The sequence below is a fragment of the Lutra lutra genome, chromosome 18 (genome assembly GCF_902655055.1).
Source record: "Lutra lutra chromosome 18, mLutLut1.2, whole genome shotgun sequence".
Classification (NCBI taxonomy): Eukaryota; Metazoa; Chordata; class Mammalia; order Carnivora; family Mustelidae; genus Lutra; species Lutra lutra.
The window spans coordinates 2,257,913-2,389,174 of record NC_062295.1 but is presented as its reverse complement, the minus strand read 5'-3'; the positions used below and the strand labels follow the sequence as shown (position 1 = coordinate 2,389,174).

The window sequence follows — 131,262 nt, the reverse complement described above, 5'->3', positions numbered from 1 at the left end:
ACACTTGACCATGAAAGCATCACCCACATTGAATAGCCCATAAGGGCAGCCAATACACAGCCAACCTGAACTCCCCTCTGCCTTCTGAGAGCCTGCCCTTCCTCCTCCAGGGGCCCCTGAACCATCACCCCTTCCTCCCACCCCCTCTGCCACCAGGGTTCAGTTAGACCCCACTCTTTGCCCATCCCGACTCAACTGTCCTCTGACTCCCATCACCATCTTTCTGGACCCTGCAGCCAGGGGCATTTCCAGAATGCCAGACCTACCATGGCTCCCATTCCCTTCCCCATCCTCCCCATTCTGTCCCTGTGCTTCCAAGACCCTCTGTGTTATGAGACACACCATCCATCCGTCCTCTACAGCCTGCCTCCCAACACCGTATTTCAAACTCCCAGCCCCAGATGGCCCCCTGTGCCCCTCCCACTGACGACCTGGACTCAGCAAGCTCACTGACTTGCTCTTTTCTCTGCGTCCTCCCCGTAGCCCCCTACACCCTGGGGGAACAGGACCTCATGTGCTAGTTGGCCCTCAGTATACATATGCGGGATGAACAAAGTCACCACTTCTAGGAAGCCCTGTCAGTCAAAGGCTTTGGGTAGGCCTCTCTTCTGAGCATCGGAGGCTAGAGGACTTCCTCTGCTAGGATTCCCCCAAGTTGCATCATCGTGTGTAGCAACTGCCGGTTACTATTCTGACTCAGCTGCTGGAAGGAGCTGTTTTCATCTCTTTAAGTCTGCAGCTCAGGGCTGGGACGCCTGAGAAGCCTCAGTGATGGGTGATTTTCCGTGTCAACTTAGCCAGACTAGGGTGCCCAGTGGTTTAGTTAAACACCAGTGTAGATGCTGTCGTGTAGGTTATTTTGTAGACATGATTAACATCTACAATCAGTGGACTGTAAGTAAAGCAGATTGTGGGCCATGGTGGGTGGGCCTTGTCTAAGCAGTTGAAGGCCCTAAGACCAAAATCTGAGGTTTCCCAGAAAGAAAGGAATTCTGCCTCCAGATTGCAACACAGAAATCACACCTGAGCTTCCAGCCACCTGGCTTGCTCTGCAGATATCAGACCCAGGACTGCAGCACCAACTCTCACTTGAATTCCCAGTCTTGCGTGCCTGTCCTACAGATTTTGGGTTTGCTGGCCTCCATAATGCCGTGAGCCAATTCCTTGAAATAAATCACTGTGCACGCACACACACACAACCTACTGGTTCTGTTTCTCTGGAGAAGCCCAATCGCTACAGTCTCCATCAATACATGTGATTGAAATCGAATACTTAAAGACAGACCTGGGGAGAGGATGTCTCAGAATAGGGAGATCATACCTTTTGAGCCGTAAGTCCAGGTCTCCTCATCATCAAAATGAGTGTCACCAGAGATGGGATGCTCCCCGGGGAAGAAGGCGTGGGCGAGGGTACCTCCGTGCCCGTCGAAGGGATAACTGTCCTGGTGATATGCCCGGGCGAAGTCGATGAGGATGTCGGGCTCTGTTGGGTCCTGAGAAACCAGCTCCTGGAATCTGAGGCCTGACTCAATGCCCCAGGTGCTCAGGGCATGGTGCATGAGGGTCCGCACTGTCTCCGCGGTCAGTGCTGAGTTCTGGGGGAAGGAGCGAACCCTGGGGAGACAGAAGGCAGCTGTTCCACACTGGGCCCAGCAGGCAGGCGGGCAGGGTACGTCCCAGAACCTACCTCCATGTTAGGGTTCGCTTCTCCCACTTGCTGTTGCTCAGAGCGTATCGGCGCCGGCGCCGGCGGCGCCTGACCAGCTCAGCCACCCCCAGCACATCGGGCAGGGAGCAGCGGGGCCTCTGCATGGTGGCCACCGTCACGCGGTCTGGGAGAGAGGGTGTGGGGGGAAGGGGATCAGCAGTAGGACAACCTGCTCTACCCCGTTGTCTACCTGGTAGCTACCAGCTAACTTTCTACGTGGACACACTGAGGCTTGGAGACGTTAAACAACTTGCCCCAGGAGGCCCCATGGCTTGGATGTGAGCATGGGCTCTCCAGGACTGGTAGCCAGCTCGGGTCAAATTAGGACTCTACTCTTCAGGGCAGTGTCACCCTCTTTACTGAGCCCTGGACGGACTGGCTGCCTCCATGTGGTGATCAGATCTGGGATGTGGGGCTCCTGCTTCCCTGGGCCCCGGTGCCTGACTCTGGAGAAAGGAGCCCCGGGGCTGCATGAGGATTCCTCTCATCGAGGCCGGAGCCCCTTGGAACGTTGCTCATCCATACCTCACACTCTAGGTCCCTAGTCCTCACCACACATCCTAAAGTCCAAAGCCCCCAGGTTTTGGGGTCTCCAGTCTCCCAGATTAGATCTGCCTGGAATCCCCTTTCCTAGCTCAGCTCCCTTCCCAGCTGTCCCCCCATCTTCAAATGAAGATCAAACCTCACCTCATTGGTTGAGGTGACAAAAAGTATCCAGTGGACAGGACAGAGAAAGGTCCTACCTCCCTTGTAGCTCACCAGCATCCCCCAAGTTCTCTCTTCCCTGCTCAGCGCTACCTCCAAAATATGTACCCTGGATTCAATTGCCTCCTTCCTGGTCTCCACTCCCACCCTCCGGTCTCCACTCCCACCCTCCAGTCTCCATCAGCAAGCAGAGGAAGCTTCAACTGTAAAGCCAATCCAATGGCCTCCCTCCTTCAAACCCTCCAGTGGTTTATCATGCTTGTAATCAATCCCAAACACCTTTCAACCATCGCCCCCCCCCCCCCCCAATTCCCAGTCAGGTTCTTGCTTAACTTTTTAATCCTCTTCTTGTCACAGGTACACCAGCTTGAGCCTACCACAGGGTCTTTGCACTTCCCCCCAGGACACTCTTCTCCCACATCTTCCCATGGCTGGCTCCTTCTACTTGCATCTTATGAGTTCTTTATGTCATGTGAGCTCCTCTCAACCCACGACACCTTCCAGAGTGATCTGCCCTGACTAGCATTTTATCTTCTTCAAAACACGAATAACTAACTGAAATTATCTCGCATAAGTTTGTTCTCGAACTGTATGTGTGAGTCCCATGAGAGCAGGGACCTTTTCTGCTTTGTTCATCACTGCACCAGCAGAGCCTGAAATGGCCTTACATGTAAGAGATTCTTAGTAAATACTTTTTGAAAAAGGAATGCCTGAGAATCTCATGGGTTTGGCCCCAAGACCAGCGTTTCATAGATCCTGTGATTCAGGTGCAAGCTGAGGTTTAGCTACTGCTGGCTAATGGTCAGGCTGGGTGCAGAGGCAGAGCTGGGGAGGGGTGGGGGTCTACCTACCCAGGATGCCTGTCTCAGGTAGGCCAGCAAACCTCTGCATGACCTTGATAGCATCCCTCAGCTTTGCAGGGCTCTGCAGCTGGGCTTGGGCAGGGTGGGGTGGTGGCAGATAGCCATAGCGGGTCAGCCAGTCCTAGACCAAAGGAGGGAACAGGTGAAGCGGAGTGAGTGGGAGAGACACCCCCTTCCTACCACCATTCTGGAAGCCCCCCGCCTTGCCCCACATCCGGGCATCCGGAGCACAGGGGGGCCCAGCTGTCCCCAGGTGACCGCCTGTTGTCTATCTCAAAGCCCAAGCTCTCCAGCCCTGGGTTGTGTCCGCCCCAACAGTCCTGTCCTCCACCTCCCCATCCCTACCCCTCAACAGATCTTCAAATCCCAGCCCCCAAACAGATGGGGCCAAGAATCTGGGTTCCCCAGACCCCATCCCCAGTCACTCTTTGGCAACTGAATCAGCCCCCAGCCTAGTCCGGACCCCACCCCCACCCCGCAGATCCCAGGAGCGTGAAGACACCCCCCCCCCCCCCCCCCGCACTCACCACTCCCAAGCTCACGTCCAGCGCGGAGGGCTCCGGGGCGCTCACCGGCGACGGCGGCAGCAGCGGGAGCAGCAGCGCCAGGAGCCGGAGCATGCCCGCGGGGCTCGAGGGGGTCTGCCCAGGGCCGCTCTGGGGACCTACGCTAGGGGGTCTGGGGCCCGGAGAGGCTCGGGGAACCCCGCGCGAGGTAGGAGGGGTGGGCTGGAGCTCCCGGGGCCGCGCTGCGCGCCCGGGGTTCCTGGGAGGCACGACTCGAGGCACCCAGAGACGTCCCGCGGGGGGCCCAGGTGGGCCGGGTGGCCGGGGGTCCCGGGAGGGTGGAGAAGGCGCGGGAGGGGCCGGAGGTGCAGGCTCCGGGTGCGCGGCGGCGGCTTCTGGGTCCTCCGCCGGCTCCTCAGGACCCCGCGCGGCACCGGCGGCCCCTCCCTCCGGGCGGGGCAGGACGGCCGCAGCCGTTGAGCGGTAGCGACCCGGCGAGGCCAGTGGCCCAGCCTTCAGACGCCCAGTGAGCAGGGGGGAGCCGGCTTCTTAGACCGCGGGCGGCGCCGGTGAGGGGCGGCGAGGAACCCCCGCCGAGCGCCCCCGCCTCCCGTCCCCGGCCGCGCCCGCAAGTTTCTCTTCCCAGAATCCGGCTCCCCCGGGACTCTCCGCCGCACGGCTCGTTTCTGCTTTCTCCACCGCGCGCAGCCGGGCGGGTGAGGGAGACTCCGGGGCGCCCCTCCCCACGCCGCCCCTGCCGGAGACGCCGAGGCCCGCCGCCAGAGGCTGGGACGCTTCCACTCTCCGCGGTGTCCAGGGCCGGCTCCCCGCCTGGCTCCGCTGGCGCCCCGGCGTGTCCGCTGCCGCTGCCGGGGCTCGGCGCCTTCACTCCCCGAGCCCCGTGGGCTGCGCGGGGGCTCTGCGTCCGCGGGCCGGGGTCCGGGCCTCCCGGAGACGGCGCCCACTCCCGCTGGTGTTAGCCGTGCAAGACCGGCGCCCCGCGCGCAGAGGCTGGAGCTGCAGCCCAGGGCCGGACGCGCAGCGCGGAGGAGGGGGTGAACGGGAGCGGATCCGACAGAGACCTGGGGACCCGCAGAGCCACGCCTCACCCCGCCGGGGAAGCCCAGGGCTACAAGGCGGTGCCGCAGGAGACGGATGGGGAGGAATGGGGCGGGGGAGGGGACTTCCCGGCGAGGGGCGAAGGGCGTGCGGGTCCCACCGCTCTGTCTCTGCAGCAGGGCAGCGATGGGCGCCCTGTGGCTTAGATAAAGTAAATAACGAGCAGGATGAGCGAGCTCCAGATACAAACTAAAACACAGAAATCCTGTATGCGTCCCCGCCAGCTGCGCTAACAAACCACCGCGGACCGGGTGCCGGAAACAACACGAATTTATTTCTGGAGGCTGGACGGCCATGACCCAGGTGCCGGCAAGGTCTGATCTTCCGGCCAGTTCAGTCCCTCCGCTGGGCTTGCAGGTGGCTGCCCCGGGCTCCTGCTCACCTGGTCTTCCCTCTGCGCCTGACAGCCCTGGCCCACATCTCCTCTCACCGTTAAGGGCACAGTCAGGCCACCCTCACGGCCTCGTTTTGCCTTCTTGTCGCCTTTGGAAAGGCCCTGCCTCTCAGAACAGTCACAGGCTGAGATCCTAGGGATGAGGACCTCGACACCGCGGCTGGGGGGTGTGGGGTGAGAACACAGCACAGTCCGTGGTCAATCCCAAGTGCAACGAAAGCCTGCACTTCCCCTTCCCAGCTTCTCCTTGACCCTCCAACTCCTACCCCACTCAGGAGGCTTCCGACACCAACTGTGTGTTGGGTTTTCCCCAAAGCAAAACATTATTTGGGACAGGGGCTGAGTGATTCCTGTTCCTGTGGTGCTGGATGTTACCACCCAGAAACCTTCCAAAGCCCAAACTCTGGAGAGTTTTATGGAGGCTTGTCACATAGGCACGCTCAACTAATAATTCAATCTCTGGTCCCTCTTCCCTCCCTGGGTGATGGGAGATGGGGCTGAATTTCCAGGTTTCCAGTCATGGGTTGGTCATTTAGCCTCTGTCCAGGAGCTCTCCGGGAGTCACCTCCTTAGAGTAAGACACTCCCATCTCCCAGGAAATTCCAAGGGATTTAGGAGCCCAGTGTCGGAACTGGGGTCAAAGAGCAAATGTTAGAACAGAAGATGCTTTTAGTGCTCTTACCTTTTAGGAAATTACAGGAGATTTAAGACCTCTGTGCTAAGACCCATATATGTATTTTCTTCTGTTATTTCTCTCTCTCTCTCTCTCTGTCACACACACACACACCCCTAGCCTCTGGCCACACGACCCCTTGCAGCAAAATGATAGTACAGCACATTACTAGTATCCCATCCAGTTCTTGGGAACCATTCCAGTCCATCGTTCTCTTGCATGAAAACATCTCTCAGGGTGAGGCCGGTCACCGGGTTTGAAGTCCTCTCCTCGATCTGGTCAAGGTGCAGAAGCAGGAGTAGTCTCAGCACATGCATGGTTTTGCTTCGCCCTTATGGACATCCAGTATAATTGAGCTAAGACAACAACAACATCTCTTGCTCAGAGCCTCCTTGGAGGGGTTCATGGGGCGCTGGATTTCCCTTACGACATAACTCATTTAGTCATTACTTTACATCCCCATCCGTGCCCCCCACCCCGTTTTAGACAACCAATGCTTTAATTGCCTCTCCCAATTCTCTACCAAACCAGTCTCCGAGGAGGATATCTCTTTGCCCTCTCTAGGACATTACCGGCTGGCAGTGGTGGTTCTTGGTCTGAAGAAATGTTGGTCTCCATTCTGGTTAGTTTCTGGCTCTCTGAGCACGTCCATCCACCTCTGGCTCAGCAAAGCCCGGTCCGGAGTCGGTGTATCTTCCTGTGGGGACCCATCTGCCGCCTCCAGAATGACCACAGGCATCCCTGTGACGATGTGTCAGCACGTTCTGTAGTTCTGTAGCCTCTGTCCCTTCGGCAGGCAGAGGAACAGTTCCTACTGCCATTTCCCACCCTAGAAGGCATGGGGGGAGTGAGTGTCGATTCAGCCCCCCAGGGCCCCCCACATCCACTCATTCTGTGGACCCGGGTGGCCACGTTAGGTGAGTGCATGGGGATATCTGATTGTGGATTCCAGTCACCTTCCAAACCTGGAAGGGGGTTTTTCTGACGGGCTTCAACATGCCCTACTTTCTTTAATGCACCCTGCAAATTCCCACAGTGATTTCCACGGGACCGAGCCTCAACTGGGCACCTCTGTAGTCAGCCGGGTTGCCACTGTCCTCCTGCCTGTGTGTCAGTAGAAACCAAAACATAAGGACTTTTTAACCCTGCTCAAGTCTTCCTTCACAGCTGGAAAAACAGCCCGCAATTCAGCCCACCAGACTGACTTGTTCATACCTTCCTTGATCAGAGTGGCCATCTTCCGAACAGGATGTTGTCCGTTCCCTTCAGAATGGCCATCCATAGAGAGCAAGCAGCTCCTTGTTGGTCAACGGAGAGCTGTTTGCCAGGCACAGTCTCAGGGACAAAAGAATCCCGCTGCTCCTTCTGTAGTTCCGGACTCAGCCCTGTAAAGAGGCTTCCATGCTCAGAGCATTCCCCAGGCAGCACGGTCCCATGTAAACCATTTTCATTTTCTCAGGGCACGCTGCTGGGCACTGCCCTCCTGAGAGTGTCTCTCTAACAGTACCCAAGACAACATGGGTGTAACAGGTGCTAAGATCATTTTTTAAAGTTCTTTTTATTTATTATTTGACAGACAGAGATCACAAGTAGGCAGAGAGGCAGGCAGAGAGATAGAGGGGGAAGCAGGCTCCCACCAAGCAGAAAGCCCAATGTGGGGCTCGATCCCAGGACCCTGGGACCATGACCTGAGCCGAAGGCAGAGGCTTAACCCACTGAGCCACCCAGGCGCCCCGCCAAGATCATTTTAAGTCCTTCCCTCACCAGGGTAACTTCACTCTATGTCGGGAGCAAGGTAGTAAATACCCGTTAAATGGAGGATTCTGTAGTCCGAAGTTCCAGTGGTTGTCGCTGGGGGGCGCTCACAGGCTTGCGCCCGTCTGCACTCCACAGGGGCCCGAACACAGAGAATCGCGCCTCCCACCCCCATTAGCTGGAGGAAACATTCCCCAGTGGGGCACATTGCCCATCCCCAAAGTACAATCTGCCTTAAGAGACTCAACCATCTCATGTAACACCTGTTCCAACATACCAGTTCTCCGACTTTTACCTTAATTCCACCAACCCTCACATTCCTGACTGGTAATCTCTGTTTAGTACTTAACCCACTCAGGGCAAAACCGACAGGTTTTGGTTGTACAATACAAAGGTGGGGACGTGTTTCCTAATGTGACATAATATCCACTTACATAAAACAGTACGTAAAGGAGACACAACCTCCTGCCAGCAGGCCCCCCCCGGACATTCCAACTTGCACCGTTTTACCAACGCTGACATTCTTACCTCCCATCTAATCGTAGCCCAAGTCAGGGCTTCGCCAGTGGTCGGTGGCAAAGTGCACGGGGCTCCTAGGTCAAGGAGTCCGGAAACTTCTCTTCTCCATCCTGGATCACTCATGCCAAAGGCCTTGGATCAGGGAAGATCCTGGGGAAATGGTGGAGGAAGCAGCACTGGGAATTGTCTCCCCACCGGGACAACAAGTGCGCTAACAGAACCTCCAGTAACCACTTTGGAACTCTAGAGTCCTGCAGAAAGCTTACACCTTCTGGGGGAGGCTCTGGGAGGCAGACTGCCGTGGATTTCAGCTTTTAGCACAGTAGCAGCACTCTCCTAGCCGAGCCCCGCACAGAAAGCCACGCTGCAGCTCGTGGGAACTAGGGTGGACAAAAGGGACCCTGTCTTCCAGATATCAGGAATTTCAGCCCAGAGATGCACAGAGGTGGGCAGCCACTGCTGTCCCCCACCCACTGTGGTGAGCCCCTGTCTCTCTTGCCGAGGTGACTACCAGGGGATTTGAAGGGCCGGTGCCTTAAGCCCCCCTCATTGTCCACTTTTCCACTTTCAGGAGCCAGACATTAAAAACTAGAACATTTGCAGTCAAATGCACTACCACTGGGCTATACCCCCCAAAACTAGAACATTTGAAACCACTGCATATAATGGAGACAGAAAATAGAGTAGCATGGTGGTTACCAGGGGCTGGGCTCACGGGCGAAGGAACTGGGGAGATGTGGTTTCAGTAGTAGGTCATGGAGATCTAAGATCCAGGACAGGCATTACAGTCAACACTCCCATGTCACATGCTTCAGAACTGCCAGGTGATGAGATCTTAGGGGTTCACACCACGTGGAAGAAACGATAATGATGTGGTGTGCTTGCGGTGTTCGTGGGCACCACCGGTGGTAGCCGTTGCTGTGTATAAATGTGTCAGATAAACACATTGCACACCTTCCACTTACACAGTGTTACGTGTCCATTATACGTCAGCTAAAGAAAACACCAGCCCCCGCTCCCACCTCCGAAAAACCACAATGAAACAAAACAATTGTGCATGGGGTTGGGAAGGTGGAATGAGAAAGCGACTGCACGTGTCCCAAGAAGGGCTCAGACAGGACCTGGGAAGAGGGTAAGTGTACCCCGGAAGCTGCTCCCAGGCGCAGAGACCACCCACGACCTTCACAAAAACACAAAATCCACAAGCACAATAACAAAGAGGGAGGAAGAATCTGGGGTCCAGAGCTACAGCATTGTTAGACTCAAATGTCTAGGGTTCCACCAAAAAAATCACGAGTCTGGCTGGCTGACTCAGTCGGTGGAGCAGGTGACTTTTTTTTCTTTTTTTAAGATTTCATTTATTTACGTGTTTATTTGTTTATTGAGCATGTGGTGGGGAGGCACGCAGGGAGAGAAAGAAACTCAAGCAGACTCTTCACTGAGAGCCGAGCCCCGTGCAGGATTTGATGTCACAACACTGAGATCAGGAGACTCAGCAGGTGACTTTTGATCCTGAGGTTATGAATTCAAGGCTGGTGGTGGGTGTAGAGATTACTTTAAGAAACAAACAGGGGCGCCTGGGTGGCTCAGTGGGTTAAAGCATCTGTCTTCGGCTCAGGTCATGATCCAACGGTCCTGGGATTGAGCCCCTCATCCGTCTCTCTGCTCAGCAGGAGCCTGTCCCCTCCTCCCCCACCCCCTGCCTGCCTCTCTGCCTGCTTGTGATCTTTCTCTGTCAAATAAATAAATAAAATCTTAAAAAAAAAAAACACACAAAAAACCAACCAGGATCGCCTAGGCGGCTCAGTGGGTGAAGCATCCTCCTGATTTCCGCTCAGGTCAAGATCTGGGTGTTGTGAGATCCAGCCCAGCGTGGAGTTCCGTGCTCACTGGGGAGTCTGCTCTCCTTTGCCCTCTGCCCCTACCCCCCTCTAAAATAAACAAAGAAATCTTTTTTTAAAAAAGGCATACAAGGAAACAGGAAAGTATGGCCCACTCAAAGGGGAAAAAATTAAATCAACAGGAACTGTACCTAAAAGACCTAATGGCAAACAAATACTCTTAAGATTCTACTTCTAGGGGCAGCTGGGTGGCTCAGTCATAAGCGTCTGCCTTCGGCTCAGGTCATGATCTCAGGGTCCTGGGACTGAGCCCTGCATCGGGCTCTCTGCTCAGCAGGGGGCCTGCTTCTCTCTCTCCAGCTCCCCCTGCTTGTGTTCCCTCTCTCACTGTGTCTCTCTGTCATAAATAAAATCTTTATTTTTAAAAAAAGATTTAGGGGCGCCTGGGTGGTTCAGTGGGTTAAAGCCTCTGCCTTCTGCTCAGGTCATGATCTCAGAGTCCTGGGATCGAACCCAGCATCGGGCTCTCTGCTCGGCAGGGAGCCTGCTTCCTCCTCTCTCTCTGCCTGCTTCTCTGCCTACTTGTGATCTCTGTCTGTCAAATAAATAAATAAAATCTTTTTAAAAAGATTTAAATAGGGGCGCCTGGGTGGCTCAGTGGGTTGGGCCGCTGCCTTCGGCTCAGGTCATGATCTCAGGGTCCTGGGATCGAGTCCCACATCGGGCTCTCTGCTCAGCAAGAAGCCTGCTTCCCTCTCTCTCTCTCTCTGCCTTCCTCTCCGTCTACTTGTGATCTCTCTCTCTCTGTCAAATAAATAAATAAAAAATCTTAAAAAAAAAATAAAAAAAATAAAAATAAAAATATTTAAATAAAATCTTAAAAAAAAAGATTCTACTTCTAGGAAGTACTAAGTGTCATCAAAACCACAGGAACCGAGAGTAGATGGTAGGTGCCAGGGGCCAAGGGACTGGGCATGGGGAGTCAGTATTTAATAGGGACACAGTCTGGGTTGGAGCAGCTGAGGGGGGAATCTGGGAGCGGATGGGGTTGAGGGCTTCAGGACAGTGGGAATGTTGGCAGTACCCGAACAGCTGAGATGGCAAAGCTTCAGTCTGTGTATTTCCGCCACAGTGAAAAAAAGATTGATGTTGAAGACAAACAAAAAGAGCCAGGCAACCAAACAGATCACCCTGCATGGTCCCACGTATATTCAGTAAGTGTGAACTAATCGATGGTGCTAAAAGGCAGATCAGTGCTTGCCTGGGCAGGGTTGGGGGAGGCATGAGGTTAATGTGGGGGAGGTATGAATACCACCATGACCATAAGGGTTTTAGTATATATATGTGTCCAAATGTGTCAGATTGGACACATTGTTCCCATTCCATCAATTCAACATTTATGCACCCCACTTAAAAGAAACCATCTAGAAAAACAACAACAGAGGTGCCTGGGTGGCTCAGTGGGTTAAAGCCTCTGCCTTCAGCTCAGGTCATGATCCCAGGGTCCTGGGATCGAGCCCTGCATAGGGCTCTCTGCTCAGTGGGGAGCCTGCTTCCTCCTCTCTCTCTGCCTGCCTCTCTGCCTGCTTGTGATCTCTGTCTGTCAAATAAATAAATAAGATCTTAAAAAAAATCCTTATATTCTATTAAAAAAAAAAAAATATTTCCACCCTGCTGGGATGTGTCCTGCCACTCCACTCTCCTTTCTCTTTCTCCTCATTGTTTTGTTTCTATCGCTCCACTTCCCTTATTCTTTTTTTTCTTTTCTTTTCTTTTTTCTTTTTTTTTTTTTTTTTTGACAGACAGCGATCACAAGTAGGCAGAGAGGCAGGCAGAGAGAGAGGGGGAAGCAGGCTCCCCTCTGAGCAGAGAGCCCGTTGCGGGACTCGATCCCAGGACCCTGAGATCATGACCTGAGCTGAAGGCAGAGGCTTTAACCCACTGAGCTACCCAGGTGCCCCATACTCCCCTTATTCTTTAATAACTGTTTAAATTTCCCACCCTGCTCAGACCAGCCTCTTGACTCTCTTCTCTGACTTTCCTCATTTTCTCATTAATTAACCTAACACTAACTTTTTTTTTTCATTTCATGTGTTCTCTATACCCAACGTGGGCTCAAACTCATGTCCCCAAGATCAAGAGTCTCGTGTCTACTGGCTGAGCCAGCCAGGCGCCCCACATTTTTATTTTTACTAAGACCCACAAGAGGAAGCAGAGACAGCAAATGCTAAAAGATTTCCCAAACTGCCCTTCGGTTTTGGAGCCGTAGGTGATATGGGGTCCCCATGCAAAAGGGCATCCTTTAACCAGAGCCTTTGGCATGACCTGGGAAACTAGCATATTCAGAGGGTGAATGTCCATCATGAAGCCAGTCCTGCGTGGCTGGCCTACAGAGCACATAAGCTGCTTCATCTGGGGTGCTCCGCTTGGCATTTATACAGAGAAACAGACAGCCCACCTGCTTGGGGGAAACAGACCTTACAGTGGTTTTTATCCCATCTGCTACGCTGGCTGTTCCCTCCCGTGGGTCTGGATCGTGTGCAGCCATCTGTGATTGTTTAATAGGGAGCCGTGCGTTCTGACTCACCCAAACGTGTTCTTCCAGCATTCACAGCCCAAGACAGGCCCCACGTGAGTCACTCTCCCAATCGAGTCAGTAAGGGCTCCTCGGAAGCTAATGATAATGATCTATGAAATGAAACAACTCCTTCGCCCTGGCCTCTGGTTCCAGTGGCTTCTTGGTTTTGCCCTTCCCCTACACTGACTACCTCCTTGGCAAGCAGAGGTCTCAGAGGTCCTTTCTGCTGTCACTGGATCACTTTTCCCTTGGGGAGTGGCTTTTAGGCGAGCGGCCGAAGCAGCGAGGTCTGACCCAGCATTCTCTTTTAACTGCATTTTAACTATTACAGATAAGCAAGGGATTGAATATTTTCTCTTTTTCGTACAAAAGAGTTTGCATTTCTGTACAGCTCCAATGAACCAGCTCTCAGGAAGTTGGCTCCATCCCTATGTTCTGTGGGTAGCCCTTCCCGGGAGTGACTGAGTGCCGGACAGCTCCTGCTTCATACCGTGGGTGACCACGTGGCCACTAGGAACTAGAGGCTCCTCGTTGCCCACCGTTTTGCCCTTTCTCTTCCCAAACCACATTTCTGTGAGTCAGGGCCATTCTGGCAGATCCCACTTCCATGACACCAACTGTAATGGAAATCTAGTGTCCCTGGCACCCTGATTTACAAGGGTTTGGGGAGCTTTGTGCTAGCTCCTGGGGGCAAGTGAAGATAGAGAGATATACACCCTCACATTTTTTCCCTATTATTTCACACCGTGTTTGCCACCAGATCGGCAGAAATTTAAACGTCTGGTGATGTCAAGTTGTAGACAGGTGTGAGCCGGATGAAACTCGTGCTGCTGTCCGGAGTGTGTTTCGTGGCTGCCCCTCTATGGGGTCAAGTTTTCACCCAAAATGGGATTCAGATGTGAAGACTGATGAGGCCGCTCATACCAAGACACTGTGACAAGACTGATGACGCACATAACGAGGCTTTCTAGGGCAGCAGGGCCAGTGTCCAAGCAGGTCTGAGATGGCTTGAGAGAGCAAGGGGTGGCTCTCGTCATGGCGATGGGGGGCAGGCTGGGTGGAGGCCCCCACACACTGGCCAGGGCTTCCCTGCTTTAGATTTCCCTCCAGTGCCACGGAGAGAGCACCAGCACCTTCTAATCAGCTTGCCCAGATGGGGAGCACAGGGGGAAGAGGAGGTGTGTAGCTTTAAAGCTGTCAGCCATCAAACGTCAAAAATGGAGTCAGACTCTTTATTACAGAGTGTAAATTAATACCTATACTCTGCAAACCAGTTTGGCCATATTTAATAGAGCTAAAGAGCATAACCTCCGTGGTGGGTAAGAGATGGCTGCAAATTCTTTGTTACTCCTCCCACTGAGAGGCGGACTCAAATTCTACCCCCACTACCCTCCCACCCCCGCAGCCTGGGTTGGCCCCAGTGGCTTGACCCGCAGAATGCCACAGAAGCGATGGCCCTTGGGGTTGAGGTTCTCAACCCCCAAGGCTGAGTCTTGAGAAGCCGAGCAGCTTCCGCCCAGGCCTCTCGGACCCTTGTGCTGGGGGAAGCAGCTGCCCTGTCTGGCATCGCCACCCTGTGAGGACATCCCTGCAGGCCACAGGCAGGGGCCACATGGGGAGGGAAACGCCGACTGGCCCCAGCTGATCCAGTGACCCAGACGTCCAGCCCGGGTGCCGGATGCGGGAGCCAAGAAGACTCCTGAGGACCCCTGCCCCAGCCACTACTCATGTGCAATTGTGCAAGAGCCCAGCAGCAAGAATCCTAAGAAGCACCCAGCCCACCCTCGACGCTGTGGAACAGGAAACCAAATCATTGTTCGAAGCCTTCTAAGCTGTGGGATGGCCATTACGCATAGGAGAACGACGGAACACCTCTCCCTGTTGATTCCACTTCTAGATGGATAACAGCATAAGACTCCCACCCACGTGTCCACGGAGGTCTGTGTACAACGACGTGCATTAGAACGTCGTTTATAACACTGAAAAAGTGCCAAAAGGCTAAGTCCTCCACTGACAGAGAAATAAATTGGGGCATAAACATCGGAGGCAAAACCATATGGCAATGACCAAATTGTATCCAAATGCATCTTCGGGGATAAATCTCAGAAACATTTTGGAAAAACAGCTTCCTGGAGTGCTTTTTTTTTTTTTTTTAGATGTTTCTCTTTTTAAGTAATCTCTGTATCCAAGTTGGGGCTCAAATTCACAACCCCAAGATCAAGAGTCACACACTCCACTGACTGAGCCACCAGGTACCCCATGGAGTCCTTAAAAAAAGAAAAATCAGTGTTCTGAAAGACACAGAAAAAGACAAGCAGACTATCTTTATTTATTATTATTTTTTAAACTAGGCTCTACACCCAACATGGGCCTCGAACCCATGACTCGGACCAAGATCACGAGTCGTACACTCTATATAAATTGAGCCAGCCAGAGGCCCCAACAATGCATTATTTATTTTATTTTTTATTTTTTAAAAGGTTTATTTACTGGGCGCCTGGGTGTCTCAGTTGCTAAGTGTGCCTTCAGCTCAGGTCATGATCCCCGGGTCCTGGGATCAAGCCCTATATCCGGCTCCCTGTTTGGTGGTGGGCGGGGGGCGGGCGCTGCTTCTCCCTCTCCCACTCCCCCTGCTTGTAGTCCCTCTCTTGCTGTCTCTCTCTTTCTCTCTGTCAATTAAATAAATAAATGTAATCTTTAAAATTTTTTTAAATAAAATAAAAATAAAAGGTTTATTAATTTGAGAGAGAGTGAGAAAGTGAGAGAAAGAACTTGAACAGGGGAGGGATGCCTGGGGGGCTCAGTTGGTTAAGTGACTGCCTTCGTCTCAGGTCATGATCCTGCAGTCCTGGGATTGAGTCCGGCATCGGGCTCCCAGCTGGGGGGGTGGGGGGGGAGTCTGCGTCTCCCTCTGACCTTCTCCCCTCTCACGCTCTCTCTCTCTCTCAAATAAATAAATAAAATCTTTTTTTTTAAAGATTTTATTTATTTATTTGACAGAGAGAGATCACAAGCAGGCAGAGAGGCAGGCAGAGAGAGAGGAGGAAGCAGGCCCCCCGCCAAGCAGAGAGCCCGATGCGGGGCTCGATCCCGGGACCCTGAGATCATGACCTGAGCCGAAGGCAGTGGCCCAACCCACTGAGCCACCCAGGCGCCCCTAAATAAATAAAATCTTAAAAAAAAAAAAAACTTGAACAGGGGAAGGGGCAGAGGGACCGGGAGAGAAGTGGCCTCCCTCTGAGCACCAAGCCCACAGGGAGGGCTGGGGGTTCCATCTCATGATCCTGAGATTGTGACCTGAGCTGAAATCAAGAGTCAGGTGCTTAACCGACTGAGCCCCCAGGACCCCTAATGGACTATTTTAGATTAAAGGAGACCTAACAGAAATGATAGTTAAATGCAGTATGTGGTCCTTGATTTCACATTGTCTAAAATGGTATTACCAGGAACGTTAGAACATGGGCTGTACATTAGGTAAGGTTATTGTGTCTTATTTTATTGTTTGGTTTGTCGCATGTGATAATAGTCCCCGATTACATAGAATATCTGTGTCCTCAGGAGATGCCGGCTGAGGTAGTCAATGGTTTAGCAAAATGTGTGCAGGTATGTGCTGTGTAAGAGAGAGATAAAGCACGTGGGGCAAAACGTTCGCAACTGCAAGCCCGCAGAGACGGTGTGGCATTATGTTATCCCTGCAACTTTTCTTGAGGTTGGAAAATTTTCGAAACTATGGATTCCGCCAATACACACAACACAGATGAGTTCAGAACCATTACGCTAAGTCAAAGAAGCCAGGCACAAAAGACCATCCACTAGACAGGATTCCATTTAGAGAGCATTCTGGAAAAGACAAAACGATAGTGACGGAAAGATCAGTGGTCGCAGGGTCGAGCTACAGGAGAGAGACTGACTGCAAAGAGGCTTGAGGCACGCTGGGGATGAAGCAATGACAATAAATCATTGCTTACCATGATTGTGGGAGCACTTACACCCTAGATATTTGTTAAAAACTCATCAAATGAAATACTAAACTTGGTGAGTTTTATTCTATGAAAACTATTCCCAGGGCGCCTGGGTGGCTCAGTTGTTAAGCATCTGCCTTCGGCTCAGGTCATGATCCCAGGGTCCTGGGATCCGCACTGGGCTCCCTGCTCGGCAGGAAGGAAGCCTGCTTCTTCCTCTTCCACTCTCCCTGCTTGTGTTCCCCCTCTCGCTGTGTCTCTCTCTGTCAAATAAATAAAATGTTAAAAAATAAATAAGCGAAGAAAGAAAGATTTCACGATGAGACCATTCTGGATTTAGGATGGGCTCTACATCAGTGAGAGAGAAAGTGGAGAGCGATCTGAGACCCAGGGTCACAGAGAAGACCCGGGGGGAGCCCATGTAAAGAGGCAGGCAGAGCTTGGAGCAGGGTTCTTCCTAGCCAAGAAACATCCAGGATCTCTAGCAGCTAGGCGAGAGGCTCAGAATAGATTTCATCCTCGGAGCCTCTAGAAGGAACCAACCCTGTTCCTACTTTGCTTTTGGACTTTTGGCCTCTGGAACCCTGAGACAATAAATCATTGCTTAAACCACCCAGGTTGTGGTGATTTACAACAGCAGCCTTAGGAAACAAATACCTACTTCCATAAAGCTGACTTTTTTATTTTTTGCGGCTTTTCTTTAAGATGGGAAGAAACTTGGAAACATCAGGTTAAATAGAAACAGCGAGCTGTTGGCCAGCGGTCTCATACGGAGGGTTAAAGTGCTCCCAACAATTCTTCTTATTGTTCATAGACTGTGTTGCAAAAGCCTGCAGGCCCCTCGGTCTGGACCCAAGCCATTCCCACGGGGTTGCCTCTACAGCAGGGGGCATCTGCTAGCCTCTGGATGCCAGTGTCAACTGCCCCTGGCTCTGTGAGGTGTGTGAAGTCTTCCCCAGGGAGGAGACCTTGGAGCCAAGACCTGGCACAGCGGGAGGCCCAGCAGGCGGCGGGGAAGGTGGGGGAGAGCATCCTAGGGTGAGCATGGTCCTGTCAGAGGGCTGATTCTCCAAGGGCTGGCTTATCTTCCCCTCCCTTCACTGTCCCAGGCCTCTCCTGGGGACACTCTGCCCCTCTTGGATCCATTTTCCTCCTGGAATCAGCAGGGAGGCTGGGGGAGGGGAGCTGAGGGGCAGGGAAGGGGCTGAGCAGCCAGAATTCCTGGGTCCAGAGGCAGCAGGGCACTGATTCAAATGTCCAAAGAGTGACTGAGGCTGAGCGCCAGGCAAGCCGAGCTGGGGGCCTCCCATTACAGGCACAGACAGATCACTGAGCCTCCCTGAGCTGGTTTCTGGTCCTCGAATGGTATGACCTCAGAGAGTGGCTGTGGGATTCTCTGGGTGAGTCACTTCTGTGGCCTTGCCCTGCCCCTGCTGAGGGCCACCAGCAGGACTGGACCCTTACTTAAGCCCCACAACCCTTGAAGCTAGCAAGTGCTATCATCCCCATTGTACAGACAGGGAAATTGAGGGCTGCAGAGGTTCATCAGCTGAATGACCCAAGGACATCCAGTGAACATTGCGGCCAAACTGGAATTTGGCCCGAAGCCATGGATGCTGGAGTCTGTGAGACAACCTCCTTTGCTGTATTGCTTTATGAGATCATTTCTGGTTTATAGGTCTCTGCCCCCTCCCTGCTCCTGGGTAGAGCTTCGAACCTCCTGGGAGGAAGGCCTTGCCCACTTCATCACCAGGTAAGTCCAGCCCCCTGCCTGGCAGAAGGCGGGGCTCAAGGAACATGTGATAAGTATGGGGGGGGGGGGGCTAGGCATTGAAGGGGTCAGATGGTGGCACCCAGGAGAGACTGAGGCATCTCCAAAGTCCACCAGGCTGTTGTCACAGGTGCTGTGGGAAGACATGGTGGCCTCACTAGGCCATGCCACCCTCAGACCTCTTTGCAAAGCAAACTGGCACCCCTACTCCGGGTTGGCGGCAAACCTTGTCCTAGCCTTCCCAGGATCCAGCAATTCCAGCCCCTAAACCATCCTTCCAAGGAGTCCTTGAACCCTTTTCCCACAAGTCAGGAGGTCCAGCTCCCATCTTCCTTATTTCTCTAAGACCCAGGCAGCTGGCCCCAGGCCCCCGACACCCAGAAGTCCTGACAGCCAGCCAGAGGCCTGCGAACCAGCTGCTCCCAGTAGCGCACATCCCTTCCCAAATTCTCATGCAATAATGTTGGGGGTAGCTCGAAATCAGCCAAGCAGGGATCACTAACCCTCCGAAATTGCCAAGTCTACAAACTAGGCCTTTCTTTTTTCCGCCAGAAAGCCTGCTGTTGATAAAACTTCCAGCACACCGCTGTTCCAGCCCTCCCTTTGTCCTTGCCCACCAGGCCAGGAGGCCCCGGACCTCCCGCCAGCAAGCCCTGGAAGTCTGGAGAGACTTAACACCCTGCATGCCCAGGCGCCCTTGGGCTGGACCCACCCCGAATGCTCCTGGCCTCCACACCAAGTCCTCTGTCCTCGCACTGGAGCATGGGGTCCAGCCTCGGGCCACCTCGAGATGGAGAGCCCCAAGCAAGTGAGGGGTCCCCCTCAGCCTCAGCTTCCTCATCTGTAAAATGAGGACAATAGCAGTTCCTGCTTCATTAGGATGTCATAAAAGTAAACGAGTTGTGCTCATAAAAGAGCTTACTTAGCAGAGTGCTTGGTATGTTATATTTGTCCTCGTTGTCATTCTCAGTAATGTCCTACCCCACAGGGCAGTTGTGAGGGGAAAGGAGCTGACGTCTGTGCGCAGCGTGGGATCTGCACCCAACAGGTGATCAATTAATGGGGCCCATGGTTTCCGATGGCAGCGGCACGGAGCAGGTGCCCAGAGCTGGGTGGAGGCGACTTTCCTTCAGCCCCGCCCGGCCACTCTGGCCGCCAGGGGGCGCCCCAGCCCTGCCCGCTGCACCGCCCCCTCACCTGCGCCGGCCCGGCACCTGGCGCCGCCTCCGGAAGAGGGGATCCGGGACCGCGGGGACCTTGGAGGGAGCCCGGCGTCTGCGGGTGAGAGCCTGGGGGGCGCCTGAGGACGGGGGCCGTTGGAGCTTCAGGTAGAACAGGGTCGGCGCGAGAAGGCGCCGGGGGTGGGGTGGTCGAGCCTGGCTCCTGGGGCGCTCAAGCTGGAGGCGTGGGCAGGAAGGTAGGTGGTCGCTGAGCCTCGGATGCCTGGGACCGGTGAGGGGTGTGTGTGTGTGTGTGTCGAGGAGCAGGGGGCTCAGACGCCTGGATCGAGATGCTAAACAGCAGCTCGGTACGAGAAGGTGCGAGAAGGCGGGAGGAGAAGGGACGCCCCCGGGTCTCCAGAGCGGGGTTGGGGCCACAGGGGCCACCTCAGGGAGACTTCGGGACCCCGCTAGGCCGGAACAACCGCGACAACTGGGTCCTGCGGATGGGACTGGGCTTAGACATCTAGGGTGGAAGGGACAGGTGTGTGTGTGGGGGGTGCACGCGTGTGTAAGGGGTGGGGGGGGACCCCCCAGAGGGCTGGAGGTGGGGAGGGTGCCAGCGAAATCTGGTGTGTCTCCTTCTGAGCCCCCCATCGGCTGGGCCCTAAGCAGCCCTGGGAGAGCGCCACTGGGCTCCCGTCCCCAGGGGCGGGCCGGGAAGTAAACAGAAACCTGGAGTGGCCCCACCATCTGCTGGTACAACTTGTTACCTGGCCCTGCCCTGGGCCTGCCCGGGGGCCCCTGGGAAACTGGGGCCAACACTCCAGAATGGGAGGACTGGGTCTGGGCACCTGAGCTCCAAGGCATGGGGACCAAAACACCTGGATCTTGAGAAAATAGGAAAACAAGGACCAGGATACCTGGGAGGGAAGGGGGCTGGGGTCCTGGGCTTCTAGAAGTGAAGGGATCTGCAGGCCTAAATTCCCAAGGCCTGTACTCTGGGAGGGGAAGGGGCTGAGCTCCTCTTGAGTCCTGAGTCTCTGAGAACTTGGCTTCTAGAAAGAGCTTCCCTGCTGGTGAGGGGCTGGGAGCCAGGTCAGCTAAGGTGTGGGGGGTGGGGGGCACGGTCAGCAGGGTCCTGGAGCACTGGGGCAGTTACCTGGGGGCAGAGGATGTCTGTCAACAGCAGCTCATTTCCTTGTACTCCCTGCCTCAGTTTACCCCGGGGACATTAACGGAGCTGAGTGGCCAAGACACAGATCATTAACCCTTCACAGCCCAAGGAGGCCCTAGCCACAGGGCCAGATCTTGACCAGCAGGGGGCAAGTCCCAACCAGCTGCCTGTCCCCACTGACCCTCCTGTGCCCACAGAGGCTGCAGCCACCATGAGCTCCCCACAAGGACCAGGCTTCCTGTCGGGGCTGCTCTCTGGAGGTGCCTCCCCCAGTGGCAACGAGGGCTTCTTCCCCTTCGTGCTGGAAAGGCGGGACTCGTTCCTGGGAGGGGGCCCCGGGCCCGAGGAGCCCGAGGACCTGGCCCTCCAGCTACAGCAGAAGGAGAAGGACCTGCTGTTGGCTGCGGAGCTTGGCAAGATGCTTCTGGAGCGCAATGAGGAGCTACAGCGGCAGCTGGAGACACTGAGCGCCCAGCACTCTGAGCGCGAGGAAGTGAGCTGGTGGCCCGGGCAGGGGTGGGACAGGGGACAGCCTGAGCTGGCGGAGGGCAGTTGGGAGACAGGTGCGCAGGGGGAGGCCCCTGGAACAGCAGTTCAGGATTGGGCCCAGTGTTCCTGGAGGGATTCTCCAGTGGTTGAGGACATGGGCTCTGAGGACAAGCCAGGACCTGGGTTCAGGCCTCTGCCTGGCTGTGGGACCCTGGGCCAGCCACCGGCCTTCTCTGAATCTTGGGTCTGGCCCCTCAGTGGGATGGCACAACCCCAGCCACCAGTTACTGGGCACCCCTTCCCTGCCTGGCCCTGGGCTAAGCCCTTTCTGTGTGTTATCTTGGCCAATTCTCTCCTAGTCCTGTGACATAGAATTCCCCCCTCTGCCCACATAGCCATTCTGAGGGTCACATCGGGCCCCTAAACACCCCGGACAACCCCAACTCCAGCATCCATAGAGCCCCAACCATTGCTTCAGGATAGACCTGGGGAGCTTATGTCCCTCAGTTCCTCCCCCGGCCACCTGGTGGGTATGTCAACATTTAAGTGGTGCATCTTGACCCCATCACCTGTGGTCCTCATCCCCGCTTCCCATATCAGGACCAGAGCCCAAGCGTCTCATGACCTCTCTTCTCCCACATGTGCAAGCCCTAGGGATTTTGCCTCTAAACCAGATTCTGAATCTACCCGCTTCCCAGGGTCTCTGCAGCCTCCAAGCTGGCTGAAGCCAACATCGCCTCTGCCCCACCCCCGCAGCTGCCTCCTCACTCATGCCCAGCTTCCACTCCTGCCCCCAGAGCCCATTCTCCATGCTCCATTATGGGGCCGCCAGAGGCATCTTCAAGAATTGCAAATTGGATCATTTCTGTCCTTGCCTAAAATCCCCTCACGGCTCCCCATCTCACTTACAATGACACTCTTCACCAGGGCCCAAAAGTCCCTGCTCGAGGGCCTTGGCCAGTGACACCACTGTCCTCCCCTAGCACCTCTTTTTAGTTTCTCAAGTAACCCCCACGTGTTCCCTTGGGACCTTTGCACGTGCTGTTCCTTGCTGTAGCCCTCTTCTGTCCTGCACTTTAGGTGTGAAGTCAAACGTCACTTTCTCTTTAAAGAACCCCCCAGCCTCCCCCACTCTTCCTCATCAGGGTTTCTTTACAGCTCTTACACACTCCCTCTGAAACGACCAAGTTTGACCAAGTTCAAGCCTGTGTCCATGCGCCTGAGTCTCTAGACTCTAAGCTGCCAGAGGCTAGGAACCCGGTGGTCTCCAGTGCTGCAGACAGCCAGACCCCACAGCGGGAGGAGCTCAGAAGTACTGCTGGGCTGGCTAGGGGGCCAGAACCCGGGAGGTATTAAAGAGCTTGTCTAATCACAGAGAGCAGCACAGCAGGGCACCAGCAAGGACAACTGGACCCTGAACCTGGGGATTTAACCCTAGAGCTGTGTTGCCCCCACGATATTTGGTTAAGAGTTTGTGCACGTGGTTTGGAATTGCTGCCTCACTGCTTAACTGTGTGTCCCTGGGCAAGGCATTTGACCTCTCTGACCCCCAGGCTCCTCATATAGAAAATAAGTACACTGACAATTCTAACTCTGGTTGGCTGGATGAAATGGCACCAGGAAGGCGCTAGCACAGGGCCTGGCCGGAGTGCCTGCTAATATCTGGAGCACCATACATTTAGCACTGCCTTCTTGCTTTAAGGGTTTATAGAGAGTGGGGGCCAGAGGCTGGCCCCCCGACTTGCCTGCCTCCCCAAGCCTGACAGCTGGGTGTGACAAGAGCGTCCCCCCGCCTGTTGGACAGGTTTTGGGGAGGGCACGCTGAGGCCGGGGGCCCAGGCGGGGCTGGCCAGGGTTAATTAGAGAGAGCTGGCCCAGAGGAGCTGGGGGAGAAGAGCTGAGCAGAGGCTGAACCTCCTCAGCCCCTGGGACACTAGCTGGTGAGGCCATGGGCCGGGGCTTAAATTCTGCCAGACTCAGGCGCCAAAAACGGCGCCTGCGACCTCGGGTGCAGAAGCCCAGGCAGCAGCCGGAGGTGAGCGGGCATCACGGATCCTCACTCTCCTCCAGTCCCAGATCAGCTCCTCCTGCCTGACCTGGAAACCTCTCTCCACTCTCCCCACCGCTCCAAGGCTCTGGTTTTCACTCTCTGCCTGCTTCTCCCTCTTGCTTCCACACCTGTCTCAGGCCCCCCTGGACCCCCTCTGGGTCCATCTGTGTGTTTGCTCCAGCCTCCCCTCCCCCTATCCCGCCCTCTGTCCCTGACTCTCTGTCCGGGCCCCCACAGCGGCTGCAGCAGGAGAACCATGAGCTCCGCCGGGGCCTGGCAGTGCGGGGTGCTGAATGGGAGGCCAGAGCTGTGGAGCTGGAGGGGGATGTGGAGGCCCTGCGTGCCCAGCTGGGAGAGCAGCGCTGCGAGCAGCAGGACAGTGGGCGTGAGCGGGCACGGGCCCTCTGTGAGCTCAGCGAGCAGAACCTCCGGCTCAGCCAGCAGCTGGCCCAGGTGGGAGAACCGATCCTGTGTCGCTGGCAGAGGGAGGGCAGGTGTCTGTGTCCCAGTGTGGGGGTGGGTGCATGGGGCTTGGGGTCAAGGCTCAGGGCCAGCTGGGGGCTCCACTGCCTTCCCCCTCATCCCCAACAGGCCTCCCAGACCGAGCAGGAGCTTCAGAAGGAAGTGGATGGCCTTCGGGGGCAGTGCCAGGCTCAGGTCCTGGCAGGAGCAGAGCTGAGGACGCGGCTGGAGAGTCTACAGGGGGAGGTAAGTGCCAGCTGGGGCTGGGGGTGATCTGGGGCTGGCCTGGTACCCCCCCTCCAGCCCTGAGGTCTCTCCCCAGAACCAGATGCTGCAGGGCCGCCGGCAGGACCTGGAGGCCCAGATCCGGGGCCTGCGTGAGGAGGTGGAGAAGGGCCAGGCCAGGCTGCGGGCCACCCACGAGGAGCTGCTGCTACTGCGGCGTGAGAAGCGGGAGCATAGCCTGGAGGTGACCGGTGGGGGGGCGGGGGGGTGCATCTGACCAGGGCAGGGGCCACTGCCTCGGGGCTTCCAGGGAGATGAGGCCATAGCTGGGTCATGGGGAGCCCCAGAAGCTGGGCCAAGAGAGCCTGGGCATTAGCCCAGGGGCACGTGGGAGCTTTGGAAGGAGACTGAGCAGGAGTGGTCTGCCTTTAGAAGGCATCAGAGCCCAGCAGTTGGGAGGTCAGAGATGATGGGGACTTGGACCAGGTCTGGGGCAGTGGAGATGCACAAAAGGAAATGACAAGAGGCAGCAATGGCCTGATGTTTGAGCTCTCAGGAGCATGCACTCTGTGGTGAAATAACGTGGGCCCGGATCCCAACATCCCTTCTTACTTTCCTTGTCTGTGAGATGGGATGGGGATGATGAAGAGCCGACGGGAGGGTGAAGCACTCAGCGGGGTTAGAAGGATCAATAAACGCTGGAGGAGGGCCTGGAGTTAGCAGGCCGACCGGTCCGGGGAGGGGGCGGGGCCCCGCCAGGTGACCCGATGGGGTGGGGCTGGGGGGAGGCGGACTAGAAACTTTAAAGCCAGGGCACCTGTCCGCACCCTGCTTTATAGAGGAGGAAATTGGAATCTGCCGAGGGGACCTGCGCGGCCCAAGGCCGCCCAGCGATCCGGGGGTGGGAGCAGGATCCCTGGGGTGCTCCGACGCGCGGGACTGCGGGCTCTGGGCGGCGCGCCGGCGCCCCCTGTAGGTCGGCGGCGGGATGAGGGCGCCGGGCGTCCCTGGCTGGCTGACCACACTTCTGCCCTTCTGTCTGTCCCTTCTCTGTCCCTCCGCAGCTGGAACGCGCGCGCTCCGAGGCCGGGGAGGCATTGAGCGCGCTGCGGAGACTGCAGAGGCGCGTCTCAGAGCTGGAGGAGGAGTCGCGCCTTCAGGACGCCGACGTGTCGGTAGCCTCACTGCAGTCCGAGCTTGCTCAGAGCCTCGACGGTGACCAGGACCAGAAAGCGGACGGACGCAGAGACGCCCCGGTGAGCTCGTGGCCCACTAGCCCCCACGTGCCATGCAGACTCCGCCCCTCCTCCTTTCCCCAGGAGGTCCGACACCTCACTGACGGATTCCTTTGGCGAACAGAACACTCTGTCCCCTGAGATCCAAGAGGCATTCAGCCACCAGCCTTCAGCCCAAGAGGAAAGCCTGGAGCCTCCCAAGAAGCGAGCATCCCTGAGGCCAGGGGAGATACTCGAGGAGAAGGAGGCCGAAGTGGCCCGGCTGCAGGATGAGGTGTGGGAGTGCGAGAGCGGATGGAGAGCCCCTCCCCAGGCCAGTTTCTCTTGCCCATCTACACCTCTGAGCCTTTGCCCACTAATTCCCCCTCTACATGGATCTATCTTCATCCCAACAAACTTGTAGTTATGCTTCAAGAGCCAGACTGTATGCCACGCCACCTCTTCCAGGAGGGCTTCCTGGGCCCCATTTCCCCCCACCCCCCAGCCCCACCTCCTAGTGCTTCTCTCAGCATCCCTTCTGCAGGCTTACACCACCCCGCCGACCCTACCCCACCCCATCCTGCACCAGCCCGGGGCCTCAGATTATTCTCCACATTGGCTGCAGCTGCCCCGAGAGTTTGTGGAGCAGGCGAGGGAGGGCCTGGAGACCTGAAGCCCTGGCTGCTGGGAGACCCAGGGGCCCACCTGCTTCTCTTCACCTTCCCCTGCCTACAGATCACGCTGCAGCGGACAGAGATACTGTCCCTGCGGGAGGAGCTGCGAAGGCAGAAGGAGCTGCGAACACAGGAGGACCCCGAGGAGGCCCTTAGCGGCGCCCTCTCGGATCGGGACGAAGCTGTGAACAAGTGAGCCTCTGCCACCATGCACCACAGCCCCCGTGGGACTCCCAGGCACCCTGGGCCTTCGAATCCCACCCCCCAACCCCCGCCACGTGATATAGTTATCCCCACACCCACCGGGAGCCCTCCGACCTTGCTTTCGGTGTCAGCAGCACCACTCCCGTCGGGGTCCAGCGGCGTCTCGCCACGCCCGCTCCCTGACGCCCGAGCGCCCTCGGACCCACTCTTTGCGCCTCTTGCCGGCAGAGCGCTGGAACTGTCCCTGGAGCTCAGCCGCGTCTCTCTGGAGAGGGACTCGCTCTCTCGGGAGCTGCTTCGCACTATCCGCCAGAAGGTGGCGTTGACGCAAGAGCTGGAGGCCTGGCAGGTGAGGGGCGGGACCGGAAGGGCGGGGGACCGGAAGGGGCGGGGCCAACCGCGCCGACCCGCTCCTGTGGCCGGCGCAGGACGACATGCAGGTGGTGATCGCACAGCAGCTGCGCTCGCAACGCCAGAAGGAGCTCAGTGCGGCCGGATCATCCCCGCATCGCGCCGCAACGCGCTTCTCGCTGCGCCTGGGTCCTGGGTCCGCCGGCGGCTTCCTGAGCAATCTCTTCCGAAGGACCTGAAGGACGGGCGAAGGGGACCGCCAGTGGCCTATGGTTCACGTAACTCTTCTGGCCAATGTAGCACCAGGGCCCTGTCTTCCAGAGGGGGCTGGTGCCCTCCGCGCCCCGGGAAGCTGGGCAAAGGCTCAATGGGAGCAGGGGCCAGCTTTGGGGGCCAGGGACCCCAGGTGGGTGGCGGGGCAGGTGAGGCAGAGTTGTTTTAAATCCATATAGGTCTCTGTTTTCTAAGCACCTTGCGCCTGGCGTGCTCCAGGGCAGAGATGGGGGTGGGTATTTATGTATCAAGGTCGAACAGAGTAATATATAAAAATCATTACCCCAAATTGGCCTCCATTCTTGGGAAGAACATAAGCGGAAAAATAGCCTGAAAATTTATTTATTAAAAAAGAAAGAAAAAAAAAAGCACTCCAAATCCCTACTACGGAAGAGGTGTTGACAGAGCTCAGAAGGACAGGGAGAAGGCGCGGTAGCCCAGATTGGTGAAGACATCCACCCGGCAGCTGTTACCCGCGGCTGTCAGGACCTGGAGGCAAGAGGGGGGTGACTGGCCCGGCCATACATGTGTCCCCCCCACCCCTTCCGCGCCCCGAGGACCGCCGCAGCCCCTTGCAGGACCCACCTTGCACTCGGGTGCTGCTGGCTGCTGGTTGAGACTAAGGCTAAGCAGCCCTGGGGAGGAGCCAGGCACCTGGGCCTTCAGCTCCCCACTCAGCTGCCACTGGTTGACACAGCGGCCCTGGCCAGCAGACAGAATCTGTGGAGGGTAGGGAGGGCAGTCAGGGGTCAGAACTGGAGAGGGGAACCAGGAAAAGGTGGCAGAAGCAAGACAGAGGGCCTCACCAGGTCCTGGTAGAAGGTGACATGTTTCTGCGGTGCCCGCATGGGGAAAATGGTGGTGGGTGTGGAGGATCGGAGGTGCCAGAGGGTGAGTGCTGGGCCGCCTCCACAGACCTGGGCAGAAAGGTGGGGGTCCCCAGCCACTTTGAGGTCAGGCTCTCAGCTGGCAGGGCCCGCAGTGGTAACCCCATTCTGCACCTTGCCCTGCTCACCATCCAGTCTGAGTCAGTTGCCAGACATCCGATCCAACGCCCATTGTGGGGTCTCGAGCACTCCTAGGGGAAAGAGGGTAAGAGAAGGAGATGAAGACATGGGTGATGCCCAGGGAGGTGGAAGGGAGGACAGGGCATGGCACGTGCCCTCACCTCATGCTTATATACCTCGATGGTCTGGACTTCCTTGGCTGTGCGGAGGTCTGTGGGGGAAGGACGGTGAGAAGCGTCCTGCTGGCCCCAGTCTTCGCCACCACCTTTCCCTCCAACCAGACACTAACTTACCCCAAAGTCGCACGGCTCCATCCTCACCACCCGACAGCACCTCGGGGCTCCGCTCCCGCAGTGCCAGGCAGTGGATATAGTCTGTGTGGCCCCGGAGAGCCCGCTGCAGGAGGAGGGCCAGTGTCAGGAGGAGACCCTGGAAGGATGCCCCTACTCCCATCCAGCCCTGACCACCCAGCCCCGTGGCCTGCTCACTGTGAAGGCCCCAGTCTCAAGGTCCATCGTATGCAATTGACAGTCTCCCCCCGCCAGGATGAGAGAATTCTCCTACAGAAGAAGGCAGAGTGGAATCGCAAGTCAACGTCGAATCAGGACAGGGAGCGGGGAAAGGCTTTTAAGACTGGACCAAGAACAGGGCAGAGTAGAGCCCCAGTCACAAAGGGCTCAGACCTTGGGGACGAGAAGCAAAGCATTGATCTCAGGCACTTCGAGACTGGTCCTGGGAGAGAGAAAGCAAGGTCAGCTCTGGTGAGGCAGTACCTTTGCCCCCAAGCCCCTTCTGCCCACAGGGCCCTAGCTTACCTGTACGGAGGCTGACGCCGCCAGAGCTCCTTACAGCCCTTCACGGAAGGAAACACTGGATGATGTCAGAGGCTCCCTGGGACCAGGCACCCCAACCGTCCCCCAGCTCCACACTCCTTACCTTCTTGAGGATCTCTGCCCAAAGCCAGGCCTTCACCTCCCCATCCCCAGCACTGAGCAGGTGTCGGTCAGTGGAGACCATGCTGTAGACAGGCCCATCATGGGCTAGACGGAAATGCAGAACCTGAGTGACCCTGTCCTGCTGCCGTCCCCTACCCGGGGGTTCTCTAAGCCAGACTCCATGGCTGTACCCACCTTGGAATGTGACCACGGGCTTCTTACTTTCTTCTTTGGCCTCAGAGCTCAAAGCAGCAGACAAGCTGAAGGGAGAGGGGAGGGCAGCCTGAGAGTCAGAAGCAGGGGGTGCCAATACCAGGGGTTACAAGTGCTAGAGCTACAGGATGGTGGGAGCCGGGATGAGGATACCTGAAGATGGCTATCTGCCCATAATTGTTGCCAGCTGCAAGGAACTTCCCGCAGGGTGAGACACTCTGGGAGAAAATGGTCATGTGGAGCCGCTGCAGGGCCTGAAACACTTCCATCTGTGGGGGGAAGCTGGATGAAGGCGACCTGGGACATCTAGGACCTGCCAGTCACACTCCTTCCTGCATCCCCTGCCGTCTGTCCGGCCTCCCATGGCCCAGATCGCTCAGCCATCCTTTGAGGCGGCCCACCAAGTGGGTGTGTGCCCAGAGTCCCAAGGGTTGTTGAGGTGTGATGTCTACCAGGACCTTCAGCAAGTGCCCAGCCTGGCCTCCTCAAGTGGTAAATGGAGCTCACAGGAGACTTTGTCACAGGTGTCTGAGCTCATGTATCTAGAGCTTCGCACACAACTGTCTCGTAAAAAGCGCTTAAAAAGTGGCTCCAGGGGTGCCTGGGTGGCTCAGTGGGTTGAGCCTTTGCCTTCCGCTCGGGTCATGATCTCAGGGCCCCGGGGATCCTGGTCCTGGGATCTCAGCGGGGAGCCTGCTTCCCTCTCTCTCTGCCTGCCTCTCTGCCTACTTGTGATCTCTCTTTGCCAAATAAATCTTTTTTAAAAATTTTATAAAAAAAAAAAAGTGGCTCCATTAACCCGATACATAAAATATACTGACTTCTAATCCCTACCCTCCGACTTTCACGTTAGGCCCCTAAGGTCTTGCTGGGTCAGAGGCCGCTCCTGGGTCAGAGTCCGAGTCCCAAACAAAACAGGGCAGTCGTGCTCAGGAATGACTCCTTGCCGCCTCTTCCTAGCCGGGCATGGACTACAAACCCCAGAAGGCACCGCGCACCACGCCCGCCTCACCTGACCCAGAGGTATAGCGTGTGGCACAGCTCGCTCCATGTGGAGAACTACAAATCCCAAGGCGCTCAGCGCGACGCAGTTTCACAAGTCTGAACGTGCCCGCGAGCGGTTCCCTTCGGGGCGCCGGACAGCCCCAACACCGCCGGCCGGACCGGTGCGAAGGCGGCCGCCGAGTATTACCCAGAGCTTCAGGATCCCAGGTGACCGCCGCGAAGGTCGCCAACACGAAGTAGCGCCCAGCGCGGTCCCTCTACGACAGATCCCTCCCCCACCTCGCCGAGTTCACCCGCTTTCTAGCCGCGCGACGCTCGTCTTCCGCGCCTGCGCAGAACCTCGCCACTGCGCGCGCCTAGTGCCACGCCCCTCACGCTGGACCACGCCCTCTGAGGCTCCGCCCCGTCGCCTGGATCCCACCCTCTGCCTGTGGGACCCCGAACCCAAATGATCCTGCAGCAGCCCCTGGAACGAGGCCCCCCAGGTCGGGCCCAGCGCGACCCACGGGCCGCGTCGGGGACGCCCCGAGCCCAGGACGTGAGGTGTGTGTGAGGGAACTGGGTGGGCCTGCCCCCAGGCCCAGGAGCTTGGGCTGGGGGCTCATGGCTGGTCTGCAAGATGACACGCGGTGGGGCGAGTCAGCAAGGCTTGGGCATAAGCTAAGACTGGGCTGAGTTCTGAGGCAGGCTGCTGGTTGACCTGGGAGATGGGGTGACTTAGGTGTCAGCTGTGACGGGTGGTCTGGGGGCTTCCTGGCTACACTGCAGGCACTGGAGAGCAGATCCTGGGGATGGGGCCAAGAGGGTAGGGTGCACCTGGCTTTTTTTTCTTCCCAGCTCCCCTCCCCGAGGAGCTGTGCCCATGAGCACCAAGCGGCGCCTGGAGGAGGAGCAGTGAGTTTGGGGGCAGGGAGGGACTCCCAACAAGATCTCTGTCACCTTAGGTCCCCAGCAGACTGCCACGGATGTGAATATCCCAGCCTGCCTGTCTTCCTGTCTCTCCCCAGGGAGCCCTTGCGAAAACAGTTCCTTTCTGAAGAGAACATGGCCACTCACTTCTCTCGACTCAGCCTGCACAATGACCACCCTTACTGCAGCCTCCCCATGGCGTTCCCCCCGTCTCTGCCCCCACTCAGGTAGGCACCACCGCTGTCTTGGCCTTCTGGAGGATCACACCCGATCTTTGAAGCCACTTTCTAGGCCCTGCCTCATCCTGCTATTTTTAGCTTCTACCCAACCTCTGTTGTTTCCCATCTTGGCTCCTTGGAAGGCGCTGGCAGCCCAAGAGCTCTTGGGGACCTGGACCTGGAGGGAGGTGGCTCTTCCAGGCCAGCCTCAGCCCCATGCTGTTATTTCCTTTTCCAGGAGCCCCTGCTCTGAGCTGCTTCTGTGGCGCTACCCTGGGAACCTGATCCCTGAGGCCCTCCGGCTGCTGAGGCTAGGGGACACCCCCACCCCCCACTACTCTGCAACCCAAGCTGGGGAGATAATGGAGCTCTGAGTGCTGGTGGGCAGTATTTCTGCCCATGGGCAGTATTTCTGCCCACTTTCCTTCTTCCCCACAACAGAGAAGACCAGCATCCCCACTGAGGGACCAGCTGTCCTGAATATTCTCCAGACCAGGCCCCTGGGCCCCAGGATGGACCCTCAACAGAGTAGGACACTGAATCCCACAGAGTCCTGGAATGGGAGGGGCCGGAGGGACAGGAGCATGGGAAGGGAGGCATTACCCCTAGAATTGAATAAAGATTGCTGAGCAAATGAAGGCTTCCGTCTGGAACCCTGGGACCTTTTGGGAAGGAAGGTGGGAAGGCTGGGACACTGGATGCTTGGGGTTTCTCAAAATCTTCCCTGGAAAAAATGGTCAGGGCCTGACCAGGTCCTGGCAGGCTGGGCTCAGGCATTGAGAATGTGTGAGTCAGAGCCTCACCCCCCGCCCCCGCGGCTGACTCACTCCTCCCTCCAGCTCTGGGAAGTTGGGCTGGGGATCATGCCACTCTCCAAACCATTTAAAGTTAAAGATTCTTTTATTAATAAATTTTCCCTCCCTTCCAAACTCTCTCCCCAAAATAAATATTTCCCCCCCTTTGGGGGTAGGGGGGACAGTGTCTTAGGGCCAGCCCCCCTAGAGGGCCAGCCCCCTAGTGTTAGCAACAGGTCCCTAACCCCCCAGACAGAGACCCCATGGTGGAATTTCAGAACGTCCGAGTGGGTGGGGCCTGATGATGTCTGGCCCTCAGGCCCTTGGGCCATGGGGGCGGAGGGAGGGACCCTTTGTGCAAATGCTGCGGTTCCTTAGTGTCAGCTGTCTGGTGTGAGCCAGCGTGGGTCTCCTTTCCCATTCTGGAGCCAGAGACAGGGCAGTCAGACACCTTGGAAGTCTCCTCTGAAGCCTGGGCCCAGGCCTCGGAGAGCTGATTCACCAGTCCCCCATCCCTCCACACCCCTGTTGTTGGAAGAGTGGCTCTGGCTGTATCTGGAGTGAGGGGGCTGGCTCCAAAATGAATGAATGAATGAATGAATGATGAGTGGGTGGGGCCTCCTGCTGGCAAGGGCTCTCACTATCACTGGATCAGTGCCACACCAGGACAGCCCTCCCCGCCGGTCTCCTCAATGGGGGCTGCAAGATAAGAAGAGGGGTGGTCAGGAGCAGGGAGATGGTGAGGAATAACGGGGCGTGGGGGAGGGGGACGGGATGGGAGGGGCTGGCTCACTTACTAGTAAACTTCTCTCTCCTGCGGCACCGTCTCCAGACCAAGAAGCCAGAAAGCAGTCCCAGCACGAGGGCTAGGCTCAGAGCACCCCCCAAGATGGGCCACAGCAGTGGGAAGGAGGCTGGAGGGGCTGCAGCGCCTGGGGGCGGGATTCCAAGTTAGGCCTCGCCCCTCTCGGTACTAGCCCCGCCCCCTATATCCCCCTAGATCCCACCTGAGAGAAAGCCCCACGCCTTTTCTCCACCTTGGCCCCTGTCCTAATCCTATCCCTTCCCACCCCACCTCCAACCCCCACTCCTGATTAATTCCCCAGATCTGAAGCCCACTGCGCCCCTCTCCACCCCCGCAACTCTTCTACTCTGGTCCATTCGTCCCTGGTCCCTCCCCCCACTCACAGCCCAGGCAGAAGTCGCTGTGTGGTCGCGCCGGGCAAGACGCGCAGTCCATGCACTTGTCGAGGTCCGCGCTCCAGGAGCTGCCGCGAGAGCAGGGGGTGGTGCCTGGGGAGGGGGCCGCCGGTCAGAGGCTGGGGCGGGGCACGGCTATTCTGGGGGCTGAGGTCAGGGTCGGCCGGCTCGAATAACGTGAGTCACCGGCGCCCTCCCCCCGCATTCCTCACAGGTGACCGCACGGCCCGGCCGGGGCTCAGCAGCGTGAGGGAAAGGGGGGCCTAGCGCGGGACGCTGCGGGGGGGGGTATCAGGTCCCCACCGCCCCCCCCCCGCAGCCGGCTGGTGACTCACTCCTGGGCACCGGGCCCGACCCCAGTCCCTCCCCCCGCATAGCTGGGCACTGAAGTCACCGGATGGAAGGGGGCACCCCACATGGTATAGGGGGGACCGACCCCCGTGTTCTCGATACCACCTCCCCGAGACTCTTCGGTCAATGGGGCCAGACAGACCAGGTACTTAACAGGATAAGGGCGTGCCTTCTCACCGAATGAGACATCCCGCCTCAAACTTTCTTTTTCCTCCACTTCCGAGTCTGGACTTATTAGGACAGAAGCCGTCCCCCCATTTGAAATGGGGGAAACTGAGGCCGAGACTGCGGATGAAGTTCGGAGCTGGATGAACCTCTCCCGGGCAGGGAGTGCGGTGTCCGGAGACCACCTAACCCCGAATCCCCGTGTCCGCCTACTTCCCCCCCAGCTGGGCCCCGTTCTTTGGGTCCCCAATGCCGGCTCTCCGATCCCCGGCGAGAGGCTCCCAGGGCCCCCAGCGACCTCCCGCCCAGCCCGAGCCCGGCGTACCTGGCACTCGATCCCCGCCCGCCGCGCCCAGCAGCGCCAGCCCGAGCCCCAGCACGAGGAGCCGCGGCAGCGGACGCAGCTGACCGGGAACCATGGTGCGCGTCCGGCGGCCGCGGCCGTCTGAGCCCGCCGCGCGCGGGCCGGGGCGGACAGCAGCGGCCCCGCCTCCGCCCCCGCCTTCCGGGGCGGTCCCCTCGGCTCGGCCCGCCCGGCGACCGGCTCCTGGACGCCCCGCCCTGCCTGGCCCGCTCAATTCAGTCATTAGCTCAAAAAGCACCAACTCGGTGCGCCTGCGGCGGGGACCCCGCAGGGACGCAGACCTGGCCCTGTGCTGTGGATGCCGAAGTCCAGGAAGTTGGGGGTGACAATCAGATAACTGCAGCTTTCTTAAGGACCCCGGAGTATAATGATAACGACATAACAAATAATAATAATAATAATGTCTTTAGGGGCACCTGGGTGGCTCAGTGGGTTAAGCCGCTGCCTTCGGCTCAGGTCATGATCTCAGGGTCCTGGGATCGAGTCCCGCATCGGGCTCTCTGCTCAGCAGGGAGCCTGCTTCCCTCTCTCTCTCTCTCTGCCTGCCTCTCCGTCTGCTTGTGATCTCTCTCTGTCAAATAAATAAAATAAAATCTTTAAAAAAAATAATGTCTTTAATTTCTACCTTGGAGCATAGCTACACAGTTAAATGTGCGCTTGTTGTCTCCAATTTTTCCGAGTGTGAAACTGAACCTTGGGAAGGTTGGGTGAGTTCCCAGGGCCCCAGGACTAGTAAGTCGCGGAGTCAAGAGCCAAGCTGGGGCTTCATGCCCTATGCCCTGACCCACTGGGGGCCGGCGTTAGCCAGCTGAGGTCCCACCACCCCGAGCCACACGCCGGAGCAGCGGCCCCAGGCTCGAGCGACCCCAGCTGACGAGGTTGGGATTCGCGTGCCACAGTCTGGAATGGGGTCTCTGCCCCTCCCCGGGGCGGTGGTCCAGTGACGTCACTGCCTCTTTAAGACCCCCACCTCCGCCCCCGTGCGCACACTCTGCGGCTCCTACGAATCCTTGTGGGCTTCTCCGCAGGTGAGCCTGGGGGAAGTGCCAGCGTTGGAGGGGAAAAGGCGGACTGCTCAAGGAGTGGGGTGCAGGGGGTATGTAGGTGTAGGTAGGGGTGCGTGTAGAGAACCTGGACTTATCTGGGGGGACACCGCCCCTGGGCCGGGGTCTGCGCCGAAGCCGCGGAGCTGGTCAGGTTCTTCTGCAGCCACCGAAGGGTTAAACGCCCCTCCCCCTCCCCCGGGACAAAGGCACAGAAACCCGGGCGCCCCTCCCCCACCTGCGCTGCTCTCTGGGGCGGGACCCCCCCCCTCCCCCTCACCTACTGGAGCCGACCCTGCTGATACCGACGCCATTAAGCCCTTCCCGCAGCACCGCTCCCAAGTTGCCGTCCCTTCTTCGGGCCGGACTCAGATCGAAAGCAGGAGGGGGCGCCCTTGCACAAAGCCGACCACGTAGTGTGCGGAAAGAGAAGGGGTCGAGGACAGGGGTAGGGTCTTGGAAGGGGATAGGTGCTGGGTGCCTGGACGGGCGCTAAGCGGGCCAGAGGCATGGAGGGCCAACGCTGGGGTTGGGATGAACACGGCATGGGCCGCCCCGTCCGATCTCCGAGGTCATTAGCTCCGTCAGGTATGGGCGGGATGCAAATGAGTGCACAGTCTGTCCTCTGGCCACTCGGCTGGGGCCGGTGATAACTTAAGGTCCAAATCCTGTGTGGAAACTTTGGGCAACGGAGAACCGCAACAGGACCTCGAGCAGAACTGACCCCTGAAGCCAACCACAACAGAGTGGGGTGCGTGGGGAGACAAGTGAGGGGGGCAGTTCGCTGGACACACTCCAAGAGTTTAGGTCCTTTTAGAGGAATTGAATCCTGAGAGGATGGCATTTGGGGCAGGAAGGCACAAGAAAATGTCCCCAGCCTTGGAAGTATCCTCAGTGTGACCCTAAGGGAGGGCAGATGAGCAGGACCCAGGGGGGCAGAGGGGAGCCGTTGGGAAGAGCTTTTGGGCAAGAGGGTGGAATTTTCTTTCTTCTTCACTTCTCCAGCCCCCTCTGGAGTTTGACTGAGGCTGGGCCAGGACAAGTAGGGCCTGGCTAGGCCAGGGATGACAGATCACCTGAGAAACAAAGGTCACCACCCGCCTGGGGGTATGGAATTAGGTTGGGGTGAGGGGTTTGGACACTGCTATTGGGTGGTGGGAGGAAGCTTGGATCTCCGATCTTGATGTTGAAACTGACAGGTTTTGAGCCTGAAACTCCTGGCTAGAGCCAACCCACCATCTGTGTGCCCCAAGGAGGGCACCTGGAAACTGCCCTCTTTGGGCGGATTCCTGCCCTTTTGGCTACTTTGCTGTCTGATAACACTGCCCTGTGTGGGATGCCACAGCCTGTGGCGTGAGAGTTGGCCCTCATCAGTAACAGAGGATCTGGACCAGCCTGTCTTCATATCAGTATGCTTCTGTCCCCCAGGGCGGCTCCTCTCAGCCTCAACTTGGCCATGGCTTCCGCTGGTCTGCAAATCCTGGGGATTGTCCTGACACTGCTTGGCTGGGTAAATGCTCTGGTGTCGTGTGCCCTGCCGCTGTGGAAGGTGACCGCCTTCATCGGCAACAGCATCGTGGTGGCCCAGGTGGTGTGGGAGGGGCTGTGGATGTCCTGCGTGGTGCAGAGCACCGGCCAGATGCAGTGCAAGGTCTACGACTCCCTGCTGGCGCTGCCCCAGGACCTGCAGGCCGCCCGCGCCCTCTGCGTCGTCGCCCTCCTTGTGGCTCTGCTCGGGCTGCTGGTCTACCTCGCGGGAGCCAAGTGTACCACCTGCGTGGAGGACAAGGACTCCAAGGCCCGTCTGGTGCTAGTCTCTGGGATCATCTTTGTCATCTCAGGGGTCCTGATCCTGATCCCCGTATGCTGGACGGCTCACGCCATCATCCGGGACTTCTACAACCCCCTGGTGTCAGATGCCCAAAAGCGGGAGCTAGGGGCCTCTCTCTACTTGGGCTGGGCAGCCTCTGGCCTTTTGTTGCTGGGCGGGGGGCTGCTGTGCTGCACCTGTCCCTCTGGGGGGTCCCGGGGCCCAAACCATTATATGGCCCGCTACTCAGCATCAGCTGCACACGCCACCTCTCAGGGTGCCCCTGAGTACCCCACTAAGAATTACGTCTAATTCTGGTAGGGGAGTGGAGGCTCCCTCAGCAACCTGCTGGGCTGGAGACACTGAGACGGTGCTGCAGACAGCTTGGGGATTGTTTTGATCTTTTTCACTTTTGTGGGGAGGGGTATTTTTAAAATTCACTTGATAACCTAACCAAGGAACCCAGGTCTCTCCTGGGCTCTGCTGTTGGTATTTCTTGCCTTTGGATGATGGCGCCAAGGAGGAGATGCTTTGGTTTCTGGATCTTTCTCCACTCTGGGCATCCCCTTCTTGGAGGCCAGCTGGAGCTGTGGGCCAGCATAGCCGTCCGGGGGCTCTCAGCCTGTCCTGGAGTCCGTCCTCACTGGTCCAGCCTCTGGAACCCCTGGGGGCTCTCAAGCCTCACGGATACCAAAGAACTGCCCGCCTCCCAGGTCTCAGTCCCGTCCCAGCTGTGCTCCAGATGCCCCACCCCCCGCCACCCCGATCCTCTCACCTTCAGCCCTGCACACTTCTGCCATGCCGCCCCGCCAACACACTCACCAGTTTTTGCTAAATAAAGCGTGTCTTATTTTGTTCTTTGCTTTGGGTGCTGCTGGGGGACTGCTGGGTGCCAACCCAGCAGGGGAGGAGGAGAACACAAGGGGCTCATCTTAACCTTGTGCCTCTTGTGCCTCACAGGGGAAGGGAGGGTCTCCACTGCGCAAGCCGTAGGCTGACAGCCCCCTGGAAGGCCACCTGGTCTTCCCCACCCAACCACAGACTAGAAGAGCCAAGGTACAAATTCTCTTGGTTTATTCCCCCACTGGCAGGTGGGCATAGCGGGTGGGGTGATTGGCTGGGGCTCCTGGCCTGGACCTCTGGATTCAGGTGGTGGCCAGGCTGGGGAGGACCCACCCCAGGCAGGGATCCCCTCCTTATTTTGGAGCCAAGGACCTTCTGCCCTTTGGGTGAAGCCCAAATTCCTAGGCCAGGGGTAGCCTCAGAGGAAGAGGATGGCCAGCCTAATCTGTGGACCAAAGAAGTGAGCAGTTCGTCCGGGGGTGGGGGGGGAAGCGAAGCGGGGGGGTTGGGGGAACAGGAGGGCACACCCCATCAGCTCTGGCTTTGCCTGGAGGGCGAGGTAGGAGAAGGACCTGTAGGGACCCCACTCCATAGCCAGCCCTGATTGGAGCTTCTGGGAAAGGGGTTTTGCTTCGGGTGGTGTTGGCAGTGGGGGCAAGGTCAAGGTTCTGAGCTGCGGGTTTCCAGGGACACTTTCCACGTCATACATAGTCCCTCTTGTCCAGTCCAGATGCCCCTGAGCGGGAGGGGATGGAGTAACCCAGCCTTGGTCCTCTTGGCCGCTCGATCTGGGGTGGAGGGCACGTGCAGCAGAGGAGGCCCCCCCCAAGCATGAGCAGGGCAGCAGCGGCCCAGCCCAGGTAGAGGGAGGCCCCCAGCTCCCGCTTGAGGGCCTCGGCCACCAGGGGGTTGTAGAAGTCCTGGATGATGGCGTGAGCCGTCCAGCAGACAGGGATGAGCACCAGGATGCCTGAGAGGAAGAGGAGGACCCCTGCGGTGAGCACGATGCGGGCCTTGGCGCCTTCGTCCTCCACGCACGTGGTGCATTGGGCCCCTGTGATGGCCACCAGCAGCCCAAGCAGGGCCAGCAGGAGGGCAACGATGCAGAGGGCGCGGGCGGCCTGCAGGTCCTGGGGTAGCGCCAGCAGGGAGTCGTAGACCTTGCACTGCATCTGGCCGGTGCTCTGCACCACGCAGGACATCCACAGCCCCTCCCACACCACCTGGGCCACCACGATGCTGTTGCCGATGAAGGCGGTCACCTTCCACAGGGGCAAGGCACACGACACCAGGGTGCCCAGCCAGCCCAGCACGGCCAGGGTCATACCCAGGAGTTCAAGGCCAGTTGAAGCCATCTTGTCCGCTCAGGTCTTCTTAACCCTAGACGGTCTGGTTGACTCCCAGGGGTGGGTCCGTTGCCACTGGGTGGGGGTCTCAGTGCCCAGGACGTGGGGAAGTCAGTGGCCTTGGCCAGGACCGTCCCTCACATCCGTGGGCCTCTTGCAAAGCACCTCTCTCTGACCCGGACACGCACAGATCAGTCTCACAGCCCTCAGCTGAGTAGCGGCGTTCTCTCGAGGGTCCTATTGGCCGCTGCCCCTGTGACCCAGCTTGCAAAGACCCTCCGGACCCACCTGCAGGCTGAGCAGAGCCTTGTCCCGCCGGCGCAGCAGCGCACCGTCTGTGGGTGTCACCTGGGGACTCAGCCGGCTCCCAGGTGCAGGCGGGGTTTTGAGGTGGAGGCAGGCGAGGGGCAGCGGAGCCGAGACTGGGGAAAGACTGGGGAAAGCGGGAGCTACAGGCAGCGGGCAGAGCAAGGGGTGGGTTGGGGAGCCTGGGAGGGGGTACTGTGACCGGAATGGGGAAGGAAGAACCTCCGTGCCTGTGAGAATGCAGGGACAAGGGAAAGGACAGACAGGCCAGCTGGGGAGCAAGGAGTAGGACGGGGAATGGAGCTCCAGCAGGCTGAGCAAAGAGAAGTAGAGGTTCACGCCACCGCCCCTTCCCCCAGCAACTCCTCCCTGTAGGCGTTTCATTCCGCGTTGCCAACACACCCGGATCCCCCAGTATCGCACACCCCCAACCCCGCTCTCGTCCCCCTGCCCGCCCCAGGAACCCGATCTGTCTTCAGTCTCAGCCCGGTGGCCCCGGCGGCTCTCAAGGGAGGGGCCCCGCCCGCACTGTTCCCTGGGCGACAGGTGCCTGGAGGCCAGCTCAGGTAGCATCACCCTGGCAACGGCCTAGAAACACCCCCCCCCAGCTCAGGTGTGCCGTCTCCACCCCCACACTGAAACTGAGGGCCCAGCTGAGCTGCCACAGGTCTCTAGGGGCCAAGGGATAAAGAATTTCTTGTGAAAGCAGGGGAGGTGCACACATGGGTCTGTGGGTGAAGGGGAAAGAGTAGCAGAGACAGAAGCCCCAGCTGGGGGTGAGGCCCCAGGACCCAAGGCTTTGCCATGAGGGGTAAATGATCACTCTGGAGGAGCCCAAGAAGGTGACCCCAGGTGAACCCTGCCTCACTGTCCCCAGGAAAGACCCTCCCACTCCTGAGACCCCGTCGGAGCCTGTGACTCCTCTTGTGGGGGGGCAACCTGGGACTCACAGACTATAATTCAAATCCTGCCACCAACCAGGGACCGATCATGGAAGGTCAAGGTCCTTACACTTCTTAGGTCAAATACCCCTGTGAGAAACCTTACATGACCCACAAACATGGGCCCCTCGTATGGGAGGTCATGAACTCCCTCAAGCCCCTCCCTGGGTGCTAGGAACTGAGGGAAAAAGAACGGGGGTGGGAGACGCTGATGAAAATTCCTTCCTTTCATACACTTTCCTGGGTGGCAGGCGGACCCTTTAAGGCAGAGCTGGGGCCCCATTTGGAAGAGCCTCTCACTTCCATACCTCATCCTGAGAAGGTAGGAGTCTGCTACCTTCTGCTCTATGAGGGGGCACCCCTTGTCGGCCTGGGAAGTAACAGGGCCACTGGGGCCCCCAACATGGGCTCCGTGACTGGGCCTGCAGGCCGTGGTGATCCTGGGGAATCTCGGAGCTGTTTGCCCAGCTCATCCATCGCCTGGGGCCCTGGATTTCATGCTGGGGAGGGGCGGCTGAGGAGAAGGGCAAACAGAGGCAAGCCTGGGGGCCTGGAGGAATCCGGACACACAGGTTGAAGCAGTTGTTGAGGCGAACCTGAAGCCCAGGTCTGCGAGGGCCCCAGCAACCCTCCCTCGGGGCCTCCCATCCTGGGCAGCCCAGCCCCGGGTCTCTGCTCTCTAGGCTCAGAGAAAGCCTTGGGTTTCATGAGATCAACTCACCCTGACAAGCCCAGGTCGCCCATGAGCCTGCAGTCAGGCCTGGCGCCAAGGACCCTCCGTTCCACCGGCAGCTCTAAACCCCCAGCATTGTGCCCGGCCCCGTGCGTGCTGCACACACACATCCTGGCTAAGCGTCCTGCTCCCGGGGACAGCACCCAGGACCCTCAGTGTTCTAGATCCAAATTCCTCTGGGCTCAACAGGTCAACAGTCCAACAGAGAAGACGTGCACACTACCAGGGGTGGGCCGGCCACATGGGAGGGGGTGCTCAGAGGCTGAAGACACAGACCCCCCAGCCAAGGCTTTCGGGGAGGGTGAACGTGGGATAGGCTGTGGGAGAACAAAGAGAGGTCAGCAGGGCTGGTCAGAGGAACCTCGAGCAGGAGGGCTAAGTGGCCGAGGGTGGATTCCCAGGGCGCCCAGGCGGGACAGGCTTCCCACCCTCAGCCCTCCTTAGGCCGTCTCTTGGGTCCCAGGGCCACCTGGACTGCGTGGGATCCAGGAACCAAAGGGTTAAAGTTGGGGCCCAGCAGGGACTGTCAGTGGGGCTGGAATGCCATTGATATGGAGGTGAGGACTCCCTCTGCGCGGTTACCACCTCCTGTCTGCTGGACTCCCCACCCCCACAGTCTCCGCTTCCGCCCAGAAAGAGATGGGGGAGGGAAACCTGCCCCAACACAGGACTGTGGAGGGAAACTGAGGCACAGGGGAAGGGAGGGCGGCCTCACTCCACTCACTGCTTCGGGGAGTAGCACAACTGGACCAGACCTTTGTTCTGTGGGAGGACAGTGGGGTTGGGCCACTCAGGTGGGCGGAAGCAGCCGCGCTGGGCTTAGGCAGGGGAAGGGCGGAAGCGGGTTAACTCCAATCCCAACAGCTAGCACCCTTTTAGAGAAAAGTGTGGCCCAAAGACAAAGGAGGGGAACTGAAGGTCCGAGAGCCCCCATGGTGCCAAGAAGAGTATGGAGTGGGCTGGGGGACTGCACAACCCCAAGGGAACACCAGCCTCCGCTTCAGGGAGGTGCCCAAAGCCCCAGACTTTATGGGTAGAAAAGCCAGATTCCTGGGGCCCCTGAATCAAAAGGTGCAGATGAAACCCTGGAGTCCCAGGACAGCTCTCTACCCCCATTTTCCAGACAATGAAACAAGCTCAGAGCGCAATGGGAACTTGCCCACAGGTCCTTTGAGAAACAGGACAAGCCTGAAGCAGCCCCAGACCATGACCTCAAGGCCCTGAGCCCAGTGCTGGAGGGTAACCTGGGGGTCCCAGTGCCTCTTTGCCCACAACGCCCCCCTGCCCCCCCACATCCTGCCCCATTCCTCCCCAGCCAGTGTTCGCTCCTTCCCCCTCGCTCCTCCAGGCACCCGGCAGTGCTCCAGAGGCAGACTGCCTCTGGATCTGATCACACCGGGAGGACCCCCTCCCAGACCCCCCACGCCAACCCCGCCGCCCTTTCACTGGCTCTGCGTCCACCTGCTGTGGGCAGCCTCAGGGAGGATGGGTCAGACCTTGCTGGGTAAGTCACCAGTGCAGTAACCTCAGCTGCTTCCCTGCTGCAAAATGAGGGAAGGGAGAAGTTGGCCTTACCTACCCCCAGGATCGCTACAAGAATCTGCCCGGGCAGGGAGCACCCCACGCACCTTGGGGGGATCACTGTAGGGCCTGACTTGTCACGAGAGTCTTTTGATAACAGCATCAGGGCCTTTTCACTCCGGCCAGACTCCATAGATCTGGCAACAGTTAACTTTATTATCTGCGGTAACTGAGGCTCTAACCGAGCATGGGCTTCCCCTCACTGAGGTTTCTCTGTGGCAGCAGTTACCCATCTGGGGTTCTGAGTGGGGGTCACCCTTCACCCCAAGGCTGTGAACTTTCAGAGCATGCCTTCAGTCTTGTCCTTCCTGCAGAGTGTGATTCTTAGCGGAGAAAGGAGAGCTGCGGGATGTCCATGGAGGAAGCAAGCCAGCAGGAATGGGAACTCAGCCATAATTCAAGAAAGGGGAAAGGGAGTCATTAAGGTACTTAGTGGCTTGTGCTCCTGCTGAAGAACTGCAAGGGCACCCAGGGCTCCAGGTCAGCAAGAGACAAGGTGTCAAACACAGGGTTCGGGGAAGCTGGGAAGACAGCTCTGGAGGTGGGCCAGCCCCCCCTCCCCGGGGGGAGAACACTGCCCGTATGGATTGCATGGCAGCCCTCACCACAGGCCAGGCCTTAAGCCCTGATACCTGTGAGCATGGCCTTATTTGAAAACAGTCTTTGCAGCTGTAATTAAGATAAATTTAAAACCTCAAGATGAGATCATTCTGGATTCAGGGTGGGCCCTACACCCAAAGACGGGTGTCAAAAGAAAAAAACAGGAAGATTTGAGACACAGACACAGGGTAAGGCGGGGTGAAGCTGGAGCCCAAGGCTGGAGGGACAAGGCTGCAAGCCAAGGAATGCCAGGGTCACCAAGAGCTCCGAGAGGCAAGAGAGGATCCTCCCCAAGAGCCTTGGGAGGAGGACAGCCCTAAATGCCTTGATTTTGGACTTCTGGTTTCCAGAACCTTGAAAGAACAGATTCTTTTTAAGTGGCCCAGTTTGTGGTAATTTGCTCCAGCAGTCCCAGGAAATTCATATACTGCCTTTCTTGCTGGTGGATCCCCGGCTCTCAGAGGTCGCCCAAGGTCAGGTTGGCTTCCCGATACCACTCCGGACCTGTAGAAGACCCATTGAAATAGGACATCTGCCTGGTTACCTGAGACCAAGCCACCTGAGTAACAAAGGGAACTTTTATTCGGGGTTGTGCGCTGCTGGGGAGAACCTGGCAGGGTAGGGATGAAGGAGAGGGCAAGCAAAGGTGGGGGGAGAATAGTAGCTTCCTTTCATGACTCACCTTGGGAGCGTTCCTGTCCCTGGTGGGGACGACCTGGTCCTTGCATGTGATGCCGCTGCTCCTGGGCCCAGTATCGGTTAGCCATCAGCACCGGATGGTGCTGCTTTTCCGGGGCACCCAGGAAGAACCTTTGGATCTATTTCAGTTCACAGCCTGACTCCCGAATTGTTTCCAGAAGTCATACACGCAGAGTAGGGCAGGGCCTTGTGATGGGACCCAAACCCTTCGTTTTAGAGGGGAAAATGAGATATTTTGCGGACCCGGTCAGGGCATTTCAAACTCTTGTTTTCATTTCCTCAAGCCAAGTGCGGTGGGCGCCCCCGCCCCCACAACCCCCGTCCCTGTCCAGAAGGCTCTGATAAGCCGCGCACTTATCAGCACACGGGATGAGTTACGGTCTCAAATAACCAGGCGGGAGGCTTGCTGTAGGGCGGGCGGGGAAAATGGAATAAAGACCCTATTCTTTAAAACGAATGTATTTTTAGACTTGGTGCTTCCACCCCAAAGCTGGGCGGCTCCCCGGACACTCCCCCCCTCTTGCGCAGTCCAGGCTCTGACCCAGGCTTTCCGAAGCCGTCGGTGTGGGGAAGGCGGTCGGGGGCGCCCGGCCCGGCAGTCCCAGGCGGGGCTGGTTACTAACCCGCCCGCAGCCCCTCGGGGTCCACGGTCTCGGGAGGGTCGCGCCGTCAGCAGGGAGGCGACAGGAAGAGGTGCGGCGGCGGGGGCGGCGGCAGCGGCGCGGGGAAGGCGGGCAGCAACCAGGGGGCGGGGGGCGCGGGCGGCGCCAGCAGGCTGGAGGGCGCGGGCAGCGGCGGCAGCGGCTGGGGGGGCGGCTCGGCGACGAGCGGGGGGCGGCCGCGCGCGCCCACCGGCCCGGGCGTGGCGGCGATGGCGGCCTCGGGCAGCGGCGGCAGCGGCAGGTGCGCGGGCGGCGGCGCGGGCGCGGGCAGGCGCGGCAGGTCCTGCAGCGCGAGCGCGGCGGCAGGCGGCGCGGGCACGCAGGCCTCGGGCGGCAGCTCCGGCAGCGCCAGGTGGGCGCCGGGGCCCCAGGGCGCGAGGGGCTCGGGCCGCAGCGGAAGCGCGGGCAGAGGCGGCAGCTCCGCCAGGGCGAGCGCCAAGGGCGGCGGCGGCGGCGTAGGGCTCAGGCCGGGCGGCAGGTCGGGCAGCGGCGGGTGCGGCAGGGACGGCGCGAGCGGCGGGGTCAGCGACAACGACGCGCGGGCCCGGCCCAGCCGCGAGTGGGCGCGGCCGCGGACGAGCCGCGGGTTCGAGCGGGAGCGGGGGAGCCGCGCCGCCAGCTTGGCCGCCGCTGCCTGCGCCAGGGCCCCGCGCCCGCCTCCGGCCTCGACGGTCCTTCCCACGGACCGCCGCGCGCGCGCAGGGACCGACCCGGCCAATCACCGGCCGGCGCGCGGGCCGCCTCGCGTGGGTCCCGCCGGCGGGCACGAGCTACTCCGGGCGGCCAATCAGAGGCGGCAGCGCTCTCTGTGAGAGTCCCAACCAATCACGGAGCCCCGCAGTCCCACAGGCCACACCTCCCACCAGCCCGGCGACAGGGCGCTGCACGTGTGCATTTGGCGCCCCCACCTGGCCTTAGGGTGCAGCTGCAGAAGCCGCGCGCCGACAAAGGAGGTTTGCCCTTGGGGGACTCTAGAATGAGACGCCTGGGAGTGGGTCAAGACCTATGCAGAGAGGGACGCCTGGGTGGATCAGTTGGTTAAGCGGCTGCCTTCGGCTCAGGTCATGATCTCAGCGTCCTGGGATCGAGTCCCACATCGGGCTCCTTGCTCAGCAGGGAGCCTGCTTCTCCCTCTGCCTCTGCCTGCCACTCTGCCTGTGCTCACTCTCTCTGACAAATAAAATCTTAAAAAAAAAAAAAAAAAGACCTATGCAGAGGGGTGCCAGGGTGGCTCAGTCGTTAAGTGCCTGCGTTCAGCTTGGGTCACGATCCCAGAGTCCTGGGATCCATCCCGCATCGGGCTCCCTAATCAGCTGGAAGCCTGCTTCTCCCTCTTCCACTCCCCCTACCTGTGATCCCTCTCTCCCTGTGTCTTTCTCTGTCAAATAAATAAACAAAATCTTTAAAAAAAAAATAATAATAATAAAAAGACCTATGCAGATTCCCATTCAATTATCTTTAAGAAAAGATTATTCAAAACCAGAATTTGATGACATGGAGCATTTACCTTATCCTTAACAAAGGGTATAAATGACAGATGGGTGACAATCGGGAAAAAGGAGAGAATGATCACTCTCTTTAAAATCAGAACATAGGGGCGCCTGGGCGGCTCAGTGCGTTAAGCCTCTGCTTTCAGCTTGGGTCATGCTCAGCAGGGAGCCTGCTTCCCCCTCTCTCTGCCTACTGCTCTGCCTGCTTGTGATTTCTCTATCAAATAAATAAATAAAATCTTAAAAAAAAATAAAATCAGAATATAGAAACTTTTATTAAAATAACAGAACATTTCTAGGTGGGTTAGGAAGCCTATCACCCATTGCCCTCACTGAGACAGTCTGCTGGATGGCCCCATGCCCAGAGATTGGAGAACAATCCTGTTCTCCAGTGTTAACAAAGATTCAATAGAGTAAATTTGCAGATTTAATCGACTTTCAGTGATTCAAGAATCGGACAGCATCTGATCCACCAAACAGAAGGAGGAGTTGTGTAGCATGGAAGGTTTTTACAGGAAGGAAGGAGAGGGGGCAAGGAAGTTAGAGCAAAAAAGATTGTTCCAGGCAAAGTCACCTTCTCTTGCTGGGGGGGGCCTGTCTTGGGTGGATTACCTCATCTTCCTTTGGGTGGGGGTGGATAGTGAGGGCCCATGGGACATTAACTCATTGGTGCTGACCAGAAAATCACTGACTGACAGGTTGACACTTTCCGGGGGAGGTAGGAACCGCAATTAAGTTAGGTGTCAAGCCTCCCATGGAGGGACTTGGCCTAAGTTGCTCCATTTTTGTCTTCTGGTTTTCTTTCTAAGACCAGTAAAAAGATGTGATTTATTCTACCACCTTGGGGCAGAAGAAGATGAGACTATGTGGATATATTTTTTAGAGATTTTATTTATCCGAGGGAGAGAGAGCTCGTATGCATCGTTGGAGAGAGAGGAGCAAGGAGAGAGAAGCAGACTCCTGGCTAAGCAGGAACTGGGTCCCAGGACCTTTAGATCATGACGTGAGTCAAAGGCAGAGGCTTAACCAAGTTCTGTGAAAAAGGCAGAGTCCACCGGGCGCCTGGGTGGCTCAGTCGGTTGAGTGGCTGAGTGGGACTGGCCTGTCTCTGAGGAAAAGTTCAGAGTGGTAGGTCAATCGCCAATTGTACAACTTCCGTTCTGGACCCAGGTAAAAAGAGTCCTTTGCTTCTGCATTTCTGGGCAAGCAAATTTGTAATCAGAGGATAAGAAAAAGCAGCAATCCATTAGCACTAATATGGATACTGGATTAGTAACTGGCTTTTCAAGACGTTTGAAAGCGTTCAGTAATCTGAGATATTAAAGTTCTGATTTATTCATTTCCAAGAGCCCCTTAAGTGCTTAGGAAGAAGTTACTGGTGGGATTTGCAGATCAAGGAGATTCTGCGTGTAATTGAAGTGTCTAAGGGAATTGAGCTAGTCAGGTTTGTAAGGCACGCTAAATATTCAGGGAGGAGTCAGATCCATCAAACTCATAATTTTTTTTTAAGATTTTATTTATTTGACAGACAGAAGTCATAAGTAGGCAGAGAGGCAGGCAGAGAGAAAGGAAGCAGGCTCCCTGCTGAGCAGGCTCCATCCCAGGACCCAGGGATCATGACCTGAGCTGAAGGCAGAGGTTTTAACCAACTGAGCCACCCAGGTGCCCCTCAAACCCATAATCTAACTGAACATGATTCAGAGAATGTGAAAGTGAGTTTTACATCAAATTATAAAATTGATCAGTGCAATAACATTGGGAAGCAAGTGGAAGGCTTAAGAGAGAAAGATTTTTACTTGAATAACTAACTAATAAGCTGGTTATAAATGTAGACATAAAGAATGCACCAGTCCCCTCCCTAACTTGGATGTGTCCCCCACGACACTGTGACAAAGTGCTGTCCCATTTGTGGAACGGATGAATGAGGTGGTGGCCTGGACTGCCCCCACACCAACCAGCAACGCCCCCACCCCGGCCCCGGCACAGTACACAGAGGCCAACAGGGTAGCATGCCACCTTTATTAATACTCTTAGCCCGAAGGAGACCCTCAGCCAGAAGCCAAGCCCCAGGATCTGGCCGTCCTCGCCCAACACACGGCTGTGGTAGAGAGGCTCTCAGGGTGGGCAGTGAAAGGGCCTCAGTGTTCAGCATTTCCCAAGAGGACAGTGGCCTGGGAAAAGGCAGGGCCCTGGTGAGGTCTGGATCCCTCCTCACCTCCCAGGGGACCTGCACCGTCTCCCACCTCTGGTCTCTAAGATCACTCAGCAGATACCTGCAGGTGACCTGAGTGTGTCCTCTCCCTCCCAAGGGCTGGGACAGCCCCACTGCAGCCTGGAGGGGCAACCGTGGTGGATAGGGCGAGTGGGGGACAGGGCCACCGTGACCCCTCTCACCTCCATAGCCATTTCCCAGTGGGCCACTGCTGTCTCTCTTCACTGGAGGGCTGCCTAAGGCACAGATCAGCCAGGGCACCAGGTCACCAGGGAACTTTAGAGCCCCCCCTGCCCTCCCCAGCTTCACCCCGGGCCCTGGGAAACTGCCACTCACCAAAGGGTCCAGGGCCCAGCTCTGGCCTTAGCTGTCCATAGGTCGCTGGGGGAAGGGACAGAAGGTGGGAGCACTGAGTCCCCAGTGGCCCTCACATGGTGTCTGTCACTTCCCCATCTTGGTCTCGTGTCCAAGCTCACGCTCAGGGTCCCCAGCTCCAACCGTCTCCTCAAACCCCATCATTCTTGCCTAATCCCTCTTGTCCCTGTCCCACGCCTTCTCTGCAGAGCTCTGGGTGCGTCTTGGCCCAAGACCCAGCTCCCTACAGCCAGCCCTGACAACCCCACCATGCTCGTCCACATCCCCCCTTACCTGGCTGGCTCCTGACCCCTGGGTATGTGCCTCCAGGCCCATGTCCAGGCTTCAAGGCAAGCCCCCAAGGCTGCACGGAGGGCCAAGAAGAGCCCCTTAGGGCCCTGGCCTGACCTGCAGAAGGAGAGCTACTGTGGGCACCCCTGCCCACCAGCGCCAGACATCCAGGAACCCACAAGCCCCCTGGGGTTTCAGGTCCCTGCCCACTTGGCTTGGTCCCCGCATCCCTTACCAGGGTTCACCCCCTAAACACTCATTTCCTACCATTTCCTTCAGAGCCTGGAACTACTGCTTTGGGGTACACTGGTGCTTCCTCCCCATACCCTGCAAGAAATCCAAGTGATTCCTGCCCAGCCCCAGGATGTCCCTCCCCCGCCCCCAGCCCCTGTACTCTGTCCTCTGTCCCTGACTCACCATTCCTAAAGCCACTGACCCCGGGAAAGTCTGGAGGAGGGAGGAGAAGGTCAGAGACAGGAGGAACCCTTCAGTCCAGGGCCCCCCAGCCCACCCCAGCACTCCCAGGCACCTGGCTGCAGGTGGGCCTCAGGGAAGACCCCAGCTCCCAGACCATTCCCATAAGCAAAACCTGCAAGACAGCAGTGGGAGAAAGGCTGGGTGAGTGGGGGGTGGGGCTCAGGGTGACCAGCTCGTGGAGAGACAGGAGGCAGCAGATAGACAGAGACTGACTCGGAGGCAAGCCAGAGAGGGCCTCACACACACACACACACGGTCCCCATGCTCAGCCAACCAACCCTGTGCAAACTCTGTTGTTCCACCTTCTGGAAGCCTCTCCTGGCCTCCCTCTGGCCAGCTTCCCTTTGCACCCAAGACTGTACCTCGGTGTGCACTTGACCCTCAGCAGACTCCTGTCTCTGTCCTGTCTCTGGCTTATCTCTGGCTGGCATTATGGCCTGCTGCAGACGGGATGTGTGCTGGTTCAAGGAGAGAGCCAGCCAGGGCAAGACACAAGGACAAAAGGGCTTGCCACAGGGAAGATATCAGCTTGTACCCTTGGGGGCCCAGGGGGCTCACCAACTTTCTGAGGCTTGAGGCCACCACCAAAGCCTGAGAGAAAGCAAATGGGGGCAGAGATGGAGGAGTCAGAGAGAGATAAAGCCTCTGACTCCCCTCTTCCTGAGCTAGGGGCCAGGAGAGGAGGGAAGGGGAAGTGCCTCCTCACCCAGTTCTGTTCCCAGTCCATAGCCATTCAGGGGCTGGTATCCTGTGAGGAGAATGGGGCCAAATATGGACCTTAAGGGCTCTGAGGAGGAAGAAGGGATACTCCCTATCGACAGGGAACAGAACTAGAAGAAATGGGCTTAGAAAGCAACAAGAGAGACTACGGGTAGACTCAGGGAGGGACTTCCTGGCCTTAGGAGCCTGGACAGCTGCGGCAGACTGGGGCCCAAGGATGACGGAGGAGTGACCCTGATCTGGGCTAGGGACAGGGGGCAGACAGAGTCACACCTGCTTTCTGAGGTTTCAGCCCCCACTGGATGGCTGGAGTCGGTGCTAGGAAGAAAGCCGCGGGACAGAAGTGAGCTTAGGGCGGGGAGGGCTGGGAATGCTACAGCCTGCCCCTGGGCGGGAGCAGCTGCCATAATGGCCCAGCTAGACCCAGCCCCTCCTGGGACCAGGGATCCCCTGGTGCCCCATCCCCGGCCCCCTACTCCACACTGACCTGAGAAATTGCCATTCTGCCCTGGGGGAGAGGGCTGGGATTTGGGGCCCCAGCCGCCACCCTCTTTATCAGAAGGGACCCCCAAAGTGGGAGGCCTGGGGAGAAGGAGTGGAGGGACCCTCCCATGGCAGGGACCTAGATGGGGAAGGAAGGGGGAGGGCAGTGAACCCAGGCTAGCACCTGCCCCAGGCCAGTCTCCCGGCCTCAGCCTGGCCAAGCCACCAGCCCATAATGACTTCCAGGGCAGACACAGCTTCCGAGGGAGGCCATGGCTAGGCCAGAGAAAGCCCCACTCCCGTGGTACCTGGGGTACAAGGGGACCCAGCCACCTAACATGGCTCCTGCTCTTGGCCCACCTAGACCCTCTGTGTTCCAGCAACATCCCTCCTGCCTTTCTCCTGGTGCATCTCCCTTCACCCCCAGCCCTGCCCCAGGAGCCTCACCTGGCTGGGCCCCCACCCCATTTCCGTTGCCATATCCTGGAGAGAAAAAGCAGGGATGTGAGGGGTAGTAATTTAGCGGGGAGGGTTCTGGAAGGAGGCAGGTGGAGGTGCAGGATAGAGACGGGGTGGAGGGGCGTCTCTCACTTGCCTGGCTTTTGAGGTTTCATACCCCCTCCCAGAACTGCAGGAGAGACAGGCCCCCTCAGACTCCAGACCTCAAGCTCCCAAGAAAGAGCCCAGTCCCCCACTTCTGAAGCCGGGGCCACACTCACCTGCTGGGCGCCGCAGTCCCGGAGTAAAGCCTGGGGAGAAAAACAGGTGTGAGGGGCTCGGGCAGCAGCAACCGCAGGGCCAGGTGGGGGAGGGCCGGGAATGGGCTCACCTGACTTTAGAGGGCGCATGCCCCTTCCCAGGGCTGGGGAGAGACAGAAACAGGCTGAGTGATAGCTGGATGCCACCCTGCCCCTTCTCTTCCCAGGACCCAACTCTGCGCCCCCTGGGGCCCTGCCCCCCCCCCCCCCCCCCCCGCACCGCCCCACTTCCTCCCTCACCTGGCTGGGCCCCTTGGCCTGGGAAGACTCCGGCTCCCAGCCCATTCCTGTAAACTGGGAGACAGGGTGTGTGGATTGGGAAGGGGGAAAGCAGTGGAGGAATAGACAGTTTCTGGGGTTAGAGAGCAGTGGGGGCCTGATTCTGAAGCTGATCCCAATTCTGGAACTTCCCCACAGCACCAAGCAATTCTCCCAACACCAGCTGGGTGTCTGACAACATGCCTCAACCCTGACACCAGCCACCTGCAGACAGCCTCAGACCCCACAGGTGAAGGGCTCAGTCCCCCACCCCCTCATTTCAAGCACCCTCAGCCCAGGTTGCCAGCGGTACGTCTGACCCTTTGGCTAGGAACCCAGCTCCTTGCGTGGGACCGATTCGCTGGAGCAGCTCACAGAACTCAGGAAAAGTTTCCTTACTAGAATCCAGGCTCTTTATAAAGGCCAGCAGATGGAGGATACGGAGGCCAGGTGTGTGGGAAGGGTGGAGGGGCCTCTGCACTCCCCGGGCCTCCAAGGGGTCACCCGCCACCCCAGAAGCTCTCCCTGACTGGCCCTTTTGGGGTTTCAGGAGGCTCCCTCACACAGGCGTGGCTGAAGACCCTTTCCATCTCCAGAGGTCAAAGGGAGGGACTAAAAGTTCCAACCCTCCAATCCCAAGTTGGGTGCCCCTAGCAAGCAGCCCCAACCTTAGATGACACGGGGCTCTCCAAAAGTCACCATTAACATAACAAAAGACACTCTACCGGTCTCCGCACTTAGGAAATTCCTAGGCTTTGAGGGGCTCTGTGCCGGGACTGGGAGACCAAATAGTTCTACCGTATTAGAAGTCCCCGTCTCGCAGGACTCACAGGGAGGAAAGCCTTACCTAGCTTCTGCAGCTTCCCGCCCTCACCGATGCCTGAAGAAGAGATGGGAACAGGTTAGTGACCTACTCCCCTTCTCTGGGCCTCTCCAGAACCCCGGGGTCTGGCCCCAGCGCCTGCTTCCCTACCTGGTCCGTAGCCCACGGGAACCGCAGGGCCTGTGGAGATGGAGAGGCTCAGGTACGGGGGCCGGGGTGGGTCGGGGGGAGCTGGAAACCCAGGCCTCCTGGGCCTCCTGCCACTTCCATGTAATCGCCAGCCCCGTCCTCACCTAGTCTGGCAGGAACCCCCGCCCCCAACAGGGCCTGGGTGAGGACCAGTGCTCCCCGCCAGGCCCTCCTCTCTTCTCCCCTCAGTACCTGCTCCGCAGCCTCTGGGAGCTGGAGGGCCCATGCGGGGAGGAGGGATGAGCAGGGGGTTGGGGCTGGCTAAGGTGGGGGAACCGCCAGTGGTCCCCCTTCAAAGCCCAGCCAGAACCGGGCGTCCTGGAGGCCCAGCTGCTCCTAGGCTAACCCGTCCTCCTGCAAGGCCGCCAGGGAAGCAGGAGAGGACACCCAGACTTGTACCCCCCAGACCCCACCAGTCTCACCTGGCTGGCCTCCCAGCCCATTGCCATTCCTGAATCCTGGGAGGGACAGATAGATAGGGTGTGAATGGGGGCAGGAAGGCTCGGGCTTTGCGGGAGGTGGAGAGAGACAGACAGGGGTGAGGTTCACCGGGCTTCTGGGTTTTACCTCCAACCTCAGGCTTGGGGAGGTGGAGGCTGATGTCCACCCACCAGACCTCTCCTCAGGGTCCCCTGTGCCCCCAGTTTCTCCCAACTCCTCGGGACCTGTCACGGCTGGGTTCCTGGTCCTTTTTTTTTTTTTTTTCTTTTTTTAAAGATTCCATTCATTTGACAGACAGAGATCACAAGTAGGCAGAGAGAGAGGGAAGCAGGCTCCCTGCTGAGCAGAGAGCCTGATGCGATGTGGGCTCCATCCCAGGACCCTAAGATCATGACCTGAGCCAAAGGCAGAGGCTTAACCCACTGAGCCACCCAGGCACCCCTCCTAGGCCATTTCTGTTACCATATCCAGGGGAGGAAAAACGGGGGTGGACAGGAAGGGCTGGTTTTGGAGGGGTTCAGGAGGAGGCAGGACAGAGCCCTCAGCATGGGAGTGTGGGGCAAAGAGGCTGCGGTACAAGGGAAAGGTCACCTCCTCCCTCCCCCGGCCTCCTGGGCCACAGGCTAAGCTCCCATCTCCCCACCACGTGGAAGCCAGGCCTCCGCCTTCCTCTCTCCCTGAGAGAAGCCTGGGCCCAGGCCCCTGAGATAGCCATGCCTCCCAGCGGGTCCCAGATCCTAGAGAGCGACAAGGAGCCTGAGGAGGGGGTGCTCTGGCTTCAGGGGGCCCATGGACACAGACAAGACTGGGCCAGACTCACCTGGTTTCTGGGGCTTCATGCCCCCCCCAAAGCCTGGAGAAGACACGGGAGCAGGTGAAGGGCCCAGAAGCCCCATCTCAAGGCCTCCCCAGGGTCCTCCCCACCCTGCTTCTACCTGCTCCGTATCCGTTCTGGGTCACTAGGCCTGTGGGAAGAGGAAGGGTGAGGGGAGACGTGGGGTCAAGCTGACGTAGAGGTGAAGGTGCTCCCTTCAGAGCCAAGCCTGAAAGCTGGAATCCTGGAAGCTTGTGCTCAGCAACCCCCACCCCATTATTTACCAATTCTGCCCCTGCCAGGCCTGGAGGGAGGTGGGAAAGTGTGCCCAGATGCTGACCCCCAGACCCCAGCAGTCTCACCTGGCTGGGCTCCCAAGCCGTTGCCATTCCCGAGTCCTGAGGGACAGAGGGGGCTGTGTGAATGGGAGAGGGGAGCTTAGGGTTTGGTGGTGGAGAGGGATAGGCAGGGTGAGGCTCACCTGGTTTCTGGGGCTTCATACCCCCTCCAAAGCCTGGTGGAGACAGGGAGCAGATGAGAGCCTGTCCCCATCTCCAGGTGTCCTCAGAGCCCTAGAAGGTGCCTACCTGGTCTGTAGCCGTTTCGACTTGCAGGACCTGCTGGAAGGCAAGAGGGGCTCTGGGGCCAGCCTCCCTCTGAGGTTCCCCCTGGAATCCGATGACGGCCACCCCACCCAGTGGAGCCCCTACTCTCCCCCTGGGGCCCAACTCCCTGGGAAACCTGAACATCATCCCCACTGCCTGGGTCCCTCCTGGACGGCTGTCACTGCCACCACACGCATCAGCCAGTGGGGGAGACCAGCAGACTGGGTGACCCGGCTCCGCCTCCCCAAGCACCAGCTCCTTTCTTGCTCCTGCCACCGTGGCCTCTGAGCTGTTTCCAGAGCCTCTGCCCTCTCCAATCTCTCTTAGAGGCCGCAGCTCAAGCACCCACCGATTCAGTGGGCCCCAGCCAGCGGTCTTCCCCCTGGCCTCTGCCACCCCTTCCCTAGATGCTCCCAGCTCCCCACTTGTGCTCACACTCCCTTCCTGTCCAGCTGTCCCAGCGCACCCCAACCTCCAGGAGGGACCTGTCTCCCACCTGGCCAGCCCCTGGTGGGCTGCTGAACCAGTGTTGCTCACACCAGGAGGGAGAGGCAGTGGTGGACAGTGGGTCTCACGTGGCTCCCAGGCAGAGGGAAGGCCAGGAGGCTGTCTGTGTGTCCCCCCCAGCCCCTCCTGCTCCCTCAGTCCTAACTAGGCCTGGGCACCCCCAGTGACCCCTACGCTCCTAGAGCCTCAGAGCCTCACCTGGTTGGGCTCCTACTCCCGGGAAGGCGCCACCTCCCAGCCCGTTCCCATTCCCGAATCCTGGGGAGACAGAGCAAGAGGGAATACGGGGGATCTGGGGCTTGGGAGCACAGACAAAGAGATACTGACAGGGAGACAAAGAACAGGGCTCACCTGGCTTCTGGGGTTTTATTTCGCCTCCAAAGCCTGGGGGAGAGACTAGCAGGTGAGGGACCCAGAAGCCCAGCCCTGGGTCCCAGCTTCAACCCCATCCCCTTGCTACCCCTGGTCCAAAGCGATTATGAGCTGGACATCTGCTGGGAGGAGGGGTGACATGGAAAGTGGGATGGTGTTGAAACAGACCCCCGGGCCCCCCACCCTGCTGCACGGATTCCCTCCTCCCCTCACACATTCCTCAGCTCAGCCTGGCTACCGGAGTCAGGGAGGGGGCCGTGGAGCCTGTGACGGGAGAGGGGCTGGGAAGGCAGGCTGCAAGGGACCCACCCCTCAGACCTGTCCCCACAGCTGCCCTCTGGCCCTCACCTCCCGCCACCATGCTTCCGAGCTCAGTCTCCTTCAGTCCTCCCACCCAGCCCTGGAGCCAAGGGTGGCTCTCTCTGGCTTAAAACCCCAAGGGTGTGGGCCTTTGCAAGGTTAAAGCCCCTCAGGACTGGGCATGCTGGCTGGCCCAGGACAGGCACTTGAATGCTGGTGGAATGAAGGAGCCCCTAAGAGACCCTGTGCTTGCACTCAAGGCGTGGCCGGGACCTTGACCGCTCCAGCCTTGTGCCCCTGCCCCAAGCTGCCCCAGCCTGGCCAGGCCCCTGGCGATTGCCAGCTGCAGCCTAGAGAGGAAAAGCAGTGTGAGGAGTGGGCTCGGGGAGGAGAGTTAGGGACTAGGGCAACACCCAGAGCCATGGAGCCACATGTGGACGTCATCCCATCCTGTTCTCCCCCAAGGAGTCAGTTTTCTGCCCTCCAGTCACTGACCTCCCTAGCTCCTCCCCAGAACCCCAGCTTGGCCCAGATGCCCTTACCTGGCTGGGCTCCGAGTCCCATCCCATTCCCATTGCCGAGTCCTGGGAAGACAGCAAGAGGGAGTAAGGGGAGGCCCAAAGGCCAGGCGGAAGAGGACAGAGACACAGGGACAGCAGGCAGTGCACCTGGCTTTTGAGGTTTCACGCCCCCTCCAACTCCTGAGAAAGGGTCAGGGACCAGGTGAGAGAGCCCGGAGCTCCCTTGAAGTCCCACACTCACGCCTCTGCCCCCCGGCCCCCACCCCGTTACCTGGTGCCTGGCCACCATTCTGAGCCACAGGGCCTGTGGAGAGAGGGAGGGCGGGGCTGGAGCTGGGCCAGTGTGGCTGCTCTGGGGGGCTCCCCTGACCTATGCCGCCCTCACCCAGGACTTCTGTGTCCCTCAACTGCTCTTTGCAGGAAGCATGCCCAGAGAAGGACTTGGAAATCGGGAAGACCGTTCTGAGACCACGCTCAGGCCGTAGAAATGACAGCAGCAGCCCAATGAAGAGAGGAGTCCCTTAGGGGGGTAACACGTGCCCAAGGAGGGGACAATAGAGAGAGGGCTGCTCTCCCCTCACCTGGCTTCTGAGGATCCATTCCCCCTCCCAGGCCTGGGGAGAGACCAAGAGGCTTCCCAACCTCCCCACGGCCCCACCCCCAACTTTCTCCCCTACTTCATCCTTGTTCCAACTCTACACCTCCTCCCGCTTTTCCCTCCCCAGGCTCAGGCTCCAGGTGTCCTCACCTGGCTGGGCTCCCAGCCCTGGGAAGGAACTGGCTCCCAGTCCATTTCCATATACTGGGGAGACAGAGCCAGAGGGAGTAAGCAAGAGGGAGGGGGCTGGGCTTCACAGGGAGCCAGACGGAAGGCAAGGTGGAGAGAGGGATGGGCGTGGATGGGGCATCTCACCTGGCTTCTGGGGTCTCACACCCCCTCCAAAACCTGGGGGGAGAGATGTGGTGGATGAGGGAGTCCCAGGGGCCCAGCCCCTTCCTGTGGCTCCAAGGCCATGATGAGAGGCGAGGCACAGGGCTTCTGGGGTCCCAGCTGAGATGAGGGTGAAAGAGGGGTACCCTTCTTCTACCTCCCCCAACGAGTCAGCAGTTCTGCCCTGGGGGAGCCTGGGAAAGACCCTCCCCGTGCCCACCCAGCCTTATCAGCCTTCAGCTCTTCTCCCACCTTACCTGGCTGGGCGACAGCACCTGGGAAGGTCCCCATTGCCAGCCCATTTCCAAACCCTGGGGAATAGGGCAAGCGGGGGTCAGGGGGGAATAAAGGAATAACAGGGAGTGGGGAGGCAAGACAGAGATGGGGAGAAACAGGGTGGGGGCTCACCTGGCTTCTGGGGTTTCACACCCCCTCCTGTGCCTGAGAGGGAGATGGGGCTCAAGTGAGGGTCTCAAATCCCATTTCTGGAATACCTAGAATCCTGCCCCCAGCTCCCAATGACCCTGCGCCCACCTCTACCCGTTCTGTAGCCAGTCAGAGCTGGAGGACCCATAGGGAGAGGGAGGGATGAACAAGGGAGGTTTGGAGTCCTCGATAGGGTGGGGGTACAGGACCTTGGACCACACCAGAAATGGCAAACTGGAAGGCTCCCTGTCTGCCTGCCTCAATCATTGAAAAATCCTGATCCTTCCCTCTAAGGCCTGGGAGGGAGGCAGATAGAACCAACCTAACCAACCCCCAGAACCCGCCAATCTCACCTGGCTGGGCTCCCAGCCCATTCCCGTTCCCAAATCCTGGGGGGACAAATGGAGATAAAGGGTGTGAGAGAAAGGTGGGGGGACAGAGCTGGGGCTGGGCAGGTTTCCCTCAGAAGCCAGGGGAGATCCAGGGACTAGGTGAAGGGCCCAGGACCCTCTTCTGAGCAGCAGGCCTATGGGAATTCAGCTCCCATCTGCCCATCCCAGAGGTGGAGAGCCCCGTTGGTGAACGGGGAAGGGGGCCTTGGAGCCCACTCTCAGTCAGCCCAGGGGACATGCAGTGAGCCAGACTTGTCCGCACTGCATGGGGCTCAGTGGGGGCAGCACAGACAACAGAGACAGGAAAGAGTTGGGGGTGTCCGGGGTGGGGCACACAGGTGAGATGACATCAGAGCAGTCTTGCCGGATTCCTACGTGGGAGGGGAGTGTGTACAAGAGGATAAGGAGACCAGCCTGAAGGGGTCACAGTTCACTTCTCTGGGGACGGAGGCGGGGTGGGATCAGCACTGTCCCCACATATTTTTGAGGTGGCTTCTTCTCCCAACCCCCAGATCCCATTTGTCCATTTCTCACCTGCTCCCAGGCCACTGGGGGAGCCGTAGCCTGGGGGGGAGGGGATGAAGACAGGAAGTTGAACCTGAAGGGCCGGGAGGGGCTGGGAGCTGGGGTTCCTCACCCTCATTCGGAGGAATGAGCTTTACCTGATCTGTAGCCATTGGGGCTCCCGAAGCCTATGGGTTGCGGAGAAGGGGGTTAACTTAGGAGGATGCAAAGGGCTGAACCTGAATGCTACCCCTTCTGCTGTGCAAGCAAGAATGTAACCCCCTTTGGGCCTCAATTTCCTCTCCGGTCACAGGAGGGGTGAGGACAGCACCAGGTGAGCAGCCTAGAGGCAGGGGCCTTGGGGGAGGTGTTCGGGCTGGACCCCTGGGGGCAGATCCCCCTGCTCCTTCTGCAGGGGCATGACCACCAACCCCCTCCCAGCTCCATTCTTACTCTGGAGAGTCTCTGGACTCTCCCTTCCTGGTGCCCCACCCCCTCATCTTTCTCTCTTGCAGCTTTGGTGCATCAGGTCTCAGGATGGAACCACTTCTCCCACCCTGAGGACCCCACAGATCCCTGGATTGAAGACTCTTCTGTGACACTCTGCCCCTACCTGCCCAGCCCCTTGGCCACCGGCCTTGTCTTCTCACCTCCGCCCTACCTCCCAGCCTTTGCCCCTTCTCACTGCCAAGATGTCCTTATTCTTCCCTGTTCTAGCTTGACCCCCTTGGAGACCCAGTTCCAAGCCCCTCCTCTGAGATGTCTCATGCCTGCCGTTGACGTGCTGCCATACCTCACCCTGGTTCCAAAGGTGTGGGGTGTCTTTGCTCCCCACACTCGAGCTAACCACGGACAAGAGTGTCTGCCATGAAGACAGGAAGGGACCCTGTGCTCTCCTGGGCCCCACATCGGGATCCCAGAACTAGGTAGGGAACATCTGGGGCTCTCTTCCAGAGATCTCCCAGACCCGCAGGGGAGAAACCAGGCTCTCTCCCTTGACCCCAGTGACAACGGGGACCACTTACCTTTCCCTGGGCCCGGAGACAATGGAGGTAGTCCTGGGGAGCAAGGAGGCGCAGACTCAGGATGGGGACCCCAGAGATGGAGAGGGAGAAGGACCCGGGCATCTATCCCTGAACCCCCCATAATCCTGCCCCCCAGACCTCACACACCCGGAGCCCCAGCATTGGCCCAGTGCTGTCCCTAGCCCTCCCAGCCCCAACCTCAGCTGCCTGCCTCCTGCCCTCACCGCCTTGTAGGCTTTCCGAAGCCAGGCAGAGCAGAAGGGCTGCGGGGAAGGCCCAGGTGCCCATGATGCCGAGTGGAGTGGGAGGGCACACACCCTTTGGGCCTTTAAGCACCTCTCCTGGGTGGGGTCTCTCACCCAGGCCCCCCAGCTGTGAGGGGCAAAGGCTCCGTTGGCAGACCCCAGAGGGCCAGCCCCCCACCTCTCTCCGTGGCAGGACTCCAGAGCCCGGCCTTCTCCCTGCCCCACCCCTCATCCATCACGAGTGATGACAGCCAGGACAGGCCCCCACCTGGCCCCGAGGCTCACTCCACCCCTGTCAGGATTGGGGCCCTGGCGCCAGGCCTCGGGGGCTCAGATTCCCTCCCCGCAGCTGGCAAAGGGCAGGCAGGCACCCCAGGCCCAGCCCAAACACAGCTGGAGAGAGGAGAGAAAGCCAGGCCCAGAAATGGTGGGGGGGTGGCTGGCAGCAGAGCCTGAAGGAGTTATTGTGTTGCACGGAGAGCGGGGGGCAGAGGCCACAGTGTCCCAGAGGCACGTGGAGAAGCAGCAGTGCAGGACACTGGGTCTGACAATGAGGCTGTCCAGGAAGAGCCGGGCAATTAGCTCGTCTAAGCCCGGAGACTCCGGGACCAAAGCAGGAGCTGCCCCCACCCCCTTCCATAAGAAGTGGTGACACAGAGGGAGCCTGTCGAGGGACCACTGCTGTTGCCTGAAGGCTTGGTGGGAGTCCACCTGCCACAGGAGGCCCTCTCCGTGTCACCTCGGTCTCCTGCTCAGCTCTAGCAGCAGTGACTCCAAGGCCGGGGGACTGTTGGGAGGGGCACTGCCTAGGGGGCAGTGGAGATAGGAAGCACTCTGTCTCTAGGGTGGCCGAAGAGCCTGGAGCCCAGGCCAGGTGGGGGGCTTGGTGGGGAGCCAAGTACGGGAAGACAGAAGAGGCAGGCCTGGAAGTGCCAGGAGTGAACCCCCACCTCTGAGCTGGCTGGGGACAGCAGTGACTCAGCCCCTCTGGGCCCTTGTCCAGAAGGTTCCACACCCTGTCTGTCTGAGGGTCTGGCCCATGCCCAGCCAGCCCCTCCTGGCACCTCTGGCTAAGGAGGGCGGCCTATCAGGTGGGGCTGCCTGACGGGGTGAGGGCCTAGACAGGGGCTACGGTGGGGAGTCGGCCTGCTGCAGGGCTCCCAAGACCATGGCACATGCAGGGGCTACCTCTAGCCACATGGGACAGCAGGGCTTTGAGCAGATGCCCCCCAGCACGGAGACGTGCCTGTCCATGCCCTCCCACCCACATCCCAGGCTGCACCCCAGGACCACACTCCCACGGCCCCCTCTGTTCCCACTAGGTCCCCTCAGCCCGGTGCCCCCGGTGAGGCACCCCCATGTGCCCACTGCTTCCCCTGCCTGGCATAGAGCTATGAGCCAGAGTCCTGAGGGCTGGACCTTTTACTGGCTGCTGGGAGGGGCCCCAGGCCCCTGGGCCCAGCCACCCCAGGAGAGCCCAGAACAGCTGCGACAATCTCTGCAGACTCCCCGGGGAGGGCTTCCTGCCAGGCCACCTGCTCCATCCCGTAAAGGCAAGCACCAGCTCCCTGGTCTCCTCGAGGGCCTCGGAGTGGGCTTGTGGTTACCAGGCCAGCCACTGGATTCAAATTCCGACTGGATTCAAATACCCGCTCTATCCGGCCAGGATGCGGGAGCAGGAACCCAGCCTCCCTGGGCCTGTTCTCTTTCCTCTACAACGATGACACTGACATCCAGCGTGTCAGGGCTACTGGGGGGAGCTGCTTCTTACTCCCGTCTTACAGATGGGCAGCAAGGGAGAAGGGAATGGCCTCAGGTCCTACAGCTCCCAAGCACGGGGCCTGGGACTTGAAGACAGACAGTCTGCAGGCCCAGTTATCCCAGACACTGCCTTGCTCTCTGCCTGCCTCATGTCGCTCTGGGCCCAAGATGTGTGCTTCAGACTCGGTATAGCTAACAGCCCCCTCTACAGACCCAGACACAAGGCTTGCCCCACCGGGTGCCAGGGAAGCTTGGCCCACAAGGAGGTGGGCACAGACCAGGAGGGGCCATGCAGGGGGTTTGGGCCGAGTGCCTGCGAGTCTTCTGCCAAAGGGAATGCTGGTGCCCACCGCCACTGCCAGGCTGCCTGGGGGCTGGCATGGGCCGGTGGAAAATGCCAGCCAGCCTGGGGCTTGGGCCAGCTTCATGATGCTGGGGGCCAAGCCCAGTGGGGCACCCCTGGCCCACGCAACAGTGCCACCCCTCCCCCAGCACATCCAGTCCCTTCAGGCCATCCCCTAGCCCAAGCCAGCCTGGCTAAGAGCCCCTGGACCATGTGGAGGCCAGGAGAGCCCCTGATGGAGTCCCAGCCTCGGGAACCTTCTCTCCCAGGCGTGAGAGGACATGGTGGCTCAGCTTCCAAGGAGAGGAGCAACTTTGAGGGGATAGAGCTAAGAGCTCAGGGCAAGGCGACAGCTGGGTGTTGGGAGAGCAAAGCAGAGGCCCAGGAAGCGTGTCGCCTAAAATGGCAAAGCCTGTCAGCAGACTCCCAGCCAGCTGCTCAGAGCAGCACCTGCCCGGGTGGGAGGGAATTTGGGGAGGACAGCTGGAGGGGAGGCAGGCGCCCCGTGAACCTGCGACTGTGCTCAATCCCCTTGGGTCACCCGCTCTGCTCTTCATCAGGCAGCTCTTCAGCGCAGACCCCTGCCCTGGCTGCCTCGGGGACACCGCTGCCGGCACCTCCAGGCCCTTCCAACGCTGACCTCTGTTAACTCCCTGTCTCCACCCCACGCCCGTTTATTAAACCTGTGCTAGTGTGAAATGAGGCACACACCCAGAAGCGTGGGTAAGACAAATGCACACTAACACACCTATACAACACCCACCGCACCTGACACCAAGACCAGCTCCCCCGACGCACCCACCACAATCCCCTCTTCGTTACGGTGCCCTGTTTGCACCTGGGGCGTCCTTTCCCTGCTTAAGCCACGTTAGTCCAACTTCCCTGGGAGAGTCTGGGTGTGGCCATAGCGCTGTTGCGGCGACGGGACACACGGGGGCGCGCGGGGCTCGAGCCTGCTCTCACCGGAGCGCGGGCGGGACCCCGGGAACCCAGCGCTTGGGCAGGGGGCCGGGGGCCGGGGCCTGGGGGCCAGGGGCGGGGGGCTGGGAGCCTGGCGGGGGGGCTTCTTCGTGGGCCCAGCCCCCTCCAAGTTCTTTGGTCTCAAAGCCTGCGGGCCCTTGCCTCTGCCCCTGTGGTCCCCGAGGCGGGTGTGGGGGTCCTGGTTCCTCTCCCAAGGAACTTCCTTTTGGCCCCGGCAGCTGCTTTGAAAACCTGTACAACTCGATACAAATGACAGAATGTTGCTGTTATTATTAAACGTTGAGTAAGCTCCTACTGTGTGCTTGCTCGGCCTTGACCTAAGCCCTTTGCATTCATTTTCTTGTGTAGTGCTCCTACCCTACAAGGACGTGGGAACTATCATCTCCATTTCACAAACATGGAAACAGGTCCAGAAACATAAAGCAACTCGCTCACGACAGCACAGATTACCTGTACAGCAAAGCAGGGTAGAGCCCTAATTTTCCTTACTCCACGACCAGTGCTCTCTCCTATCTGTACTTAACTTCACAATACAGTCCTTCCAGAGGGAAATATCCCTTGGAAGTATATTTTTGAATTTTAAAAATATTTACTTTAAATAATTGCAAAGCAGGCTTTCAAGAGTGGGCAGCTGGAAGAAGCCCAAGGTCCTGGACTCCTGGGAGATGGGACTGGCAGAGGGGATCGCAGCTGGAGAGAGGCCCCCTTGCTTCCCCAGGCCTCCTGGGGACAAGCTTGGGGTCATTCACAAGGATCCAGCCTGAGTCACAGGGGCTGTGGCTGCCAGAGATGCAAATGCAAAGGAAGGGTGTGCGGGCGGGGGGTGGGGGGGGGTGGGGGTGGTGGTGGTGGTGGTGGTGGTGTCGAATCCAGCCCCCAGAGAAGCTCCAGGTCTATGGGCCTAACCTGATATGCCAGGCCCTCCCGTGCTGGTCCGTGAACTGGAATGTTCCCTGAAGGTGCAGGCACAATGGGCTGGGAACCCTAACCTGTCAGAAACTTGGGGGATGGGTGGTAAACAAATAAACCAGTAAATAGAGGACAGGATTTCAGATAGAGGAAGTGTAATACGAAAATAAGGTGCGACAGATGGGGAGTGTTCTAGAGAGGGTGGCCTGGAAGCACCCCGTTAAACGGATAAAAGGTGCCCTATGTGAAGGAAGGGGCAACCCCCAGCCGCGCTATTGTTAGGAACTAGCCCTTGCCCTGCCCCGGCTCCCCGCTAAGGACTTTAAGGGGATCATCCAAAGTGAACCTCTAGCTGCTTGGGGAAAGCTGCATCGATCAGCCCAGTTTTTGCAGGCGAAGAGACTAATCCGAAGCACGGAAAGGCCCGGTGCCTTCCCAAGGTCGTTCAGCCCGGAAGGGGCTGAGGCAGGGTTGAGTTGAGCTCGAATCTCAAATCCAGAGAATGGTTAGGGCTGCCTCGGAGGCGGCCGCGGCCAGTCTGCAGGGCTTCCCCGGGGGGTGGGAGAATGTCTGGCATCCCGGTGAGGTGACGGCAGGCATGAGGGAGCCAGAGAACCCAGGGCGTCCCACCCCGCTGGGACCCGGAGGCCGCAGGGACTTCCCGTCTGGTCCCGAGGGACCGCCTCCTGGGGCACCTCTGGGGCAAACCGCCCCTTTTACAGTCTCGAAAACCAAGCCAGCGAAGCGAGGGCGATGGGTGCGGGACTGGGGTCTGGAGGTCTGTCCACATCCCCGGAACCGAGTGGGAGAGGTCCACCTGCCAACTCGGACCCCGCGCCACCCCTCAGCGGGGACACCGTACCGCGTCGCAGCCTCCGCCCGGGCTGGCGCCGAGGAGACGTCACGCCTGCGCAGTGAGAGGGCACGGCCTGAGGAGCCAGCGGAGCGGGCCCGGTGACGCGCACGCAGTGACGTGGGGGGCGGAGCCCCGGCGCCCTGGGCGACTCTGATGGGCTGCATCCGGGAGTGGGCGGAGCAGAAGGCGTTCCTGGGCGGGGCCTCGAGGCCGGTTTGGAATTTTTGGCGCGAGCCGGCTCTGCGCGCGTTCACGGGCCGTTCCCCTCCGAGAGTCCTCCGGTAGAGAGCGTCGCCCGCAGGCCCCAGCCCGCCTGACCTCCCCGGGGGCTTCCGCAGCCTCTGCCGACCCGGAATCTGGGACCTTGCTGAGCTGCTCCCCGCCCTCCAGGTGAGCCCGGGGCCGGGTCCTGAGGGTGGTGGGCCGGGACTCCTCTCCCGGCAGCCTCTGCCCCGTGACAGTCCCTGCTGGGGTCAACCTCAACGGCTTTCGGCCCCGCGGGGTCGCGCCCTGCCCGCGGCGGCCCCGCCCTCTGCCCTGCCTCGGCTCCCGGGGCGGGCCCCGGCCCTCCTGGCCTTCCCCGGCCTCCCAGGCCCCTTTTCTGGGAGCGCCTTTCCCCGAAGACTGCCCTCCCCTTACCCGGCCCTCTCCGGGAGTAGCTCCTCACCCTTGACAGCCGGTCTCTTCGGATGTTCGCCAGGGTTTCCCCACGTCCACCGAGGTGAACCAGCTGTGGCCCTGCCCGGGAGGAGCTCACAGTCTAGTGCGGTAGACCGTGGTCAGCGATGTGTCCGGCCCAGTGAGAGGGTGAGAACGCTCCAGAGGTCACGCAGGCCGGCCTGCTCCGGGCCACCCTGGACTCTCGGGGGAGCCCTTGTTCCTTCTCTCTCCCCTGTCCCCTCCCCAAAGCTGTTCAGCCAGGCCAAGTGGTGCTAGAATGCAAGGGATATTGGGGTGGTCTAAGAACTGGTTTAAGAGGCAGGTGCCTGGTGTCCCCAACATGCTGGGACTGGGCCTCTAACCAGCGCTGGAGGGGGTTCTGCGCTTGAAGAAACCTGACATGGGAATCCTGAGGTGAACCCTGCGGAGGAAGGGTCCCCACAGGGTGTAGGGTGTCTTCCCTGCAGGCCCCTGGGGGGGGGGGGTCCCTCCCCTGTCCTCTCACTGTCCCAGCTACTGGAGGGCACACTTCAGAGAACTGCTCCCTCCTGGTTCTGTTACTGACTCACTCCCTGCTGGGTATGGTATCTTTTGATACACTGTGGCTTCCTCTCCAAATTGGACTCCTCCTCTTTGGTCTTCTTGTTTATAATGTTTCTGTTATACCATTATAGCAACATAAGAGCCCTTTCTCTCCCAACACACACCTTGGGACGGTTGCACTTTGTGTGTTCCTTCAGTTACCACTCAGAACACTATTATATATTACTTGTTATGTAACAGCATTTACTGGGGGATCTGTATGCCAGACACTGGGCTGAGCTTTCCCTGAGGTATTACCGTCCACAATGCCCTGTGGCTCGGTGTGTTTCTGAATTCAACATGTCTCTTGATTTTAGAAAGCTAATAGGGTACACACATCATTTATATGTAACATCACCTGTGGGCCTAGGACATCATCCCATAATCAAACCCATTAATATTTCTGTCAAGAAATACATGAACAGGGCTGCCTGGGTGGCTCAGCGGGTTAAGCCTCTGCCTTCAGCTCAGGTCATGATCTCACGGTCCTGGGATCGAGTCCCACATCAGGCTCTCAGCTAGGCAGGGAGCCTGCTTCCTCCTCCTCTCTCTCTCTCTCTCTCTCTCTCTCTCTCTACTTGTGATCTCTCTCTGTCAAATAAATAAAATCTTAAAAAAAAAAAAGACATGAACATTCACTGTTAGAGGGTAAAAGAAGTTAAGTCAGAGTTTTCTGCTCGGTGGATTGTTGCATGTGGAGATCAGTCGTTGCAGCACTATTTGTAGAGAAGACTTCTTTCCCACTGAATGGTTTCAGCACCCTTGTCCAAATCAGTTGACTGTGAGTGTCAGGGTTTATTTCTAAACTCTCAGTTGCATTTCAGTGATCTATACATCTGTCCTTCTGTGAATACCACTGTTCTGATTCCTGTAGCTTTACAATCAGGAAATGCAAGACTTCCAACTTGGTTTCGACTACTCTGGGACCTGTGAAATTCCGTATGAATTTTAGGATCAGTTTCTCAATTTCTACAAAGAAGCCAGCTGGGATTCTGATTCTGATTGTACTGAATCTGTAGATCAGTTTGGAAAGTATTGCCATTTTTTATCTGTTAGTTCTTTGGATCTATGAACATATAATGTCTTTCCATTTATTTATGTTGTCTTTACTTTCTTTGAGAAGCTGAGGGAAGAATAGAAAGCAGGTCTATATGTATGATGTTTGTTATATTGATCTTGTTTATCATTTCTGATTCTCTTCACTTGTTCCTGTGGATTCACCTGGTGTCATCTCCTAGTCCAGTATCGTTCTGTTCCCACCCAGCTCTTTTGGGCTAACAGTATGTATGTTATATGTCTATACTTAGTATGCCCAACATACAATGACATACATATTGTTTTGTACAATTGCTTTTTAAATCAGCTAAGAGAAGAAATACATATTTACATGTAAACGTTAAAACTTCCTTTAAAGATTTTATTTGTTCATTTGAGAGAGAGACAGAGAGAGCACAAGCAGGGGGAGGGGCAGAGGAAGAGGCAGAAACAGACTCCGCAATGAGCTCAGCGGCTGACGTGGGGCTCAATCCCAGGACCTGGAGATCAGGACGTGAGCTGAAGGCAGATGCCTAACCATCTGAGCCTCCCAGGCACCCCACATTGTCTTCTGTTTCACATAATTACTTTTTTTTTTTTAAGATTTTATTTATTTATTTGACAGAGAGAGATTACAAGTAGACAGAGAGGCAGGCAGAGAGAGAGAGAGAGGGAAGCAGGCTCCCTGCTGAGCAGAGAGCCCAATGTGGGACTCGATCCCAGGACCCTGAGATCACGACCTGAGCCGAAGGCAGCGGCTTAACCCACTGAGCCACCCAGGCGCCCATAATTACTTTTTTTTTTAATTATTACTTTTCAGTGTACTAGAATTCATTGTTTATGCACCACACCCAGTGCTCCGTGCAAATATGTGCCCTCCACAATACCCACCACCAGGCTGGCCCAATTTCCCACCCCCCCGCCCCTTCAAAACCACATAATTACTTTTATCAGTGCTTTGTTTCTTCAAATAGATTCTGATTACCATTTGGAATCATGTACTTTTAGCATGGAGAACTACCTTTAGTTTTTCTTATAAAGCAGCTCTATTAGCAATGAATTTTTTGTTTTTATCCCGGAATGTCTTTATTTTGGCTTTATTTTTTTAAAAATATTTTATTTATTTATTTGACAGGGAGAGAGAGCACAGGCAGGGGAGGTGGCAGAGGGAGAAGCAGGCTCCCTGTCAAACAGGCAGCTGGATGTGGGGCTCGATCCCAGGGCCCTGGGATCATGACCTCAGCTGAAGGCAGACACTTAACTGACTGAGCCACCCAGGCACCCCTATTTTGCCTCTATTTTTGAAAGATAGTTTGTTGGATATAGAATTCTTGGCTGACAAACTGCCCCCCCTGCCCCGCCCCCAACACTTTGAATATGACCCCACTGCCTTCTGCCATTGGCTGTTTCTGGTGAGAAGTCAGCAGTTAATCTCCTGGGGTGGGGGGCTTATAAGTGATGAGTCCTTTTCCCTCTCGCCACTCTCAAGATTGTGTCCTTGTTTTTGGCTGTCAGCATTTTTTAATACAATGTTTCTGGATGTGGATCTCTTGGCTTATCCTACATGAAGTTCATTGAGCTCATTGGCTAGGTTGATGCGTTTTTCTTGGGGCGGGAGGTTTTTCTGGGAATCACATCTGGGAAGTTTTCCCCTGTTATTTCTTAGTGTATTTTCCCTGCTGCTTCTCTTCTTTCCTTTCCACGTGCCATTCTGCGGACCCTGGTGAACTTAATGGTGTTCTACTTTTCTCTGAGGCTCTGTTCCCGGTTCTTCCTGATTTGTTCCGTCTGTTGTTCAGACTGAATAATCTCTCTCCTTCTGTCTTCAGATTGGCTAGCATCCTGCCAGTTCAAATCCACTGTTGGACATCTCCCGGGAATGTTCCCATTTCGGTATTACACCTTTCATTTCCATAATTTCCACTTTCTTCTTTTTATAATTTCTATCTCATTATCAATATTCTTTATTTGGTGAGGTGTTGTCATCACAGTTCTCTTTAAGCACTGTTCCCTTTAGTTCTTTGAATCCAGGTGGAGCGGCTACTTTGACATCTTCATCCGTGAAATCTGACATCTGGTCCCTCTTACCAGTCGTTTCTGTCTCCTGCTTTGTTCCTGTGTGTGGGTCACACTTTCCTATGCCTTTGTGTGTCTTGTAATTTGTTGTTGTTGTGGAAAACTGGATATTTTAGACAGTGCTATAGCAACGGTGGGTACTGGTTTCTCACTGGTCCTCTGCGGCTTGTGACTTTGTTTGCTTGTTTATTTGCTTCGTGACCGGCTGGGCCCTTGTAGTGACGTCTCTCTCACCCCCTCCTCGGAGGGCCCAGCTGGGCACCCCGTGCACCCCTTGGAGCACCAGGGGCTTCCCAGGGGCTCTCTCTGCCCTTCCCCTCCCTCAGCTCCTACTCCACCAGTTGTGGGCTGATCGTCCCACTGTTTCTGACGCTGCCTTGGGCTCCACTGCTCCATAGACTGATCTAATTAAATTGGGGTTCCTTCAACAAGGGAGTTTTTGCACTCAGTGTCTGGGGTGTGTTCTGACCCCAGCAGGGCTCTTGCTAGCTATCTCCTTCCCCAGTTCTCTCTGGGAAGCTGGCTGGCCCATGAGGTACTTTGTTGCACTAATGGTGGTGCCAGCTTCCTCGCATTTGCTTACCACCAAAACCTCCACTGACTTTGAGAGCGCCTTTAAGCTTGAACTTCCCACACATTGTTTCAAAAAAAGTCTCCCCCCCCCCCCCCCCAGAGAGAGCCTCAGAACTTTCTGTGTCATTGTCTGCTTCTCCATAGGCAGAATCCCTAGGCCGCAGCTCTGGAGCTGAGGGCAGGGACAGTGGTGCCTGTCTCCCTGGGTGACACTGCTGCCTTAGGGTGGGGACAGCAGCCTCTGGCCTTCTCTGCTCACCTTTCCCACGGGGGAGACTCCTTCCTGTGAATGAGCTTGGGCTTGAGTGATCAGGCCTCTGTGTTCCCAGCCCCCTGGCCCTGAGGGTGAGCTTTTTGCCTCTTGAGCAGGGGCTGATGGCAGAGGGAGCCCCGGCCTGTCTGCCGCACCTGCCACCCGGAGCGGGAAGTGGAGCTTCATGAGATGAATTTCAGCCCCACAGCTAGGAGAAAGAAGTCAGGAAAGAAACTTGGCTTCAGACCTTTGTTTTTACTTTTGAATTGGAGATAAGAGATGCTGGGCCTGTGTTAATATTTCCGCCTTACATTTTTGGAAGAAGGTGTAAATTTTCAGGCCAAACAGCTGGTTGTGACGGGGCAAGGACACACAGGCAGGCGGTCTGGCTCTGGAACCTGCCTCAGCTTAAACTCTGCTGGGCTGTGGGAGTCTCTAGGACATGGCCTTGGGCTTTTCACTTTATGCTTCTATGACCCCCAAGGTACAGATGACTGTGTGCTGACGCACACGTATTTGTCCTCTACTTCTCCTGCAGGTGCTTGCTGTCCCTGTGGCCTCCATGTTTAAAGCTGAACGTGCGTGCGGAGTGGGCGTGGCTCTTTTCCGAAGCCCCTTTGGGGCCACAGGACCAGGCACTGTTTGAGTGGACACAGTGCTCTGTACTGTGCACTTGGGGTCTCTTGCGCTGGCCATGCCCGTGCCCACGGAGGGCACCCCTCCCCCGCTGAGTGGTACCCCTGTCCCAGTCCCAGCCTACTTCCGCCATGCCGAACCTGGCTTCTCCCTCAAGAGGCCTGGGGGTCTCAGTCGGAGCCTCCCACCCCGACCCCCTGCCAAGGGCAGCATCCCCGTCAGCCGCCTCTTCCCTCCTCGGACCCCGGGCTGGCACCAGCCGCAACCCCGGAGGGTGTCATTCCGAGGCAAAGCCTCTGAGACCCTGCAGAGCCCCTCGTATGACCCCAGCCGGCCGGAGTCCTTTTTCCAACAGAGTTTCCAGAGGCTTGGCCGCCTGGGCCATGGCTCTTACGGAGAGGTCTTCAAGGTGAGTGGGGGCACAACTCCCTAGGGCTGCTGGGGGACCCTGCCCCCGCCTCCCTCCCCTGCTTCTCATGGCTTGACAGGCTCCCATCGTCAGTGCCTGATCTGACTGCTTTCCCCGTCCCCCTGCTCAGGCCCCCCAGTACCCACGCTCCCCTTGCCCTGAGCCTGGCACACCGCACAGTGGCTTCCGGCTGCCCTTTCTCCTGCCATGGAGCCGGCCCGCTCTGTGCAGTGCGCCCTTCCCCCGTCACCTCAGGCAAGCAGGCACCCAGGCTACACCCTCCATGCCACTTTTTTTTTTCTTAAAATATATTTCCAATCATTTATATTCCCTTTAAAATGGTCATTCTCCTTACACAAGTACTACACGGGAGACAATTTTGTCGTTAAAAAGTACAAACAACAATGGCCCCTAGACCAGTTCTTCGTAGAGGCAGCTACTGTGCTTCTCAGGGGGGTGTCTTTCCTTCCAGACCTTTCCCTATACATGCCCAGAGTTGATCATTGAGAAACAAACTCACTTTATATTCCGCACAGCGCTCACCCTGCCCACGTGGTTCTGCAGCCGGCCCTCACAGAACCGCGGGCCACAGAGACCCTCCTGGGTCGAGACTTTGAGCTCTTGGAGTGGGTCATCCAGTTTCGCTATTGCACGTGCGTGGGTATCCCTAAGGTAGCTTTGCTAGAACGTCCACGCGTGTGTGGTCATAATAGAACCCGCCCGGCAGGCCTCCTAGTGCCGGTGCCCCCTTCCCCTCCCCGCCACGGGCACCACCTCCCTTCCAGGTACGCTCTAAGGAAGACGGCCGGCTCTATGCAATAAAGCGCTCCATGTCACCGTTCCGGGGCCCCAAGGACAGGGCCCGCAAGCTGGCCGAGGTCGGAGGCCACGAGAAGGTGGGACAGCACCCACGCTGTGTGCGGCTGGAGCAAGCCTGGGAGGAGGGTGGCCTCCTGTACCTGCAGACAGAGCTGTGCGGGCCCAGCCTGCAGCAGCACTCTGAGGCCTGGGGCACCGGCCTGCCCGAGGCCCAGGTCTGGGGCTACCTGCGGGACACCCTGCTTGCCCTGGCTCACCTCCACGGCCAAGGCCTGGTCCACCTTGATGTCAAGCCTGCCAACATCTTCCTGGGACCCCGGGGCCGTTGCAAGCTGGGTGACTTTGGGCTGCTGGTTGAGCTGGGCACACCTGGAGCTGGAGAGGCCCAGGAGGGAGACCCCCGGTACATGGCTCCCGAGCTGCTGCGGGGCTCCTACGGGACAGCGGCGGACGTGTTCAGGTGAGGGCTGGGACGTGAGAGGCTCTGCCGTGGGCCAGGGGTGGGTGCGGTTAGCAGAGGGAGGGAAACGGTTAGCAGAGGGAGGGAAACGCCGCCCTAGTCCAAAGTCAGGAAGACTCGGCCTTGGGCTGGACACCCTGCCCTGAAGGGGTGGAGGCCCGCCCTGTAGTCAAGGGGGTTTCATAGAGTCGGGCTGTCTAAGCAGCGAACCCTCTGGAGCCACTTCACATGGGTCCACCCCATCCTTGCCACACCCCCCACGGGGGAGACAATGACCACACTTACAAGTAACGGACACAGTGGGGTTGAGGGACTTGCCCAAAGTCCAGTTAGCACGTGGTGAAGCTGGGACTGGACCAGGCACTGGGTCCCCTCGTCCATGCTAATAACCCTGTTTGGCCTCGAAGAGCCATGTCCAGCCTTATCCACAGAACCATGATGGGGACATTAGTAACCACAGTGCCCGTGCAGTCAGTGAGGGCTGCCAGGAGGACTCACCAGCTGCTGTAGGGTCTGCTCTGCCCGGGGTCCATGCTCCACAACATGGTCCAATCACTGGCCCTGTTGAGTCCTTCTCAGGACCCCCCAACTGCTCCCCAACCATGTCCCTGGCTCATGGCAGAAGACAGCACCCCTTCCCCACCCTCTTCTTGGGTAGCCTGGAGCTCTGGGATCTGTCATCCCAAGGCCAACCTTGCCCCTCTTCTGTCACTGCCCCTGTCCTTCCCAGTCTGGGTCTCACCATCCTGGAAGTGGCGTGCAACATGGAGCTGCCCCACGGTGGGGAGGGCTGGCAGCAGCTTCGCCAGGGCTATCTGCCCCCTGAGTTCACCGCTGGTAAGTAGAAGGCAAGGATGGAGAGGACCGTGCTGCCCCAGGGAGGACAGGCTTGCATGGGAGGGAATGGCCGGCAGTGGGGAACACTGAGCTTAGAGCCCCTCACTCCTGACATGGCCCTGCCCCGTGGACAGGCCTGTCCTCCGAGCTGCGTTCTGTCCTCATCATGATGCTGGAACCTGACCCCAAGCTGCGGGCCACAGCCTCAGCCCTGCTGGCCCTGCCCATGCTCAGGCGGCCTCGGCCCTGGAGCGTTCTGTGGTATGTGGCTGCTGACGCTCTCAGTCGAGGGTGGGCCCTGTGGCAGGTAAGTCGGTTGATGGGGCAGGGTGCCAACCCTGCTCCCGACCACAGGGTCTGATCTGCCTCCCCCACCCCTGTCCCCACAGGCCCTGCTCTCCTTGCTGTGCTGGCTCTGGCATGGACTGGCCCACCCTGCCAGCTGGCTGCAGCCCCCAAGCCCCCCAGCCACCCCACCTGGCTCCCCACCCTGCAGCATCCTCCTGCACAGCAGCCTCTCCAGCAGCTGGGATGATGACAGCGTAGGGTGGGTGAGAGCTGAGGGTGCTGGGGGTGGAAGATGGGGTGGCCATCACGTCCAGGCCCCAGACCCAAGAGAATTAGTGGTGAGCAGGACCCTTCCCACAAACCTAGCCCCCGTCACGCCCTGGGACGGGAACCGAGGCCGGTGGGGTGCAGCCTGCCCGTGAATGCAGCAGTCTCTTCCAAGCTCGGTGTAGGAAATGTGTGGAGCAGAGCATACCTGGCAACTTTGGGCTTGGGGCACTGCCGCCCAAGTGCCCCCCGCCCCCCCCGCCACAGCAGGGGCTGCCAGTGTCCACAGATGAGGCACCGAGGAGCTGGTCCTGGGAAACTCCTGGTGGCCAAGTGAGGGGCTGTAATTAAGAAACTGCTGCAAAAGAGAACCACATGCTTGAGGCACAGGCCTCAGGAGGAATCACCATTAACCCCTTCCTTACGGAAACGTCACCCCCTTGCCACGGGAGGTGGCATATCGACAGGAAGTACCTGAAAAGCTTCATCTCCACAAGGTCACTACAAAGCCAGCCGTCCTAACCATGTGTTCCGAGACAGAACGGACGTGGCCTTTGAGTGGTCAGGTGGCCTTTCAGAGTTGTGAAAGTGCTTTTGTCAAAGGGCACCGAGTTTCTGCTGTTCCCCACTGGGTCCCCATCCCCACCCATGTCAGGCTGGAGCCTGGCACCTGCATAGGGACAGGGTTGGTCTTGCTGCTCCCAACCAGCTGTGGCCTCCTCCCCGTGTACCCCCCACCCCTCGACACCTTACTTGTCTGGCCCATCCCGTGCAGGCTCTCACTCTCTCCGGAGGCCGTCCTGGCCAGGGCTGCCGGGAACACCTCCACCCCCCGCAATGGCTCCCCTGCCCCCCGGAACAGGTACTCACTGAGGTGAGCAGGTCCAGAATCCAGGGGGGTGGGAGGTAGTGGCTTTCAGACCCTGACTGTCATTTGTCTCTCTTCTCTCCCACCCCAGGGAAGCCCTGGACCTAAGTGACATTGACTCTGAGCCCCCTCGGGGTTCCTTCCCCGCCTTTGAACCTCGGAACCTCCTCAGCCTATTTGAGGACTCACTGGGCCCAACCTGAGTCTACAGGCCAGCCTCAATGCTTTTAACCTTTTAGCCTCCCCCCCCCCCCCCAGTCCTCCTGGAGGCTGGGGTCCCTCTGGGAGCTCCAGGGGTGCCTCCTTGCCTACCCATGTCTAATAAAAGGTATTTGAATCTCGGGAGCACCCACGCTTGTTTGTGTGGCAACACTGTGCTTCCCGCCCCTTTATTGATGTTGCCCAGGGTCTGCGGCCCCAGCATGGGCCGAGGCTGGGCCCTCATGCAGGGCCCCAGGCCAGCTGGTTGGAGGCAGGAGCCATGCACTGCATGTAGCCGAGATTTCCTGAGCAGGCACATCCCCACTGTGTAGGTTGGGCCATCAGAGCATTGCACTCAGAGTGGAGAGGGGGCCTCAGCCCAGTGGGCCCCTGAGTCCAGTGCCCCTCAGCTCTCATGTCTCTGTGCTAGCTGCCTGCAAAAAGCAGCTGCAGCTGCCCTCCTACCCCTTGGTCTGGGTTAAGAGACTGGTCCTGTTGCCCAAACTCCTCACTCTCTGGACAGAAGGGAGAAGAGGGGAGGTGAGCCTCAGGCTGCAGGGATGGCTGGCATGCAGAGCAGAAAGACAAAAGTCAGGAAATAGGGGCTGAAGGCTGGGCCAGGCACCCATAAGATACCTTACGTGTGGGGCAGAGTGGGCTTATGGCTCTGGGCTGGTAGGGTTCCAACTGTCGGAGCCAGACATGACCCCGGAGTCCCTCCAGCCATGCCCTCATAGGTCACAAAGGATAAACTGAGGCCTAGGAAGGAAAGGGTTCCTTCTAGCCTACCCGGACAGTACCCTGAAGGAAGGTAGCAGGGAGGGAAAGCCAGAGCTCCGAGGTATGAGTAGAAGAGATTAGTCCACAGGGAAAAACGGACGAACAGATGAGGGCTCCCAGCTGGGAAGTCCTGTTTGCTGGAAGCATCCAGGCCATCGGCCCCTCCAAGACCAGCAGCAGGAGTGAAGCACACTATTGGTTCCAGAGGACTGTCAGGAGGCCGGCGTGGCAGGCGGGAGGTGGCTCAGTCTGGGGGACAGGCGTGGTGGGCAGCCCAGAGCAGGTCGGGCACGACGCCGGCGTGCAGCTGGAGGATGGAGCCCACGCTGAGCAGGTGCATGATCTGGTGGGAGTTGCCCCAGTAGTCGAAGCGGCCGGGTCCCCAGCGCTCCGGCAGGCGGGCCACGTTCACCAGCCCCCCGAGCAGTGCCAGCGCATCCATGCGCAGGTAGCAGGGTAGGGAGCCTGGAGCCCCGGAGCCCAGCCCCATTCCCCGGGCCCCAAACACCAGGAGGCGGGCCGCAGCCTGCCAGCCGAAGGCGCGGAGCCGGGCACTGGTGGAGGGAGCCGTGAGGGCCCGCCAGCCGGCCACACCCGACAGGACGGTGTAGCCCAGCAGAGCGGCTGGGCGAAGCCAGGGCCTACAGGCCAGGGTACAGTGGATGATGGGCAGAGCCCCTGTACCGGAGAGAGAGGCAGGAGAAGGCACATCAGTCTGGGCAACTAACTGCCTGCCCTTTATACCCAGGGCTCACATGAGTGACCCCTGCCTCCACCACCTCCCCCACCAGCTCCCACCCTTCAGGCCGACCCACTCCATCCCTTGGCTCACCGAGGGTGTTGACGAGGCAGACCCCACACATATCCAGGGCAAGGAGTCGCGTGTACACAGCGCTGCCCCCTTGGTGGCACATGAAGAGGTGGTACAGCACGGAGCCTGCGGGGGGTGCCAGGCAGGCCACACAGTGCGTGCCCCCCAGCCAGCCGCCCTCGCCCAGCTGACCCCACGGCATGGTCGCTGGCAGCAGCACCAGGAAGCCTAGCAAGGCCAGCCCTGGGGGAGGGAGACAATGAGCCATCACACGGCTGGAGCGCAGAGGACAAGTCGCGTCCTCAGGGAGTCCACAGTCTAGAGATAACACAAGAGGGATGAGGCAAGACCAGTCTTGGCAGTGCTCTCAGCACAGAGCAGCCGGGCCTCTGACAGGGGCAGCCCTGTGCCTTCAGTAACTTCCATGACCGCAGAGCTCACAATTCTGGAAGTAGAGATGGTTATCGACACTTTCAGTTGAAGACACCGAGTGAGTGCCCCGGGTGAGCCCAGCAGGTAGGCCATGGACACAGTCTTAACGCCCACACTGTTCCCATCCCTCAGCCACATTACCTCCCCAGAAAGCGGGGGGCCCCAATCCCCCAAACTTGGTGTGTCAGCAGAAGCCAGAAGGAGGCATGACCTCATGCTGAATCCTGAATAGGATATGTGGGCAATGATACCAGATCCCCTGGTCACTTAGCTTGCTTCTCCCAAAGCCTGTGTGACCAGACACCAGGAGGCTTTGGATCTTTTTGTCTTCCAGAAAGGATCAAAGTGAGGCAAGGGAGAGGGGCTGAAGAAGCTTGTTCCATCTCCTTTAGGCACTTTTTTTCCTCGTGCTCCATTCCTCTTGGCTCCAACCAGGGCAATTCCTACCCCCTCCCCTGGGTACTGGCATTGCCCTCACGGGGGTCAAAGGTGGGCACAGCAGACTGAGGCTGCACACCAGCCAAGGTCTGGCCGGGCCATAGTACCCCAGTGAGGCAGGTACCAAGGTTGGGCCCAGTCTGCTCAGGCCCCTCTTGTGGCGCCGGGCAGCCCAAGGACGGGCAGGGCTGTGTCAGCAGAGCAGGACCGCGGAGGAGGGGCTGGGCGCCTGCCCGGGGGGAGGAAGGAGCCGCCACCAGGCGGAGCCTCGCGGCCGGGCTGCTCCGGCCCGGGGGTGGCAGGGCAGCCGCACGGGGAGGGACTGAGGCCTGGCTTCTTTTCCTGGGCCCCTCGCAGCCGATGTCAACACCCGTCTACTGGACGAATGTGGGCGGGGGGAGGGTGCCCCAGACGCAGGGATTATGAAAGGGGGCGGACACCAGACTCCTCCCCGGGGCTCAGAGGGATTAAGCGGACTTGGTCCCCTACTACTGCTTCCCTCGCCTGCCCCGGGGCCCCGCCCGGGGAGCGGAAGGACAGTTCCGTCCGGGACAATGGCAGCTTTGTCACCACGGCTCCTGGCCGTGCCAGGGCCCAGGCAGCCCAGGACCTTAGCAGTGGGGCGCTCGCCGGCCTTCCGGCCCCCGGCCAGGCTCGGGCAGGGCTGCCGCGGGTGTGGGATGCGGGGCGCGGCTCACCGTGCGTGTAGATGTTGCCCAGCTCGTTGTGCAGGTAGAAGAGGCTGCGCAGACAGCCGCAGCCGCTGCTGGCCGGCCGGTAGCCCGTCAGCACGAACTTGTTGAACTGCAGGTGCGGTGGCGAGCTGGCCCAGTCCAGCAGGCGCGGCCCGGCCAGGAACGCCATGGCCCGGCCCGGCGCGGGTGGTCCGCGCTCCCTTCGGCCCCCGGCCTCCTCCTTAGTGGTGCCACAGCGCGCGGAGACTCATCCCGACGCCCGCCAGCCGCCCAGGCTCCGTTCGCGCACGCGCCGGCTGGGGGTCCCGGCCCGCGCCCCCCTCCCGCGCTGCGCACGCGCGGGCCCGGCGCCCCCACGCCGGGGCCGAGGCCGGGGACGCGCGGGGCGCCGGAGCGCAGTGCGGCCGGCCCTGCCGGGGCAGGCGAGCCGCAGGGACAGCTCGTGGCGGTGGCGGCGGCGGCGGCTGCCGGTCGTCTCCGCTCAGCCTGGAGGACGGGCGCGGCCGGACGCTGGTGGGGACGCCAGACTCCGCCCCAGCTGCTCGCCCCCGCCATCCCGCCAGCGTTTCGCGCGCGGTGCTCGTGACGTAAGCCCTGCGAGGGCCAATGGGCGCGGCTGGTTGGGGAGGCCCCGCCCACGCCCGCCCAGACTTTCCTTTAATTAGCATAATATTTGCGGTCCCAGATTTATTTGCATGGGGTAGCTGTGGGCGAGGCATCCGGAGTTCTGGGTCCGGGTGGCTCTGCTGGAGAGGCCCCGGCGCCTGAGTCTACCTTGCGCACCCAGGCTTTCCGCGCGACCCCCCAGATCGAGGCACCCTTGGGCCCTCACCCTCTCACTCACCCTCACCCAGCTCCACCCCTCACCCGGGCTCTGTCCAAGGTGCTGCCGGCCCCGGACCTTCGGACCAGTAAGGTCTAGACCCGGCGCGTCCCTACTCCACGGGCGAGCTCTCCACCCTGCCGACTCTGCCAGAGCGCAGCAAGCCGCGCTGAGATGCCCAGGTCTCTACAGGTGTGTCTGACGCACCCAGCACCCTCGGGTGATGCCCTACCCTTCTGGCCAGGCTCCCTATAGCTTGGGCTCGGTCAAACTCGCTCCCTGTTATTGCCCACTGGGGACACCTTCAGCTCCACCCAGAAAATACAGGAAACGGGGGGAAGAGAGAGGGCGGGAGGCCAAAGGAGAAAGGTCGGTCCCTGCCGGGGTTCATCCTAAAGTGGGTCCAGGAATGCGCCCCTTCTCCGGCTTAACCCCCACAACCGGCTTCCTCCTCCTCCCGGTCTCCAGGACCCCGCCCACCCATCCTTTCGCCTCCGCGGTTCCTCGGTCTTCAGCATTACAGGCGCCTCCAAATCACTCCTTGCGGGGACCGACCTTAATTTGCATGGACCCACCCAACCCTGGCTCCGATACCCTCATTAACATAACCCCTCCCATCAAGCAGGAACTTGCAGAACTGTACCAAAATAGGTCCTTTATTCAAAGTCTATAGTTGGTCTTTTGACTACTTTTCTTGACCTCTCACACTTCCCTTAGGGCAGCAGTCCAGGACCACCACCAAGAGGCTCTCAAAGCAACCTGAAATCAGACACCCCCATATCAAGGTTCATGAGGAAAGGAAGCTGGGATTCCTCTTGCCCTTTGGCCTCAACCACCTGTACCCCGAGGGTCAGACCAAGTTCTCAATAGCATTAGATGCTTCCTGTCCAATGTCTGGCCTCCACCGGATGACCAGGGATCGAGCTGCCCTTACAGGGGCAGAAGGTCAACGTAGAGTTGGCATGAAGTCTCAGGTGTCCATCCCTCTGGCAGAGGGTCCAGTGGACCCTGGGGTTCCCGAGTCAGAGAGCAGAGATGAGCGAGCGCAGCGAACTCTGGCTGGAGGCGCTCAGGGGCCGGTAACTCGCAGCTAGACCCACAGCCTGAGAGTCGCCGGGAGGGCAGGGCAGGGCCACCCCTCGAGGCCGGCGGTACCACACAGCCCAGCTTCTCCCGGGGCCCCGGGAAGGCCCCAACGCTGGGGGACCTTTTCCCGGAGCCAGCAGACAGCTCCTAGAGAGGGAGCAGACGTCAGCCGAGCCCTCAACCAATCTTACCTCCAGCGTCCTGCTTCACCTGCGATCCCACGCGCGATTCCCTGTGTGGACGCAAGGCTTCGGCCCTCAAGAACCCAGGATTTCCTCCCAGCCCTGTTCCCCTTGGAGGCCCCAGCTTCCCAGCAGGGTCCCCCTCCCCGGGGCCACCAAGGCGTCCGCCCTCAGGCCCTGCCCCAGGGGGCGCACCGTCGGCGAAGCAGACGCAGCAACGACAGGAGCAGCAGCAGCAACACCGAGATGGCCGTCACCGTGGAGAAGACCCGGGCTGCGGGCGCACCGCGCTGTGAGGACGCGGTTTGGAAAGGGCGGCTCCCCGAACTCCTCCCGCCTCGCACGCCCGCCTCACCTCCCATCGCGGCCTCCGGAGCCCCGGGCCGGGGACTGCAGCTGACGTTAGCCCAGTCGGGGGGCGCCGCGGGGGTCTGCGCCGAGCCCTTGGGCTCCGGGTCGTCAGCGGCGTCCTGCAGCCCTGCGGAGAGAAGTGTGAGGCGGGGCGGCGGGGCGGCGGGCGGGGGCGCGACCAGGCGGGCGCTCACCGCGGTAGGTGAGCGCGAAGCCCTGCGCGTGGCCGCGCGCGTCGCTGCGAAAGGTGAGCAGCAGCTCGGCGGCGCGCAGGCGCAGCGGCCCGGGCGGTGGCGGGCGGGCGCCGTCGAAAGCGCGGAGCAGGCTGCCGGAGGCGGCGTCGCGCAGCTCCAGCCGATCGCGCGGGTCGGCCAGCTCGAAGAGGCGGAAGGTGAGCTCCAGCGCCGCGCCCGGCGGGCTCAGCGCCCAGCTGCAGTTCCGGTCCGGCCCGTACTCGTCCGGGAAGTCCGGGGAGTAGACGACGCCCTGAGGAGCCGTCCAGTTGCCCTGGCAGGAGCCCACGGACACTGTGGGCGGGGCCGGCAGTCAGAATCCCGGGGCCAGGGTCCTTCTCCCCCGCGGGGCCTCGACCCCAGATCTGTCCCCCTGCCACCTGAGCCGGGTCCCACTCCTTCCGTGGACCGTGACTCCCCTCCTCAAGCCCCACCCTCAACCCAGGCCCGGCCTTTGACCCCCAGCTTCGGCCGGGTCCCCACTTCTGCGCGTCTCAGATCCCACCCCCTATGAGAGCATCGCGCTCCCCGGTCTAACCCTGACTCCGGCGCTCCCCCAGGACTCTCTTCCCGGCTCACTCCTCACCTTCGTAGATACCCAGACGCCCATCGCCTCCGCACAGCTGGCCCGGGTGGCCGAAGCAAATCTGGTCACAGTCGGTAGCTGGGGCCGGGCGTCCCCGGTCCAGGTCGCTTTCAGAGCCACAGAAGCAGGCATAGCCAGCCTCCACGCCCGCCAGCTGGGAGCACAGACTGGGTGACCCCAGAGGCAGTGGTTGGGGCAGGGGAGGGGTAGTGGGAACCTAGGGTCTGGGTCGCAAGTGGGAATCGGACCTGAGGTTCCAAAATCAGTGTCAGGGTTTGACGTCAGGGTTGGGAGTTGATTTGGTGCTGAGGACAAGTTCAGGGTGCCGTTCTGGGCGGGAGGTGGGAGCAGTACCTGGTAGCCCTTCATGCGGCAGAAGCGAAGGCACACCTGGACCGTGAGCTTCGTTGAGGTGCCGCTGGGGCCACTGAGGGCGGGGGGTGCCCCCGAATCCACGAAGCAACCCAGGTATCCAGGCACTGAGGGGGCAGCCGAGTCAGGCTTTGTCGGGTGCCCCCAGAAGAGAACTCTACTCAGGCAGCCCAGCGTTCCCACCCTTGTCCAACCGGGCCCACTCACTGTGGCACGTGGGGATGTCACAGTAACGCCAGTAGATCCCCTCCTCTGTCTCGGCTACGTAGCACCAGGGCTGCACGTCTCCGTCGGGGTTCCTGCCCGTGGAGGACAAGTGGTCCCGATCCAGCCCCCCCCCCAAAGGCTGCAAGTCCCAGGCCCCACCCCACAGCCTATCCGCAAAATGGCCACCGCGTGTGTTAGAATTTGTGTGTTCCTCTTCGTTGTCGCACAAATTCTGGTTTGTCCCACGTGCTTTGGGACTTCCAAAGGGTTGGGTGGGAAGTCCTTAAAGGGGCCCTGAGGGCATATTTTGGGCTTCAGCTGTTGCTAGGACGTGACCTTATACATAAGAACTTTGAGGCCACCAGACATGTTGTCCCCAACTCTGCCTTGGGCCTCAGCCACTTCCCTTGCCTTGGGACCCTGCTTTAGAGCAAAAGTGCTGAACCCTGAGCTTTGTGGTGTCCTCCTGCGCAGGTCCAGACATCAGTTGTGGCTCTGAACACCCAACCCCTCCATAACGAGTAGAGCCCCTCAAATCAGTTGTAAGGGGAGGACCCGGCCCCTCCCTCCAGGGCTCGCCCCCCCACCCCGACCCCCGACTGGATCCCGCCCGGGCGGCCTCTTTGAATGCCCAGACCCGACCTGAGAGGGCAGAGTTTGGGCATCTAAGGCGGGTTCCATGCGCGACAGTGTTCTGAGCGTCCAGCCCCGCCCCCAGGGTGGCTGGGCCTCGTCCCTCGCCTAGACTCCGCTCCCAGCCCCTCCGGGTGGACTTTGTATCCGCCCAGCAGAGCTCTCCAATTCCCCTACAACTCCCCCGGCCAACGCCGGCTCAGCGGCGCGCAGCCCCGCCCCCGGCGCAGGCCCCGCCCTCACCGGCAGAAGTTGTGCGGGCCCAGTCCCCAGCGGCCTTGGGGGTCGCTGGCGCTGCTGTAGCTGTGCTGCTGCGTCTGGTCCCAGAAGAGGCACGGGCGGCCCGCCCCGCGCGGCCCCGTCCGGTTCTGGTGGCCGCGGTAGTCTGCGCCATTCACCTGGAAGCACTCGGACAAGCCTGCACGACGACCGCGGGGACTGGGGGGGTCCGGACCTTCGCCCGCATCTTCACCGCCCCCCCCCACTCCAACTGCCCAGCCACCCGCCTGTCCCCGGCTGCCCAGACAGCGCCCTCGGCGCCTGCGGGGCCCTGGCGCTGTTCAGCTGCCCCTGCCACCTGCTCTGCTCCCTCCTCAGCCTCTGGACCCGGGTCTTAGGCGTGAAGGTGGAGGACAAAATGGTGACCACGGCTCAGAGTTGGGCCAAAACTCACCTGGGCTGTGCAGGCTCCCCGCGGAGGCCCCGCGTGGCGGCAGCAGCGGGAGGAAGAGGAGGAGAAGGAGGAGGCCCCACGGGGGCCGTGTGTCCATCACCCCCAACCAAAGAGAGGTTGCACTGGCCAATGCACGGTCCATGCCGCCCCCGGGGTCGCTCCGGGGTCTTCCAGGCGACCTGGGGGGGCGTTGTCCTCTGACCGTCTGTTCTCGTCCCACTCTGGGAGGCGCTCTCCGTCTAGGGCGGTCACTCCCCGCGGGTTTCCGCCCCTGGAGGTGTCTCTTTGCCCCTGTGTCCCTACTGGGGGTATCTCCTGGGTTCTCTGACCAGGAGCCGTCTCCGTCACTGCCCCTCAGTGCTCTCGGTCTTGCCTCGGCTTCCACGCCCGCCCCCTCCCGCTGCGCCTTGCTCTCTGAGCCTCCCTCACTCAGGTCTCTAACACACTGGCTCCTGCCCCCCTCGCGTCCCTCTGTGGGTCCCTCCCCCTTGAGTCCCTCCCTCCCCACCGCATCCCCCGAGGCCGGGAAGCCCCGCCCGAGACTGGAGCGGAGGCAGCAGGTCCAGACGCCTCCCACGCCAATCCCCCCCCCCCACCACCACCACCAATCCACTGCCCCGGGACCCTTGGTGTCCCGGCACGCTTCTCCCCTCCCCTCCCCCTCTCAAGGTCCGTGCATGTTCTAGGGGTGTGTGGAGGAGGACAGCTCACGCTGGTGGACAGACAGACCCTAAATGGGAGTGATACGTGACCCTCTCCCGAGACCACACGCCTCTGGGACACCCCAGAGTCTCCTGTTCACAGGCACCCTTGGTTCAAGGGGACGCACGCACTCCCAGTCTGTCACCCATTCATTGTCGGAAGCTCCAACGCACACCCTCTTTCGGATCCTCGCGTCCCTCTTTCCAAGTACCGAATGCCTCTGGTTTGACGGAGGAAGTGCCACTCCCTGCCCTCGCGCCCGCGAGACAGGCGGGAATGGTGGACTTTCAATCCCGGACAGGCAGGGGCAGCTGGTGTCTGGGGAGGAAGGCAGCTGCGCCCCTGGTCCCAGCCTGTCCCCTCCTGTCTTCCCCCTTCTTTCCGTAGGACCCCCAGCCCAGGCTCGCCTGAGCCCTCGCAGCGCAGTGGAATTCCCCCAGCGGAGCCCCCCCTGCCCCCAACCTGGAGGGGGAGGGGGAGGGGAGCAGGCCCAGGCAGGCGTGGGGGGAAATTCCCCGCCCCCTCCCCCGGGCCCGACTCCTCCGAATCCTCTGATCTCGCAGCACCGCCCGCCGGCTGCCCCCAGGGCTTGGGGGGAGGCCAGCGCAGGTGCGTGGGAGGGCGGGGGCGGGCGCCAGGGAGGAGATGGGTGGTAGCCGGGCCCAGAGAGGCCCCGCCCCGCCCAGATCCCTTGCCCCTCAATCCAGTCTCCCCACCTCTCCCCAGGTCCTCGCCAAGCTGTCCAGCCCTGACGGACCTGTGCCGCCCATAAGATAGGGGCGTTCAGGAAGGATTCTGGAAAGGCCAAGATGTGGGTGGCGACCATGGGACGGGAGACCTAGCAGTTAGTGCTCCAGTGATGAGGTTCCTGGATCCTAGGGGCGGGCAGCCCACGGGGTGAACATTCGAAGTGGGGAGAGGGGTTTGTTGAAACTCGAATTGGACACCAGGGTCGTCTCCTGGGGAAGCCCTCTCAGCGGCCAGGCTGGCCAGGGCTCGACTCCCAGTTCCCTGGCCCCGCTGAGCGCTGGACTGGGAGTCTCAGCTGCACGTGCTAGCCCAGTACAGACAACCTGTGGCTACCCTTTGACCTGGGCCCCTTCTCCCAAGGGGGTTACCGAGAGAGGCAGTGGCTGCTTCGGCTTGTAAGTGTCCCCCCAAGTCTCTGGCCCACAGGGAGTCTCAGGGGACTGCAGGCCTGGGCCATAGCCTCTGTAGTGGAGGTGCGTGGGGAGTGTCACCTCCAGGGTCACAGACTGCCCAGGAAAGGGCTAGGTGGGGGGGACAGGGATAGTGGTCAGTAGGGACAGTAGAATAGGAACTGGTTCCTGTCAGGGCAGGAACGGACCAAGCTGTCCATGCAGTCTACTTACTGTACTTTGGCTGCCCAGTCCCCAAGGGCTCAGTCTCCCACAGAGGAGCTACTGGATGAGCGGGAGGGGGAGCTCAGATCCAGGACTGGGGCACTGAGAGGAGGGGCAGTGTCTCCTTGCAAGCTCTGGTCCCAGATGACTCACAGAGCCTCAAATTAAAGAAGATCTTGGCCCTCACCTTGTCACTTGCAGAGTGTTCAGGAAGGCTAAAGGGCCCCACAGTCTCGGTCAAGACTTCCCCTTGATCCCTCCAGAACAACAGTACTGCTTTTGGGGGAGGACTCTGTCCCTCCTACCTGCTCTGGCCCTCCACCTGTGTTTCCTGATCCTGGTTCCTCCAGCTCCCACGAAAACAGCTGAACTCCGCTTCCCTGCCTCCCTTGCATTTGACTATGGGAATGAGTTCAGGCCAATGGGTGTGGGCAGGAGTGATGCCTCCTGGTACTGAAAGCTGGGGGCGGCCCAGACCAGCAGCATCAGCATCCCTGAGACGCTTGTTAGAAATGCAGATTCTGGGGCACCTGGGTGGCTCAGAGGGTTAAGCCTCTGCCTTTGGGTCCAGTTGTGATCCCAGCGTCCTGGGATGGAGCCTCATATCAGGCCCCCTGCTCAGTGGGAAGCCTGCTTCTCCCTCTCCCACTCCTTGCTTGTATTCCCTCTCTCGCTGTGTCTCTGTCTGTCAAATAAATAAATAAAATCTTACCAAAAAAAAAAAAAAAGAAGAAATGCAGATTCTCAGGCTCCAGCCCAGACCTCCTTCATCAGAACCTATATTTAACAAGATCTCCAGGTTTGCAAAGCGCACCTGGAGATCTCTGCCAGGGCTCTCTCTCCTCTCTTCATCAATTAGATGTGGGAGAGCCCAGCGCCTGGGGAGGGTGAAGGAGCTGGATTCCTGAGTGCCTTAGTGGAAGGTGCCCACCACCACATGAGGAATAAACATGTGTTGTGTAGCCGCTGAGACTGGAGGCTTGCTGGTCACACCAACTGGCCCAACTTTGCTCCCCTGACCCACCTCCTGCCCCATCTAGTTACTGTCTCCTCTGTTACTTTCCCAGGGCGTCCTAGCAGAGTCCCACAGACTGGGGACTGGAATCCGGAGACTAAGCCATCAGTGGGGACGGCTCCCTCTTCGAGCTGTGAGTGCAGATTTGTTCAATGCCTTTCCACTAGCTTCCGGAGGTTGTTTGGTCGTCTCCGGTGTTCCTTGGCTTATAGAAGAATCACCTGGATGTCTGGCTCAGTCTTCACATGGTGCTCTCCCTGTGGGTGTGGCTCTGCATCCAAATTTCCCCTTTTTATAAGGCCACCAGTCATATTGGCTCAGTAGCTCACCCAAGGTCTATGACCTCATTGTAACTACTCACAACGCCGATGACCTATTTCCGAATAGGATCCCACTCTGATACTGGGGGTTAGGACTTCTGCACATGAACGGGAAGGTGGGAAGCTCGCAAGTCAATTCATGACAGCTCATCTCTTGTCCCTTTTCCATCGTTACTGCCACTTCCCTAGTCTAGGCCACTACTGTCTCTTCCTTGGACAAATCATACTCCAAAATGATGTTCAGCTCTCCACTCTAACCCTCTACAACCCCTCTGGCAGCCAGAGTCTTTTGCTGGGGCGGTGGTTAACTGCAAGAGCCTTCTGGTTCTTGGCACCCGCTCATTTTTTTTTCCAGCACTAAACAACACCTAACGTTAACTTTATCATCTTAGCCTTTAAAAAAAAAGATTTTATTTATTTATTTGACAGACAGAGATCACAAGCAGGCAGAGAGGCAGGCAGAGAGAGGAGGAAGCAGACACCCCACGAAGCAGAGAGCCCGATGCGGGGCTCGATCCCAGGACCCCAAGATCATGACCTGAGCCGCAGGCAGAGGCTTAACCCACTGAGCCACCCAAGCATCCCTCATCTTAGCCATTTTTAAGCGAACATTTCAATGATGTTAAGCGTATTCGCATCCTTGTGCAATGCTGAAGCTCTATCTCATCAAACCCTAATTCCCTTCCCCTCTCCCAGCGCCCCCAGAACCACCTTTCCACTTGCAGTTTCTGTGATTTTTTTTTTACTACTTTAGGTATTCCATAAAAGTGGAATCACAAAACATGACAAATTTCCCTCTTTTTTAAGGCTTCATAATAGCCCATGGTATGGCTAGACCACATTTTCTTTATCCATTTATCTGTCGATGGACATTTGGGTCACTTCCACCAGCCAGAGTCTAACAGATGTGGGACAGGGGCCTGAGCAGGACACTCACTGGTCCCCATCCCTTCCCTCTTCACTTACTCAATCACATCTTTAACAAATATTTTTTGAGCACTTGCTAGGTGCAAGTCAAATACTCCTCCTTTCTCTCAAGCACTGGGTGTGCAAGGCCAGAGCCCAAGACTCAAGCCAGGGCCTTATCTCCAAAGCTGAGGGGCCCTTCCAGTGCCCCCCCGAGCCCTCGGGGGTACAGTGGGGCGGGCAGCCACAAGGGTCTGGGCTCTGCAGGGCTGTGGTGAGGATATGACCCAAGGCCAGAGGATGCCCTGCCCCCGTACCTCTGGGTTTTGGTCCTTGAACCAGGTGTCATATTGATGTGGGAACCAGAGAGAACACCCAGGCCAGGTGCCGCGTGATGGGACTGCTCTCTAGAAATGCCCCCAGCTTTCTGGATATCATGGGGATGGACTGCAGAAAGGGGACACCAGAGCCTGCTGTGGTCAAGCTGGCAGGCGGCTGGGGCTCGGGATGGGGATGTTTATTAACATAAGGACCAACTAAAGGGTTGTCTTTACTCTAAGAGCGCCTTAGCTGGGTTGTGGAGTGACTGTGTCCCTCTGAAATCTGCATGTTGAAACCCTAATAAAATGTGATGATCTTAGGAGGTGGAGCCTTTAGGAGGTCAGAGTGCAGCCTCCCAATGGATGAGTGCCCTTATGAGCAGTGGTAGGTAGCTGGTCGGGTCCCCTGCCCGGTACGAGGACCCACCTAGAAGGCAGCTGTTGTACCTCAGGAAGGAGGCTCTCTCAGGACTCGCTGGCACCCGCACTCTGATCTCAGGCTTCCAGCTTCCAGGCCTCTGAGGACTATGTGGGCCTTGTTTGGGCGCGCCCCACCCCCCAGCTACGGTATTTGTTAGGACAGACACCTGAATTCCCCAAAACCGCCCAGCACCAGAGGAAGGAACCCCACCAGCCTGACCACGGAGGGAAAGACAGGGGCAGAGCGAGTGAGGCTAACAGGTCTGGGGTTTCTTTTCGGGGTGGTGAATATTCTAGAATTAGATGGCTGGACGGACACACCACTCGTGAATATACTGAGGGCCACGGAGTTGCACACTTTGAATGGGTGAACCAGATGGCGTGTGGGTGACATGGTGACAGGCAGGTGGCGCTGGGGGGCACTCACAGCTAACAGGCTCCCGTAGCAGGCCACTGCTCCCCGTTTTAAAAAGCAGGGCGCCTGGGTGGCTCAGTGGGTTAAAGCCTCTGCCTTCGGCTCAGGTCATGATCTCAGGGTCCTGGGATCGAGCCCCACATCGGGCTCTCTGCTCAGCGGGGTGCCTGCTTCCTCCTCTTTCTCTCTGCCTACCTGCGATCTCTATCTGTCAAATAAATAAATAAAATCTTAAAAAAAAAAAAAGCAGATCTCCTTGGGGTGCCTGGGTGGCTCATTTGGTTAAGTGACTGCCTTCTGCTCGGGTCATGATCTCAGGGTCCCAGGATCAGGCTCCCAGCTCCATGGGGAGTCTGCTTCTCCCTCTGACCTCCACTCTCATGCTCTCTCTCTCTCAAATAAATAAATAAATAAATAAATAAAAAGTGGAGCTCCTTGTTGAGACTTCTGTTATCCCTGGTGAACTTTTGTAAACAATTTCTTTTTTTTTTTAAGGTTTTATTTATTTATTTGACAGAGAAATCACAAGTAGGCAGAGAGGCAGGCAGAGAGAGGGGAGAAGCAGGCTCCCTGCTGAGCAGAGAGCCCGATGCGGGGCTCGATCCCAGGACCCTGGGATCATGACCTGAGCCGAAGGCAGAGGCTTAACCCACTGAGCCACCCAGGTGCCCCTGTAAACAATTTCATAACTGAAACCTAATTTCATAATTGTCACTCACCGTCATAGGAAGGGGAAGAGGCGCACTCACGAACAGCTCCGTGTGGTGCAGACGTCATAAGATCGGGTTTATTGGGGGAAACAGCAGCAGAGCAGCAGCAGGGAAGGAGGCGAGCCCTGCTCACCCACGGAGGCACCAGCTTCCGAGGACCTGCCCCCCCCAACCCCAGTGCACTTTGCGCTGTGACAGGACAGGGCAGGGGGCATCTGTGTGGCCCGGCAACGGTGGAGGAAGCAGACGTATGGGAGGAGGCCTCTGGAGCCGGAGTGGTATCCAAGTTCCTGTCCATGCAGGCATCCTCAGGCCAAGCAACATGGACCATCCATCCTCTGAAGTCAGCGCAGGAGCAGAGGAGGGGACAAGCATACAGCCCTTGTCGGCATGGACGTCCAGGGGCGAGGAGAAGCCCGCGTCCCTCTGTGACTCTCCTTGTGCTGCATCCTGGAGCCTGGCCAAGCTGAGGGGCATGGGACATGGGATGCAGGAAGTCACTGTCCTTGCAGAGAGCCAGCTGGGGAGGCTGCAGGGCCAGCAGGTCCCATTGGCCTACAGGGGGTCACGGCTATCAGGACTCAGTGCTTCTCACAGGAGCACCTCATGGCTGTCTGAGGCATCCTGTCCGCAGAGGGGCTGAGCCACGGTGGCACCTCCCGTGGACATGCATCCTTGTGATACAAAGATGGGCCCAGGACTGGGGTGTCCTATCCCACAGGGCTGTGTCTTTGGCCTTGGCCGTGGGCAGTTCACTGTCGCAGGGCAGCGGGCTTCGTGGCCAAGAGCACTCCTCAAAACCTAGCCCCTGTGTAGTGTCCTCTGCTGAGGGGTCCTCCGGCAGACAGCTCCCGCCTGGGAGGGGACTGCTGTCCCCAGACCGTCTTCTTGACTGCTGCCAAGGCTGCGGGGCAAGGGCCCTGGGGAGCCGGTAACCGGCTCAGCTGATGGGCCATGACTCGCCTGGGAAGGGAGCCAGGGTCTGAACTGAGGGTCTAAGTTGCCCTGTCCTTGCGGGAGCCATTTCCATTTTAAGCTTGCCCCAGTCCATGAGAAAGACGGCGCCCAGGGTGAGGGGCCGCCACAGAGAGCCAAGGTCTCTCTTTCAGGGACAGGAGGGTCACGGCCAGCAGGGGCCGCAGCGCCCCCTGCAGGCTGGGAGCAGACCCCTCACCAACGGCTCCAGAGAACCCCCACCTGCTTTTGGTCCAGCCCACATGGAGGCCAGGTGAGCTGGCACTGCCTCCTGTGAGGGGTCTCTTCCGGGGGTGTCCAACCAAACTCTATCACTCCTGACCTCATGGCACTGAGACACTGTACGCGTGGCTTCGTGGTGGCCAACGTGGACACACATACCAGTTCTACACGGGGAGATATAAAACAGGGTTTATTGGCAGGAAATCTATAAGCAGAGGGACGGGGGCGGGGGGCGTCCCAAGCTGTTGCTGTCCCATAGCCGGACAGTACGCCCCATGGCCAGCTTGGCAGGAGAGAGGGGGCCTGCGGCTGTGTGCTCCCCCCCGCAATTATGCACGGATTAGAGCATGGACGCAAGGATGCTCACTGTCAAGGCTGTGGCCCAGTTAGCAAGCAGCCACCTTGGGACCACCTCCTCCTCGGCCATCAGGCCGGCCCACCACAACGCTACCAGACTGAGAAGGGGATGGGGCTCCGCCGCCATCGGTCCCACCTCTCCTCCTGCATCAGAAGGTGTGGACCACCCAGGCAGCGCTGGCTGGGTAGTGTCTGCCCAGGGCCGGCTTCCTGGCGATGTCCGGGCTGGCTCCTGTGGCCAGGAACGACACCTACTATGGGGACGGCGACCCTAGATTTAAGTCGGAAGACAGCAAAGGAGAGAAACTCCGACGGAGGCTGTGGCGAGGCCTCTGCTTTGGCGGGCTCTGCTATGGTGAGGGATGGCTGCAGCCCAGCCGCGGGGGGCCCAGGAGCACAAAGGGCCACCCCCTCTCCACACACCCCTACACCTGTCTGGGGAAACCCCTGGAGAGGTCGCTCCGGAAGGGCAGCTCAGTGGGAAGCAGCAGCGACTTCAAATGCGGCCCCACTAGGCTAGACTGTCCTTGGCAAAGTCAAGTGCCCTGACAACAGACGTGGGTGTTCACGGCTCGGAGCAGCAGAGAAGCGAAGGGGCGTCTTTGCGGGAAGAAGCTTCTCTGGCGCTTTCGTGGGCCGGGACCTTGCCCCAGGTCACGTACACCAGCAAGGAGGCGAGCTCCCCGCACTCCCATCTGCCCGCTCCGGAGACACCATCCACATAGCGCTCCCAGGAGCCCCTCACAGTGAAGGCCGCCAGCACTTAGCAAGAGTGGAAGAGGGGTTTTGTGAGGCAACATCTAACCGGGCAGGAAAGGCCAGGGGCCCGGGTGCACAACGCACGAGGTCCGTCCGCTCACGTCGCGAGGAGCTTGGCCTCCCTGGGGCTTACTGTCCCGTTTTGTACCTTCCACCTTCCTGATTACAAAGAAACACATATTCAGTATAAAAATCCAAACACAGCAGAGGTAGGCAATGTAGAGAGTTTCCTCTTCCCCAGAGATAACCATCAGCTAGGTCGTTTTTGTACACGTTCACCTGCACACAGCTCCCTGTTTCCTCTAAAAGGGGAGGTTGCCCCATAACACACAGTCTGGGGGTGCCTGGCTTTCTACACTAGCATGTCCTGGGAGGAAACAGACACTCCTGAGAGGTCCTGCCTCCCGCTCCAGAAGCTGCTGGGACCCGCACTGTGGCCTTTTCAAGATTCTTTGTCAAGAAGCGATAAGTCTTGGGCGCCTGGGTGGCTCAGTGGGTTAAGCCGCTGCCTTCAGCTCGGGTCACGATCCCAGAATCCTGGGATCGAGTCCCGCGTCGGGCTCGCTGCTCAGCGGGAAGCCTGCTTCCCTTCCTCTCTCTCTGCCTGCCTCTCTGCCTACTTGTGATCTCTGTCTGTCAAATAAATAAATAAAATCTTTAAAAAAAAAAAAAAGAAGCGATAAGTCTCTTTTATTACGGTGATGGGTTTGGGAAATGTCCACAATTCTCTGATGTCCCACAGGGAACGTGGGGTGGGACGGAGGGCAGGAGTCCGATTCCCCTGTGCAAGGGCTGCGGGGGCGAGCTGGCTTCTAAGGAGCAGAGTAAAGCAGAGCGGCAGAGTGTGACAGTGTTCCAGAAGTCACTGTCACCTGCTTCCTGGTGTCGTTAGAGAGCTTTACTGAGCTGCCATTCCCACGCCAGCCCGCTGACTGTGTCAGTGCAGGACTCAGTGGGGTCGGCAGGTCCGCAGCCACGCGCCCAACCGCACAACCACTTCAAGGACCTTTCCAATCTCCCTGGAAGTCCTTTCCGTCCACGTCCACTTTTGAGGAGAGTCGCGAAGGACTGGTGCCAATTCTTGGCTAAGTGTCTGGTCCAGGGTACCAGGCATGCCATCCAGGCCTGGGGGCCTTTCTTGGTGGGAAGCTTTAAAATGACTAATTCAGGGGTGCCTGGGTGGCCCAGCGGGTTAGAGCCTCTGCCTTCAGCTCAGGTCATGATCCCAGGGTCCGGGGATCAAGCCCCATGTTGGGCTCTCTGCTCAGCAGGGAGCCTGCTTCCCCCTTTCTCTGCCTGCCTCTCTGCCTGCTTGTGATCTCTGTCAAATAAATAAATAAAATCTTTAAAAAAATAAAATAAAATGACTAATTCATCTTATAGGTTTATTCAGATTTTCAGGTCTACTCAGATACTTTTATTTCTTCTTGATTCGGCCTTGGTAGCCTTTCTAGGAACGTTTTCACTTAATCTTGGTTGACCCTTCCGTGCGAGTGTGGTTTTTCTTGTAGGGTAGGCAGTAATGCCCCATTTTTAACACTTGATTTTAATAATTTGAGTCTTCCCTATCTTTATTTTAAGATTTTATTTTGGGGGGGGAGCGGCGCCTGGGCGGCTCAGTCGGTTAAGTATCTGCTTCACCTCGGGTCATGATTCAGGGTCCTGGGATCAAGCCCCGCATCTTTTTGAAAGATTTTTATTTATTTATTTGACAGAGAGAGAGCACAAACGGGAGGCAGCAGAGGGAGATGGAGGAGCAGGCTCCCTGCTGAGCAAGGAGCCCAATGTGGGGTGATCCCAGGACCCTGGGTCATGACCTGAGCTGAAGGCAGAAGCTTAACCAACTGAGCCACCCAGGCACCCCCTAAATAAATAAATTCTAAAAAAATATAAATAATGGTATTATTTTTTTAGTAATCTCTACACCCCACGTGGGGCTTGAACTCACGACCTCGAGATCAAGAGTCTCACACACCCCTCTGAGCCAGCCGGGCACCCGTGAGTTTTCCCTAGAACTTTACAACCAATTTTGAAAAAAATTACATTAAATTAAAATAATAAAGAAATAAAAACCACTTTTGGAGGCGATGTAGTGAAAGGTTTGTCGATTTGGTGGATCCTTTCAAAGAGCCAGCTTCTCGTCGCGTTCATTTTCTCGTCTCTATTTCATTGGTGTCTGTTCTCTCTCACGTCCCTCCTTCTGCTTTAGGGTTGCTCCTTTCTTCTTTTCCCAGCGTCGTAGCATGGAAGCGTAAGCTGCCAAAGGGAGATCTTTCTTCTTCTTGAAGGAAGTCTTTCCAGCCGCCAGGCTCCCTCAAGCGGTGCTCTGCCCCGGCCAGGCGTCTGCAGGGCCGCGGCTCCATCCTGCTCACTTCAGACCAGGTCCCGCTCGTCTCGGGATTTCTTCCAGTCACCGGGTGCACGGGAGTGGGGTGACATCCGATATCTGTAAGCTCCCCATCATTTCTGGCTTCACTCTGCTGCGAAGACATAACATCCTTTGTGTGATCTCAGTCCTTGTTGCTGGACGAGTCCTGCTGTTTCGGGGCCTGGGTCCCGTCTGGCCCGGTGAGCACCCCCCGCGCTTGGGGAGAAGACCCGCTGCTCCCCTCCAGGCCCCCGTGTCGCAGGGAGAGAGCTGTCACTCGCAGGAGTGGCCCCCCAGGGAGAGCTGGGGCCCACGGCCACGTGAGCGAGAGAGTGAGGCACCGGGGAAGGGACACCCCCCCAGCCCCCGCGGGCCTTCAGGTGACCACAGCCCCGACCCCCCAGCTTTCCTTCAACCTCAGGGTGACCCTGTGCCAGAACCACAAACCCGACCACTCCGGACATCTTGCCCATTGGCAAGGGAGAGATGGTAAGTGTCGCCATAAGCCACTACGTGTGGGGGGTGACCTAGGGGATGCGAGACAACTCACAGTTACCCACGCATCTGGGGGCTTTCCGGAGAGCCAGGCTGCACGGACGGCGGCGCTGCTGGGGGAAGCTCCATCTTTCCTGAGGAAAGAAAGTGGAAACCACGGGTTAATAATTCTTCTCTTGTTTAAGATTTTCTTTTCTTTCTTATTATTTTTCCCAAAGTGGGGCTTGAACTCACAACCCTGAGATCAAGAGTCACATGTTCTACTGACTGAGCTGGCCGGGCGCCCAGTTAACTCTTTTCTTGTTAAAGCTGCTAGGGTCAAAGGCATGCGCTTTGTAATGACGACTTTACGGGCCTGAGGATGAGGAAAACGGGGTAGAAGGCTCCCCCCCAAGTGGGGAAGCCATTGGAAATTCTGGTTTTCTAACACCCCAAACTACCTGTGCCTAGTGAAAGAAGCCACTGGGGACCCTGAGAGTCAGCATTCGGCCCCGTCCAGGAGAGCAGGACTAAATGAGACATCGAACTGAGGTGCCCTCCACTGGGCCACAGGTGTCCCACAAGTTTTTTTTAAGATCTTTTATTTATTTGTTTGACAGAGAGAGAGAGAGACAGCAAGAGAGGGAACACAAGCAGGGGGAGTGGGAGAGGAGAAGCCGACTCCCCGCTGAGCAGGGAGCCCGATATGGGATTTGTTGTTGTTTTTTTTTTTAAGATTTTTTTTTTTTTATTCATTTATTTGACAGACAGACCACAAGTAGGCACAGAGGCAGGCAGAGAGAGAGAGAGAGAGAGAGAGAGAGAGAGAGAGAGAGGAAGCAGGCTCCCCGCCGAGCAGAGAGCCAGACGTGGGCCTCGATCCCAGGACCCTGAGATCATGACCTGAGCCGAAGACAGAGGCTTAACCCACTGAGCCACCCAGGCGCCCCCGATGTGGGATTTGATCCCAGCACCCTGGGATCGTGACCCAAGCCAAAGCCAGACACTTAACAACTGAGCCACCCAGGCATCCCCCCTTTATTTTTTTTTTTAAGATTATTTATTGGGGCATCCGGGGGCTCAGTCAATTAAGCAGCTCCCTTGGCTCAGGTCTTGATCCCGGAGTTGGGGGATCAAGCCCAGCATCAAGCCCGCTCAGTGGGGAGTCTGCTTCTCCCTCTGCGCCTTCCCCCGGCTCCTTCTCTCTCACTCACTGTTCCTCTCGCAAATAAATAATCTTTTTTAAAAAGACTATATGACAGAGAGAGAGACCACAAGCAGGAGGAGCAGCAGGCAGAGGGAGAAACAAGCTCTCCGCTAAACAGGGTGCCTGACGCGGGGCTCGACCCCAGAACCCCAGCATCCTGACCTGAGCCGAGGGCAGATGCTTAACGACTGAGCCACCCAGGACCCCCCACGACTTCTATTTCTTACTCATGCCAAACACTCCTTTCTCCCAGAAACCACCTTTATTTTTTTGAGCAGAAGCCATATTTCTTTTGGTTGTTTTATACAACTTGGACTCATTTTTCTATTTTCTAAGATGTGGTCCTTATTGTTCTCATGAATTAATATGAAACACAAAAATGCTTTCTATTGACTTGTTTTCTATCCTGTTTATGTGACGGGAACCCACTTTCAGTTCAATAAAATTAGTTCTTGGCAAAACCTTACAAGTGTGCGTGTGTATGCATGTGTGTGTGTGTGTACGTGTGTGCATGTGCACGTGTGTGCACACGCATGTGTGTGTGCAAGCCTGTGTGCGTGCATGCACGGGTGTGCGTACACACAAACACTGGCACGCTCTTCTGGAGTATTCTCTGTTTTTTCATCTGATTTTCAAGAGACTGATCTGTGACCAGTTAAGACCTCTTAGGATAAGGGAAAGGAGAAGACATGAATGAGAAGGGGAGTTGTTCTGAGAACAGGATGGATCTAGGGGTGCTTTCAAGTTCCGGAGAAGGCTCCAGCGGACAGGAGAGGTAGAAAACTCTGGAAAGGTAGAAAGGCCAGGGCACAAAGCTCCTCAGACAGTGCCTGTCTTCTGAGGTGTCCGCACCATGGGCTGGGAGGGCCTCGAGCCCCACCACTCTTGTTTCCGCCCCGCTCTGACCGCAAGCCCCATCTGCACCTGGGTCCGCCTGCAGGGCCACTCTGGGAAGCCGCTCCCGCTGCCTCAGGGCCTCCAGGCCCGCCAGGTCGGGCGGGTGGCAGTGGCTGCGCATCACAGTCACCAGCTGACCCTGCGTGATGGCCCGGCTGCGGCAGCCCAGCCGGGCCTGGTCCCGGCACATCCAGTAGACCTTCTCCCCCGCCGCCTTCTCCTTCCTGTAGAGGAAGGACTCGTACACCAGGAACCTGCCTCCGAGGGACGTCCTCAGGAACTCCAGAGGCTGGAGGGTTCCTGGAAGGAATGTGGCAACGTGAATGGGCCAGCTCGGAAGCAGGTTGCAGAGCCTGGGCGGCAGGGACAGAAGCCGCTTCCTCTGCGCCTGCAGCACCCCCACAGAGACGCTCTGCTCTCTGCCTGCAGACCAGCCCCGCTCTGGGGCCCGAGGGCTGCGGCTCCAGCGGCCAGCCCAGGGCCTGCGGCCCTGACACCCTGGAGGACAGACTGGCTGTCTCCTTCTCAGGGCTGGAGGGCTACCCGGGAGGCTGGCCCTGCGTCCCCGCACACCCCTCCTGACCCGCCTGGGACCCCACACCTGCTGGCAAGCACCCCACTCACAGGTTGGGCTAGAGCATTCAGCGGGGCCCATGGCTGGCTGGGACCACGCACCAGGAGCCTCCTGGCTCCGTGTCCCCTCTCCCCTCGGCCAGGTGGCAACTGATCAACTCTCTCTTGAGGCTTTTAAGACCCTGAATTGAAAGGTCCTGCAATGCTGGGGTCTGGGGGGCTCGAGAGAACTGGGTGGGGAAGTGAGGAAAATAGACAGACCCGAGAGGGAAGACAGAATGTCCCTGAGGTCCAGGCTCATTGCCCCATAAGTGGGTGCTGGACCCTTCCTGTCCTGTAGCAGATCACGCCCCCTGCCCCCTTCCCTCCAGCTGAGTGGGTTTCTCTCTGCTGCCAGCCAGTCCCACACCAGCACCAGCCTCGAGGATGGAGCCCATACACAGCCCTGCCTTTAGGGAGCTCCCGCTGTGGGCAGACCACCACATGTGGGTGGCTAGACCCCACCAGGCCCAGGGCCAAGGACAGAAGGTCCCAGCAGAGAGAGCAGGGCCTAGCACCTGCCACACTCTGCACCAGCTCACCCGCACCTGAGCCTTCCCTCTGCGCCGGGCTGGGGATCTGCTCCCGCTGCCTCAGGGCCTCCAGGCCCCCCAGGTCAGGCGGGTGACAGTGTCTGCGCATCACCATCACCCGCTGGCCCTGCGTGATGGCCCGGCTGCGACAGCCCATGCGGGCCTGGTCCCGGCACGTCCAGTAGACCTTCTCCCCAGCCGCCTTCTCCCGCCGGTACAGGAAGGACTCGTACACCAGGAAGCTGCCGCCCAGAGGGGTCCTCAGGAACTCAGGGCCTCCTGGGGAGAAACGGGACAGGTGCGGGGGTAGAACTGGGATCCGGGTCTTGGAGATCAGCAGGGAGGCGATGGGAGCCCCTGTTCTCAAATCAAGAGCAGCATAGCTCCTGGATGGAGCAGCTCAGGGAGGGCCCTGCCCAGACAGAGCAGGGCTGAGGTGAGGAGGGGAGGGTTGGGAGGGGAGGGGAGAGCAACTGGAGAGGGCTGTATCCACTTCCAGAGTGTTCCCCTAAGGACGGGACGCTGCTTGCTGGAGCACACGGGAGGGCTGAGGGAAAGGTGGCCGTCTGGGTCTCCTGCTTGTCACCAAGGCCCTGGCCACAATCTGTCCTACCTGGGCTCCCCCGCTGAGCCGCACCAGGGCGTTTCTCCCGCTGCCTCAGGGCCTCCAGGCCCCCCAGGTCGGGCGGGTGGCAGTGGCCACGCATCACGGTCACCCGCCGGCCCTGAGTGATGGCCCGACTGCGGCAGCCCATGCGGGCCTGGTCCCGGCACGTCCAGTAGACCTTCTGCCCTGCCGCCTTCTCCCGCCGGTACAGGAAGGACTCGTACACCAGAAAGCTGCCACCCAGAGGGGTCCTCAGGAACTCAGGGCCTCCTGGGGAGAAACAGGACAGGTGCGGTGGAGGGGAGGGAAGTGGCAATTCAGGGTCTTGGGGTCCCCTCCTACCTCCCTGGACCTGAGGAAGCAAGACCCGAGGGGGCTCTGGGCCGGCAGTGTGAAGGGCTCACCTGGGTCCTCATCCTGGTCCTCGGCAGGGGATCCCTGCGGGTCCTGGGTCTGGGCCGGAAGGACTTTTGTGCGCTTCCTGGGCCGGGCTCTGGTGACAGTCAGGGTCCCAGGCCCCCTGCGGGAGAGCAGGCTGTCCACGCCTCGGAACAGCTTGTCCGCTTGGCCCCCAGGTTCCCCAGGCCGGGCCTGCAGCGTCTCAATGGCCTTCTCCTGCTGTCGCCGGGCCTCCAGGCCCTCCACGTCGGGCGGGTGGCAGTGGCCCCGCATGACGGTCACCCGCTGGCCCTGGGTGATGGCCCGGCTGCGGCAGCTGTGAAGCGCATGGTCCCGGCACGTCCAGTAGACCTTGTCCCCCACGGCCTTCTCCCGCTTGTAGAGGAAGGACTGGTGCACCAGGAAGCTGCCACCATAGCACGTCCTCAGGAACTCCAGGGGCCGGGCTTCTCCTGGGGGAGGAAGCCGGCACAGTCACGGCAGGCGGAGGAGAAGAGTCTGGGGCAGCGTGGGGGGCCAAGCATTTTTTCCCTTGATGTGGACACCAATTGCGGTTTCCCCTGAGCTGGGCGTGCATGGGCCCCTTGGGCATTCCCCAGACCCCCCCCCCATGCCCCCAGGGAGCCAGGGAGAAGGTATAGGTCCTCTTTGGGAGGTTAGCGGGGAGGCCCCAGCTCAGGGTGGTTACACCTCATGGTGTAACACTCCTGTTCATACTCTTTTTAAGGTTTGCTTGAAACTTTTATCTAATTTTTTAAAGATTTTATTTATTTGGGGCGCCTGGGTGGCTCAGTGGGTTAAGCCTCTGCCTTCAGCTCAGGTCACGATCTCAGGGTCCTGGGATCAAGCCCCACATCCGGCTCTCTGCTCAGCGGGGAGCCTGCTTTCCCCTCTCTCTCTGCCTCTCTGTTACTTTTGATCTCTGTCTCTTTGTCAAATAAATAAATATTTTTTTAAAAATAGACAGTAAAAAACACATGTTCCCCACCTCCCCCCACCCTGCCCCTTCCCCCGCTCTAGTACCCAGCACAGCAGCAGCCCTAAGCCCTTAATCCTTCACATGTGGATCAGGAGGGAGCCAACCCTGGGACAAGCCCACCTCCCCTTTGCTGGTAATAAAAACCACCAAGAAGACCTCGGCTACCGCGCACTAGGCGCTGCCACACGTGGGACTGGCGATGATTGCTTCCAGCCTGTCAAGCATCTCATCCACCTGGCCTGGAGCAATCCCCCAACCCGGACAGCCCCCGAAACCCCAGAGCTTCAGCACCTGTGCTGAACGCTGGGGGGTGGGGGCCTGTGACCTGAACCTGGTCCAGAGCTCTCCCCTAGGCTGACCTCCCCTAATGTCTTGGGCCACCAGGACCACCTCGCTCTGTTCAAACTCACATTTCTGGGCCTCGCACCAGACCCTACTGCATCACAAAGTTCCAGAAGGACTTGGGTCCCCTGGTTCTGGAGCACTAGTTCTGTCCCCCGGGTTTGATGATTTCCGGGACATGTTTCTATCTTTCGGCCGTGCCGACGTAGAGCGCATTACAAACCACGGGGGACCCCACGTTTCCATCTGGGCACAGGTAAGGACCCCCGGGTTCTTGCCTGCTCCAGAGCGGACGCCAGGCACGGGGCGCTCACCGATCCCCAGCGTCGGGCGTTTCTTGGGGGGCAAGCTCAGCAGCGACACAGCTCGCGGCCCCTTCTCTTCTGCAGCTGGCTTGCTCAGCACCAACCTAGGGCTGGGCTTTGGCTCCTCAGGGCACAGACACGAGCCCACCCCTTCCAGCGGCTCCTCTGGTCGGCCCCCAGGGCCATCTGGACCCCCCAAGCCTTCAGGCAGGGCCGGGCCGGGCAGCTTCTGTCTCCGGCGCCGCGCCTCCAGGCCCTCCTCATCGGGCGGGTGGCAGTGGCCCCGCATCACCGTGGCCCTCGGGCCTCGGGTGATGGCCCGGCCCCGGCAGCCCAGCTCCCAGTGCTCACGGCATTTCCAGTACACCTTGTCCCCCACTGCCTTCTCCTGCTTGTACAGGAAGCACTCGAGCACCAGGAGGCGGCCCCCGAAAGGGGTCCTCAGGAACTCCAGGGGCTTGGGGGCTGTGGAGGAAAAGAGAGGGCTGGGTTGGCTGGAATGGAGCAAGTGTTGAGGCCAAGGGCATGGATGGGAGAGCGGGGGTACGTGCTGGGACGATGCCCTGAGATCATCACACCAGCCAGACACAGAGTCCTGGTTAGAGACAAGGATGCTTGGCTCCAAGCAGAGATGGGACCCCAAGGCCACCCCCTAGAAAGGGGTCCACAGGGCCTATGTCTGAGCGCGCAGGCCCACAAAGGGAGCTGGGCCAGGAGCAGGAGGCCTGGAACTCACCTGTGTCTGGCTTGTTGTGCTTCTGCTCAAAGGCCTGGGGGGTTGGCTGGACTGCCCCCACTTGCTCCTCCACTGGCAGGATCTGGGGGGTCCTGACCAGTGCATCAGGACCAGACATCTCCAGGGACAGGACACAGTACCCTCCTTCAGGCTGGGAGTCCACCCCATCCACGCTCTCGGTGGAGGCCGTCAGCAGGACCAGTTCGGAGAATTCTTGGGGCTTTGTGGGCGCTACAGGGACAACATCGGTGCCTGGCTCAGGGGACTCCGGGGACGGCTCTTGGCCAGCCTTCACACTCTCACCTTCCTGCTCGCTGGGCTCCGGCAGGGGCATTCTGGGATGATGGCCCGTCCCTGCGGCCACGCTCAGGACCCAGCAGGTGGAGTTCACGTCCTCCTCCTCCCTGCTCAGGAACCTGGCAGTCCAGGGGGTCCGTCCTAAGGAAGGAGGCAAAATCCATCCGTGAGGCCCCCTTGGGCCTGGGGCTTAGGAAGAAGGACATGGGCCTGGGGCTCAGGAAGATGGACGTGGGCTGGAGGTGGAGCCAGAGGGGGCTGAAAGGCTGGGGAGAGTCCTGCACGGAGCGGGGGCACCCTGGGTAGGTGCCTGGGGAGAGTCCTGCACGGAGCTGGGGCACCCCAGGTAGATGCTTCTGCTCCTCTGTGCCCTCTCAGGCAACTGCGGTCTGGTGACGTCCCCTCCCCAAATGCCACATTCCTGTCTGTAAAATGTGCCACAGACCAGGCTCTCCAGGGGCTCTTGGGGAGACTGAGGCACTGAGGACCATGAGCTTCTACAAATAGAGGCCCTTAGATGCTGAGCACGGTGGGACGCGTCTTCACAGGGTTTCCCATTTAATCTGGCCCCATGTTATAATAGTTGATCATTCTTATTGATCCAGTGTACAGATGAGGACATGAGGCACGCTAGGACAGCCAACACGGCCATGAAGTACAGAGCAGGGAGTCAGGTAGAGGGGGTTCCAGAGCCTGACCTCTCACAGGACCTGGTTTACCTCGTCTGGGATGAAGGTAACTGGCCTTCCTGAGCACCAAGCCTCAGAGACCAGCATGCAGGTCACGGGCTCAGGTCCCGGACCCTCCCTGGATACCCAGTGTCCCACCTCCTGACACTGTGTCACAGGGAGACCGAGCCAGGCACCCGCGGGCGCTCTGCAGACCACAAAGGGGACGTCTGGCTCTGAGAGGCAGGACTCTTTGGACTCACAACCTGATCTGTCCCCCAGCCTGGGCCGGAGGCTCCGGACCACACAGCACTCAGGAGATGCCGGGACACCTGGAGGGCAGTGACCTTGTGCCTGAGCCGGGGCTGGCGCTGCCTCAGCTGGGAGGGGACAGGGCAGTAGAGGTGTGCAGAGAATCCACAGTCACTCCAGGACCCCTGGCTTCTGGGCTGGAGAAGAAGAAAGGATGTGTTACAGGGGTGGAGCTAGCCTGGAGACGGGACCCTGGGTACCAGTGTGGGTTGAACTTCCTTGCTTTCTTGAGGGACTGGTTGGGGGGTGAATGACTCGGTCTCCCCTGACTCTCCTTAAGAAGAAGCAAGACTGCAGCCTCCCTGCACAATTCAGCCCCGTTTGTGAGCTGTCACCCTCGTTTCCAGTGTTGCCATTCCTGCTCTGGAGTTCCTGGTTTGGGGCCCAGATTCAGCTCCCCGAAGCCTGGTCAGCCTAAGGGCAGGGCCCCAGGGCCCCACTAAGACAGAGCCAAGGCTGAAGGCTCAGAGGGGTGCCTCATCTCCGCCCCATCCCGCCATACACGCCTGCCCATCCCAGGGCAGTGGAGAAGCCCATCATGGGGGTTTGGGGTGGGAGGTGGTGGTGAGACTCAAGGAAATCTTCCAGGTCCCAGGCCACCTGATTGAGAATCCTGGCTATGCTGGCCTCCCACGTCATGCCCTGGACTTTCCAACGCTCGCTCCTCCCGTGCCACCCTTCTTTGCCCTGCCCATCCCGCCCCACACTGAGACGTGGTGGGGCTGGGACGCATGGACCCCTGGAGACCGGCCCCAGCAGGACCCAGTGTGCGCGCAAAGATGCTCCAGGCAGAAAAGGGTGACAGCGGGAAGCCCCGCCCCCGGACTGCCACGCACCCCTTGCGAATTGGCCTGACGTGGGACTGTCAGTCGGCAGCCCGTCCGGGCTGGGGGGCTCTGGCTCCCCTCGCGCTGTGGTCCCTGTGCTCTGGGTCCCATGCCCCAGCCGGCTGGTGCTCATCTGCGTCCCAGCAGCCTCCAGCCTGCAGGACCAAGGGTGCAGGGAGCCGGCCCTCTCTTCTGCAGAGGCCTGGGACAACTCTGGCCAGGCGAAGCACTGTGGTCGCCGTCCACACAGCACACACACTCCTACAAGTCCCAGCCCCGGATCCCCGCCATGCGCAGGGCAAGAGGGGATGCTGTGGGGACCCCGAAACGCCATCAGCCTCAGACCATCAGATGCCAAAGGCTGGCCTCCTCCAAACCAGAGGGCGTTGGCATGACTAAGAGCCCACACATTCCACAGGAACAGGACCCGGAGTCATGGGTACCCCAGAGTCAGAAGACGGTGAGATCTCCTCAAATACAAGTTCTGCATAAAAGGCTTCTAACACGTACACCCCTCAAAGGATACGGAAGAAATTTCAGCACAACCAAAGGCGAACTCTGGCCACCCCCAACTCTCCCCCGCCACACCCACACCATCTGCTGAAAAGCAGGGGTCTGGCAATGACCTTGAACTTGGATTGGTTTGATGATTACCATCCTCACCCACTAAGGGATCTCGGAATGTAGATCGTCTAATGACCACAATCCTCTCATCAAGTATGCAGGCCCCCCTCGCAATGTGGTCTTGAATCTGGACAGGCTCAAGCCCAGACGGGTCCCTCGCTCTGAGACTTGCTGAGTGTGGCGGAACCAAGCTGGGGGCTTGGAAGTCCTCACCCTTAGGAGACGCCAGGTTAGGAAGCCGTGTGAGCGGCCACGTGCAGGGAGGAAGCACTGCCGGGCATCGAGGAAAAGCATCCTGCACTGTGCGGTCCAGCAGACCCCCCGCCTGTGCGATCCTGCACGGCAGTCATGGGAACAGCCCAGCCACCTCATGGGATACCCGTCAATAATAAACTTATCTTAAGCCAGTGAGATCAGGGTCATTTGTTACTCAGCCGTAACTGGTACTCTTGGAAGGTGACTGAACCTGGTAGGTTTTGGCTTTTTGATGGATGGAACAGAAAAGGTTGTGAGATGTACAGTATCAAAGTGCATTTGAACTTCAGGGGCCATGATAAAGAAACGTTAAATCCCTCAGCTGATCACGCTTAATGGGCTGGTAATCCACCAAGAAGAACAAAAAAAATTAAGTATGAAGGATGGCAATGAGAATTAATTACTTAAAAAGTCCATAACGGGAGCGTCTGGGTGGCTTAGTCAGTGAAATGTCTGCCATTGGCTCAGGTCGTGATGCCAGGGTCCTGGGATCGAGCCCCACATCAGGCTCCCTGCTCAGCAGAGAGCCTGCTTCTCCCTGTCCCTCTGCCTGCTGCTCCCTCTGCTTGTGTTCTTTCTCTCTCAAATACATAAAATCTTAGAAAAAGAAAAGCAAAAAGTCCACAATGTAAAATAAGCCAGTCACAAAAAAAACTAATGCATATGATTCCACTTCTGTAAAGTCCCTACACTAGTCAAATTCATGGCTGCAGAATCGGGGGGCCACTGCAGGGGGAGGGGATGGGAAGCTGTTGTTCAGTGGGTGTGGTTTCAGTTTGGGATGATGACGACATTCTGGCAGTGGAGGGTGGCGATGGTGGCATGCCAGTGTGAGGGTCAGAATGATTCAAGCTGTAAATTTTTGTGATATATGTTTTACCACATGCACACAAATCTGCAGCAAACTACATGTGTAATGTTCCATTTACCTAACATCATTGGGGAATGAGGTTGTGCAGAAAAGGCAGATTTCAAACAAGCTGAAGTTCTCTCTCCAGGATGCAGACTTTAACCATTTTATCTGCTTCACAGTTTACCCTCTGAGGATGGATCTCTCCATAAGCTCTTACCACTCTTCACTATCTGGATGAAGGGGGCATACATATTTTCTCCTGACCAGGAAATAAACTGTCTCCCCCCAGTTCCCTTGGTACAGCTCCCCTCCCCTCAGGGGCCCCTTCTCCACCCTTCATGTCCTGATCTCTCTGGTCACCAACGCTCTCTGCCTCCACGTTCTTTGCACCGGGACTACCAAGGTTCTTCGGTTTCCTGTGTCTGAGAATAAGACCTAACCAAAGCCCCTCCTTCCCTCAACCGTCCGACTTTGGAAGGCCAGCCCACACTCCTGCCTTCTCAGCCCGGCTGTCTGCAGGCTCCCCGCCAGCTCTGCGGACACCAACCACTCTCTCGTTCAGCCCCCCGTGCAGGGTTGGCACCAGCTGGGTCCATCCGTACACCGCGATCTCCCTCAGAACCACTGCGCAGGCCTATGTGTGGTCCGTCCATACGACGGAATAATATTCGGCCATAACCAGGAATCAAGTTCTGGCACGTGCCAGACGAATGCTGAGAACATCACGCTTAGTCAAAGAAGCTGGGCACGGGGCGCCTGGGGGGCTCAGCTGGTAAAGCGTCTGCCTTCAGCTCAGGTCATGAGCTCCAGGTCCCGGGATCGAGTGAGGAGTCTGCTTCTTCCTCTCCCTCTCTGCCTCTCCTCTCAGCTTGTGCTCTCTCTCTCTCTCTCTCTCTCACAAATGAATAAATAAAATCTTAAAAAAAAAAAAAAAGCAGCAGCAGACAGACACAAAAGATGGCATACTACATGACTCCGTTTATATGACATGTTGAGAACAGGCAAATCCACCGAGATGGAACGTAGATGAGCGACTGCGTAGGACTGGTGGCGGGGGGAGATTTGGAAGTGATGCTAAGGGGTGTGGGGCTTTTGGGGTAATGAAACTGATTGTGAATCAGTGAAACTGATTGTGGTGATGGTTGTTGGACTCCGTGGACACATGGAATACAGTGAGTTATACACTCTCGACAGGGGAGTTGTATGCATGTAAATCAGATCTCAATAAATCTGCTTAGAAAATATCCTTATAGGGACTCAGGTCCCCAGGGTCACTAGGATGAAAAATAGTTTTTTCTTTCCTTTTTTTTTAAAGATTTTTTAAAAGTCATCTCTACACCCAACGTGGGGCTCAAACTCACAACCCTGAGATCAAGAGTCACACGCTCCACTGACGGAGCCCATCAGGCGCCCCGAAAACCGGTCTTCTACACCCTAAGCAGGCCTTTCCCTACTGGGCTTGGTTTCCTCATCAAAGAAGAGGGATTGAATATTAGGAGATTGTGGAGGTTGCGAAGATTATATTGTAAAAACGATATACAAATTTGTTTAAACTGTTAAGAACCGAATTCCTAGTCAACGCCCCATAATCCTGCCCCTCAGACACATAGCTCTGTCCATTTTTGGGTCAGAGCTCTGGACGGACATTTTGTTTTCCGTGACACACACGTCGCATCAACATGTCCTTTGCGATTTCGCCCCACTTTACGGTGGGAGGCCCCCACCTAGACCAGGTGGAGCCCCAGCCCAGGATCAAATCATTACGTAAGGCAGGCTTGGAACGGGCGCCGGCGCGCACCGAGAAGACCGGCAGCAATGCTCCCGGCGGCCGCAGGGTGGCGGTGCTGCTCCTTAGGGCCCGCGCACCGCGTCCTCAGCGAGAGAGAGCGGCCTCACACGACCGTTTCCAAAACAAGAACGTGGGAGTTCTTCCTTGAAGCAAAAATAACCAAAGATTTCCCAAAATGTTTGTATTTACAAAACTTAATATTTAGGAAGCAGATGCAGTGAACAAAGTCTGCAAATACCATCTTTTCTAAGCTAAGGTTTTCCCAAAAACAAACCCAAGTACAGCTTGGACCCCGCGGGTCTCTCCCTCTGCCTCTGCAGGCTCTGCTCAGAGTTGTCGGTTACAGACTGATTTTATGTATTCATGGCCTCAAAAACAAAACAAAACAAAAAAATGGGGTGCCTGGGTGGCTCAGGTCATGATCCTGGGGTCCTGGGATCGAGCCCCGCATTGGCTCCCTGCTCAGCGAGAGGCCTGCTTCCCCCTCTCCCCCTCCCCCTGCTTCTGTTCCCTCTCTCGCTGTGTCTCTATCAAATAAATAAATAAAATCTTTATTTTTATGTTTTTGAAAGATTTTATTTATTTATTTGACAGAGAGAGATCACAAGCAGGCAGAGAGCTAGGCAGAGAGAGAGCGGGAAGCAGGCTCCCCGCTGAGCAGAGAGCCCGATGAGGGGCTTGATCCCAGGACCACCACCCAAGCCGAAGGCAGAGGCTTAACCCACTGAGCCACCCAGGCGCCCCAATAAATAAAATCTTTAAAACAAAAATAAAACCCTGAAGCCTTAAATACCTAGGAAGAAATATCTCAAAATGTTAAAAGTAGGAAAAGCAGTCATTTACTTTCTCCTTCCATTTCTTTTTCTTGAAATTGTGGACAATGTGCATGAACTCGGCACCTGGGGAAACGGGAGACAAGCTCCATCTCCTCGCTCCGTCATTTGCCCGTTAACTCCATAACTCTCCTGTGACAAGTCACACGAGAAATGAAAGGGTAATACAGATGACGGAACAGAGAAATGAGCAACACTCGAGGACATTAAAAATCCTTATTGTGGGACCCGCAGAGCCTCAAAGACACTCCCTCCGAGATATTTATTAACTACAAAGGGAAAGACAGTAACAACGGAGGGGAAATCCTGCAAACACCCCCTGGTCACCGAGGCCAACTTCGTCGGTCATAAGACACGTCAACACCATGATGTCCTTGATGAGATGCACCAAGGACACCCCACGGTCTCTGGGATACTCCTGCCCCAAGTTCACACGTCCACTTCAATCAGACAAGGCACATCGAGGGAGAGCCCACAAAACAAGTGACCAGAACACTTCAAAACCGCTGAGGTCATCAAGGACAAGGGCAGGGTGAGGACCTGTCACAGACTGGAGAGGGCTGAGGGGACCCAGCAGCTAAATGCCATATGGGACGGCAGGACGGAAGAAGGATGTTGGGGACAAGCTGGAGAAATCGGAGTCAGGTCAACAGTGTAGGCAAAGAGGGGCGCCTGGGTGGCTCAGTGGGTTAAGCCGCTGCCTTCAGCTCAGGTCATGATCTCAGGGTCCTGGGATCGAGTCCCGCATTGGGCTCTCTGCTCAGCGAGAAGCCTGCTTCCCTCTCTCTCTCTCTCTGCCTTCCTCTCCGTCTACTTGTGATCTCTCTCTGTCAAATAAATAAATAAAATCTTTAAAAAAAAAAAAAAACAGTGTAGGCAAAGAGAACTGTACCATGTTGATACCCTAGCTTCGCTCTCCACGCAGCATCGGGTGAGAGGCTGATGATTGGGGGGACCAGGTGACGGGTATGTGGGAATTCTTCATACTACCTTTGCAATGCTTTTAAAGTCTAAAATTAGGGGCACCTGGGTGGCTCAGTGGGTTAAGCCTCTGCCTTCGGCTCTGGTCATGATCTCAGGGTCCTGGGATCGAGCCCCACATTGGACTCTCTGCTCAGCGGGGAGCCTGCTTCCTCCTCTCTCTCTGCCTACTTGTGATCTCTCTCACTCCGTCAAATAAATAAATAAATTTTTTTTAAAAAGTCTAAAATTAACTCAAAAGACTCTTGAAAACCCAAATGTCAAACTTACAAAGTGGGAGTTGATGGAGAAAGTAAGTGACAGAGACCTCCTGAGTGTAGGGTGAGAGAGAGAGAGAAAGGGAGACACCCTCTGGTCCAGAGCCTCGCCATCCAACCTGGGACCTGGGACCTGAGCCAGGAACAAAGCTCCTCTGGCACCAGCCCACACCTCCAGTCCGGTGACCCAGCAATCTTCTTACCAAGCGTCACCACCAGCCCCGCTCAATGTCTGGGGCCTTAAGTGAGCGGTGCAGGGGCACATGGCTAGCGAGAGCTAAGACTCCAGCCCAGGCCCAGCTGGTGTGGAGCTAACGGGGTGCCTCCCTGTGCCCTGGGCGGCTACAGTAAGACGTAAGAAGCACCTCTTGCTTCTCCCTCTTGCAGAGGAAGCTGATGCTCAGAGCTGCCTTCAGAGTAAGTCATCAGCTGCACCGATGAGGCCCTACAAACCGGCTGTTTCATGGTTCATCCCAGTGACTTCCGGCTGATCTGGCCCATGGGAGGCGCAGTGGGACACTGGAGGCTGGGGCGAGGAGGGTGTTCATTCCAGAAGCCACCTGCCTGCCGTGGAGCTCGGCCTGGCTGTGCAGGCAGTGTGGAGCCCCTGCCATGCTCCGGCTCGCTCGTCATTTCCTGTTTGGCCTCCCAACTCCTCCACCACCAGGGACCACAAGGAAATCCCCAGTGGAAATCTTACAGCGAGGGTGGCTCAGTGGGTTAAGCCTCTGCCTTCGGCTCAGGTCATGATCTCAGGGTCCTGGGATCAAGCCCCACATCAGGCTCCTTGCTCAGCGGGAAGCCTGCTTCTCCCTCTCCCACTCCCCCTGCTTGTGCTCCCTCTCTCGCTGTCTCTCTCTCTCTGTCAAATGAATAAATAAAATCTTTAGAGGAAAAAAAAAAAAAAGAAATCTTTCAGTAGTTTCTGTTTTCCCAGCTGGAGAGGACAGTGATGACAGTATTTTCTATTTACCAGACACAAGGACGTGGCTGCCACTAGCCAGGAGGGGCTCTGCACTCACTACCACAGTTTATCTTCCAAATAAGCCCCTCAGTTAGAGTCCACTATTTTGTCATGTCCCAGCGGAGGAACCAAGGCTGAATCCTCGGCTCCTGTGACCCAGAGCGGGCCGATAAAGACAGTCCTCATTTGAGACGCCTGTGTCCGCCTTCAGGGCCTCAACTCGTAAAATCAGTAAAAATGGTTCTTTTCACACTAAGGATTCTGACCTAGGTATCAGTGCAGTGGGTTCAGACTGGTGGTTGTCGGTCAAGGTGACTTGCTTCCCAGGCAACACCTGACAATGTCTAGAGACATTTTTGGTTCTCACCACTGGGAGGCAGGGCGTGCTACCAGCATCTACTGGGCCGGGTCAAGGATGCTGCGCGACATCCTGCAGTGCCCAGGGTGGCTTCTCCAACACCCCCTAAAGAAGCATCTGGTCCAAAATGCCAACCAAGCCAAGGCTGAGAAAGCCTACTTGAGATCAGTGTTTAAAAAAATGAAATAAAATTTAAAAAATGAAACAGAAGAGAAAGAGTGAATCCATACAATGAGCTAAGTAGAGTTTTCATGCAAGTTTTATTATAATTAGTTGTATGTGTAATTCTGGCCTTTCTAAGAATTCCCTGGGGCCCTTGATAAAAATACAAATGCTTGGATTTCCATCTGATATTCGGACAGAGGATCCGGAGAGGGATTCAAGAATCTGAATTTTTAGCAAGCACCCCATGAGGCTCTGGGAGACCACGGACTGTGCTTTGGGAAACACTTGAAGAGAGGCCCTGGAGAAACGTGTCAGTCACTAAGTGAAGTGCCTAAGAAGGATTTAAAGGGTTTTCTTTTTGTGTGTGTGCCAGGCCCCACAGGAAGTATTTTATATACGTGATCTCACTTAATCTGTCCCACTGTACATGCTCCCTCGTTAATGTATTAAATAAAATTATAACACCTGTTTATTTTGTATCAGCAGGAGAGTTATGATTTCATCTTTTCTGAGATGATCCTGTAACATTATTTTTAAAGATTTTATTTATTTATTTGACAGACAGAGATCACAAGTAGGCAGAGAGGCAGGCAGAGAGAGGGGGGAAGCAGGCTCCCTGCTGAGCAGAGAGCCCGATGTGGGGCTCGATCCCAGGACCCTGAGATCATGACCTGAGCCGAAGGCGAGGCTTAATCCACTGAGCCACCCAGGTACCCCAATCCTGTAACATTTTAATGTATTTCACATACCTTGAGCTATTCGGGGGACCTCAAGAACACAGACGGGAATTTGCTCAAACTCCTAAGTAGTATAAGTGAAATGTGGCAGAGAGAGCTTAGCATGGCTTCCGTACCTTGGGACAGCAAATACCAGACTTCTAAAAATCCCATCCTGGAAGGTTCCTTCCAGCAAAGCAAACTCCAGAGGGCCTTTACAGTGAATTAACATGCTCATACCTACGCGAGCAACAGGCCAAATCGACTGAGACCAGCCTCATTCCCTGATCAGAAGTATCTTTCACTGAGGTTATGAGACTGTAAAGGACCGCTGCGCCTCAGCGGAAACTGGGCACTGTCTAGAACACATCCTTCCAGGTTACGGGCTTCCAGCCTGAGCTACTGGGACAGCTCTGCACAGCGGAGATAACCAAGATCGATGCAAAACTATTCTAGCCTGTGGGCAATAAACTCTCTCTCCACGCAAGTAAGTACATGTAAACAATTCTTCCGCCCAAAGAAAAAGCCAGTTTCGCTTCCAGGTGCACATTTCAGTATCTGTCATCTTCTAGAATCTTCTCTGGATTCTCTTGCAAACTGGTTATTAGACCTTTCTGGTTCCTTGGTTAATGAGTTAAGTAAAAGCTTCCATACACGTTCCTTCCACATCTGTCTGAGACAGCTTTATTTCTTTTGTTTCGGTCTAAGGTTCTGCTTTTCTAATTGCCTGGGTCATTGGCCCTGTCATCCCTGGTTCAAGTCCGCAATCTTTAAAATTCTGCCAATCTGCACTGCATGCAATACAAGTGGGTATGACTTTACGAAACCTTCCCCTGCCACGCATATGTCTGTTTATCGTGGGTGGACTTTGAATGCATTTTTTTACTCTGGATGATCATTGCGTTGAGGTCAATACTTGGGTCCTCGTGTTTGTTTTGTAGTATTTAATTTTCACTCACTCAAGATTTATTGAGTGACAAGTATTTTTTTTAATATTTTATTTATTTATTTGACAAACAGAGATCACAAGCAGGCAGAGAGGCAGGCAGAGAGGTGGGGGGAAGCAGGTTCCCCGCCGAGCAGAGAGCCCGATGCGGGGCTCAATCCCAGGACCCTGAGATCATGACCTGTGCCAAAGGCAGAAGCTTTAGCCCACTGAGCCACCCAGGTGCCCCAAGTGACGAGTATTTTAAATTGGGCAGATGTACACGGAAGGTTCGAGAGCCTTGCGGTTTGCTTTATCCCTTTCTTCTCTTCTCCCCTCCCCCAGGACTGAGACACAGAGCAATTCTGAGCCCACATTCAACTGCCCACTGATACTGCTTTCCTGCGTGCGGTCCCAAAGGGCTCAGTGTCAACCTGACACACCTAAGAGACCCACGGGATTCCAGACTGCCGGGAGCCTCTCAGGCGAGAGCTCATCGCTAAGGGCCTGAACGTCCGAGCCTCACTCAGCAGCTGACAGTGGATCAACAGAATTACCTTCAGGCACAGAGAGCGAGACCCGCCATTCTCATCTACCAGTACTCCAGTCCTTACGGCTGAGGCTGACTTGCTCGGTGCGACACCTGGGGCAAATTCCATCAATCCTCTGGACTGATTTTACCTGTGAAACAGGAAAAGTGGCGAATGAGATGCTGTATGTGAAAAGTTTCCATAAACTGTAAATCATTACGCAAGGAGTTCTTTGTTGGGCCCAGGGGTCTTGATGTTTGAAAAAGCTCCTGGGGTGGGGCACCTGGGTGGCTCAGTGGGTTAAGCCGCTGCCTTCGGCTCAGGTCATGATCCCAGGTCCTGGGTTCAAGCCCCACATCGGGCTTTCTGCTCAGCAGGGAGCCTGCTTCCTCCTCTCTCTCTGCCTGCCTCTCTGCCTACTTGTGATTTCTCTCTGTCAAATAAATAAATAAAATCTTAAAAAAAAAAAAAGAAAAAGCTCCTGCGGGACTCCAGCTGCTCTCCCCCTCCCACGTGTGCTATCGAGCTATGAGGGGTAGAGGTGTGCACTCACTGACTGGTGAACTTCCTATGAAATACGCGTGCTCTCCGTGTGTGCGTACACAGAGGTATCGCTCCTGGGAGGTGATGAAGGTGGCAGCGACCGCCGCCCCCCGCCCCAGCGGTTCGGAATCAGGGCTCTAAAGCAGGGCTTCTCAACTTCAGCACCACTGGCATCTGGGGGGAGGGGGCTGTCCTGTGCAATGAGGGATATTTAGCAGCATTTCTGGCCTCTGCCTGCTGGATGCAGCACACCCAGCCCAACAATGCCGTTGCCGTATGTCCCCTGGGGACCCCACTCCTGAGTACCTGAGAGATGCACAGGGCACAGAAAGGAAGATTCTGGCTCCAGGTCCTTCCAGACCCAAGTCCTTCAGTCACCAGATCAGAATCTTAGCTTTTTTTTTTTTCTGTTTTTTTGTTTTTGTTTTTTGTTTTTTGTTTTTTAAACTAATCTCTATGCCTAATGTGGGGTTCGAACTCACAACCTGGAGATCAAGAGTCCTCTGCCTTACCCACCGAACCAGCCAGCACCCCAGAATCTTAGCTATTTTTTTTTACTCCTTCCTCACCAGGCCTCATGTGTCCTCAAATCTCATTCTCTGTACCTGGTCACACCACCTTCCCGTGGCCTTCCCACGGAACCACTCCAGGGCTTTGGTCCTCACCCACTCCTCCGTGGCCTTCCCATCCAGCATCCAGCCTGGCTAATTCTCTCTACGCAGTGCCAACCGGTTAATCTTCCTAAAGCTGAACTTCAATTATTTCTCTCTCCGGTAAAAATCGTCTCCTTCTCCCTTATAAACACTCCACGCTCTAGCCCCAAGCTCACACACTCTCTTCTCCCAGTCCGACTAGAAGCCTTTGGAAGAGGAACAAGATAAACCTGATGGCATCAAACCAAAAAATTCAAATCCAGTCCTCGAAGTGATTTTTGGCCCTAAGAAGCAGAAATGCCAAAGTATTAAAAATATACCTTTTGGGGGGGGGGGGAGTTGAAGGTTACCATGATTATCTGATTATTGGAACTCAGCATCCCCCAGAGGCAAGAAGCAGATGCTGAGAAAGACGGAGGTTTGTTAAAACAAGGGTTTCAAACTGTGGTCAGAACCACCAGGTCCCGAAATCAGTGTCACGGGTTAGCGATAGTCATTGGGAACGGAAAGAACAGAACACAACAGAATGAAATCAGAACAAAGGTAGAGGCGACGCGGCCGTATCCTGAGAGGACATTTGAACTTCTCTCCCAGCAATCTACGTCCGCAGGCACAAGTTATGCATGGGGAGCATATTTCTCAAGTCCAACAAGTTTGAAAGTCACAAGAGGCAATCTGCGCAATCAGAAGTGGAAGGAGGGGTCTAAGAGCAGCAAAAAGTGCAAGGTCACTGGGACCTACAGAACCGCGCAGGCGGGACGCGGCTGGGGTGGGGGCCAGCGCGGGTCAGCACCGGTGCTGAGGACACCGCAGAGCCGGGATGTGGAGGGGGCGAACGGGGGGCTCCCTTTCTGGGGATGTCGGGGCTCAGTCCGGGGTCTGCTGGGTTGGGGCGAAGGAGGAGCTAGGAGAAGGGAGACGAGTCTCAGGTGAAGGACAAGGAGGCGGCCTGAGCGCCGGGACCCGAAGCCGGGTGCCCACCCCCGCTTTCAGCCTCAGCAGCCCTCGGAACCCCCGGGGAGGCCTGGCCGGGGGCGCGGCCACGCCGTGGGACCCGGGACCCTCCCCGGCCCGCTGGGGCCCGTGCTCACCGGGCACCGACCGGGCGGCGGCGGCAGCGGAGCCCTCCCTCTCCGGAGACCGAGCCGCGGCGGGTCCTTTGGCCTTGGCCGCCGCAGCCACAGGCGTCGACCTCGCGGCCCAGGCGCCTCAGGCCACCACAACCCTAGCGCCCGCTCCCTGCCCCCACCTGTCCTGTCGGGAGCGAGCCCCGTGCCCGCGCGCCGCCGCTCTGGCCGGGAGCGCGCGCCACCCGGCGGGGGAGCCGACCCCTTGGAACGCCCAAGCAGTCTTCCAGTGAGCATGCGCAGAAGGGCCGCGGGGCCCCATTCCTCGGGCAAACTCCGCTTCTCCGGCTCTTCTGTGAGCGGGGCCGAGCTGGAGGCCTGACCAATCGGAGCGGGGATATGGGGCCAGGGTTTGCGAAAAGGGCGGGGCAAGCCCAGGATTGGGCGGTGGCACCCGGGGGCGGAGCGTCGGCCGCACAGGCGGGTTGGCACTGAGGATTCTGGGCGGGGCTCTGAGACAGGTGAGTTGGGGGGCTTCCTTGAGACCACCCCCAGGCCTCCACGAGGATTTGAGTCCCTGCTCACTAAGCGGGAGCATTTGGTTAAATATCATATTAGACCTGTCACTTTCCTTCGCCAGCAGAAGGAAATTTCTTATACACCTTGTTAAAACCTTCAAATGACCCCACCGCAAAGCTGGGTCAATTTGAGATGCAAAACACAGTGAATTTTGGTAATAACGGATTATAACTTTGAATAAAATAAGAACCTACGAGTTGATACTGATCTAAATAAGTAGGAGCACCCAGGTGACCCGGTTGGCTAAGCGTCTGACTCTGGGTTTTGGTTGGGGTCGAGATCTCAGGGTTGTGAGATGGAGCCCCTAATCAGGCTCTCTTCTGGGTGTGGAGTCTGCTGGAGATTGTCCCTCTCCCTCTGCCCTTCCCCCGACCCCAGCCTTCACCCTCAACCCTGCCTGCAGCGCTCTTTTTCTAAAAAAAAAAAAAAAAAAAAAAAAAAAAAAGTAAATGGGAAGAAGGGAAAGCTCGCTCTTACTGTAGGAGCCCAACTGAGAAATGCAGAAGAGATGATGCAGAAAATCATCATTTGTCAACCATCCTAATTAATGGCTGATTTCCACAAAAATTATTAATGGCCTCTAAAGTTGGAGAGTAAGAGCTTAATAAGGAAATGGTATTTACATAATCCCAAAGATACTTATTAATTACAAAGGGGGAAATACGAATTTTACAGTAGAGGAATGGTTCTCAAAGTGTAGTCTGGGGGTTCTTAGAGGTCCCTGTGGAATACTGCAAAGGCGGCATGACATGGATTACATGGATGTTACATGGATTACATGGATGTTGTAAAAGGCTGACTGCCAAAGCTCAAATGAGAACCTCTAGCATTTCTTTAGGCCTCCATTAAGGAGATTTGCATAAATAAATAAATAAAATGTACAATTCAGGTTTTTTTAGCATATTCATAAAGTTGTGCAAACATCAGCACAATCAGTTTTAGAATATTTTTACTCCAGGAAGAATCCTGTAGCCACAGTTGAAACATTCCTCACCCCCGAGCCCCAGGCTACTATTCAGCTTTCTGTCCCTATAGATGTGCCTATTTTGGACATTCATATAAATGGAATCATACAATATGTAGTGTTTTATGTCTGACTTATTTCACTTAGCCTGGGTTTTTAAATTTTTTTTTAAGATTTTATACATTTACTTGAGAGAGACCGAGAGAGATCACAGAGGAAGAGGGAGAAGTAGACTTGATGCTGAGCAGAGAGCTCAATCCCAGGACCCCGAGATCATGAGACCCCAGCCCAAGGCAGATGCTTAACGGACTGCGACACTCTGGTGCCCAGCTTTCCCATATTTATTGTTAATCGCTTGTTTTACACTTTGCTTTTCTTATTGAAGTCTGGCTGACAATGTTATATCAATGTCAGGAGTACAACACAGTGACCGGACAATTCTATACACTAGGCAACAGCACATCACGATGAGCATAATCAGACCTGTCACTATGCAAGGTTATTACACTATCACTGTACTCCCTAGACTGCACTTTTCACCGCTGTGATTTAGCCAACACATTCTGAAAGCATGACGTTTTTATTCCCCCAGTGCCCAAACTGAACAGCAAAAACAATGGGACTTCATTTTTTGTTGTTGTGGCTTGTGTTTTTGGTGTCATACCTAAGAAATCACTGTCTAGGGTTGCCTGGATGGCTCAGTTGGTTAAGCATCTGCCTTTGACTCAGGTCCGGCCCCGGGGTCCTGGAATTGAGCCCCTTATGGGGCTCCCTGCTCAGTGGGGAGTCTGCTTCTCCCTCTGCCCCTCCCCCTTGCTCATGCTCTCTCCTTCTCTCAAATAAGTGAATACAATTTTAAAAAGAAATCATTGCCCGGGGTGCCTGGGTGGCTCAGTGGGTTAAAGCCTCTGCCTTCAGCTCAGGTCATGATCCCAGGGTCCTGGGATGGAGCCCCACATCAGGCTCTCTGCTCACCAGGGAGCCTACTTCCTTTCCTCTCCCTCTGCCTGTCTCTCTGCCTACTTGTGATCTCTGTCTTTCAAATAAATAAATAAAATCTTTTAAAAAATGGCACAAATCGGGGCGCCTGGGTGGCTCAGTGGGTTAAGCCGCTGCCTTCGGCTCGGGTCATGATCCCAGGTCCTGGGTTCGAGCCCCACATCAGGCTATCTGCTCAGCTGGAAGCCTGCTTCCTCCTCTCTCTCTGCCTGCCTCTCTGCCTACTTGTGATTTCTCTCTGTCAAATAAATAAATAAAATCTTTAAAAAAAATGGCACAAATTTATTAAAAAAAAAAAAGAAATCACTGCCTAATCCCCATTCACAAAGATTTACTCCATATGTATTTTAGGAGTTTTAGATTTTAACTCTTAACATTTGAGTCTTAGACCCATTTTCAGTTATTTTTTGTATATGGGGTGAGGTAGGGCTCCAACTTCATTCTTATGCACATGGATATCCTAGTGGTCCCACTACCATTTGTTGAGAATGACACTGTTGTTCCCCCCCATTTAGTAGTTTTGGTCCCCTCAATGAAACTCAGTTGGCCATAAATCAGAGGGTTTACTCCTGGACTCTCCCCTTTATTTAATTGATCTATGGCCCTTTTTACACCAATACCACACTGTCTTGATTACTGCTCCTTTGTAGTGAGTTCTGAAATCAGAGAGTGTGAGTTCTCCAACTTTGTCCTTTTTTAAAAAATATTTTATTTGGGTGCCTAGGTGGCTCAGTGGGTTGAAGCCTCTGCCTTCGGCTCAGGTCATGATCTCAGGGTCCTGGGATCTAGACGCACATCGAGCTCTCTGCTCGGCGGGGACCCTGCTTCCCTCTCTCTCTCTGCCTGCTTCTCTGCCTACTTGTGATCTCTGTCAAATAAACAAATAAAATCTTTTAAAAAATATTTTATTTAGGGCGCCTGGGTGGCTCAGTGGGTTAAGCCGCTGCCTTCGGCTCGGGTCGTGATCTCAGGGTCCTGGGATCGAGTCCCACGTCGGGCTCTCTGCTCAGCAGGAAGCCTGCTTCCCTCTCTCTCTCTCTCTGCCTGCCTCTCCGTCTGCTTGTGATCTCTCTCTGTCAGGTGAATAAATAAAATCTTTAAAAAATATATTTTATTTATTTATTTGACAGAGAGAGGGATCACAAGTAGGCAGAGAGGCAGGCAGAGAGAGACGGAGAAGCAGGCTCCCTGCTAAGCAGAGAGCCAGATGTGGGGCTCGATCCCAGGACCGTGAGCTCATGACCCGAGCCAAAGGCAGAGGCTCAACCCACTGAGCCACCCAGGCGCCCGTAGTTCTTTTCTTGGTGGACGTTGCGGTTCTAAATCCCGCTATTATAAATACTGCTGGGTGGCTGGCTGGCTTCCTAACATTTGGGAAATCTGGGTGAAAAGCAGATAGGAATGTTTTTACACGTTTTGCAACTTTCCTATAGGTGTGAAATTATGGAAACAAAACGGCAGACGGGTGCCTGGGTAACACAATCGGTTAGGGGCTGACTCTGGATTTCGGCTCAGGTGGTAGATCTCAGGATCCCGCCAGACCCAGCCCCTCCTTCCTGGCCCACCGGTCCCTCCCTCGCCCACCGGTCCAGCCCCACCCACAGCCCACAGGCGCCGGACGCTTGTCGTTCTCCGTTCTCCGACCACCTAGTGTGGTGGGGACCTAGACTACAGCGCGGAGCTGTTTTCCTGGACGCTCGGCGGGAGGCGGCCTGAGCCGCCCCAGCATCAGCTCAACTGCCGCCAAGTGGCCCCTCGCCGGCCCCAGGTGCGGGGACGCCCCCGTCTCCACGCCGCACGGCTCCCGGCCCCTCCGCTCACCGCGACCCTCCCCAGCCCCCCGGGGACCCCTCGATCCGCCCGCTCCCCTTCGCCGGGCCGGAGCCCGCCGCCTTCCGGCTGCGCGACCTCAACCTTTGCGGAGCGAAGACGCTGCCCCTCTCCAGAAACGCCCGCTGCCCTGACACCCCCGCCCCTGCGCCTCCCTGCTGTTGCCCTACAGCTGCTGCTGGAAGGACCCCAGCCCCCGGCTCCGGGCAGGTGCAGGTGCGGGTCCCGTGGGGCCGGCCGGTCCTCCGACTCCCGGCCCCTCTCTGTTCTCCAACAGCTCCAGATCCACAGGGACGTCTCAGGGACCCAAATTCACAGAGACCCCTGCTCGGGTGCGCTAGAGCTTCTGTCGGGGGGGAGAGGGCGAGCAGCAGTGGGAACAAACAGTGACGGGAGGGCAGTTGCGTGGGCGGAGCGTGCGACGGGGAGATGCGACCCGGGGGAGGGGGCGCTGCAGGTGGTTATGCAGGAACCCTCGGGGCTCGAGCGCCTACGCCCAGCGCTGCGTACGGCAGATGGGAGCCGGGGCGCGCTCGTTCTGCTGGGGAAGCTGGGGGACCGCGGCCTGCGGGCCGCGCGCGCCCCCTGCCGGCTTCCGGCCGCCTCGGCCCCGGTGCGCGCGGCGCGAACCCCCGGAGCCAACGCGCGGAGGCCGTGCTCACCCGACACGCCGCTGTCGCAGTTATGATTACCATCTTCTCGGTGACAGCGCCGGTGCCGGGGGCAAGGACGCTGGGGGCGGGCCCTTCCGGCCGCGGGGAGCATGGGAGTTGGTGGTCCTCCCCATGAGCCGCGGTCTCCCTTCTAGAGCTTCGACCCAGGAAAATCCAGGGCAATTTACGGGATTGCTGACCAGCTGGAGAGGACCGGGTGCAGCCCGCGGCAGGTGTGCGGGATGCATGGGCTCCCGTCCCGGTAGCGGCGTGCTGCAGTCCGTAAAACCGGGCTGGAAACACATTCGTAATTAAGAGAAAATGACCTGGATCATCCCAGTTTTCTGAATATGAAAAATATCATAGGGGCGCCTGGGTGGCTCAGTGGGTTGAGCCTCTGCCTTCGGCTCAGGTCATGATCTCAGGGTTCTGGAATGGAGCCCCGCATGGGCTCTCTGCTCAGCAAGGAGTCTGCTTCCCCACCCTCCCCCGCCTGCTTGTGACCTCTCTCTCTGTCAAAGAAATAAATAAAATCTTAAAAAAGAAAAATATTATAGACATATCTAGATGAGTTACTGGAAATATCTGTAATATATTTTTCATAATCAGTATGTATTTGTTTCAATGAACATGAATTACCCTTTTTTTTTTCAGCTTGAAGACCAATACATTATGTTTGGAAGGAAGTGTATAGTCATCCTATTTACCTTTTTTTTTTTTTTTAAGGGGAGGGGAGGAGAAGGAGGGTAGAGGGAGAGAACCTTAAACACACTCTACGCCCAGTGGGGCTCCATCTCAAGGCCCTGAGATCGTGACCTGAGCTGAACAGATGGAGCCTCACAGGTACATTGACTCTTGACTCAGAGCCCCTCCGCTCTATAATGAAGACCCCCCACACGCACAGAGTGCAGAGACCAAGCGCTTACGTCACTCTGTGACCTCTGAGGATCTTCTGCTCTAACATCTGAGGGAACCACTCTTCACAGGAACACATCAGCTCTCCTCCTGATTGCCGACACTGTCTCTCCCAGATGGGACAACCGGTCACTGACCCAGTGTCAGGTCTTGCCAGCACCACGACCTCCCCTATCTCCTCTCCATGAAGGCTGTGGTGGCCTCCTTGCCAGCCTTTCAGAGCCCACGTTGGATGTTTCCAGTCGGTTCCCTTCATGGTGCCTGAAGGCTTTGTAAAATGAGGCTAACCCTGTCCCTCATCTGTGTAAATCCTTCCCCAGCCTCCCACTCCCCATCATGAGCCTGGAATCCTCCCTACGGGCTCCAAGCCCCCAGACCCAGAGCCACTGCCCACCATGTACTGCCAGCGGCCAGGACGGAAGGGACAGCAGGCCCAGCCGCACCAAGTCGCCCCTGGCCAGGCCCCTGCCCCCCTCACGCCTTCTTCACTCTGCCTCCAGGGGGCGCCCCACCACCAACTCCTCGGGCGTTCTCGTCAACTGACCACCAGCCCACCAAGGGGATGACCCAGAGCGACAGGAAAGGAGAAACGTGGTGGGGAGCGGGAATCTATTTAAATATCAAATGAAGACAAAGGAACGTTTCAGACGATGGTTACAGAATATAAATGTAACAACCGCGCTGGAGGGATACAGGGATAACCAAGCGAGCAGCTGGGCCAGGAGGGGGCTGAGGAACTCCCTTTGCTTAAGGGGTCCATAGATACAGGCTAAATTTGGGAAAATGATGTTAAAAAACGTAAGGCCTCTGGTCTCAACTTTTTAGAAATAATCCGTCTGTTTCCTTTGCCTGATGGCAGTTTTCACAAAACAAAGACCACGCGAGGTGAAGGAGGCTGAACGAAGCCTTTCCTGTTGGGGGGCCTCCAGGGGTGACACCCAGGTGAATGGAGGGGAGGGGCTCAGGGGCCCAGGAATCTCAGCCCCCAAAACACCCCCAAAAGTAACATGGTAGGGGTATCGTACACTTCTATCGGGATCTGCCTGCCATACTGCAGGCCCGCACCCTCCCCGGCAGAACCCCTGGCAGCCACGAACACAGGCCCCCATGAGGGGTGGGGGAAGCTGTCAGGTGGTGGGCTTCCTGGAGGAGGCAAGCCTCCTGATGATCCGGCACCAGCGGGCTGAAGCCTCCTGGGAACAAGCCTGGGAGGGACGATCAGGGAGGGGCCAGAAAGCCTGCCCAGGGGCTCAGGCCTGGGGGTCCCACTGTCCCCCTTTCAGGCCAGGAGCAGCAGGAAGGAGAAAACTCAGAGACCCTACCTAGTCTCTGGGCCAGTGATGGCTCTCCAGGCGGAGGGGCTGGGGTCCTGGGAAAGAGCCCTGGGAGGGCTGGTGAGGCTGCAAGTGGGGTCTCAAAGGACCACAGAAGGGTTTAAAACCGGTCCATAATGGGAACTAGCATACAGCTTCTTTGATCCTTTTTGAGGTTTGTTTGTTTTTTTTTCTGTTTATAAAAGTAATTTATACTTGATTTGGAAAACATTACACAACGTCTGAGAGTGAAAATCAGTTGCAACTGGGTCCCCAGCAGAAGTCACAGCCAAGTTCACTGACCCAGTAAGGGCATACCCGTGTTTGTCAGAGTTACAGGGGCGTGTCGGGCATGACGGCATCTGCGGTGGGCTCCTCCCCCACCACCTCGGTCCTGGGGGCAGACTGCCCTGCCAACTTTCCGTCTTCTTTTCCATCTGGAAGAGAAGGGAGTGGGTCAGGCTGGTGTCCAAGGAAAAGGGCAGCGGGGGTGGGGGGCAACCCAGGGCCTGAAGCTCTCAGCTCAGCCGGGGGATGTTGTGGGATGCTACCGGCTGACTTTCAGAAATCAGAGCTGATTTCAGAGACATGTTCCCCATGGCCACCAGCCCAGGGACAAAGAGTCTGTTAAAGTCATTTCCAGGGAACTCTGGGCCAGATCTGGGCTGAGAACAAGAAAGCCACTGCTACCCCCACCACCCGGCCTGGAATGGTGTAAGAGGTGGGAAGTCTGGGGACAAGGCCTGGAGGTAGACGCAAGGCGACAGGCTGACGGGGCCGTTCACTGCCCAAGAGCACCTGCCTAGGGGAGTCAGTGGGGCTGAAACATAGTCCTAGCTCTGCCCTCCAGCCCTCTAGCTGAGGACGGGTGGTAATTCCTGCCAAGGGGCCATGGCGGGTGGGTGGGGCCCACATGGTCCAAGAGCCCAGGCAGGTCTGAGACGGGGTGGAAGGGACCAGGGGATGGCCCACCCCCCAGCTCCGGGAGGAGAAGAACAGGCTCTGGCCTGACGTTCCCTGCTCCACCCTCTGCCGTGACCAGCTGGTGGCCTCAGAGAGGTGACTTAGCTCCGTGAGCCCCGCCTCCCCACAGATCATGGGTCCCTCCACCCCTAGGACTGGTGGGAGGCAGCAGGCGGACTCGAGGGCGCACTGGGAGCAGGACTGGCCAGCAGGAACACTGAAGGGTGAGCTGGATGGGCTGTGGCGGGGCCTCCAGCTCGGGGATGGGGTCCCCCGACTCCTTGAGCATGGCTCCCGTCTAGCAGTTGAGGGAAGCTGAGGGCTCCCTTGGGTCCCCCGAAACTCCAAGGGAAGCCATGGTGCTCCCTCCCCTAGGACTTCAGACCACTCACTCCTACCCTTCCATCAGCGCATGGGGCCCCCTGCACTGCCCCGGCTGAGTGCCCTGGCTGGCTCCAAGGGGGCCACCTGTTCACAGGCAGCAAATGGTGGTTTTATGATCCCCGTCTCCTCAGGGCCCAGCAGACCCCACTTCCAGCTGGGAAGAAACCCAGCTCATCTCTTCCCCAGCCACTGGGCATCCCCTCCCTTAAGCACCCCTCAGGACCCCACGCTCGAAGAATGAATCCATGTTCCAGAGTCACCTGCAGCAAGCCGGGTGGGGCATGGGGGGCCCGCCTGGGGCCTCAGAGACACAAAAACACAAAGACACATAAGAGCAGAATGGACAGAAATAGGCCAAGGACCCACACAGACACACCTGGAGGGACACACAAGCTCACCCTCCCAGGCCAATCCACACACAGACACACGTGTGTGGAGGCCTACAGACACGCAGGCCAGACACGCAGGCCAGAGCCTACAGACACGCAGGCCAGAGCCAGCCCGGCCTCCGGATCCCAGGCTCCCAGGTGTCAGGGGACTTCCGGCCCCAGAAAGGTCTTCCTCACACCGTGCACGCTATGACCACCCGGGGCCTCACCTATGTCCGGCTTGCTGCGTTTCTGCTCAGGCTCCTGGGGGGGCGCCTCGATGGCCCTCTGAGCCTCAGGATGGATCTTGAGGAGGGCTCTGGCGAGGGTGGCAGGGGCAGGCACCCCCAGGGACATGACGCAGTGCACTCCTTTGCGCTTGGCCCCTGCCACCTTGGCACTGTCCTTAGAGGCCGTCAGCAGGACCAGTTTGGAGAACTTTCTGGGCTTCCTGGGTGCAGCAGGGACAACATCTGTGCTTGGCTGAGAGGACTCTGGGGACGGCTCCTGGCCAGACTTCACACTCTCGCCCTCCTGCTCGCTGGGCTCTGGCAGGGGCATTCTGGGATGATGGGTCGTCCCTGCGACCACGCTCAGGACCCAGCAAGTGGAGTTCTCGTCCTCCTCCTGCTCCTCCCTGCTCAGGAAGCTGGCAGTCCAGGGGCTCCGTCCTAAGGAAGGAGGCAAAATCCATGAAGTACAGAGCCAGGAGTCGGGTTGAGGGGGTTCCAGAGCCCAACCCCACACAGGACCTGGTGTGCCTCATCCAGGATGACAGTAACTGGCCTTCCTGAGCACCAAGCTTCATAGACCAGCACGCGGGTCATGGGCTCAGGTCCCACCCAGACCCTCCAGGATACCCGATGACCCTCCTCCTGACACTGTGTCACAGGGAGACCGAGCTGGGCACCCGCGGGCGCTCTGCAGACCACAAAGGGGACGCCTGGCTCTGAGAGGCGGGACTGTCTGGACTCACAACCTGATCTGTCCCCCAGCCTGGGCTGGAGCCCCAGACCACACAGCACTCAAGAGATGCCAGGACGCCCAGAGGGCAGTGACCTTGTACCTGAGCCGGGGCTGGCACTGCCTCAGCTGGGAGGAGACGGGACGGTAGAGGTGTGCAGAGAATCCACAGTCACTCCAGGATCCCTGGCTTCTGGGCTGGAGAAGCAGAAAGGACGTATTACAGGGGCCCCTGGCAGGGCAGTGTGGAGTGGACTTCTGTCTGGTGGGGGCACATGAGTGGTGGGCAGATGGCAGGGTCTTTCTCAGCGTACAGTGTTAGCCCAGAAACAAGACCTCATCCTTAGCAGGCATCTCCCCTGCCCTTCTCGGCACCCCGTCAACAGCAAGGCTCACAGATACCTACCTACCCCCGACCCAGTTTATCAACCCGGTTTACGGTCCTCACTGTTTCCTGGAACCCTTCCCAACACACATGGCCTGAGGGGGCCATGCCCTGATTTCCAAAGTTTTCCAAGACCCCATCCATGAGAGGAGTCAGGGGTGCGATTAGGGTGCCTTGTCCCCTGCAAGCGCTCATCTCCAGTCCCTTGGCCACTAGACATAAAAGCAGAAATCTCTTGGGCTGTGACAGATATGGAGACCCGTCCCAGGAAGTGGGTGAGCCCTCAAGGAAATCCACCTGGTAACGGGTCACCTGACCAAGGCACCCCTGGGATCAGTGTCTCTGTATCCCTCTTGTCCCCAGCCCCCCAGTTCAACCCTGGGACAAGCCAACCTCTGCTCTCCCAGTATAGTCCTTCCCTGCCCTGCCCATCCTGTCCCCCAGTGTGACATAGCAGTCCTGGAGGAACGTGGGGACCAGCCACAGAAAAGACACAGCCAAAGCCTCCCCTGCTAGAGCTGCTCTGGGCAGAAAAGTTGATGGCAGAAGCCCCAGCCCAGGCTGTCCGACCCAACCCACACACAGATCGACTTCAGTGCACATCTTCTGGAGCCAGCCCACTCTTCCAGCTTGCAGGCTCCCCCTGGACCTGGAGATGCAAGCCCGTAGTGTTGGACCCCTTCCTCACACCATATACAAACATTAACTTTAAAATACTCTTAAGGAAAAAAAGGAGAGAGAGGAGTAAATCTTCATTACATTAAATCGGGCAAAGCTTTCTTCAACATGACATGAAAAGTGCATGCCAAAGAAAAAGAGATAAACCGCACCCTACCAAACTTTAACACTTTTGTGGGAGGACACCAGAGGACACCATCCAGAGGCTCAAGACAACCCACAGAGTGGGAAAGAATTTTTGCAACTCCTATTTCTGATGAGGGAATTGTATGTGGAAATTATGAAGAATTCTTACAACTCAATAACAAAAAGACCAATAACCCAATTTAAAAATGGGCAAAAGCTCTGAATAAGCCTTTCTCTGAAGAAGAAATACAAACGTCCAGTAAGCATATGCCATGCTCAATGTCGTTAGTCATGAGAGGAACACCAGGTAAAACCACCATGACATACGGCTTCACACCACCAGGATGGACATAATAAAACAAACACACATGGGGCGCCTGGGTGGCTCAGTGGGTTAAGCCGCTGCCTTCGGCTCAGGTCATGATCTCAGGGTCCTGGGATCGAGTCCCGAGTCGGGCTCTCTGCTCAGCAGGGAGCCTGCTTCCTCCTCTCTCTCTGCCTGCCTCTCTGCCTACTTATGATCTCTGTCTGTCAAATAAATAAATAAAATCTTTTAAAAAAAAAAAAGTGTCCACATAAACACCTGTCCATGAGGGGCGCCTGGGTGGTGCAGTCATTTAAGCATCTGACTCCTGGTTTTGGCTGCAGTTATGATCTCGGGATTGTGAGATTGAGCCCCACATTGGGCTCTGTGCTCAGAGCAAAGTCTGCTTGGAATTCCCTCTCATTCTCCTTCTGCCCCTCTCCCCTGCACTACCCCCCCCCCCCGGAAATAAATAAAATCTTTAAAAAAAAGTTTGTTAGGGGTACCTGGGTGGCTCAGTCAGTTAAGTGTCTACCTTTGGCTCAGGTCATGATCCCGGGGTTCTGGGATCAAGTCCTGCATCAAGTCCCTGCTGAGCAGGGAGCCCTTCTTCCTCTCCCACTCCCCCTGCTTGTGCTCTCTCTCTCTAATAAATAAATAAATAAATAATCTTTTAAAAAGTTGTACATGAATGTTCACAGCAGTATTAGTCACTGTCACCAGAAAGTGGAAACAATTCAATTACTCATCAACACCTGAGTGGAAAAAAGATGGTCTATCCATACAATCGAATATTGTTTGGCAATTAAAAAAAAGTATGCTACAACACGGGTGAACCTTTAAAAGATTATGCTGAGTCAAAGAGGCCAGTCATTAAAGACCATGTAGCATAGGATTCTATGTACATAAAATGACCTAGAGACCAGACAATCCGTACAGTGGAACTATCCGTCCTTGGAGACAGTAGCTGTGTGGTGGGCTGTGGGCTGGGGGCGGGGGGGGGGGGAGCAGGAGAATGAGGAGTGGCTGCCAGCAGGGAGAGCTTCTTCTAAAACTGACCGTGGCGATGGTTACGCAACTTTATGAATACATCAAAAGCGGCTGAATTGTATCTGGTGAGAGAGGGAGCTCCACAGGATGGGAATTAGCTCCATAAAACTGTTAGATATTAGGAAAAAGGGAAATGAAGTCTACAACCAGTGGTCTCCCAACTTCACCATACCTAAGGATCACTGGGGTTCTTGGGACAAACACACACTCTGGAACCACTCCCCCTACCACCCCAACTCGAGGTGTCTGGAGATGGGCTTGAGAACCCTTTTTTTTTTTTTTTTTTTTTTTTTACCAATACCCCATTTGGCTCTGATACTTTGAGAGCCATAGGCCCTTCCCATGGGAAGTCTGTAATTGCTAGTTCATGGGTTGAACTTTTGTCCATCTCTCCATGAACAGGAATAGACATGTTCTTCTGGCTGGATCAGCCTCTTTTCTGGAGTCATCCTTCTAGCAATTTTCTAGGTGTGGAGGGAAGGCCTGAAAGGTATCTATTTTAAACCTAATATATATATTTTTGAAAGCTAAATTTCACTCAGTGAAAGCTCCCTGAAGGAACAGAATTTTTATTTTTTAATAAGAAAATAAAATAAAAATAAAACCCAGGGGTCACAACCCTGAGATCATGACCTAAGCTGAGATCCAGAGTTGGACACTTAACCAACTGAGCCACCCAGGCACCCCGAATTAACAGAGTTTTTTTAAAAGCGATGTAGAAATGAATTAAAAAGAGCAAAGGTATTAATAGTGCACTCCCCTCACTTGACACCCTCCCTCTAACTGTGAAATCCCATGGTTTGAAATCACCATTGACCTCCAGTCACCCACTCATCCTAACCTGATGTCATGACATGGGTCTGCACAAAGCCGACCCAGAAGTGTCAAGATGGGTCAGTGTGAACATCAAATCATACAACGTTAGGAACTGGCAGGAGGCCCTGAGACACTGTGAAGCAGAATCATGGCTTAATGGTCCTAATCCCTGGAACCTACAGGGCAAAGTCTTCAGATGGCGTGAAAGTTACTGAAGCAGGAGAGCAGCTTGGATGACCCTGGTGGGTCCAATCTCAAGGGTCCTAAAAAAATACAAGAGGAAGGCAGAAGAGGGAAGGAGAAAGCAGGATGGAAGCAGGGTCAGAGAGCCTGGATGGTGCGGTCTTTGAAGGAGGAAGGAGGGGGGAGTGGCAGGCTTCCTCCTGAGGCATCCAGGAGGAAGAAGACTAAGGAGTACATTGTCTCTCCTGGAGCTTCCGGGAAGGGACACAGCTCAATGGGTACCTGGTTTTGACCCCATGAGACTCACGTCAGACTTCAGACTTCTAGAACTATAAGACTGTTACAAAGCTGTTACACTTAAGGCCACTATATTTGAGATTATTTGTTACAGCAGCAATAGGTAACTAATACAAAGTCCGATCCCTTGTTCCTGAGGCTCTGGAAGGCGTGAACCCTGCCTGGCCACTGACGAGGGCTCAAGAGAAGTACCTCCACACATATGGGAGGAAAATGCTACCAACATCCACCAGCATCTGTGTCCTCACCACGACCACAAACCTCTTACCCTCTCCTGGCTGGTTCCCCATGTATCACGGGAACAGTGGCGAATTTGGCAGGGGTTCTGAATAGCAGGTAGGCAAGGGGATGCTGTTAGCCAACTTCTGGGGGTGCCGGCAGCTGTGCCCCAGATCATCGCTGTCCCACACGGCTCCCAGAGGACTGTCTGTGACTGGGCTGCTGGTGGGATGATGGGACCACTCAGGTGCTTCAGTACACATCCTTACAGGGAGAGTCTCAAGGCAGCAGTGATCCAAAAAAGGTCAAGGGCTGCTAGTCTGTGGTACACAGGGGAGACCCTGCCCACCGTGGGAATTTCAGGTAATGCCCCCTCCTTCCCCTTAGCGCCCTGGCCCTTGGGTAGCTGTACTCCTCACACATTGTAATTTGTCATCAGACCTGTCCATGCGGCACCCAAATGGCCCCTCCCCCACGGTTAGTACCACCACCTCGTCAGCAAGCCTCGGGGGGATCCCCCCCCAATATCTCACAACTCCAACTGCCAGAGTGGGACGAAGCTGAGGGTGGCTGCTGGGAGGGAGGCAGTACTGGGTGTGGTCAAGGAAAGGCAGACCAGTGCAGGCACCCTTGACTGGGGGCGTCAGGGCTCAGTCCGGAGTGGGGTGGGATGGGGGAAGGAAGAGCCAGGAAGAAGGAGGCGGCCTGAGCTCCCGGACGCAGAGCCGGGTGACCCCCCCTCCCAGCATCAGCAGCCCTCGGGACCCCCGGGAGGGCCGGGCAGGCCGTGGGACCCGGGACCCTCCCTGGCCCGCTGGGGCCCGTCCTCACCGGGCACGGCTGGACGGCGGCGGCAGCAGAGCCCTCCCTCTCCGGCGACCGAACCGCAGCAGGTCCCGCAGCCTCCTGCTTGGGGACACGCCTCGGTTCGGGCCGTCACCTCAAGCTGGGGTCACCGAGCGAGCATGCGCAGCAGGGCTGGGCGGGGGCATTCCTTGGGCGAATTTCGATGCTCCGGGTCTTCGCCGCGAGGAGCCGAACTGGCGCCAGGACCAATCCGCGTGCGGGGGCGGGGTCACAGCTCGCATAGGGGGCGGGAGCAACCCGGGATTGGACGGCAGCGCCCGGGGGCGGAGCGCCAGCGAGCCGCCGGCCAGGAATCCAGCGCTGGGCGGGGCTCTCCCAGCATCAGAGGGTGGCTTTGACTGAGACCCCGGGATTCTCCCGGGGTTTGACGCCTGCTAGCGGCGAAGGAAATCAGAGCTTTCGTTTAAAGCCTGTCACTTGCCTGAGCGAGCGCAGGCTGTCATGCTCAGTGAAAATACTGGCTTCTCTCAGTCCAACATCCTTGACGCAGCATCCTCACCACCGGTCCCTCCCTCGCCCACCAGCCCTTCCCTTGCCCTTCGGTCCAGCCCCTCCTCCCTGGCCTACCCGTCCCTCCTCCCTGGCCCACTGTTCCCTCCCTTGCCCACCAGCACCTCCTCCCTGGTCCACCTGTCCCTCCCTCGCCCACCGGTCCAGCCCCACCCACAGCTCCCAGGAGCCAGACGCTTGTCGTTCTCCGACCACCTAGTGTGGTGGGGACCCAGACTACAGCGCTGAGCTGTTTTCCTGGACGCTCGGCGGGAGGCGGCCTGAGCCGCCCCAGCATCAGCTCAACGGCCGCCAGGTGGCTCCTCGCCGGCCCCAGGTGCGGGGACGCCCCCGTCTCCACGCCGCACGGCTCCCGGCCCCTCCGCTCACCGCGACCCTCCCCAGCCCCCCGGGGACCCCTCGATCCGCCCGCTCCCCTTCGCCGGGCCGGAGCCCGCCGCCTTCCGGCTGCGCGACCTCAGCCTTTGCGGAGCGAAGACGCTGCCCCTCTCCAGAAACGCCCGCTGCCCTGACACCCCCGCCCCTGCGCCTCCCTGCTGTTGCCCTACAGCTGCTGCTGGAAGGACCCCAGCCCCCGGCTCCGGGCAGGTGCAGGTGCGGGTCCCGTGGGGCCGGCCGGTCCTCCGACTCCTGGCCCCTCTCTGCACTGAGAGATCCACAGGGACGTCTCAGGGACCCAAATTCACAGAGACCCCTGCTCGGGTGCGCTAGAGCTTCTGTCAGGGGAGCGGGCGAGCAGCAGTGGGAACTAACAGTGACTGGAGCGTGCGACGGGGAGATGCGACCCAGGGGAGGGGGCGCTGCAGGTGGTTATGCAGGAACCCTCGGGGCTCGAGCGCCTACGCCCAGTTGGCTGGGGGACAGCGGCCTGCGGGCCGTGCGCGCCCCCTGCCGGCCTCGGGCCTCCGTGGCAAGGGTGTCTTAGGTCGTGTGCCCAGGGGCCCGGGGCTATTCTGTTCGTCCGGTCGTCACCGGAATAATTGAATAATTAAAGGACCTCCTGTTTATTTTTTCTTTTTTAAAGATTCATTTATTTATTTGACAAACAGAGATCACAAGGAGGCAGAGAGGCAGAGGAGGAAGCAGGCTCCCCAGCGAGCAGAGAGCCGGATGCGGGGCTCGATCCCAGGACTCTGGGATCATTACCTGAGCCGGAGGCAGAGGCTTTAACCCACTGAGCCACCCAGGCGCCCCAAAGGACCTCCTGTTTAGACGTCCAACTTCGTTTCATCGCAGTGTCGCTCCTTGACCTACTCCGAAGTGACACGAATTTAGCCACCAGGCCTTTTTGAATTATTTATAAATAACAGTGAAGCAAATGTGAAGTGAGTCGAGTGTTCATCGATGAATGATAAACAGATGTCTGTGCCCACAGTGCAGTGTCATTCAGCCAAAGGACAAATCTTGCCTGATTCCACTGACATGAAATGTCCACAGTCGGTAACTCCACCTAGGCATTAGATGTGTATTAGTGTATTAGTGGTTGCCTGGGGCTGGGGCCAGTTGAAGGGACTCACGGACTATTAATGGGTGTGGACTTCCATTCGAGTGATGAAAATGTTTTGGAATTAAATAATGGTGACGGCCGCACAGCCTTGAGAATACACGGAAAATCACTGAATTGGGGGCACCTGGCTGGCTAAGTGGAGGGACCTGTGACTGCATTTCAGGGTCCTGAGAGCT

At 57.7% G+C, this 131,262-nt stretch overlaps 13 protein-coding genes and 1 long non-coding RNA gene across 26 annotated transcripts in view; 4 read left to right on the top strand and 10 right to left on the bottom strand.

Annotated features, from left to right (window-relative positions):
- The window catches only part of MMP25 (matrix metallopeptidase 25), a 10,043-nt gene extending 6,109 nt beyond the window's left edge, over nucleotides 1-3,934 (bottom strand). Inside the window, 4 exon segments of the mRNA XM_047713440.1 lie at nucleotides 1,322-1,614; nucleotides 1,688-1,832; nucleotides 3,265-3,397; nucleotides 3,804-3,934. Of these exon segments, the coding sequence (XP_047569396.1) occupies nucleotides 1,322-1,614; nucleotides 1,688-1,832; nucleotides 3,265-3,397; nucleotides 3,804-3,896 (664 nt within the window). The 5' untranslated portion in view covers nucleotides 3,897-3,934.
- A 15,635-nt stretch (nucleotides 3,935-19,569) lies between these two features.
- On the top strand, nucleotides 19,570-26,962 carry BICDL2 (BICD family like cargo adaptor 2). 3 transcript variants are annotated; one of them, XM_047713441.1, is made up of 10 exons: nucleotides 19,570-19,722; nucleotides 20,929-21,224; nucleotides 23,508-23,723; nucleotides 23,862-23,978; nucleotides 24,055-24,201; nucleotides 25,022-25,213; nucleotides 25,317-25,466; nucleotides 25,907-26,037; nucleotides 26,278-26,398; nucleotides 26,478-26,962. In XM_047713441.1, the coding sequence occupies exons 2-10, from the start codon at nucleotides 20,943-20,945 to the stop codon at nucleotides 26,637-26,639; spliced, it is 1,518 nt and encodes a 505-aa protein (XP_047569397.1). In that variant the 5' UTR covers nucleotides 19,570-19,722; nucleotides 20,929-20,942; the 3' UTR covers nucleotides 26,640-26,962. The 3 variants fall into 3 exon arrangements, with proteins under 3 accessions (XP_047569397.1, XP_047569398.1, XP_047569399.1); XM_047713442.1 differs by having other exon boundaries at nucleotides 19,590-19,675; XM_047713443.1 differs by lacking the exon at nucleotides 19,570-19,722 and adding an exon at nucleotides 19,743-19,811.
- A 37-nt stretch (nucleotides 26,963-26,999) lies between these two features.
- On the bottom strand, nucleotides 27,000-29,982 carry THOC6 (THO complex subunit 6). Of its 2 annotated transcripts, none has more exons than XM_047713444.1 (13): nucleotides 29,841-29,982; nucleotides 28,982-29,097; nucleotides 28,811-28,875; nucleotides 28,617-28,720; nucleotides 28,496-28,533; nucleotides 28,364-28,412; nucleotides 28,169-28,240; nucleotides 27,974-28,076; nucleotides 27,842-27,891; nucleotides 27,689-27,751; nucleotides 27,480-27,590; nucleotides 27,259-27,393; nucleotides 27,000-27,162 (listed from the first exon to the last, which is right to left on the bottom strand). In XM_047713444.1, exons 1-13 carry the CDS (start codon nucleotides 29,877-29,879, stop codon nucleotides 27,082-27,084), a joined length of 1,026 nt encoding a protein of 341 aa, XP_047569400.1. In that variant the 5' UTR covers nucleotides 29,880-29,982; the 3' UTR covers nucleotides 27,000-27,081. The 2 variants fall into 2 exon arrangements, with proteins under 2 accessions (XP_047569400.1, XP_047569401.1); XM_047713445.1 differs by lacking the exon at nucleotides 29,841-29,982 and adding an exon at nucleotides 29,663-29,758.
- Nucleotides 29,983-30,243: 261 nt separating this feature from the next.
- HCFC1R1 (host cell factor C1 regulator 1) lies at nucleotides 30,244-31,598 on the top strand. Of its 3 annotated transcripts, XM_047713450.1 has the most exons (4): nucleotides 30,245-30,376; nucleotides 30,671-30,727; nucleotides 30,841-30,969; nucleotides 31,199-31,598. In XM_047713450.1, the coding sequence occupies exons 1-4, from the start codon at nucleotides 30,282-30,284 to the stop codon at nucleotides 31,332-31,334; spliced, it is 417 nt and encodes a 138-aa protein (XP_047569406.1). In that variant the 5' UTR covers nucleotides 30,245-30,281; the 3' UTR covers nucleotides 31,335-31,598. The 3 variants fall into 3 exon arrangements, with proteins under 3 accessions (XP_047569407.1, XP_047569406.1, XP_047569403.1); XM_047713451.1 differs by lacking the exon at nucleotides 30,671-30,727 and having other exon boundaries at nucleotides 30,244-30,376; XM_047713447.1 differs by lacking the exon at nucleotides 30,671-30,727 and having other exon boundaries at nucleotides 30,247-30,376; nucleotides 30,778-30,969.
- A 243-nt stretch (nucleotides 31,599-31,841) lies between these two features.
- TNFRSF12A (TNF receptor superfamily member 12A) lies at nucleotides 31,842-33,949 on the bottom strand. The gene is made up of 4 exons (XM_047713452.1): nucleotides 33,796-33,949; nucleotides 32,943-33,047; nucleotides 32,552-32,686; nucleotides 31,842-32,453 (listed from the first exon to the last, which is right to left on the bottom strand). Exons 1-4 carry the CDS (start codon nucleotides 33,887-33,889, stop codon nucleotides 32,398-32,400), a joined length of 390 nt encoding a protein of 129 aa, XP_047569408.1. The 5' UTR covers nucleotides 33,890-33,949; the 3' UTR covers nucleotides 31,842-32,397.
- An 802-nt stretch (nucleotides 33,950-34,751) lies between these two features.
- On the top strand, nucleotides 34,752-37,544 carry CLDN6 (claudin 6). 2 transcript variants are annotated; one of them, XM_047714034.1, is made up of 2 exons: nucleotides 34,752-34,862; nucleotides 36,306-37,544. In XM_047714034.1, the coding sequence occupies exon 2, from the start codon at nucleotides 36,334-36,336 to the stop codon at nucleotides 36,997-36,999; it is 666 nt and encodes a 221-aa protein (XP_047569990.1). In that variant the 5' UTR covers nucleotides 34,752-34,862; nucleotides 36,306-36,333; the 3' UTR covers nucleotides 37,000-37,544. The 2 variants fall into 2 exon arrangements, with proteins under 2 accessions (XP_047569990.1, XP_047569991.1); XM_047714035.1 differs by lacking the exon at nucleotides 34,752-34,862 and adding an exon at nucleotides 34,880-34,930.
- Nucleotides 37,545-37,758: 214 nt separating this feature from the next.
- CLDN9 (claudin 9) lies at nucleotides 37,759-40,368 on the bottom strand. The gene has a single exon (XM_047713862.1). The coding sequence runs from the start codon at nucleotides 38,883-38,885 to the stop codon at nucleotides 38,232-38,234; it is 654 nt and encodes a 217-aa protein (XP_047569818.1). The 5' UTR covers nucleotides 38,886-40,368; the 3' UTR covers nucleotides 37,759-38,231.
- A 3,040-nt stretch (nucleotides 40,369-43,408) lies between these two features.
- On the bottom strand, nucleotides 43,409-44,599 carry LOC125090685 (uncharacterized). The gene is made up of 2 exons (XR_007124414.1): nucleotides 43,720-44,599; nucleotides 43,409-43,541 (listed from the first exon to the last, which is right to left on the bottom strand). It is a non-coding gene; the product is annotated as an uncharacterized LOC125090685 (long non-coding RNA).
- Nucleotides 44,600-47,913: 3,314 nt separating this feature from the next.
- On the bottom strand, nucleotides 47,914-59,888 carry GREP1 (glycine rich extracellular protein 1). The gene is made up of 35 exons (XM_047713584.1): nucleotides 59,516-59,888; nucleotides 59,292-59,324; nucleotides 58,425-58,454; nucleotides 58,297-58,326; nucleotides 57,724-57,759; nucleotides 57,353-57,385; nucleotides 57,202-57,255; nucleotides 56,927-56,959; nucleotides 56,762-56,815; nucleotides 56,285-56,317; nucleotides 56,035-56,193; nucleotides 55,172-55,204; nucleotides 55,019-55,078; nucleotides 54,296-54,328; nucleotides 54,190-54,222; nucleotides 54,071-54,106; nucleotides 53,830-53,859; nucleotides 53,715-53,747; nucleotides 52,876-52,911; nucleotides 52,415-52,444; nucleotides 52,289-52,321; nucleotides 51,424-51,477; nucleotides 51,255-51,287; nucleotides 51,145-51,174; nucleotides 50,873-50,908; nucleotides 50,216-50,260; nucleotides 49,929-49,970; nucleotides 49,781-49,813; nucleotides 49,275-49,334; nucleotides 49,163-49,192; nucleotides 49,013-49,072; nucleotides 48,749-48,862; nucleotides 48,437-48,481; nucleotides 48,283-48,336; nucleotides 47,914-48,059 (listed from the first exon to the last, which is right to left on the bottom strand). Exons 1-35 carry the CDS (start codon nucleotides 59,766-59,768, stop codon nucleotides 48,034-48,036), a joined length of 1,767 nt encoding a protein of 588 aa, XP_047569540.1. The 5' UTR covers nucleotides 59,769-59,888; the 3' UTR covers nucleotides 47,914-48,033.
- A 9,515-nt stretch (nucleotides 59,889-69,403) lies between these two features.
- PAQR4 (progestin and adipoQ receptor family member 4) lies at nucleotides 69,404-78,008 on the bottom strand. Its single transcript, XM_047713583.1, has 4 exons — nucleotides 77,510-78,008; nucleotides 75,963-76,184; nucleotides 71,687-75,808; nucleotides 69,404-69,773 (listed from the first exon to the last, which is right to left on the bottom strand). Exons 1-3 carry the CDS (start codon nucleotides 77,673-77,675, stop codon nucleotides 75,375-75,377), a joined length of 822 nt encoding a protein of 273 aa, XP_047569539.1. The 5' UTR covers nucleotides 77,676-78,008; the 3' UTR covers nucleotides 69,404-69,773; nucleotides 71,687-75,374.
- PKMYT1 (protein kinase, membrane associated tyrosine/threonine 1) lies at nucleotides 70,260-74,494 on the top strand. 2 transcript variants are annotated; one of them, XM_047713582.1, is made up of 7 exons: nucleotides 70,260-70,610; nucleotides 71,396-71,889; nucleotides 72,620-72,726; nucleotides 72,861-73,033; nucleotides 73,116-73,273; nucleotides 74,057-74,143; nucleotides 74,241-74,494. In XM_047713582.1, the coding sequence occupies exons 1-7, from the start codon at nucleotides 70,260-70,262 to the stop codon at nucleotides 74,350-74,352; spliced, it is 1,482 nt and encodes a 493-aa protein (XP_047569538.1). In that variant the 3' UTR covers nucleotides 74,353-74,494. The 2 variants fall into 2 exon arrangements, with proteins under 2 accessions (XP_047569538.1, XP_047569537.1); XM_047713581.1 differs by having other exon boundaries at nucleotides 74,057-74,155.
- Nucleotides 78,009-79,090: 1,082 nt separating the features above from the next.
- KREMEN2 (kringle containing transmembrane protein 2) lies at nucleotides 79,091-83,017 on the bottom strand. Of its 2 annotated transcripts, XM_047714075.1 has the most exons (9): nucleotides 82,653-83,017; nucleotides 82,223-82,397; nucleotides 81,347-81,438; nucleotides 81,122-81,246; nucleotides 80,768-80,921; nucleotides 80,143-80,475; nucleotides 79,953-80,075; nucleotides 79,793-79,871; nucleotides 79,091-79,562 (listed from the first exon to the last, which is right to left on the bottom strand). In XM_047714075.1, exons 1-9 carry the CDS (start codon nucleotides 82,792-82,794, stop codon nucleotides 79,352-79,354), a joined length of 1,434 nt encoding a protein of 477 aa, XP_047570031.1. In that variant the 5' UTR covers nucleotides 82,795-83,017; the 3' UTR covers nucleotides 79,091-79,351. The 2 variants fall into 2 exon arrangements, with proteins under 2 accessions (XP_047570031.1, XP_047570032.1); XM_047714076.1 differs by lacking the exon at nucleotides 79,793-79,871.
- Nucleotides 83,018-93,008: 9,991 nt separating this feature from the next.
- On the bottom strand, nucleotides 93,009-114,558 carry FLYWCH1 (FLYWCH-type zinc finger 1). Of its 4 annotated transcripts, XM_047713803.1 has the most exons (9): nucleotides 114,238-114,558; nucleotides 112,035-112,101; nucleotides 100,597-101,034; nucleotides 99,870-100,325; nucleotides 98,240-98,686; nucleotides 97,842-98,105; nucleotides 97,244-97,507; nucleotides 96,105-96,383; nucleotides 93,009-94,134 (listed from the first exon to the last, which is right to left on the bottom strand). In XM_047713803.1, the coding sequence occupies exons 1-9, from the start codon at nucleotides 114,508-114,510 to the stop codon at nucleotides 94,058-94,060; spliced, it is 2,565 nt and encodes an 854-aa protein (XP_047569759.1). In that variant the 5' UTR covers nucleotides 114,511-114,558; the 3' UTR covers nucleotides 93,009-94,057. The 4 variants fall into 4 exon arrangements, with proteins under 4 accessions (XP_047569759.1, XP_047569757.1, XP_047569758.1 ...); XM_047713801.1 differs by lacking the exons at nucleotides 112,035-112,101; nucleotides 114,238-114,558 and having other exon boundaries at nucleotides 93,009-93,617; nucleotides 94,056-94,134; nucleotides 96,111-96,383; nucleotides 97,238-97,507; XM_047713802.1 differs by lacking the exons at nucleotides 112,035-112,101; nucleotides 114,238-114,558 and having other exon boundaries at nucleotides 93,009-93,614; nucleotides 94,056-94,134; nucleotides 96,111-96,383; nucleotides 97,238-97,507.
- Nucleotides 114,559-120,745: 6,187 nt separating this feature from the next.
- Nucleotides 120,746-129,181, bottom strand: FLYWCH2 (FLYWCH family member 2). 2 transcript variants are annotated; one of them, XM_047713804.1, is made up of 4 exons: nucleotides 129,034-129,181; nucleotides 124,248-124,342; nucleotides 123,412-123,852; nucleotides 120,746-121,903 (listed from the first exon to the last, which is right to left on the bottom strand). In XM_047713804.1, exons 3-4 carry the CDS (start codon nucleotides 123,740-123,742, stop codon nucleotides 121,800-121,802), a joined length of 435 nt encoding a protein of 144 aa, XP_047569760.1. In that variant the 5' UTR covers nucleotides 123,743-123,852; nucleotides 124,248-124,342; nucleotides 129,034-129,181; the 3' UTR covers nucleotides 120,746-121,799. The 2 variants fall into 2 exon arrangements, with proteins under 2 accessions (XP_047569760.1, XP_047569761.1); XM_047713805.1 differs by lacking the exon at nucleotides 124,248-124,342 and having other exon boundaries at nucleotides 129,034-129,177.
- Between the last annotated feature and the right edge of the window lie 2,081 nt (nucleotides 129,182-131,262).

Bases quoted from the DNA above. Each gene is read 5' to 3' on its own strand.
- BICDL2 (XM_047713441.1), top strand. From the start codon at position 20,943: ATGAGCTCCCCACAAGGACCAGGCTTCCTGTCGGGGCTGCTCTCTGGA. The intron at 23,724-23,861 runs GTGGGAGAACCG...CATCCCCAACAG, and splicing joins TCAGCCAGCAGCTGGCCCAG to GCCTCCCAGACCGAGCAGGA. The intron at 25,467-25,906 runs GTGTGGGAGTGC...CCCTGCCTACAG, and splicing joins TGGCCCGGCTGCAGGATGAG to ATCACGCTGCAGCGGACAGA.
- THOC6 (XM_047713444.1), bottom strand. From the start codon at position 29,879: ATGGAGCGAGCTGTGCCACACGCTATACCTCTGGGTCAG. The intron at 28,413-28,495 runs GTAAGCTAGGGC...TCTCTCTCCCAG, and splicing joins CGGCGTCAGCCTCCGTACAG to GACCAGTCTCGAAGTGCCTG. The intron at 27,892-27,973 runs GTAAGTTAGTGT...CTTCCCCCACAG, and splicing joins TGGAGCCGTGCGACTTTGGG to ACCTCCGCACAGCCAAGGAA.
- HCFC1R1 (XM_047713447.1), top strand. From the start codon at position 30,282: ATGATCCTGCAGCAGCCCCTGGAACGAGGCCCCCCAGGTCGGGCCCAG. The intron at 30,377-30,777 runs GTGTGTGTGAGG...CTGTCACCTTAG, and splicing joins CCCCGAGCCCAGGACGTGAG to GTCCCCAGCAGACTGCCACG. The intron at 30,970-31,198 runs GTAGGCACCACC...TTCCTTTTCCAG, and splicing joins CCGTCTCTGCCCCCACTCAG to GAGCCCCTGCTCTGAGCTGC.
- TNFRSF12A (XM_047713452.1), bottom strand. From the start codon at position 33,889: ATGGTTCCCGGTCAGCTGCGTCCGCTGCCGCGGCTCCTCGTGCTGGGG. The intron at 33,048-33,795 runs GTACGCCGGGCT...CCCCCTCCCCAG, and splicing joins GGGCGGGGATCGAGTGCCAG to GCACCACCCCCTGCTCTCGC. The intron at 32,454-32,551 runs GTAAGTGAGCCA...CTTATCTTGCAG, and splicing joins CAGGAGAGAGAAGTTTACTA to CCCCCATTGAGGAGACCGGC.
- CLDN6 (XM_047714034.1), top strand. From the start codon at position 36,334: ATGGCTTCCGCTGGTCTGCAAATCCTGGGGATTGTCCTGACACTGCTT.
- CLDN9 (XM_047713862.1), bottom strand. From the start codon at position 38,885: ATGGCTTCAACTGGCCTTGAACTCCTGGGTATGACCCTGGCCGTGCTG.
- GREP1 (XM_047713584.1), bottom strand. From the start codon at position 59,768: ATGAGGGGTGGGGCAGGGAGAAGGCCGGGCTCTGGAGTCCTGCCACGG. The intron at 59,325-59,515 runs GTGAGGGCAGGA...CTTGCTCCCCAG, and splicing joins TTCGGAAAGCCTACAAGGCG to GACTACCTCCATTGTCTCCG. The intron at 52,445-52,875 runs GTGAGACTGGTG...CCATCTCCACAG, and splicing joins TGGGCTGGGAGGCCAGCCAG to GCCCTGCGGTTCCCGTGGGC.
- PKMYT1 (XM_047713581.1), top strand. From the start codon at position 70,260: ATGCCCGTGCCCACGGAGGGCACCCCTCCCCCGCTGAGTGGTACCCCT. The intron at 70,611-71,395 runs GTGAGTGGGGGC...CCTCCCTTCCAG, and splicing joins CTTACGGAGAGGTCTTCAAG to GTACGCTCTAAGGAAGACGG. The intron at 73,034-73,115 runs GTAAGTCGGTTG...CTGTCCCCACAG, and splicing joins GAGGGTGGGCCCTGTGGCAG to GCCCTGCTCTCCTTGCTGTG.
- PAQR4 (XM_047713583.1), bottom strand. From the start codon at position 77,675: ATGGCGTTCCTGGCCGGGCCGCGCCTGCTGGACTGGGCCAGCTCGCCA. The intron at 76,185-77,509 runs GTGAGCCGCGCC...TCCCTCCCCCAG, and splicing joins GGGCAACATCTACACGCACG to GGCTGGCCTTGCTAGGCTTC. The intron at 75,809-75,962 runs GTGAGCCAAGGG...TCTCCGGTACAG, and splicing joins CTGCCTCGTCAACACCCTCG to GGGCTCTGCCCATCATCCAC.
- KREMEN2 (XM_047714075.1), bottom strand. From the start codon at position 82,794: ATGGACCGTGCATTGGCCAGTGCAACCTCTCTTTGGTTGGGGGTGATG. The intron at 80,922-81,121 runs GTACTGCTCCCA...CTGTGCTCCCAG, and splicing joins GCCGCATGAAGGGCTACCAG to CTGGCGGGCGTGGAGGCTGG. The intron at 80,476-80,767 runs GTGAGGAGTGAG...CCCCGCCCACAG, and splicing joins GCGTCTGGGTATCTACGAAG to TGTCCGTGGGCTCCTGCCAG.
- FLYWCH1 (XM_047713803.1), bottom strand. From the start codon at position 114,510: ATGCTCACTGGAAGACTGCTTGGGCGTTCCAAGGGGTCGGCTCCCCCG. The intron at 96,384-97,243 runs GTGCGGGTGAGC...CATTCCTTCCAG, and splicing joins GGCGCAGAGGGAAGGCTCAG to GAACCCTCCAGCCTCTGGAG. The intron at 94,135-96,104 runs ATGGGGCTTGCG...TTCTTTCCTCAG, and splicing joins GCAGGCGGACCCAGGTGCAG to GAAAGATGGAGCTTCCCCCA.
- FLYWCH2 (XM_047713804.1), bottom strand. From the start codon at position 123,742: ATGCCCCTGCCAGAGCCCAGCGAGCAGGAGGGCGAGAGTGTGAAGTCT. The intron at 121,904-123,411 runs GTGAGGCCCCGG...CTTCTCTTCCAG, and splicing joins ACGCAGCAAGCCGGACATAG to ATGGAAAAGAAGACGGAAAG.